The sequence below is a fragment of the Somniosus microcephalus genome, chromosome 14 (assembly GCF_052327205.1).
Source record: "Somniosus microcephalus isolate GS21.2 chromosome 14, FLI_Smic_1.0, whole genome shotgun sequence".
Taxonomy (NCBI): domain Eukaryota; kingdom Metazoa; phylum Chordata; class Chondrichthyes; order Squaliformes; family Somniosidae; genus Somniosus; species Somniosus microcephalus.
In genome coordinates this window covers 5541506-5685684 of record NC_141000.1, presented here as the reverse complement: position 1 = coordinate 5685684, position 144179 = coordinate 5541506, and the positions used below count along the sequence as shown (strand labels likewise).

Here is a 144179-nt window from a genome sequence, read left to right as displayed (position 1 = left end):
AATGACATGACCACAGTACGAGATCCGCTTCTGAAAGAATTCACATTTCTGGCGATTAACTCGAAGACCATATTCTTTCAATCTGGTGAGCACCAGTTCCAAGTTTGCAAGGTGTTCCTCGTCATCATCTCCTGTAATCAGAATATCGTCCAGGTAACATTGTGTACCTGAAATTCCCTGTAATACCTGCTCCATGGCCCTCTGCCAAATTGCCGGAGCCGATGCCACTCCAAAAACCAGTCTATTATACCGGTACAAGCCTCTATGCGTGTTGATCGTGAGATACTGGCGCGACTCTTCCTCAATTTCCATCTGTAAGTACGCCTGCGCCAGGTCTATCTTGGTGAAGGGTTTCCCGCCAGACAACGAAGCGAAGATATCCTCAATCCGCGGAAGCGGATACTGCACCGTGTGAAGCACCGGATTAACAGTGATCTTGAAATCTCCACAGATGCGAACCTTCCCCGGTTCCCCCGGCTTGTTGCTCGATGAACGCTTCATGACGGGGACAATGGGCGTGGCCCACTCACTCCAGTCTACCTTAGACAGTACTCCTGAACATTCTAGCCCTTCCAGCTCAGCTTCCACAGCAGGTCGTATTGCATAAGGTACCGGTCTGGCTTTGAAAAATTTCGGGTTTGCATGTTCTTCAACCTTGATGTTTGCCGTAATTCCTCTCAGTGTTCCCAGTCCCTGTTGGAACACCTCTTTAGCATCGTCCAATATTCTGGACAATCGTTTAGGTTTGACATCTTTTGTACCGGAATCTACCGTTAGTGCTTTTAAGGAATGCCAGTCCATATTCATTTTCCTAATCCACTCCCGTCCCAGTAGTGGTGGACCTCCCTCAGGTAGCACATATAAGTCCATTCCTCGGCTTTCTTTGCCCTTGTGGACCACCTTTACCTCTATCTTCCCGATGGGGTATACTCTTTGCCCCGTGTATGTTTTCAATACAATCTCCGTATCCCGTGGAGGAATATGTGGGAATAACCTTTTGTAATCTTTCTTATTCATGACCGTCAATGCCGATCCAGTGTCCAATTCCATCTTCACTTGGACTCCTGCTATCTGAAGTGTGGCCCAAATTGTTTGGAGGTCTGCTTCCTTACCAACATTGTGTACTCTTAGACTACCCAGTTCATTACTGCTGGAGTCTGAATCTGACTTCTGTTCGTTCGAACTGTTCTCTGTCACCTTGTGTACCTTTCTGTACTTTTCCTGCGGTGACTTTTTGTTGCTGGTCTTCTTTCCTGACCGGCATACTTTAGCTATGTGACCAAGCCTGCCACATTTTCTGCATTCCTGATTTTTGAACCAGCACTGGTTCTGATCGTGCGTTGTCTTTCCACAACGATAACATTTTACTGTACTCAAGACCATTTGATTGGTGCTGAGTTCCGGTGACCGTAGCTGCATTTCCGCAGTGCCTCTCGCTGCGGCTTCGTGCGATGCTGCAATAGTGACAGCTTTATCAAGTGTAAGCTCATTCTCCTCAAGCAGTCGCTTTTGTGTTCCTTCTTTTAACAATCCACACACAAATTTATCTCTCAGCGCATCTGCTAGTCCTGTTCCAAACTGACAGTACTTTGCTAGCTTACGCAGTTCAATTAAAAATTCAGCGTTGCTTTCGTCTTTCAGCTGCGTTCTTCTGTAAAATTTAAATCATTCCGCTATCATCAGCGGCGTGGGGTTTAAATGATCTTTCAGGACAGTAACAATATTCATGAAAGTCTGATCCGCCGGTTTATTTGGTGATAGAAGGTGCTTCAATAGCCCGTATGTTTTCGCACCCATTGAGCTTAATAAGGTTAGTGCTTTCTCATCATTTGGTACCTTATTTGCTTTACAATACACTTCCATGCGTTCTACATACGTGGTCCAATCTTCGATATCGCTATCAAAGGTATTAATGCTCCCATGTTTAGGCATCCTTGCAATTAAAAAAAAAAAAAAAATTCTTTTTCTCAAAATGGCGGCTTCCCGCTCGTCTTCTTCCCCCGCCTACTAAAATGGCGGCTTCCCGCGCTTGGCGGTCTGTCCCGCGCTCGTCTTCTTCCCCCGCCTACTACAATGGCGGATTCCCGCGTTTGCCTTCTTCCCCCGCTGGCTGCAATGGCGATTGCCTTGCTGCTGCCGTTCTCGCCTCCCCAGCGGTTCTCACTCCCCGACGCTGCTTTGCCTCGCAGCCCCGCTTGCAGCCCGGTCCTGTACACCGGCTGCGTTTGAGTTCTCCGCAGCTCTCGAGCCTTAAGCTGCCCCAGTCGCTGTGCCTCTCGGCCTCGATTGCAGCCCGGCCCTTTCTACCGGCCGTGGTCGAGCTCTCCGCCCTTATTCCTCCGTTTTCCCTCCCCTACTCCACAGCCAATGCGGCCGACTTTCTGCTCGTGTCGCTGATCGGCTTACCCACCACCGTGGTAGAAGGGATGATCACTGCCTGGCTTCGTGGTCAGAATTCTTTTTCTTTTTAACCCGGGTTCTCGATGCCTCCCGTGCGATGGTGCTCAGCAGGATGATGAGGGCGGATGCCTCTTCTCGACGCCCGTTCTGAGGACGAAGCTGCCTTGGATGTAAAACTGCCGCAGGGTAAGATCGGACTCGTCGCCACTGTTGAGTCTGTGTGTCCCAGTTATGTTTAGGATCAATCACTGGACACAGACAACAGGAATAACTTTTAACAGGTCTTTACTATTTGGAGGTCAGGGCTGAACTGCCCAGCAAATCCTTACACAACACTTATATACCGGTGTGGTCACCACCGGTATTACAGTATACAGCAGCCAAGAGAAAGTAGTACATCTCTTAAAGTAGTTCTCTTAAGGTGGAACAGGTTACATACACCACAGGGCACTTAGAAAATAATAATAGGATTGGGCAGATTCAACACAGATTTATGAAAGGGAAATCGTGTTTGATGAATCTGTTAGAGTTTTTTCAGGTTGTAACAAGTAGAATAGATAAGGAGGAACCAGTGGATGTGGTGTATTTGGATTTTCAGAAGGCATTCGATAAGGTGCCAATCAAAAGGTTATTAAAAAAATTAGGGCTCGTGGGATTGGGGGTAATATACTAGCATGAATTGAGGATTGGTTAACAGGCAGAAAACAGAGAGTAGGAATAAACAGATCATTTTCAGGTTGGCAGGCTGTAACTAGTGGGGTATCACAAGGATCAGTGCTTGGGCCTCAGCTATTCACAATCTACATCAATAATTTGGATGAGAGGACCAAATGTAATATATCCAAGTTTGCTGACGATACAAAGCTGGGTGGGAATGTAAGTTGTGAGGAGGATGCAAGGAGGCTTCAAGGGGATATAGACAGGCTAAGTGAGTGGGCAAGAACATGGCAAATGTTATATAATGTGGAGAAATGTGAAGTTATCCACTTTGGCTGGAACAATAGAAAAGCAGAGCATTTTTTAAATGGTGAGAGATTGGGAAATGATGGTGTTCAGAGGGACCTGGGTGTCCTTGTACACGAATCACTGAAAGTTAACATGCAGGTACAGCAAGCAATTAGGAAAGCAAATGGTATGTTGGCCTTTATTACAAGAGGATTTGAGTATAAGAGTAAAGACGTCTTACTGCAATTATATAGGGCTCTGGTGAGACCACACCTGAGCCTAGAAATTGGGTTGGGGCGCCAAAGTGGCGCAAAAGTCGGCGGAGCGCAGGATTTAGCGCAGCGATCGGAGTGATACCGATTGCCAGATATTCAGTTTCAGTGCCCCTCGAGGGAGATGGGGCGAGGCTCGAGGCGCTCCGCGTCCCTCTTAGGGCGCTGAAACTGATTATCGCAGCGCAACGTGCCGCAGCGCCACATGCTGCGGCACGGCACGCTGCGGTACTGCAGGCCTTCCTCCCACTGTTAAGGGGGAGGTGCCTGCAACAGCGCGATCCCCGCTCGCGAGTGCCGGCAAATGAGCCCGGCACCAAGGAGAAGTGCCGGGCTCTCGGGAAACAGCCGGCAATGCTGCGGGGGGGGGGGGGATTAGGAGGCCGGGGACGGAGGTGCTGGCAGGCGGCCGCCGAAAAAGCGGCCGCCCCGCACCTCCACCTTAACTTGCGCCGCTGCCTGCACAGTAAGGCCCCGTGAACTGGGCGCAGGTAGCGAGCGGCGCAACTGCGGCGTTCGCTACCAAATATCACGAACGGGGCACGAATGGGGCGCTGCGCACACCGATGACGTCATCGGTGGCGGGGCAGCGCAAATGCCTAACGCCACCATTAGCGCCCCTACTGAATATCGCCGCAGACGCAGCCAGTGGCGCTACAGCCACTGACTGCCTCTTTAGGCGCTAACAGCTGGCGCTACTCACCCAATTTCTCCCCCCTGGAGTATTGTGCACAGTTTTGGTCTCCTTACCTAAGGAAGGATATGCTTGCCATAGAGGGAGTGCAACGAAGGTTCACCAGACTGGTTCCTGGGATGGGGGGATTGTCCTATGAGGAGAGGTTGAGTAGACTAGCCTATATTCTCTAGAGTTTAGAAGAATGAGAGGTGATCTCGTTGAAACATACAAAATTCTTACAGGGCTTGACAGGGTAGATGCAGGGAGGATGTTTCCCCTGGCTGGGGAGTCTAGAACCAGGGGTCAGAGTCTCAGAATAAGGGGTCGGCCATTTAGGACTGGGATGAGGAGAAATTTCTTCACTCAGAGGGTGGTGAATCTTTGGAATTCTCTACCCCAGAGGGCTGTGGAGGATCAGTCGTTGAGTATATTCAAGACAGAAATTGATAGATTTTGAATATTAAGGGAATCAAGGGATATGGGGATAGTGCAGGAAAGTGGAGATGAGGTAGAAGATCAGCCATGATCTTATTGAATGCCGGAGCAAGCTCGAGGGGCAAAATGGCCGACTCCTGCTCCTAATTCTTATGTTCTCACATCAGGAGTGTGTGTTACCATCTTTTGTAGCTTTGATGGAAGCTCAAACCACTGCTATACTGACTCTGGGCTCCAACTTCTGCTCCACCTTGGAGAGGCTAGTGGTCCACATGGATAGGAACTTTAACAGTGTCACTGACCTCCTCAAATCTGCTCTCCCACAGATCAATGGGAGTGATGAGCCATAGCACCATGGCAGTGGCAGTAGCTCAGTGAGATGTCAGCATATCCTCCCTCACCACCAATGCCTGTCATGGTGCCAGAAAGAGCTATTCGCATTGTGTTCCGAATAACATCATCGGACCCCGGGATCCATGTATTCATGAGGCTCCCACTTCTTGATTACATGGCTACTAATGTTTCTTTAAAGTGTACTTTAGTGTAGATTTATGTCTACAATGACTTAATTAATTGAGTTATTTTTCTCTTATGCACCTTAATAGGACTTTTATATTGGACTGTGTCATAAAAAAATTGATTAATTTGTGTGATATAGGCAACCGGTTCCTGTATGCATTATTATATTTTCTAACTACAGATCGCCTCTGCCAAAAACTGACTGTGGCCACATTAAGGCAAATCATGAGTAGTGTGATTGATTGGCTTCCTTTCTGGCATTTTTCCAAACCTGCTACTGCATAGATTATTACATTAGAGAAGACACAAATGTGCATATTCTTAGCGGAAGTGATATCAGATTGACGATACAGGCACTATGTGAAGATGAGCAGGAGTTCTCCCAATGTCCTGGCCAACATTCCTCCAATCCTCTAAAAACAGGATATCGAGTCATTCATCTCGTTTGTTATTTGAATAATCTTCCTGCTCACAAAGGGTTGGATTTTGTCAATGGGGGTGCGTTGGGGGCGGGACTGCTGGTTTTCGGGTTTCAGTCCCGCCCCCAATGATGTCTGGCCAACCCACGCTATTTTCCCTTGATTGACCTTGTTAAGCCCGCTTACCGGCCAATTAAGGGAAAGCCGGTGACAGAGGACGTCAGCGTATGACGTTTCATCTGTCGAAAATTTTTCTTTGAGAAGCTGTCAAACACTGACAATCTCTGTTCTAAGGTGAGCCCTTGCACAGAAGGCTCACCAAAACCTCTCTTAGCAGAAAGCAGATGGCTGCTGCATCTGAGAATGCAGCAGCCATCTGCTCACTCACCCCCACCTGCTCGAAACATGCTCCCAGTTAAGATCCCCTGTAAGCGCAGTTAAAATAGCTGTGCAAAGATTGCGCGCCATCTCACTCGATTCCCGCCCTCTGCCATTTTAACTGGGCCCATTTTTTACATGGCTGTGGTGCCCGCCTGACTCGGATGGGAGCCTCGTTAATACTTCCGGATTTCTGCGTTTAACTGTGCATGAGTGGCTGTTGGGAGATGCTGTCCGATGTGCACATAAATAACGGTGAGCGCTGTTAGCTTCACTGTTATTTTTACAGAACGAGCCGGCCCATTGTTGTCATGACAGGAAGAAAAAATATTCTGCTGTACAGGATGGAAATAGTAAATACTAGTTTTATTTCTGTATAGCCAAATGACTAAATGTCAACAGTTTTTTTTAAACCATTGACTCATGGAGCTAAAAACGAACTCCATTTTATTTGAGGTAGCCCAGTATCTGTTATCGAATCCCAGTTCATTCTGATATCAGATCCGCTGTACAGAGATCACAGAACTCCACTCACCATCCTTGGAACTACTCTGCCAAAAGTGCGACACGCCAGACTGCCCTTTACACTCCCGTGACATTAATCCCACGGTCCACTTTGAGTACTTTGATATACTACTGTTAACCCCTCGCTTCTGTGAGGAGGATCTACCCCTAACTTGGGGTATCAGGGTTCGCTGCTTTAGGAGACTAAACACGCCGGTCAGTCTATTGTCACTTTCTCAGTAATGCACAAAGTCAGAAACTGTAAAATAAGTAAAGTTTTATTAAGGTACCTGGACTTCACTCTGAGAAACCCAATTGTTTTTGCACACAAGTATGCCTCCCAAAGAGTGAGCCCCTAGACTCATGGGGCTACAATATTTATACATTTTCATAAACTTGCAAGTCGTCATGAGAATACAGAAAACTAGGTGATCACACGCTACACAAGTCATTTGTTTCTTTTTACAGAGTTCTGTTTAAAATTCACTTTAGCTTTCAACAAAATTCAGCCCTGAGACTGTCTCTACTCTGTTCTATAAACATTCTGTTTCTGTTCTTTCTTATCTATTTGTACTGCATTCCCACAGCCCTGCATCAGTTTTTACATTTAAACTATTCACTGCATGTCAAGTAGTCCATCATGCCTTGCGAATCATTGGTACAGCAGTATTGGATTAACACCTAGCTTAACACTACGTGGCCCCCACGAGTGCTTGCATAATCTGAAAATACCTTCTCTGCTTTTTCCAGGCCATCCCAAATACTTGCACACCAAACCCCCCCCCCCTGGCTCACCCTAAGCAAACATTTGGTTTGTGGTCTGCTGTGCTGCCTGTTTTAATGTTAATATACAGATATACTCATAGATGATGAATCAAAACGTAACCATTTTTGGTCAGTGTGGTTCAGTTGCATACGAGGTGGTATCATTTGCACTGTACCATTAGGAGGAGACAGTATCAGATATTTAAAGCCATTTCACAGAGATGGATTGCTGTCTGAGACGGTTGATGTCCGGGATGAGAGCGTCATCTGATTCTACAACTTACTGAAATGAGGTTGTCTGATGCAGGGAGATGGACTCTATTTTGCTGCTGAGTTATTTTGCATGCTAACTCCGGATTTACATCACCACTGTTTTTATGGTGTTAAGTTTCTGGTGCAATCATTTAATCATGAAGCAGTGTAAATGTACCGTAACATTTAAATTATATTACCGTACATTTTTCTTCATTGTTATTGTATTTGTGGCTTGTGTTTTTTTTAATATTTAATATTTGACTTTGTTTTTCATTCAATATTATTTATCTATTCTTTATTCTTTTCATGCTTCATTAGTGTCTGCATGAGTTTCATTATCGTTTTCGATTTTTGGGTACTTCAATAGTTATTGGTACAAAATAGTCAATACGCTGATTTTTCCTGACTGAAACTGTGCAATTACTGTTTCATTATCTGGGCTTCTGCAATTTTTTTTACAGGTGTGGAGTGTAGAATTGCAGTGATTCTGTTCCATTTTTAGTTTGAAATTAATTTCCACTGACATAAGTCAAAATTTGCTTTTATTTAAATGCAATTTGTGTTTAGTGGTGCTTTGCACATTGCATTCTGTGATTCTCTCCATTCATCTGTGAAAATTGTAAATCAGTGGCTTTGAATATAATTGACTTTCACTGTATGTGTTACTGCATTTGGAACTGAGGAACTGCAGTAGGCCATTCAGCCCCTCTAGCCTGTTCTGCCATTCAATGAGATTATGGCTGAATGTTGATATATTGGAATGTGAAAAACGTAATAAAATTTTCTACCAGCAGTCCAACATGCTGAGCTTTTATGTTCGGATCCATTCTACATCCCCTGCATTGTACAGGAATGGTTTATGTGCTCCGTAATGCTGACTGACTCTGGTAAAAGTTCTGTACCTGTCCATATTCCTGATATAGCAAGTACCTGCAGCTAAATTTATAATCTTTACCCTATAAATTGCAGAGCATCACTGAGAATATTTCATGTGCTGCTGGGCTGAGTTCCATTAAAATAGATCAATGTTTGGTGTGATTTCATTAGTCTGTGCAGTCAGGGTGTGTATCTGGTGTGATTTCATTAGTCTGCACAGTCAACCCTTCCAATCTGTGGGAACCAGTCAGAATCTACGGAATTATGGAAAATGATGACCAATGCATCCACTATTTCTATAGCCACCTCTTACAAAACCCTAGGACGCAGGCCATCAGGTCCAGGAGATTTATCGACTTTCAGTCCCATTAATTTCTCCAGTACTATTTTTTACTGCCTATCATTAGCAGCCGATGAGAATCAGCCCCTTAATCTCCATGTCCCAAAAGCCATCTATAAGACATTGTTGAAAGAAACCAGAGAGGAGGTGTACAGGGCGGCGGGGACAGTAATGGAAGGTTCATAGAAAATGAGCCCTAATTAAAGGAATAGCCATTATAATTCAGGCTAGATGGGAGAACGAGGGAAAGAATTGGATTAAAAACTCGGACCGAAGAGCATTTATGAGAGGTGAAGAGACGGGGGTGGGGAGGGGGTCGATTTTGGGAGGGAACAGGCCCTGGTGAGACCTCACATTTACCCGTGGATCAATGCAGGGAGGTTGACCCCCAGCTTCAACAGATTGTTGGGCGAGAGAGTTCCAGATTTCCACTACCCTTTGTGTGAAGAAGTGTTTCCTGCCTCGTTGCTCACCCATCCCAAGTGCTTGCCAGCTTGCCCACAGGCCTGTGTGGAGTTGCTTTCTGTCCCACCTACTGGCCCATCCATTGACCCGGAGAATCTGTGCACTTACCAACCCCACTTGTCTCTCCACCCACACTGCTATTATGTCCGTGTGTAATTGAGACACGGACTGCAGGAGTTGGTTATAACAGGTCTTTACTGAGTGGAGACAAAACTGGAACTAACTATGCAAAGTTACTACACAGGCTTATATACAGGGGTGGTCACTACTGGTACTGCAGTATACAGGGGCTGCAGAATATAGTTCCTTGTGCAAAGTACATACACTACAATTCCTCCCCTTTTAGCTAAACAGTACATAACATTCGATTAATAATTAAATAACATATTTACAATTACAGTTGTCATATACATTAGCTGAAGTTAAGCAATTATAAGTTCAGTCTTTGAGGAGGCTTCCTGATTCTGTCTGGATAACGCCTCTTTGGGGTATCAGGTTCTTCTGGCAGAGTTGATTCGGAATCAACGTCGTTGTTGGGTTCGTCTGCTTCCAATATTCCCGATTCTGAGGTAGATGCAATTGGTACTTCGGTTTCATCACCAGGTGTATTGGATCGTGGTGTGGAATTGACGTTTTCCAGTGACTCTAGAATCTGGTCAGCATGGCGTCTTACAATGCTCTCTCCAACGTCCACGGTATACATTAGAGGTCCTTGCCGTGTACAGATCATTCCTGGCTGCCATTTCTCTGTGCGGTAGTCCCGGGCCAAAACTGGTTGACCTATCTTAAAACTCCTGGTCGGCCTTTCACTCATATTCTGAAACTGCCTGTTCTCCACATCTCTTCTGGTGTTTGGCTTAACCAAATCCAAGCGGCATCGTAGTCTTCGATTGAAGAACATCATGGCTGGAGTTTGGTTGGTAACTGCATGTGTCGCATTCCAGTAGGCAAACAAGAAGTTATCCACCTTGTGTTGTAGGGGTATGTCTTCATTACACATTGCCTTGATAGCCTTCTTGAATGTTTGAACGAACCTCTCAGCCAATCCATTGGTGGCTGGATGATATGGGGTGGATGTGTAATGCTTAACACCATTGTTCTTTAAGAACCTCCGGAACTCTTCAGACACAAACTGTGGTCCATTGTCAGAGCAAATCTGTTCAGGCAGCCCATTTCTGGCGAATATGGTTTGTAAGACTGTGATAGTTTTTCTGTGGTGGTTGAGGACATTTTTATTACCTCTGGCCATTTTGAATGTGCATCCACCGCAATTAAAAACATCAAGTCCATAAATGGACCAGCAAAATCAATGTGCACCCTTTGCCATGGAGATGAGGGCCACTCCCATGGATGTAGAGGGGCTTGTGGTGGGGCGTTTTGGACCTTCTGGCATCCTGTACAGCTCTTGGTCATCTCTTCGATTTCTCTATCGATTCCCGGCCACCACACAAACGCTCTGGCTAAGTTTTTCATTTTTACCCCTCCCAGATGACCCTCATGAAGCTCATTGAGCACTCTATCCTTCAATTTGGGTGGAATTACTACTCTGGATCCACACATCAAGGTTCCTCTGCACACTGACAGCTGTTCTCTTCTCAGCGAGAATGCTGGCAACAGTGGTTCGCCATGTGCTGGTCATCCCTTCACCGTTAAATCATAGACCCAGGAGAGTGTCGGGTCATTTTGTGTTTCCTTTTCTATGTTTGCATTCGTCACAGGTAGACATTCGGCTATGGTTGAGTGGAATATCTCCACTGGATCCACTGCAGGTGCTTCTTCCACCGTCGGCAACGGTTGGTGCGACAATCCATCAGCATTCCCATGCTGTTTAGTTCCTTTGTACTCTATGTCATATTGGTGTGCCCCAGGAAAAGGGACCACCTCTGTAGCCGTTGTGCTGTCATTATCGGGACGCCCTTCTGAGGGTTGAAAATGGAGACAAGAGGTTGATGATCAGTTAGTAGAGTAAATTTCTGACTGTGCAGGTAGTGATTGAACTTCTTCACCCTCCACACCAGGCTGAGGGCCTCTCTGTCAATCTGGGCGTAGTTACGCTCGGCTGAAGTTAACGAGCGTGACGCAAAAGCTATCGGCCTCTCTGAACCATCAAGGAATTTATGTGACAGTACCGCTCCAATGCCGTAGGGAGACGCATCACACGCCAGTCTTATCGGTAGTGATGGGTTGTAGTGAGCCAATACTTCTCTTGAAGTGATTAGGTCTTTACTCTTCTGAAAGGCCCGCTTACATTCATCGCTCCATTTCCATGCTACTCCAGTTTGTAGTAGGGCGTTCAGTGGGTGCAGAATTGTGGACAAATTCGGCAAAAACTTATGGTAGTAATTCACCAATCCGAGGAATGACCTCAGTTGCGACACATTTTCAGGTGCTGGAGCCTTAACTACCGCTTCAATTTTGTCAGGGGACTTATGTAACCCCTCTTCATCAATCACGTGGCCACAATACGATATCTGTTTCTTAAAAAACTCGCACTTGGGGCGATTGACTCGTAGCCCATGTTCTCTTAGTCTAGTGAGCACCTGCTCTAGGTTGGCAAGGTGTTCACTGTCATCTTCACCTGTCACTAGGGTGTCGTCCAAGTAACACTGAGTCCCCGAAATCCCTTGCAGGACTTGTTCCATCGCTCTTTGCCATACCGCCGGAGCTGATGCTACTCCGAATACCAGTCGATTATACTGGTAAAGACCTTTGTGAGTGTTTATCGTGAGATACTTCCTAGAGGATTCTTCAACCTCCATCTGCAAATATGCTTGTGCTAGGTCAATTTTTGTAAAACGCTTCCCTCCAGATAGTGAGGCGAAAATATCTTCTATCCTCGGGAGAGGATATTGTACTGTGTGAAGGACTGGGTTCACCATCACCTTGAAGTCCCCACGGATGCAAACCTTCCTTGGCTCCTCAGACTTATTGTTTAACGTTTTCTTCATGGCAGGAACGATGGGTGTCGCCCACTCGCTCCAGTCTACCTTAGATAACATGCCTGCATTCTCCAGATTCTCCAGCTCTGCCTCGACGGCTGGGCGAATTGCTTTGAAAAATTTGGGAAGTGCATTCTCTTCTATTTTTATCGAGGCGGTTACGCCTTTAAGAGTTCCCAGTTCTTGTTGAAATACCTCTTTGGCGTTAGCTAAGATTTTTGACAATCGTCCAGGTGTGACGTCGTCATCCTTTTTACCAGCCACCATCAGTGCCTGAATGGAGTGCCAGTCTAAACTTATCTTTCTGATCCATTCACGTCCCAATAACGGTGGTCCACCATCTTGCAGTATGCACAGATACAATTTCTGTATTTCCTTGCCATTGTATTCGACAGGCACCCTTATTTTCCCTCTGGGGTATACTTTTTGCCCCGTATACGTCTTCAAGACAATGGATGTCTCTTTCAAGGGTATGTGTGAGAATAGCCGCTCATAGTCTCGTTGATTCATGATGGTCAGGGCTGATCCTGTATCCAATTCCATTTTGACTTGGGACCCTGCTATCGTGAGGGTGACCCAAATGATTCGGTGATCCTCTTTTGCGATTACGTTGTGATGTTTGAGACAGCTTAGTCTCTTGTTCCCGGATTCACTATCGCTCATCTGGTCTTCGGAACTACTGTCCTGTACTGTTCCTTAGTAGCCTTTTTGTTGTCGTTAGTCTTCTTCCCAGACCTGCAAACTCGTGCAATGTGTCCCATCTTTCCGCAATGCCTGCATATTTTGTCCTTGGACCAGCAGTCCTTCTGGTCATGGGTTGTTCTGCCGCAGCGATAACATTTTTCAAATCCCCGTGTCATTTCGTGGGTGCCGTATTCCTGTGGTTTTTGCTGTATTTCCACAGCTCCCCTTGCTGCTGCTTCATACGATACTGCCATGCTGAAAGCCTTATCTAGCGTCAGCTCTTTCTCTGAGAGTAACCTCTTCTGGGTTCCTTCACTCAGGAGTCCACAGACAAATTTGTCCCGTAGGGTATCTGCCAGTCCTGCTCCAAACTGGCAGTGCTTTGATAGCTTGCGTAGTTCCGTAAGGTAATCAGCATTGCTCTCATCTTTATGCTGATTTCTCCTGTGGAATTTAAATCTTTCTGCTATCAGCAGCGGTGTAGGGTTTAGGTGTTCCTGTAGGATATCAACAATTTCGTTAAAACTCTTCGCCATCGGTTTGGCTGGAGTAATCAGGTTCCGCAATAGGCCGTACGTTCTTGCGCCCATTAAGTTTAGTAGTACCGATGCCTTTTTCTCATCGGCTACTTCGTTTGCCTCGCAATATACTTCGACTCTTTCCACATACGTGGTCCAGTCTTCTATTGCATTATCGAAGGCAGTGATATTGCCAGTCTTCGGCATCTTGGAAATCTAAGATGGCGCCTCCCGCGCTTTGCCTTCTTCCCCGATTTAACAAAATGGCGCCTCCCACGCTTTGCCTTCTTCCCCGCTGGATTAAGATGGCGCCTCCCACACTTTCTGTCTTTTCCGCTGCTGCTAGCGCTGTTGCTGGTGTTTTTATGCCTTGATGGCGACGCCCTATGGTCTTCGCGCACTTTCCCCCCGCGCTGCTGCAAACGCCACTCTCCACGGTCCCCGTGGCAAACTGCAGCTCCTCGCGGCTTTCTGCGCTTCTAATTTCTTTTATTTTAATTACTGTTCCCGTCGTCAGAGCAGACCCTATGGGACACTTTCCTCCCTCTTCTCGGGTCTGTACGCTGCCCGGCTTCGTAGCACCGGCCGCGCCCTGTGTGCTCCACCCTCTCTCTCTCTCTCCTCTTCCCGACAACGCTGCTCGGCCCCGTTGAAAAGCCACCCGATCGAGCTCTAGCCCGCCGCAGCCCAGGAAGGATCAGTGTGCTACCTGCCACCAGCCCGATTAGCTGGAACACCATAGACTGGATAACCAAGCCCAGCTCTCGACAGCCTCTCCTGCAAATCTTCGAATTCGATGAATCAGAGGGCGGTTGCCCACGGTCGACGCCCATTTCTTCTGTTTGTTTTTTTTTCTTTTTGGATTTCTTCCTTCTGGCCTCAACCTCTAACAACTTCGCTTCAGAGATGGATCCCCGTGAGGTGGTGCAGAACTGTAGGTAAGTTCGGATCTGTCCGTCGCCAGTGTGATGTCCGTGTGTAATTGAGACACGGACTGCAGGAGTTGGTTATAACAGGTGTTTACTGAATGGAGACAAAACTGGAACTACTATACAAAGTTACTACACAGGCTTATATACAGGGGTGGTCACTACTGGTACTGCAGTATACAGGGGCTGCAGAATATAGTTCCTTCTTCAAAGTACATACACTACACTGTTGTGATCAAAATTTGTTTGTTTACAGAATTCATTTCTTAAATTAATCACATTCTAACCGGGGAGATAATTCTTCCTCAGAATATCAGGCAAAGGTCATCGAGGAGACAAAGGGCTAGAAATTCAGTGGGCTGCGCCACCAGTTAGCGCCTAAAGAGGACACTCAATGGCTTTAGCGCCACTGGCCACGCCTCCCGCGATATTTAGCTGGGGCGCTAATGGCGGCGTTAACCTGTTGCGCTGCGCCGCCTCCGATGACGTCATCAGTGTGCAGAGTGCCCCGCTACCGCCCCAATCTTGATATTTGGCAGCGACCTCCTCTGTAGCGCCGTTCGCAAATGGCGCCCGGTTCACGGGGCCTACCTGTGGCGGCAGTGGCGCAAATTAAGGTGGAGGTGCGGGGCGGCTGTTTTTCTCGGCGGCCGCCTGTCAGCACCACCGTCCCCGGCCTCCTGATCGCCCCCCCCCCCCCCCGCAGCATTGGCGGCTGTTTTCCAAGAGCCCGGCACTTCTCCTCGGTGCCGGGCTCTTTTGCCGACACGCACGATCACTCATCGCGCTGGTGCAGGCCCCTCCCCCTTAAGAATGGGAGGAAGGCCTGCAGTACCGCAGCGCGCCATGCCGCAGCGTGTGGCGCTGCGGCACGTTGCGCTGCGATATTCCGTTTCAGCGCCCTAAGAGGGACGCGGAGCGCCTCGAGCCTCGCCCCATGTCCCTCTTGGGGCGCTCAAGCTGAATTTCCGGCGGTCGCAGCTGCTCCGATCGCTGTGCTAAATCCGGCGCCCAGACGAGCTTGGCGCCCCGTTTGCGGCTCCACCCAATTTCTCCCCCAAAGAGTGACTTCAGACTGTTTGTAAACAAAAGAAGGAATCCTTAGTTGAGAATTATCCCAAGAATTGAAATGCCTTAACAGTGAGATTTCCCTTCAGATTGAACAGGAATAGTCACAGCAATTAAAACAATGCTGTGATTCTCTGCACTAACATCTTTGCGGCCTTCAGTGCACGCACGCGGAATCACAGAGCCGTGCCTGAGCACCCAATCCTCTTCTGTGCATGAGCGCTGTTTACCCAATCTCCGCATGCTCAGTACCCAAGAGTTACAGCCGGCACCCTGGACCACGCTGTCCTCAGCTCCGTAAGGAGAAGCTCACTGGATCGGGTGGTGACTCGGCAGGGTGGGGGTGGGAAGAGAGAGGATCGAAGTGGGAGAGAGAGGGGGTAAAGAGAAGGGAGAGAGAGGGAATCGGATAGTGAGAGAGGGGATCGGAGGGGGGAGAGAGAGGAGGGGGAGAGAGATGGGATCGGAGGTGAGAGAGAGAGGAGGGGAGAGAGGAGAGGGGAGAGAGAGAGGGAATCGGAGAGGGGAGAGAGAGGGGGGGAGGAGGGGAGAGAGAGGGGGAGAGAGAGAGAGAGGAGGGGAGAGGGAATCGGAGGGGGGAGAGAGAGGAGGGGGAGAGAGAGGGAATCGGAGGGGGAGAGAGAGAGGAGGGGAGAGAGGAGGGGAGTGAGAGGGAATCGGAGGGGGGAGAGAGAGGGGGAGAGAGGAGGGGAGAGGGAATTGGAGGGGGGAGAGAGAGGGGGTTGGAGAGGGGAGAGAGATGAAATCAGAGGGGGAAGATAGAGGAGATTGTAGGGGAGAGAGAGAAGGGACAGAGAGGGAGAGAGAGGGAATCAGAGGGGGAAGAGAGAGGATAAGATGGGTCAGGAACTCAGGGGAGGGTGGGAGAGGAGGTCAGGAACTCGGGGGTGGGTGGGAGAGAAGGTCAGGAACTCGGGGGCGGGGGGTAAAGAGCATGGCGAGCACAGTGGGGGTGGGGGAAGAACGTGATCCAGGCCTAAAGGGGGCGGGGAGTGAGAGCGAGAACGTGATCCAGATGGTAAGACAGATCACGTTCTTCCAACCCCACCCCCTTTACAACCGCACCACGTTCTCCCTCTCCTCCCTCTAGACCTGGTTGATGTCTCGGAAAGTTCAGTGCGTGTGTGGAAAGTGTCAGCATTGGACTGGACGAAATCCGGAAGTCATGACTGTTACGTCCGTGTAATAATAAGAAAAGGACTGCAGAGAACGGTACAACAGGTGTTTACTCAATGTGGTTCAAACTGCAACTGAAACAACAGATTACTACTCAGTGCTATATACAGGTGTGGTCACTGCCGGTACTACAGTATACATGAGCTGTAGAAAGTAGTTCCCCCCTTAAAGGTACATACATTACAATTCCTCCCCTTTTAGATTAACAGTACCATAACACTCATTTAACAATTAAATATCAAACTAATTACAATTAACACTTTTAACATGCAACATTAGCTGAAAATAGTCTATTTATAAATTCAGTCTGTGGGGAGGCTTCCTGATCCTTTCTGGATAGCGCCTTTCCCGAGTGTCTTGCTCTTGGTGCGGAGGCGATTCTGGCCCCCTGTCGTCGGTTGGTTCATCAGCTTCCGATGCTACTGTTTCTGGGGTAGATGCTACCTGTACGTCGGGTTCATCACCAGGTACGTATGGGCGAGGCATGGGGTTGACTCGTTCCTGTGACTCTGGGATCTGGTCAGCATGGCGTCTCACGATGCTCTCCCCAACGTCAACTGTGTACATTAGTGGCCCCTGCAGTGTGCATATCGTTCCTGGTTGCCATTTCTCTGTTCGGTAGTCGCGGGCCAAGACTGGTTGCCCTACATTGAAGCTCCTTGTCAGCTTCTCATTGATGTGCTGGAATTGCTTACTCTCAACATCTCTTCGTACATTTGGTCTGAGCAAATCCAGACGAGATCTCAACCTTCGGTTAAAGAACATCATGGCCGGGGCCAGGCTGGTGACTGCATGTGGCGCATTTCTGTAGGCGAACAGGAAATTGTCCACCTTATGCTGCAGTGGAATGTCGTCATCGCACATGGCCTTTACTGCTTTTTTAAAGGTTTGTACGAACCTCTCAGCCAATCCATTTGTGGCTGGATGATACGGGGCAGATGTGTAATGCCTTACCCCATTCCTTTTCATAAATCTTCGAAACTCTTCGGACACAAACTGTGGTCCGTTATCAGAGTAAATCTGCTCTGGCAAGCCGTTCCTGGCAAAAATGGTCCGTAGGACTGCAATAGTTTTCTCCGTGGTGGTGGAGGACATTTTGATCACCTCAGGCCATTTCGAGTGCGCATCCACGACTATTAAAAACAATGAGTCCATGAATGGACCAGCAAAATCAATATGCACCCGTTGCCATGGAGATGAGGGCCATTCCCATGGGTGTAGAGGGGCATGTGGTGGTGCATTTTGGACCTTCTGGCATCCTGAGCAGCTCTTTGTCAGGTCCTCGATTTGCTGATCGATCCCCGGCCACCACACATAAGCCCTAGCAAGGCTTTTCATTTTCACCCCTCCCAGATGACCTTCGTGAAGCTCATTGAGCACTCTCTCCCTTAACTTGGGTGGAATTACCACTCGGGATCCACACATCAAGGCCCCCTGGCATACTGACAGCTGTTCTCTTCTGGATGAGAATGTTGGCAACAGTGAGTCGCCATGTGCTGGCCATCTCTTCACCGTCAAATCATACACCCGGGACAGTGTCGGGTCATTTCGTGTCTCCTTCTCTATACCAGCGTTAGTTACTGGCAAGCATTCAATTATAGTCGAATGAAATATTTCGCTAGGATCCACTGCTGGTGCTTCCTCCGCAGCAGGCAGTGGCAGGCATGATAGCCCATCAGCGTTTCCATGCTGTTTCGTGCCCTTATACTCGATTTCATATTGGTGCGGCCCTAGAAAAAGGGACCATCTTTGTAGCCGTTGCGCAGTCATCACCGGAACGCCCTTCTTTGGATTAAAGATGGAGACAAGTGGTTGGTGGTCAGTCAGCAAGGTGAACTTCTGCCCGTGCAGATAGTGATTGAACTTTTTCACTCCCCACACTAGGCTGAGGGCCTCCCTGTCAATCTGGGCATAGTTATGCTCGGCTGAGGTTAGTGACCAAGACGCAAAGGCTACTGGCCTCTCCGAGCCGTCCGGGAATTTGTGCGACAGCACCGCTCCAATGCCATAGGGTGATGCATCACACGCCAACCGAATTGGTAGGGCTGGGTTGAAATGAGCCAACTCTTCTTTTGATGTGATCAATGCTTTACTCTTCTGGAAAACTCGTTTACATTCATCACTCCACTTCCATGGTACCCCCATTTGCAGTAGGGTGTTCAGTGGGTGTAGTACGGTAGACAAATTCGGCAAGAACTTATGGTAGTAGTTCACCAGCCCGAGGGACGACCTCAGTTGTGACACATTTTCCGGTGCTGGAGCCTTGACTACTGCCTCAATCTTTTCAGGGGACTTAGGTAACCCCTCTTTATCAATAACGTGGCCACAATACGAGATCTGCTTCTGGAAAAACTCGCATTTGTGGCGATTAGCTCGGAGCCCATATTCCTTCAATCTAGTGAGCACCTGTTCCAGGTTGGCAAGGTGATCACTGTCATTTTCGCCCGTGACCAGGATGTCGTCCAAATAACATTGGGTCCCTGGAATCCCTTGCAGGACTTGTTCCATTGCCCTTTGCCAAATAACCGGAGCTGATGCTACCCCGAACACCAGCCGGTTGTATTGGTAGAGACCTTTATGAGTGTTGATCGTGAGGTACTGTTTCGAGGCTTCTTCTACCTCCATTTGCAGGTACGCCTGGGCCAGATCAATCTTAGTGAAGCGTTTCCCTCCAGATAGCGAGGCGAAAATATCTTCAATCCGCGGAAGCGGATATTGTACAGTGTGAAGGACTGGGTTCACTGTCACCTTAAAGTCCCCACAGATGCGAACCTTCTTTGGTTCCCCAGGCGTGTTACTCAACGACCTCTTCATTACAGGAACGATGGGTGTAGCCCACTCGCTCCAGTCCACTTTGGACAGTACTCCTGAACGTTACAAACCTTCCAGCTCTGCTTCGACGGCTGGGCGGATCACATAAGGTACTGGTCTGGCCTTAAAAAACTTTGGGCTTGCATTTTCCTCTATTTTGATCGTCGCTGTTATGCCTTTTAGTGTTCCGAGTCCCTGCTGGAACACTTCTTGTGCGTCAGTTAGCATTTTTGACAGTCGTCCAGGTGTGACGTCGTCATTCTTTTTGGCATCTACAGTCAGTGCTTTTATGGAATGCCAATCTAGCTGTATCTTCCGGATCCATTCACGTCCTAGTAGTGGTGGTCCTCCATCTGGTAATACATATAGGTCCATTTTTGGTGTTTCCTTGCCGTTATATATAACGTTCACCCTTATTCTTCCTTTGGGGTAGACTTTTTGCCCAGTGTACGTCTTCAAGACAATCTTTGTATCTCTCAAGAGTATATGTGAGAATAGCTGCTTGTAGTCCCTTCGGTTTATGACTGTTAGGGCTGATCCTGTGTCCAATTCCATTTTCACTTGGACTCCTGCTATCTTGAGCGTGACCCAGATAGTTTGGTGATCCTCCGTTTTGATCACATTATGTAGTTTCAGACAACCCAGCTCCTTGCTTCCGGAGTCTGTATCACTCTTCTGTTCGTCTGAACTACTCTCCGTCACCTTATGTACCTTCTTGTACTTCTCCTGTGGAGATTTCTTGCTGCTGGTTTTCTTTCCCGACCTGCAGACTCTTGCTATGTGTCCTACTTTTCCACACTGTCTGCACACTTTGTCCTTGAACCAGCAATCATTATGGTCGTGTGTTGTTCTGCCGCAGCGATAGCACTTCACTGTTCCGTATGACATTTCATTTGCGCCATATTCTTGCGGTCTCCGTTGTATCTCTGCAGCGCCCCATGCTGCTGCTTCATGTGATACTGCAATGCTGAAAGCCTTGTCCAGCGTAAGATCCTTTTCTGATAGAAGCCATTTCTGGGTTCCTTCACTTTGAAGCCCACACACAAACTTGTCCCTTAAAGTATCTGCTAGTCCCATTCCAAACTGCAGTGTTTCGATAGCTTGCGCAGTTCCGTTAAATACTCAGCATTACTTTCATCTTTATGCTGGTTCCTTTTGTGAAACTTAAATCTTTCTGCTATCAGCAGCGGTGTGGGGTTTAAGTGGTCCTGTAGGATTGACACTATGTTTTCAAAATCCTTTTCTATTGGCTTCTCTGGGATTACTAGGTTTCGTAGTAAGCCATACGTTTTTGCACCCATTGAATTCAACAATACCAGCGCTTTCTTGTCATCTGGCACTTCATTCGCCTTGCAGTATACTTTTATGCATTCGACATATGTCGTCCAATCTTCGACTTCATTGTCGAACGCTGTGATACTGCCACTCTTCGGCATTTTTGGGTGTGGTTAGACTGGCTTAAAATGGCGTCTCCCGCGCTTTCCTTTCTTCCCCGCTGTGGCTTAAAATGGCGTCTCCCGCGCTGCTGCCAACGCCGCTCTCGGCGGTCCTCGTGGGAAATGGTGACGCCCTGTGGGTTTCGTGCGCTGCTCCTGCGCTGCTGCCAATGCCGCTCTCTGCGGTCCTCGTGGCAATGGCAGCACCTCGCGTTTTCCTGCGCGCCTCTCTCCCCCATTGACGCTGCTCGGCCCTTGACCACCGGCTGCGCTCTGCTCTCTCTCGCCTCTCCCCCCCGTTGACGCCACTCGGTCCTGAACACCGGCTGCGCCCTGTGCGCTCTGCCCTCTCTCTCTCCCCCGTCGACGCTGCTCGGCCTTTTTCTGTGCCGCTCGGTTGGGCTCTAGCCCGTCGCTGTCTGGGAAGGGTCTGCGCAGTACCTGTTGCCAGCCCGTTTCGCTGGACCACCGTGATTGGAAAGCCAAGCCTGGCTCTCGACAGCCTCCCTGCGATGCTCAAAATCTCCGCTGGATGACTGGGCAGTTGCCCATGGTCGACGCCCGTGCTTCTGGACTCGACCTTCTTCCACTGTTCTCCAGGAGCGAATCCCTGGGAGGTGATGCAGAGTTGCAGGTAGGTTCGAACTTGCTCGTCGCCACTGTTATGTCCGTGTAATAATAAGAAAAGGACTGCAGAGAACGGTACAACAGGTGTTTACTCAACGTGGTTCAAACTGCAACTGATACAGCAGATTACTACTCAGCGTTATATACAGGTGTGGTCACTGCCGGTACTACAGTATACATGAGCTGTAGAAAGTAGTTCCCCCCCTTAAAGGTACATACATTACAATGACAGTGTCACGATTCACTTCATACCCAATAAACCTGTTAACAAACCGTGACCCACACACAATGTCACATCTATGGGGGTGGGGGATTGGTGGAACAGGATCAAGGGGCCTACTCCTGTTCCTATGCTCCTTCATTTATTCACATAATTTAAAAATAGTTGACTAAATGATCAGGATCAGCCATTCCCATTTCTTAACTGTACTATTACTGAATCCACTCGGGGTCCGTGATTGGCTTGGAGCCCCATCCAATTGCATGGTCCTAAAGCCACTGCTGCCTAAATTTCCTGCACTAAATCTGAAGGTCCATTTTCTGTTCTGGACGGCCAGTGGCAGTGGAGGGTACAAGGCAAATCGGAGCCAGGAGAGATGGCCAGTCCGACAGGATTTAGCATGGGATGAGATTCATTTCAATTTCCTGACAAACGACCTTTTCCCTCGCCTGTCTCTTCTGCGTCTCTGCTCTCAGTCTCTCTCTCCCTCACTCAAAGCTCCTCCCACTGGCCTTCATCAAGTTTTCACCACTTACTCACAACCACAACCACTTATCTACTCAGCACAACCCATTCCCCACTCACCAGCAACTTCATTCCCCACTCACCATCAATCTCTGCGGGCCAATGGGTGGCGAGTAGGTGGGGCAGAAAGGAACCCTGCTCAGACAGGCGGGCAAGCTGGTGGCGAGCATGAGGGATGGGTGAGCAACGGGGCAGGAAGCCCTGACACGGGTGGGGAGGCCAGGAAGCTCTGGAAGTAAGGGTGTAGAAGCACTCAGGATGCCCTGTTGGTTTGGCAACTCATCGAACGATAGAATCACACAACACAGAAGGAGGCCATTCGGCCCATCGTGCCTGTGCTGGCTCACTGAAAGAGCTCTCCAATTAATCCCACTCCCCGCTCTTTCCACAGAGCCCTGCAAAATTTCCCCTTCAAGTGTTTTTCCAATTCCCTTTTGAATCTGCTTCCATCGCCCTTTCAGGCAGTGCATTCCAGATCACAACTCGCTGCATAAAAAATATTTCTTCATGTGGCCTCTGGTTCTTTTACCAATGACCTTAAATCTGTGACCTCTGGTTCCCGACCCTTTAGTCACTGGAAACAGTTTCTCCTTATTTACCCTGTCAAAACCCTTCAAGATTTTGAACACCTCAATCAGATCTGCTCTTAACCTTCTCTGCACTAAGGAGAACAACCCCAGTTTCTCTAGTCTCTCCAAGTAACTGAAGTCTTTCATCCCCGGTACCATTCTGGTAAAACTCCTGTGTGGGATTCGGCAGGATATCTGTGGCATTGCACCAGGCGACTAGAAACCCGCCACACAGGAGTGCTGACGGTGGCCTCAGGGCAAAACTCAAGCCCCAGGCTTATGGCAAAACATAGGCCCCATGGCAGAACATTTCTGGGAAAATTGGAATATATTTAGCAGATTTTTAATGTTTTTACATGTTTGTCGTGTTATAAATTGTGCTGTTTGCCTGGGAGCAGCTGATTAGTTTCCGTATAGAATTGATTATTGTTATTCTGATTGATAAGCTATGAAGCACTTGAATTGTGATTTGTTTAAACTTTGTGGCGGAGCCACCAAAGGACTCAGATCGTTTGTACATAATTCCTTTAACAGCATGTTAGCCACAACCGGTGTCTGTATCTTTATCTGTACTGTTTAACTGAGCAGAGCGCGTTTCCTTTAACAGCGCGGTCAAAACGTGATGACGTCATGCCGTTCATCACGTGATCCCCCACTGGCGGGAAGAACGTGATGACGTCATGACATCAGCCAGGGAGCGGCCCCAGCAGTCCTCATGGAGCCTCTGAAGAGAGCAGACCGGTATTCGACGTTGTCCTGCAGTTTCTGGTTAAAACCTGTTTGTTCCATTAAAGTTCGTTTGATTAATTACCTGAGCAGAACTCAGTCTTTTCGTTAGGAACTCCCGTTCCTACATTGGTGACCCCGATTTTTGCGAACGGATTTCGCAGAAGATTTACAGAATGGATGCGAACGCCGTGTCTCTTAAATTGCCACAGTTCTGGGAGCAACAACCAGCCGCCTGGTTCATCCAAGCTGAAGCCCAGTTCGCCATCCGGAACATCGTCACGGATCCGACCCGTTACTACTACGTGGTCTCCGCCCTTGACAGTGCCACTGCCTCGCGGATCGTCAGCCTACTCGGTAATCCACCCGCGGATGGCAAGTATGATACCTTAAAGGCGCGGCTGCTTCAAATCTTCGGACTCTCCAAGTCAGAGCGCGCTCGCCGCCTCCTAGCTATGCCCGGCCTAGGGGATGCCAAACCTGTAGTGTATGTACCTTTAAGGGGAGAACTACTTTTTACAGCTCCTGTATACTGTAGTACCGGCAGTGACCACACCTGTATATAAACCCTGACTAGGGATCTGTACGTTTAGTTTTAGAGTAACCCTCATCCAGTAAATACCTGTTGATTGTTCCCTGCAGTCTCGTGTCTAGTTATTGAAGGACACACAACATCAAAATACACGGATCTAACAGTGGCGACGAGGCAGATTCGAACCTACATGCAACTCTGCATTACCTCCCAGGGATTCGCTCCTGGAGAACAGTGGAAGAAAGTTGAGGCCAGAAGCACGGGCGTCGACCACAAGCAACCGCCCAGTCATCCAGCAGAGATTTGAGCATTGCAGGGGAGGCTGTTGAGAGCTGGGCTTGGTTCTCTAGTCACGGTGGTCCAGCGAAACAGGCTGGCAACAGGTACGGCACAGACCCTTCCCGGACAGCGGCGGCTAGAGCCGACCGACGGCACAGAAAAGGCCGAGCAGCGTCGACGGGAGAAGAGAGAGGGTAGAGCGCACAGGGTGCAGCCGGTGTTCAGGACCGAGCAGCGTCGACGGGAGAAGAGAGAGGGTAGAGCGCACAGGGCACAGCCGGTGTTCAGGACCGAATGGCGTCGACGGGGGAAGAGAGAGAGGCGCAAAAGAAAACGCGCAGAGCGCAGCCGGTGTTCAAGGGACAAGCAGCGTCAGCGGGGAAGAAAGGGAAACGCGCAGAGCGCAGCCGATGTTCAAGGGCCGAGCAGCCGCAGCGGAGAAGAAGGGAGAGCACGGGAAAACGCCATTTTGAGCCGCAGCGGAGAAGAAGGGAGAGTGCGGGAAAACGCCATTTTGAGCCGCAGCGGAGAAGAAGGGAGAGCGCGGGAAAACGCCATTTTGAGCCGCAGCGGAGAAGAAGGGAGAGCGTGGGAAAACACCATTTTGAGCCGCAAGAAGAAGGGAAAGCACGGGAAAATGCCATTTTGAGCCAGTCTAACCACACCCAGGGATGCCGAAGAGTGGCAGTATCACAGAGTTCGACAATGAAGTCGAAGATTGGACGACATATGTCGAACGCATAGAAGTGTACTGCAAGGCGAATGAAGTGCCAGATGAGAGGAAAGCGCTGGTATTGTTGAATTCCATGGGTGCAAAAACGTATGGCTTACTGCGAAACCTAGTAACCCCAGAGAAGCCAGTAGACAAGGATTTTGGAAACATAGTGTCAATCCTACAGAACCACTTAAACCCCACACCGCTGCTGATAGCAGAAAGATTTAAGTTTCACAAAAGAAATCAGCATAAAGATGAAAGTAATGCTGAGTATTTAACGGAACTGCGCAAGCTATCGAAACACTGCCAGTTTGGAACGGGACTAGCAGATACTTTAAGGGACAAGTTTGTGTGTGGGCTTCAAAGTGAAGGAACCCAGAAACAGCTTCTATCAGAAAAGGATCTTACGCTGGACAAGGCTTTCAGCATGGCAGTATCACACGAAGCAGCCGCACGGGGCGCTGCAGAGATACAACGGAGACCACAAGAATATGACACAAATGAAATGTCATACAGAATAGTGAAGTGCTATCGCTGCGGCAGAACAACACACGACCATAATGATTGCTGGTTTAAGGACAAAGTGTGCAGACAGTGTGGAAAAGTAGGACACATAGCAAGAGTCTGCAGGTCGGGAAAGAAAACCAGCAGCAAGAAATCTCCACAGGAGAAGTACAAGAAGGTACATAAGGTGACGGACAGTAGTTCAGATGAACAGAAAGGTGACACAGGCTCCGGAAGCAAGGAGCTGGGTTGTCTGAAGCTACATAAGGTGATCCAAACGGAGGATCATCAAACTATCTGGGTCACGCTCAAGATAGCTGGAGTCCAAGGGAAAATGGAATTGGACACAGGATCAGCCCTAACAGCCATAAACCGAAGGGACTACAAGCGGCTATTCTCACATATACCCTTGAGAGATACAGAGATTGTCTTGAAGACGTACATGGGGCAAAAAGTCTACCCAAAAGGAAAAATAAGGGTGAACGTTGTATATAACGGTAAGGAAACACCAAAAATGAACCTATATGTATTGCCAGATGGAGGACCACCACTACTGGGCCGTGAATGGATCCGGAAGATACAGCTAGATTGGCATTCCCTACAAGCACTGACTGTAGATGCCAAAAAGGATGATGACGTCACACCTGGACGACTGTCAAAAATGCTAACTGACGCACAAGAAGTGTTCCAGGAGGGACTTGGAACACTAAAAGGCATAACAGAGACGATCAAAATAGGGGAAAATGCAAGCCCAAAGTTTTTTAAGGCCTTATGCGATCCGCCCAGCCGTCGAAGCAGAGCTGGAAGGTTTGGAACGTTCAGGAGCACTGTCCAAAGTGGACTGGAGCGAGTGGGCCACACCCATCGTTCGTGTAATGAAGAGGTCGTTGAGTAATACGCCTGGGGAACCAAAGAAAGTTCGCATCTGTGGGGGCTTTAAGGTGACAGTGAACCCAGTCCTTCACACGGTACAATATCCGCTTCCGCGGATTGAAGATATTTTCGCCTCGCTATCTGGAGGGAAACGCTTCACTAAGATTGATCTGGCCCAGGCGTACCTGCAAATGGAGGTAGAAGAAGCCTTGAAACAGTACCTCACGATCAACACTCATAAACGTCTCTACCAATACAACCAACCGGCTGGTGTTCGGGGTAGCATCAGCTCCGGCTATTTGGCAAAGGGCAATGGATCAAGTCCTGCAAGGGATTCCAGGGACCCAGTGTTATTTGGACGACATCCTGGTCACGGGCGAAAATGACAGTGCTCACCTTGCCAACCTGTAGCAGGTGCTCACTAGATTGAAGGAATATGGGCTCCGAGCAAATCGCCACAAATGCGAGTTTTTCCAGAAGCAGATCTCGTATTGTGGCCACGTTATTGATGAAGAGGGGTTACATAAGTCCCCTGAAAAGATTGAGGCAGTGGTCAAGGCTCCAGCACCGGAAAATGTGTCACAACTGAGGTCGTTCCTCGGGCTGGTGAACTACTACCATAAGTTCTTGCCGAATTTGTCTACAGTACTACACCCACTGAACACCCTACTGCAAACGGGGGTACCATGGAAGTGGAATGACGAATGTAAACAAGCTTTCCAGAAGTGCAAAGAATTGATCACATCAAAAGAGGTGTTGGCTCATTTCAACCCAGCACTACCAATTCGGTTGGCGTGTGATGCATCACCCTATGGCATTGGAGCGGTGCTGTCGCACAAGTTCCCGGACGGCTCGGAGAGGCCGGTAGCCTTTGCGTCTCGGTCACTAACCTCAGCCGAGCGTAACTACGCCCAGATTGACAGGGAGGCCCTCAGCCTAGTGTGGGGAGTGAAAAAGTTCAACCACTATCTGCACGGGCAGAAGTTCACCTTGCTGACGGACCACCAACCACTTGTCTCCATCTTTAATCCAAAGAAGGGCGTGCCGGTGATGACTGCGCAACGGCTACAAAGGTGGTCCCTTTTTCTAGGGGCGAACCAATATGAAATCGAGTATCAGGGCACGAAACAGCATGGAAACGCTGATGGGCTATCACACCTGCCACTGCCTACTGCGGAGGAAGCACCAGCAGTGGACCCTGTCGAAATATTTCATTCGACTATAATTGAACGCTTGCCAGTAACTAACGCTGATGTAGAGAAGGAGACCCGAAATGACCCAACACTGTCTCGGGTATATGACTTGACGGTGAAGGGATGGCCAACACATGGCGACTCACTGTTGCCAGCATTCTCATCCAGAAGAGAACAGCTGTCAGTATGCCAGGGAACCTTGATGTGTGGATCCCGAGTGGTAATTCCACCCAAGTTAAGGGAGAGAGTGCTCAATGAGCTTCATGAAGGTCATCTGGGAGGGGTGTAAATGAAAAGCCTTGCTAGGGCTTATGTGTGGTGGCCGGGGATCGATCAACAAATCGAGGACCTAACAAAGAGCTGCTCAGGATGCCAGAAGGTCCAAAATGCACCACCACATGCCCCTCTACACCCATGGGAGTGGCCCTCATCTCCATGGCAACGGGTGCATATTGATTTTGCTGGTCCATTCATGGATTCAATGTTCTTAATAGCAGTGGATGCGCACTCGAAATGGCCTGAGGTGATCAAAATGTCCTCCACCACTACAGAGAAAACGATTGCAGTCCTACGGACCATATTTGCCAGGAACGGCTTGCCAGAGCAGATTTGCTCTGATAACGGACCACAGTTTGTGTCCGAGGAGTTTCGGAAATTTATGAGAAGCAATGGGGTAAGGCATTACACATCCGCCCCGTATCATCCAGCCACAAATGGATTGGCTGAGAGGTTCGTACAAACCTTTAAAAAGGCAGTAAGGGCCATGTGCGATGACGACATTCCACTGCAGCATAAGGTGGACAATTTCCTGTTAGCCTACAGAAATGCGACACATGCAGTTACCAACCAGACCCCGGCCATGATGTTCTTTAACCGAAGGTTGAGATCTCGTCTGGATTTGCTCAGATCAAATGTGCGAAGAAATGTTGAGGATAAGCAATTCCAGCACATCAATGAGAAGCCGACAAGGAGCTTCAATGTAGGACAACCAGTCTTGGCCCGCGACTACCGAACAGAGAAATGGCAACCCGGAACGATATGCACACGGCAGGGGCCACTAATGTACACAGTGGATGTCGGGGAGAACATTGTGAGATGCCACGTCGACCAGATCCTAGCGTCACAGGAATGAGTCAACCCCATGCCTCGCGTATCTGGGGATGAACCCGACATACCGGTAGCATCTACCCCAGAAACAGTAGCAGTGGAAACTGATGAACTAACCGACGAAAGGGGGCCAGAATTGCCTCCGCACCAAGAACAAGACACTCAGGAAAGGCACTATCCAGAAAGGATCAGGAAGCCGCCCCAAAGACTGAATCTATAAATGGACTATTTCAGTTAAATGTGCATGTTAAAGTGTTAACTGTTATTTGAATGTTATGGGTACTGTTAATCTAAAAGGGGAGGAATTGTAGTGTATGTACCTTTAAGAGAGAACTGCTTTTACAGCTCCTGTATACTGTAGTACCGGCAGTGACCACACCTGTATATAAGCCTTGAGCAGGCATCCGTACTGTTCGTCTTTAGACTACCCTCCTCCAGTAAACACCTGTTGATTGTTAATCTACAGCCTCCGTCTAGTTATTGAAGAACACCATACCTTAAGATTTACGGATTCAACATCCAGCATCCACAATATTTTGCTACCATATCAATCCTGGTAATCTGTTGACACCCTGCAAGCCCCTTTCAACACTACTAACCACAGCCATAATGGCAGCAGTCTGAGCTTCCACTGCAGCACCAGACATTGGGTGGCCTCTGCTTGTGCTGCAATGGAAGTTGAGACATTGGCCATCAGATGCCATCTTGGTTGGGTTCACAAGTGAGCTAATGGAGTTGGCCACCACTTCCATGCTGGAAAGGATGGGCTCCAAGCTCTGCTCAAAGTCCTGTGCCAAGTTGGTGCTGGGCTCCTCCATGCTCCTTGACATTGAACACAGGATTTCTGGCAGGCCTGCCCCTGCACCAAGCAATTCATCGTACATACCCATCAGCCTTCTTCTGTAGCCTGCCCCATCAAAGTCCTCACCTGAATCCTCTGCAGCAGAACTCAAGTGCAACCTCGCCCTCTGGTGAGCTGGCATCTGCGCTATCTTTGCCCCCTGCCCTGGCTGCAGGCCACTCATGCCCGGTGTCTCACCACATGCAGATCCCGCCTCTAATCCATCCTCTAAGATATTTGTAGTGTGAGTATCTGAGCTGGTGGCTGCACGTGTGAAATCAAGTGACAGTGTGTCTTCACTGCCTGGCCAGGTTGCAGTTCTTGGGTGTCTGAAAGGTAAAAGGCACAAGGGTAAGGTTGTGGTGCAGGGGAGGGGGCAAAGTAAGAGGTGCATGCTTATTTTTTAAATTCTTTCACGAGATGTGGGCGTCGCTGGCAAATGCCAGCATTTATTGCCCATCCTTAATTGCCCTTGAGAAGGTGGTGGTGAGCCGCCTTTTTTAACCGCTGCAGTCCGTGTGGTGAAGGTACTCCCACAGTGCTGTTAAGGAGGGAGTTCCAGGATTTCGACCCAGCGACGATGAAGGAACGGTGATATATTTCTAAGTCAGGATGGTGTGTGACTTGGAGGGGAACTTGGAGGTGGTGGTGTTCCCATGCGCCTGCTGCCCTTGTCCTTCTAGGTGGAAGAGGTCGCGGGTTTGGGAGATACTGCTGAAGAAGCCTTGGCGAGTTGCTGCAGTGCATCTTGTAGATGGTACACACTGCAGCCACGGTACGCCAGTGGTGGAGGGAGTGAATGTTTAAATGTGGTGGATGGGGTGCCAATCAAGCGGGCTGCTTTGTCCTGGATGGTGTCGACCTTCTTGAGTGTTGTTGGAGCTGCACTCATCCAGGCAAGTGGAGAGTATTCCATCACGCTCCTTACTTGTGCCTTGTAGATGGTGGAAAGGCTTTGGGGAGTCAGGAGGTGAGATGCTCGCCGCAGAATACCCAGCCTCTGACCTGCTCTTGTAGCCACAGTATTTATGTGGCTGGTCCAGTTAAGTTTCTGGTCAATGGTGACCCCCCAGGATGTTGATGGTGGGGCTTACACCATCTGCAGCTTGTAAATCAGAAGAGATTTTGGGATTAGGGGGAAGTGGTATGTGAAAAGAAGGATTAGGTATGAGGATACCATCATCTTCAATTGTTCCAGCCTCGCCGGTGGCCACGGCCTCAGCACTGGCCGTTCCAATAATGGCCAGCACCCTCTCCTCCATGGGGGTAAGGACATGCAAGGGCACCTCTCCCCTGCTGGTTAGTTGCTGCTGCCTCCGGTTGTGAGCCACCTTGTCCTGCAAGAGAAAGGGAAGTGTGTCAGTGAGTGTGGTGTAATATGTTTGGGTGATGTGGCTGTCATGGTTGAATAGCTGGCAGTGTGTGCAAGCTATGAGATGTGAGTGTGAGTCTTGCAACAGTGATAAGTGTGTGAGGGTGAGGTGAAGTTATGATTGTGAGGCCAAGTTATGATTGTGAGGCCTGAGTGGTGATTGCTAGAGATTGTTGGTAGGTGAGTGATGGGGGTCTGGTGCATTGAGCAATGGCTGAGGCTAGTGGTGCAGATGGTGGGATATGGCACTTGAAGATGCATTCACTGACCTTGACCACTTGTGTGAGGTCATTGAATATCTTGCAGCACTGGATCCAAGTTGTTGGCGCTAGACTCCTGGCATTGACCTCCACGGCTATCTGCTCCCACTGACTTTGACCGTGTGTCTGGAAGGCCTCCTGCCCGCCACCCCACCCCCCCCCTGAAGATATAGGACATCTTTCTTCCTCTCCACCTCCTCCACCAAGACATTCTGTGCAGCGTCCACAAACCTTAGAGCCTGCTCTCTCCCATGTTGTGCCATTCTTCACTCTTTCCCAAGTCAGATTCACTTCCTGCACAACTCCCGGCACCTGCTCTAGCCACAATACAACTCCCCTTTAAGAGGTGCAGGCTAGCTTTAAGCAGTGCAGGCTAACTCTAAGAAGTGCTGGGAAGCTATGATTTTGGGACCCCTGCTGATGAGTGCAGCCAATGAACAGCGCGGTTAGCGTTGGCTGCTTGCAGCAATCGTTATAATGAGCAGGCAGCACAAAGATGGTGTGTTGCCAGCGCAACGTGATCCCCGGGCCCATTTTGGGGGGCTATCCAATGTAGCCCCCTGGATGTTTCCTCTGTTGGTCCACATGATTACAACAGGGCTATTTACTAAGCCGAGTTCTTGAGAAGTTGTGACTTGTGAGTTTCCTTTATGGTCCAAATCATCGATGGTTTGAAGTCTTGTTTGCAGCGACAAAGATCTCTCATTCACCATCTTCACGCACGTTACCCGGCAGACTGGAAAACTGCTAATGTAACACCCTTATTTAAAAAGGGCAGTAGACAGAAGGCTGGAAACTATAGACCGGTTAGCCTAACATCTGTGGTAGGTAAAATTTTGGAGTCCATTATTGAGGAGACAGTAACAGGACATTTGGATAATCATAATTTAATAAGACAAAGTCAGCATGGTTTTATGAAGGGGAAGTCATGTTTGACAAATTTGCTGGAGTTCTTTGAGGAAGTAACATATAGGGTGGATAAAGGTGAACCAGTGGACGTAGTGTATTTAGACTTCCAAAAGGCATTTGACAAGGTGCCACACAAAAGATTATTGCTTAAGATAAAAAATCACGGGATTGGGGGTAATATTCTGGCATGGATAGAGGATTGGCTATCTAACAGAAGGCAGAGAGTTGGGATAAATGGTTCATTCTCAGACTGGCAATCAGTAACCAGTGGTGTTCCGCAGGGGTCAGTGCTGGGTCCCCAACTCGTTACAATCTATATTAACGATTTGGAGGAGGGGACCGAGTGTAACACATCAAAGTTTGCAGATGATACTAAGATGGGAGGGAAAGTTAACAGGTTGTTACCAGGCAGTTGAGAGGCTTTTTGCAATTTTGACAGGTCTACTGCGGGCTTGTCGATGTCCAGACACCACGCCAGGTAAGTGTGGCGTGTTGTGGGTCTGCTGTACGGTTTCTGCCTTTGCCCTCTGATTTTCCCTTTCTCCCCCATGAAGACATATTACATAGCAATTAAAACAGGGAAATGGGCTGTTCGGTCCGACCAGTCCCTGCTGGTGCTTATCCTCCACATGAGCAGTGTCCTAATCCCATGTACCCGCCTTTTCCATTATTCCTCTACGTTCCCTTGTTCTCTGCTCACCACCTCTCCACAGGAATGTGAAACTGAGATTCGGCATTTCTAAGAGTGAGGATCAAGCCTGCAGCCCACTGCTCCTGGTATCATGCATTGTTACTCCAGCATGCTCCATCGTCCTTCTGGTCAACACAGAGGGCAGTTTAAAAGAAAGAATAATCAGTAGAAAGGTTCACTGATAGAAGACACTCTAGATAAGAGCATAATCATAGCATTTTAAACTTAATTAAAGGCAATTACGAGGGCATGAAAGCAAAGCTAGCTGAAGTGAATAGGCAAATTAGGTTAAATGCTAGGTCAATAGAGATGCAGTGGCAGACATTTAAGGGGATATTTCAGAATACACAGAATATATACATTCCAACGAGAAAGAAAAATTCCAAGGGGAGGACCCAGAATCTGTGGTTAACTAAAAAAGTTAAAGATAGTATCAAACTTATTGGGCTGGATTTTGCCAGGCCTGAGGAGGAGGGTTTGGAGGCGTGTGAGGTGGTAAAGTTGCAAAAAATGGCGGGCGGCTCCAATCCCGCCTCCAGCCCGCCGCTGAGCAATTTTCCCAAAAACAGGTTTTCAGACCCCATTTCGATCCCGCCTCCAAGAGGCGGGATAGGCCCTTAAGGCCCTTAACAAGCACTTAATTGCCTCTATAATGCCATTTTGAGAGGCCTTTCTAAGTTTAACACATTTCCCGCGTGCTGCACGTCTCCTCTGGAACACGCCAGGTAATCCTGGCGGCCTCACCAGTGGATGGCTTACTACCAGCTGCAGCTCCACCATTGAAAAGGGTTTTTCAACAATGCTCATTTGCAGGTGGCAGAACTTTGTTTTCTCAGGTCTGGGGGAACTTTTAGCAGGCCTACTCATTGTGGAAGTTTTGAAGCTGAGATCCATCTCCAGTGTGACCTTCTGGGGAAACCCCTCTCCCCACCTTGACTGAGTGCTTCCTCAACTGAGGCATATACCAGAAGAATGGGAACCATTTATTTCCTTTCCTCCTGGACATCAGATTCGGACGAAGACCAGCCGCGGCAGCAGCAAAAACTGGAACAACAGCAGCACCAACAGGAGGAGCAACAACAGGAGTGCCAACCTGCTGCTCACCCACCTGAAGCTGCACAGGCCAGAAGGTGCCAGCGCAGGGAAGGACGTCGCCACAGGAGATACCCCCAAAACAGGGTTTACAGACAGAGGATGAGCTACCTCAACTGAGCAGCAGTGCCAAAGGAGGCTGAGACTTTTGCGAGAGGCAGTGGGTGACATCTGCGCAATGCTGCACCAACACCTGGAGCCCAGAGGAGCGGGTGGACACCCCTTACCAGTGGCCATCAAAGTCACCACCGCACTCAACTTTTTTGCTTCAGGTTCATTCCAGGGATCAACAGCAAACATCAGCAGCATCTCCCAGGCGGCCGCACACACCCACATTGTAGTGTATGTACCCGTCTACCTTTAAGGGAACTATTGAATGTAACCGTTCACCTTTAAGAGGACTACTTTCGGGTGGCACTATTTGTTTGGCTTCTGTATACTGTAATACCGATAGTGACCACACCAGTATATAAGTGTTGTGGCATGATTGCTGGGGCAGATTCGCCCAGACCTTCGAATAGTAAAGACCTGTTTGTTTGTTACTTCTGAAGTCTGTGTATTTATTAACTGCACAACCCACAGACTTTACAGTGGCGACGAGTCCGATCGTACCCTGCGGCAAGATTACCAAAAGCAACGAAGAGCGTCGAAGAGAGACAACCGCCCTCGTCGTGCTACCAAAAGAAAACACGAGGCTACAACAACAGAAAGCAGGAAGACTAACAACAAAAGCTGTATCAGCAACAGGCACTGACTACCCTTCTGCCACGGTGCGGAGTGAGCCGACCAGCAAGAAACAAGGCGGCCGAAGAGACTGTGAGTAGGGGAAGGTGTAGAAGTATCCGGAGGATAAGGGCAGAGCACTCGACCTCGGTCGAGGGGGAGCTGTGCCGGCCAAAAGTCGGGTCCAACGGCGTCGGGTGACAGCCGGACCGCGATCGGCGGGAAAAATCCGGGCAGCGACCGCAGCCACGAAGCACTGAGCCTGCGAGTAGGCGCGGGAAGAGAAACCCAGCCGCAGCCGGGGAGGGAAACACCGGTCTGCGTGAGGGCTGGGGAGGCGAACGGGAACCGTGCGGGTGAGAGCCGGGTGCGGAGAGAGAGACTGCGAGGAGCCAGTCCAGCGGCTGAGCTGTCCTCCACCAACGGGGTACTCAGAGCCGGCAAAACCGAACGTGCGGGAGTGAGAGAGAGACACAGCCGAAAACGGGGTGAGAGACTGCGCGAGAGCCAGTCCAGCGGCTGAACTGTCCTCCGTTAACGGGGTGTACCCAGCGCCGGTAGAGCCGTGCGGGCGGGAGGAAAAGACAGAGCCGAGTAAGGGGAGCTGTGCGGAAGCCAGCCCAGTGGCTGAACCTGTCCGCTGTGGGGAAAGCGTACCCCTTCCACCAGGGAAGAAACGCGGGAAGCCGCCATTAGGCGGGGAAGACGATTGAAGTGGGCGGGGCGAGAAGGAAAGAGCGGGAAACCGCCATTTTCGCGGGAACCGCCATCTTAGAAATAAACAAATAAATAAGAATACTTGAAGAAATACTTGTGTTGTACCCAAGGAAAGAAAGATGCCTAAGCGGGCGGACATCAACGAGTTCAATTCGGAGATAGAAGACTGGGCCACGTACGTAGAATGTATTGAGATACATTGTAAGGCTAACACAATAGCTAAGGAGAAAAAAGCTTTAACCTTACTTAACATGATGGGTGCGAAAACATTTGGGGTGTTGAAGAATCTTCTCTCACCAGCTAAACCGGCAGATCAGACTTTCGATGATATTGTAGCAGTGCTGAAGGATCACTTGAACCCCACACCGTTGATGCTGGCTGAACGATTCAAATTCTATGCAAGAACGCAGAGGAAAGACGAAAGCAATGCGGAATACTTGGTCGAACTGCGTAGGCTAGCGAAATACTGCCAGTTTGGAGGGAATCTGACAGAGGCACTGCGTGACAAGTTCGTATGCGGATTGTCCAAAGAAGGAACGCAGAAGCGACTACTGGAAGAAAATGACCTCACACTGGACAGGGCTGTCCTCATAGCTGCATCGCATGAAGCCGCAGCGAAAGGAACGGCGGAAATGCAGCTAAAGGCGGCGGCACTAGGGGTGGACCAAATTACTTCGAGCACAACAAAATGCTACCGTTGTGGGAAGACAACACACGACCGGAATCAATGCTGGGTTAAAAACCAAGAATGCAGGAAATGTGGCAAGATCGGGCACATAGCTAAGGTATGCCGGTCAGGAGCAACGTATAACAATAAGAAGTCACCACAAAAATGGTACGGAAAGGTACAAGAGGTGACTAAGAAGAGTCTGAGGGAACAGAAGTCGGTCTCACACTCCAAATGCAAAGGACTGGACAGTCTGAGAATTCACAACGTGAGCAATGAAGCTGACCGACAAACTATCCGGATAACGCTACAGATTGCAAAGGTCCAAGTAAAAATGGAAGTGGACACCGGATCGGCGTTGACGGTCATGAATAAGCATGACTATAAGAAATTTTTCAAGCATATTCCACTACGGGATACGGAACTAGTACTACAGACATACACGGGGCACAAAGTATTCCCCATCGGAATGATAGAAGTCAAGGTGAGATACAAGGATAAAGATCATCACCGGTTGGACCTGTATGTATTGCCTGAGGGAGGACCACCACTTCTGGGACGGGAGTGGATCCGAAAAATAAAATTGGACTGGCAGTCACTAAACACCATGACGGTGGATTCCGAAATAGAGGATGTCAAACCTGAACGGTTGTCCAGAATATTGGACGAAGCTAAGGAGGTATTCCAGCAAGGACTGGGAACACTGCGAGGTATTAAAGCAAAGGTTAAGATTGCAGAAAATGCAAGCCCAAAGTTTTTTAAGGCCAGATCAGTACCTTACGCAATACGACCAGCTGTGGAGGCAGAACTGGAAGAACTTGAACGATCAGGGGTTCTGTCAAAAGTGGACTGGAGTGAGTGGGCCACGCCCATTGTTCCCGTCATGAAGTCCTCACCGAGTAATAAGCCAGGGGGACCGGGGAAGGTCTGTATCTGCGGAGATTTCAAGATTACTGTGAATCCGGTGCTTCACACGGTACAATACCCGCTTCCGCGGATTGAAGATATCTTTGCTTCGTTGGCTGGAGGGAAACATTTCACGAAAATAGATCTGGCTCAAGCATATCTACAGATGGAGGTCGAGGAAGAGTCACGCCAGTACCTCACCATCAACACTCACAGAGGCTTGTATCGCTAGAATAGACTGGTCTTTGGGGTAGCTTCGGCGCCAGCAATTTGGCAGAGGGCCATGGAACAGGTGTTACAAGGAATTCCAAGCACGCAGTGCTACTTAGATGACATTTTAATCACGGGAAAAGATGAGGAAGAACACCTCACGAATTTGAAACTGGTACTCACCAGGTTGAAGGAGTATGGCCTTCGGGTTAATCGCAAGAAGTGTGAGTTCTTCCAAAAACGGATCTCATACTGCGGTCATGTCATTGACCGAGAGGGACTGCATAAGTCACCCGAAAAGATAGAGGCGGTTGTGAAGGCCCCCGCTCCAGGAAACGTATCACAGTTAAGATCATTCTTGGGGTTGATTAATTACTATCACAAGTTTCTGCCAAATTTATCCACGGTACTGCATCCGCTGAATGACCTGTTGCGGAAAGAAACACCATGGAAGTGGAGTGAAGAATGCAAAAAGGCTTTTCGCAGAAGCAAGGAGTTGATTACCTCTGAAGAAGTGTTGGCTCATTTCAACCCAGCATTACCCCTTCGTCTAGCTTGCGATGCTTCCCCGTACGGAATTGGGGCAGTACTCTCGCACAGGCTACCAAATGGCTCGGAAAGGCCAGTGGCTTTCGCGTCCCGATCATTGACACCCGCGGAGCGAAATTACGCCCAAATAGATACGGAGGCCCTCAGTCTTGTGTGGGGCGTGAAGAAATTCAACCATTACCTACAATGTAAAAAGTTCACATTGCTGACGGACCACCAGCCGTTGGTGTCCATATTCAACCCAAATAAGGCCGTTTCCACCATGACAGCAGAAAGGTTACAAAGGTGGTCCGTGTTACTTGGGGCACACCAATACGAAATTGAGTACAAAAGGTCTAAACAGCACGGAAATGCTGATGGGTTGTCACGCTTGCCATTGCCGATGGTAGAAGAAGCGAGTATAGTGGACCCAGTAGAGTTGTTCCACTCATCCATAGTGGAGTGTCTACCGATAACAAACTCAATGATTGAGAATGAGACAAGGAATGACCCGACTCTTTCACGAGTCTATGATGTAACGGTGGAGGGATGGCCAGCACAGAGCGAACCAACACTGCAAGCATTTGCACAGAGGAAAGAACAACTGTCAGTGTGTCGAGGAACCCTGATGTGTGGATCTAGAGTGGTGATTCCACCCAAACTCCAAAAGAAGGTGCTAAAGGAGCTGCACGAAGGACATCTGGGGGGAGTAAAGATGAAAAATCTAGCAAGAGCGTTTGTGTGGTGGCCAGGCATTGATGGAGACATAGAGGAGATCACGAAGAACTGCCTAGGATGTCAGAGGGTTCAGAACGCGCCACCCCAGGCTCCTCTGCATCCATGGGAGTGGCCCTCATCGCCTTGGCAAAGAGTACACATCGACTTTGCTGGTCCATTTACGGACTCGATGTTTCTAATAGCGGTGGATGCCCACTCCAAGTGGCCGGAAGTAATTAAGATGACCACCACCACGCCGGAAAAAACCATCGCAGTGTTAAGGACTATGTATGCTCGGAATGGCCTGCCGGAACAGATCTGTTCTGATAATGGACCACAATTTGTGTCCGAAGAATTCAAGAAATTCTTAAAGAGCAATGGGGTTAAACATTACACGTCAGCCCCATACCATCCCGCCTCCAATGGATTGGCTGAAAGGTTTGTCCAGACCTTCAAGAAGGCCGTAAAGGCCATGAGTAATGAAAATATAAGTCTGCAACATAAGGTGGATAGCTTTTTGTTGGCATACCGAAATGCGACACATGCGGTCACAAATCAAACTTCCGCAATGATGTTCTGTAATAGACGCCTAAGATGCTGGCTGGATTTACTAAAACCAAACATCAGAAGAGACGTAGAGAACCGGCAATTCCAGGGCATGAACGACAGGGTCACTAGATCTTTCCAGATCGGTCAACGAGTTTTGGCCCGGGACTACCGTACTGAGAAATGGCAGCCTGGAACTATTGGGAAAAGGCTGGGGCCATTGATGTACACCGTGGACATTGGAGACAATATAATAAGGCGCCATGTTGACCAAATCATAGGGTCCGCCACAAATGGGCCACCGACTTCACCACCTTATCCGGGTAATGTTGAAACTGAGATACCCAGAACACCTACTTCCGATCTAGTGACACTGGAGTCAGCTGAACCTGACACAGCTTTTCAAGCCGAATCGACCTTGCCAGAAGCACCTCCTAGCCCGCCTGAAATGACGACACCACTGCGGCGTTATCCTGACAGAATCCGGAAACCCCCGGAAAGACTGAATCTATGAACTGTCTTACATAAACCTGTATATATGTTAGAATGTATGTTCACTATGGACTTAGTAAGTAATAAGCTAAAAAGGGAGGATTGTAGTGTATGTACCCGTCTACCTTTAAGGGAACTATTGAATGTAACCGTTCACCTTTAAGAGGACTACTTTCGGGTGGCACTATTTGTTTGGCTTCTGTATACTGTAATACCGATAGTGACCACACCAGTATATAAGTGTTGTGGCATGATTGCTGGGGCAGATTCGCCCGGACCTTCGAATAGTAAAGACCTGTTTGTTTGTTACTTCTGAAGTCTGTGTATTTATTAACTGCACAACCCACAGACTTTACACACATCATGCAGGCTACCGATGCCCTCTTTGCCAACACGCACAATTACATCAACTTCTCCAAGGATCAAGCAAGTGTCACGGCGCGTGCGGTTGGATTTGCTAATCTGGCAGGCTTTTCAAGGGTGCAGGGCATCATAGACTGCACACGTGACCCTTAAGGCACCCCATCACAATCCAGGTATTTTTGTCAACCGCAAGAAATAAAAAACTATTCTGTCACCAGCTTGCCCTGATGCGCCCGTCTGTCCGTCCCCCACTTGCACATCCTCCTTGACTCCCACGATCTCCAGGGCCGCCTCCTCTACAGTGGTAAGCTGGGCTATTGAGGGTGGCCCGCCTTCTGTCCTCGCCCTCTCCCTCTTATTGTGAGCTCTCTTTTCCTGCAATGAGGGACACAAGTGGAGTTTGAGTGAGAATGAAGGAGTGTAGAGAATCCATAGCATAGATGCTTAGAAGGTCACAAAGATGGAGTGAGGTCCCAAGACTAAGGGCCCTCCCTGTGTGTTGTAAGTTGTTGCCATTGCATAACAGTGATAGGGAGTGTGAGGGCTGCATAGTCGAATAGTTAAGTGAATGTGAACATACAGAGAGAGGGAATGGGTAAGGGTGCAGGGATGTAAGAGTCAAGTGGGATGTGGAGGAGGAGGGCGACAATGCAGTGTGCTGGTGAGGAGAGTCGATGGGAATCAGATTGAGGGTCATGGTGATGTAATACTCACTTTTCCTGTGCGGAGAAGATCATGAAATCTCTTTCTGCACTGCAGCCAGGTTCTGCTGCACATTGAGATGGCACTGACCTCCTGTGCCACTTGCAGCCACACAGCTTTGGTCTGTTGGGGGGGTTTCTTCCTCCCAGAGGAAGGGAAGAGCACTTCCTTATTAGCTCTTGCTCCCTCCACCAGAGCTTGGAGGGAGTCCTCATCAAAACGGGGTGCACACTTTGGTCTGGAGCTTGCCATGGTTTCAGCCCTAATCCCTTAGAAGTGTAATCAAAAAGTTGTAAGGCAGAAAATGAACCAAGGATGATAAGAAATAGGAGCAGGAGTAGGCCAATCGGCCCCTCGAGCCTGCTCCGCCATTCAATAAGATCATGGCTGATCTGATCCTAAACGCCAATCTACTATCACAGAACCATCTCCTGAATCTAACAGAATTAGACACACGAAATAGGAGCATGATCAGGCTACACGGCCCCTGGGCCCGCTCCGCTACCCACAGGGCCATGACCGACCCGAACCTAGACTCATGTCCAAATTCCTGCCCGCTCCCCGTAACCCTTAATTCCCTTTACTTCTAGGAAACTGTCTATTTCTGTTTTAAATTTATGTAATGATGTAGCTTCTACAGCTTTTTGGGGCAGCATATACCATGGACCTACCACCCTCTGAGTGAAGTAGTTCCTCCTCATCTCAGTTTTGAAAGAGCAGCCCCTTATTCTAAGACTATGCCCCCTAGTTCTAGTTTCACCCATCATCAGGAACATCCTCCCCGCATCCACCCGATCCAACCCCTTCACAATCTTATATGTTTCAATAAGATCGCCTCTCATTCTTCTGACCTCCAATGAGTAGAGTCCCAATCTACTCAACCTCTCCTCATATGTCCATCCCCTCATCCCCGGGATTAACCGAGTGAACCTTCTTTGTACTGACTCGAGAGCAAGTATGTCTTTTCTTAAGTATGGACACCAAAACTGTATGCAGTATTCCAGGTGCGGTCTCACCAATACTTTGTACAACTGAAGCAATACCTCCCTATTTTTATATTCTATCCCCCTAGCAATGAAAGCCAACATTCCATTGGCCTTCTTAATCACTTGCTGCACCTGCTAACCTTTTGAGTTTCGTGCATCAGGACCCCCAGATCCCTTTGTACTTCAGTACTTTCCAGTTTCTTGCCATTAAGATAATAACTTTCTCTATGATTTTTCCTGCCAAAGTGCATAACCTCACACTTTCCAGTATTGTATTCCATCTGCCAAATCTCTGCCCACTTACTTAGCCTGTCTATGTCCCCTTGCAGGTTTTTTATGTCCTCCTCACTCACTACTTTCCCTCCCATCTTAGTATCATCTGCAAACTTTGATATGTTACACTCGGTCCCCTCCTCCAAATCGTTAATATAGATTGTAAAGAGTTGGGGACCCAGCACTGACCCCTGCGGAACACCACTAGTTACTGATTGCCAGTCTGAGAATGAACCATTTATCCCAACTCTCTGCCTTCTGTTAGATAGCCGATCCTCTATCCATGCCAGAATATTACCCCCAATCCCGTGATTTTTTATCTTAAGCAATAATCTTTTGTGTGGCACCTTGTCAAATGCCTTTTGGAAGTCTAAATACACTACGTCCACTGGTTCCCCTTTATCCACCCTATATGTTACTTCCTCAAAGAACTCCAGCAAATTTGTCAAACATGACTTCCCCTTCATAAAACCATGCTGACTTTGTCCTATTAAATTATGTTTATCTAAATGTCCTGTTACTGTCTCCTTAATAATGGACTCCAAAATTTTACCTACCACAGATGTTTCCAGCCTTCTGTCTACTGCCCTTTTTAAATAAGGGTGTTACATTAGCAGTTTTCCAGTCTGCCGGGACCTTTGCTGAGTCCAGGGAGTTTTGGAAAATTAGTACCAATGCATCCACAATCCCTACCGCCACTTCCCTCAAGACCCTAGGATGTAAGCCATCAGGACCAGGTGATTTATCCGCCTTGAGTCCCATTATTTTACCGAGTACCACTTCCTTAGTGATTTTGATCGTGTTTAGCTCCTCCCCCCCTATAGCCCCCTGTTTGTCCAGTGTTGGGATATTCCTTGTGTCCTCTACTGTAAAGACTGATACAAAATATTCATTCAGTGTTTTTGCCATCTCCATATTTCCCACCATTAATTTCCCGGTCTCATCCTCTAAGGGACCAACATTTACTTTAGCCACCCTTATTCTTTTTATATAACTATAAAAACTCTTACTATCTGTTTTTATATTTTTTGCTAATTTACTTTCATAATCTATCTTCCCTTTCTTAATCAATCTTTTTGTTATTTTTTGCTGTCTTTTAAAGTTTTCCCAATCCTCTATCCTCCCACTAGATTTGGCTACCTTATATGCCCTTGTTTTTAGTCGAATACTATCCTTAATTTCTTTACTTAGCCACGGATGGCTGTCATTTCTTTTACACCCTTTTCTTCTCAGTGGAATATGTATTTTTTGGAAGTTGTAAAATAACTCCTTAAATGTACACCACTGATCATGTATCGTCTTACCCTTTAATCTATTTTCCCAATCCACTCTACTCAATTCCGCTCTCATACCTTCATAGTCTCCTTTATTCAAGCTCAGCACGCTTGTTTGAGATCCAACCTTCTCACCCTCTAATTGAATATGGAATTCAACCATGTTATGGTCACTCATTCCAAGGGGATCCTTTACTAGGACATTTTTAATTAATCCTGTCTCGTTACACAGGACCAGATCTAAGGTTGCTTGCCCCCTGGTCGGTTCAGTTACATACTGCTCAAGAAACCCATCCCTAATACACTCAATGAACTCATCCTCAAGGCAGCCCTGCCCAATTTGATTTGTCCAATTAATATGATAGTTAAAATCCCCCATAATTATAGATGTTCCCTTATTACAAGCCTCAACTATTTCCTGATTGATACTCCATCCAACAGAGTTGCAACTGTTCGGAGGCCTATAGACTACGCCCACTAGTGTTTTTTTCCCCTTATTATTCCTTATCTCCACCCAAACTGTTTCATTATCCTGATCTTTTGACCCAATATCATTTCTCTGTATTACAGTGATTCCTTCCTTTATTAACATAGCCACCCCACCTCCACTTCCTTCCTGCCTGTCCTTCCTGATCGTTAAATAACCTGGTATGTTTAATTCCCAGGCCTTGTCACCCTGCAGCCATGCTTCTGTAATGGCCACAAGATCATACCCATTGCAGGCCTTAAATGCAGCTGCATAGATGATGTCATCAGAGGCGAGTTTCAGGACCAGAAGACTCATTGGACCAGGGGTTCCCACACACTGGAAATCAAGTGCCCAATTCGGGCAAAATCGCTCAATTGTCCCGCCTCACATCGGAGGCGGGGGCGGGGGTGGGACCCGTCGGCCACCTGAGCTGACCCCAACCCGCCCCCAATGGCAAAATCCAGCCCAAAGAAAAAGCGTATAATTGCGCAAAGATGGGTGGCAGGTCAGATGATTGGACAGAATATAAAAAAAGCAAAGAATGACTAAAAGATTAATAAGGAGAGAAAAATTAGAGTACAAGAGAAAGCTAGCTAGAAGTATAAAAACAGATAGTAAGAGTTTCTATAGATATTTAAAAAAGAAAAGACTTAACAAAGTGAGCGTTGGTCCTATAGAAAGTGAGTCTGGGGAATTAATAATGGAAAGTAAGGAGATGGCAGTTGAATTGAACAGGTATTTGAAAACATTGGTTTTCACTATAGAGGATACAAGTAACATCCCAGAAATAGCTGTAAATCAGGAAATGGAAGGGAGGAACTCAAGAAAATTACAATCACCAGGGAAGTGGTACTGAGCAAATTGTTGGAGCTGCGGGCTGACAAGTCCCTCGGTCCTGATGGGCTTCATCCTAGGGTCTTAAAAGAAGTGGCTAGTGAGATAGTTGATGCGTTGGTTTTAATTTTCCAAAATTCCCTAGATTCGGGGAAGGTTCCATTAGATTGGAAAATAGCGAATGTAACCCCTTTATTCAAAAAGGGAGACAGAAAGCAGGAAACTACAGGTCAGTTAGCTTAACATCTGTCATAGGGAAGCTATTATTAAAGACGTTATAGCAGGGCACTTAGAAAAGTTCAAGGTAATCAGGCAGAGTCAATATGGTTTTGTGAAAGGGAAATCATGTTTAACCAATTTATTGGAGTTCTTTGAGGAAGTAACATGTGCTGTGGATAAAGGAGAACCAGTGGATGTACTGTACTTAGATTTCCAGAAGGCATTTGATAAGGTGCCACATCAAAGGTTATTGCGGAAAATAAAAGCTCATGGTGTAGGGGGTAACATATTGGCATGAATAGAAGATTGCCTAGTTAACAGGAAACAGAGAGTAGGCATAAATGGATCACTTTCTGGTTGGCAAGATGTAACGAGTGGTGTGCCACAGGGATCAGTGCTGGGGTCTCAACTTTTTACAATTTGTATAAATGACTTGGATGAAGGGACCGAAGGTATGTTTGCTAAATTTGCTGATGACACAAAGATAGGTAGGAAAGAAAGTAAGTTGTGAAGAGGACATAAGGAGGCTACAAAGGGATATAGATAGGTTAAGTGAGTGGGCAAAGATCTGGTAAATGGAGTATAATGTGGGAAAATGTGAAATTGCCCATTTTGGCAGGAAGAATAAAAAAGCATATTATCAGAATGGTGAGAAATTGCAGAGCTCTGAGATGCAGAGGGGTCTGGGTGTCCTAGTGCATGAATTGCAAAAGATTACTATGCAGGTACAGCAAGTAATTAGGAAAGCTAATAGAATGTTATCGTTTATTGCGAGGGGAATTGAATACAAAAGTAGGGAGGTTATGCTTCAGTTATACAGGGCATTGGTGAGACCACATCTGGAGCACTGTGTACAGTATTGGTCTCCTTATTTAAGGAAGGATGTAAATGTGTTGGAAGCAGTTCAGAGAAGGTTTACTAGACTAATACCTGGAATGGGCAGGTTGTCTTATGAGGAAAGGTTGGACAGGCTAGGCTTGTATCCGCTGGAGTTTAGAAGAGTAAGAGGTGACTTGATTGAAACATATAAGACCCTGAGGGGTCTGGACAGGGTGGATGTGGAGAGGATGTTTCCTCTTGTGGGAGAATCTAGAACTAGGGGTCACTGTTTAAAAATAAGGGGTCGCCCATTTAAGACAGAGATGAGGAGAAATTTTCTCTCACAGAGGGTCGTGAGTCTTTGGACCTCTCTTCCTCAGAGGGCGGTGGAAGCAGAGTCTTTGAATATTTTTAAGGCAGAGGTAGATAGATTCTTGGTAAGCAAGGGGGTGAAAGGTTATCGGGGTAGGCGGGAACGTGGAGTAATCAGATCAGCCATGATCTTATTGAATGGCGGAGCAGGCTCGAGGGGCCGAGTGGCCGACTCCTGCTCCTAATTCGTATGTTCATTTGTCCTAATTCGTATAATAGTTAGATGGCTGTAATCCACTTCAAAGTTGAAGACATTTTCTGAAGAAATAACAAAAAAATTTAGAAATATAAATTTGAAGTCAAGGCCAGCAAAGAAAACCTATCCAGCTACTCGATTCAATAAATATTGAAGAGACTGGGAATCTAGTACAAGAGCTGAAGGTTGTTAAAGAATGCGAAAGTGCAATGCAATTCTAACCACTATGATGACAGTTACAGTGACGTACAAGACCACCATCAGTGATGTAGCTCAGGTAACTAGGTAGAGGATCCAGGAACTTCTGCACTTCATAGAATGGTTACAGCACAGGAGGCCATTTGACCCGTCGAACCCGTGTTGCCTCTCTGCAAGAGCACCTCAGCTAGTCCCACTCCCTCTGCAAATTTTTTTCCTTCAGGTACTTATCCAATTCCCTTTTGAAAGCCACGATTGAATCTGCCTCCACCACCCTTTCAGGCAGTGCATTCCAGATCCTAACCACTCGCTGCGTAAAAGTTTTTCCTCATGTCGCTTTTGGTTCTTTTGCCAATCACCTTAAATCTGTGTCCTCTGGTTCTCAACCCTTCCACCAATGGGAACAGTTTCTCTCTATCTACTCTGTCTAGACCCCTCATGATTTTGAACACCTCTATCAAATCTCCTCTCAACCTTCTCTGCTGTAAGGAGAATAACGCCAGCTTCTCCAGTCTATCCATGCAACTGAAGTCCCTCATCCCTGGAATACATTCTCGTAAATCTTTTTTACCTTCTCTAAGGCCTTAACACCCTTCCTAAAGTGTGCTGCCCAGAATTGGACACAATACTCCAGTTGAGGCCAAACCAGTGTTTTATAAAGGTTCATCATAACTTCCTTGCTTTTGTACTCTATGGGCAAGATTTTCATTGGGCCGTGGAGGCAGGATTGGAGGTGTGTGGGGGGTTAAAATCTCAAAATCGGGGGGCACAAACCCTTCCCGGCCCCCAACCCGCCTCCATGCCAGTTTCAAAGGAGGCGGGTACCCGACCTGTGTTGGGACCCGCCTCCCGGAGGCGGGAAGGGGATTAGTGCCAATTAACTGCCTGTTAACAGGTAGTTAACAGGCAGTTTTTAGCCTAATCCCTATTTTTATTCCTGAAGTGTGGGATTCCCGATGGCTCCAAACCACGCCAAGTTAGCGAGGCGGGCCGTCGGGCTGAAGGGCTTGGAGGGTTCGAGATGTCCGGTGTTCAAGTGAGTGATGGGTGCATGAGTGCAGAGGTAAGTGTGTTTGGTGTGTGTAAAGTGTTTAAAAGAAGTTTTACTTACCTTTACAGCCTTCCTTCCTTCAGGTCTTGGGAGTCCCTCATCTTACCGGCACAGAAAGCAGAATGACCGCGAGCTGTCAAAAGTTGCAGCATTCAGCTTTCTGTTCTGGAGAGATCTCTAAATTAGCCTGAGAGGAAGGAATTAACTTAGTGTACAGATTGTCAGTGTTTGACAGCTTCAAAGAGCTGTCAAACGCTGATATTTCATCTGTCAAAAGCTCTTGACAGATGAAATATCAGTCTGTGATGTCACCTGTTGCCGGGTGGTCCTTAATTGGCCTGCTGAGCCCGCTGGGCGGGCTCAACAAGGTCAATCAAGTGAAAATCGCGTGGGTTGGCCACAACTCGATGGAGGCGGGACTACAACCCCGAAAGTTGTAGTCCCGCCTCCTACACGCCTCCAGTATCAAAATCCAGCCCTATTCATGAAGCTCAGGATCCCGTATGCTTTTTTAACTGCTTTCTCAACCTGCCCTGCCACCTTCAATGATTTGAGCACATATACCCCCACGTCGCTTTGTTCATTCACGCCCTTTAGAATTGTACCCTTTAGTTTATATTGCCTCTCCTCGTTCTTCCTACCAAAATGTATCACTTTGCACTTTTCTGCATTAAATTTCATCTGCCACATGTCCATCCATTCCAGCAGCCTGTCTATGTCCTCTTGAAGTCTATCACTCTCCTCCTCACTGTTCACTATACTTCCAAGTTTTGTGTCATCTGCAAATTTTGAAATTGTTCCCTGTGCACCTAGATCCAAGTCATTAATATACGTCAAAAAAGCAGTGGTCCTAGTACTGACCCCTGGGGAACACCATTGTATACCTTCCTCCAGTCCGAAAAACAACCGTTCACCACTACTGTCAGTTTCCTGTCAGTTAGCCAATTTCATATCCATGCTGCCACTGTCCCTTTTATTCCATGGGCTTCAACTTTGCTGGCAAGCCTATTATGTGGCATTTTATCAAACGCTTTTTTGAAGTCCATGTACACCACGTCAACCGCATTACCCTCATCAACCCTCTCCGATACCTCATCTAAAAACTCGATCAAGTTAGTTAAACACGATTTGCCTTTAACAAATCCATGCTAGCTTTCCTTAATTAATCCACACTTGTCCAAGTGACTGTTAACTTTGTCCCTGATTATCATTTCTAAAAGCTTCCCCACTACCGAGGTTAAACTGACTGGCCTGTAGTTGCTGGGTTTATCCTTACACCCTTTTTTGAACAAGGGTGGAACATTTGCAATTCTCCAGTCCTCTGGCACCACCGCCCGTATCCAAGGAAGATTGGAAGATTATGGCCAGTACCTCCGCGATTTCCACCTTAACTTCCCTCAGCATCCTAGGATACGTCCTATCCAATCCTGATGATTTATCAACTTTAATACAGACAGCCGTTCTAGTACCTCCACTTTATCAATTTTTCATCTCATCCAGTATCTCCACTATCTCCTCTTTCACCATGACTTTGACAGCATCTTCTTCCTTGGTAAAGACAGATGCTAAATACTCACTTAATACCTCAGCCATGCCCTCTACCTCCATGCGTAGGTCTCCTTTTTGGTCCAAAATCGGCCCCACTTCTCCTCTTACTACCCGTTTACTCTTTATATGCCTATAGAAGACTTTTGGATTCCTTTTTATGTTAGCTGCCAATCTATTCTCATATTCTCTCTTTGCCCCTCTTATTTTCTTTTTCACTTCCCCTCTGAACTTTCAACATTCAGCCTGATTCTCACTTGTATTCTCAATGTGACATCTGTCATACGGGCTCTTTATCTGCTTCATCTTACTCTCTATCTCTTTCGTCATCCAGGGAGCTCGGGCTTTGGTTGCCCTACCTTTCCCACTCGTGTACCTCGACTGTACCCGAACCATCTCCTCTTTAAAGGCAGCCCATTGTTCGATTACAGTTTTGCCTGCCAATCTTTGATTCCAATTTACCCGGGCCAGATCTGTTCTCAGCCCACTGAAATTTGCCTTCTTCCAATTAAGTATTTTTACTCTAGATTGCTCCTTGTCCTTTTCCATAGCTAGTCTAAACCTTATGATACTGTGATCACTGTTCCCTAAATGTTCCCCTACTGACACTTGCTCCACTTGACCCACCTCATTCCCCAGAACCAGATCCAGCAATGCCTCCTCCCTCGTCGAGCCGGAAACATACTGATTAAGAAAGTTCTCCTGAACACACTTCAGAAATTCTTCCCCCTCTCTGCCCTTTACACTATTACTATCCCAGTCTATATTAGGATAGTTGAAGCCCCTCATTATCACTACTCTATAGTTCTTGCACCTCTCTGTAATTTCCCTGCAAATTTGCTCCTCTATATTTTTCCCACTAGTTGGCGGCCTATAGAATACACCTAGTCGTGTAATGGCACATCTATTGTTTCTCAACTCTAACCAAATAGATTCTGTCCTTAACCCCTCCAGGACATCTTCTCTCTCCAGCATTGTAACATTCTCCTTAATCAACACTGCCACCCCACCTCCTTTCTTTCCTTCCCTATCTTTCCTGAACACCTTATATCCAGGAATATTTAAAACCCAATCCTGCCCTTTTTTGAGCCCGGTCTCCGTTATCGCCACAACATCATATTCCCATGTGGCTATTTGCGCCTGCAGCTCACCAACCTTATTTACCACATCTTGTCAAGATAAAAGCAAAGGGTTAACTGCTTTTGAATTGATTGTAAATTTAAAAAAAGTGAATGTCATCCCAAAAAGAATCCCTCACGTACTCCTGACACTGGCTCAAGAGCAGCATTATGATTAGGCCCGAGTCTCCTTCATGACCAGGAGACTGTGGGCAGGATTTTCATTGAGCCGTGGAGTCGGGATTGGAGGCGTGTGGGGGGTTAAAATCCCGAAATCAGGGGTCCCGACCCCATCCCGCACCCAAACCCGCCTCCATGGCAGTTTCAAAGGAGGCGGGTACCTGCCCCGCACTGGGACCCGCCTCCCTGAGGCGGGAAGGGATTAGTACCAATTAACTGCCCGTTAACAGGTAGTTAACAGGCAGTTTTTAGCCTAATCCCTATTTTTAAGGTTGAAGTGTGGGATTCCCGACGGCTCCAAACCACGCCAAGTTAGGGGAGGTGGGCCGTCGAGTTGAAGGACTTGGAGGGGTCGAGATGTCAGTGTTCAGGTGAGTGATGTGTGCATGAGTGCAAAGGTAAGTGTGTTTGGTGTGTCTAAAGTGATTAAAGAAGTTTAAATGACCTTTTTTTTAACCTTTTCAGCCTTCCTTCCTTTAGGTCTCGGGAGACCCTCATCTCATCGGCACAGAAAGCAGAATGGCTGCGAACTGTCAAAAGTGACAGCCTTCAGCTTTCTGTGCCAGAGAGATTTCTAACTGAGTCTGTGGAGAAGGACTCAGGTTAGAAGTAAGACTGTCAGTGTTTGACAGCTTCAAACAGCTGTGAAACACTGATATTTCATCTGTCAAAACCTCTTGACAGATGAAATTTCAGTCTGTGACGTCACCTGTTGCCGGGTGGCCCTTAATTGGCCTGCTGAGCCCACTGGGCGGGCTCAACAAGGTCAATCAAGTCAAAATCGCGTGGATTGGCCGCATCTCGATGGAGGCGGAACTACAACCCCGAAAGTTGTAGTCCCGCCTCCTACCCGACTCCTCAATGAAAATCCAGCCCAGTGTATCACGTAGAGAAATGACAGAGACAATGACAGAATAAATTAATAATTAAATGCTAACATTTTAGAATAAGCCACTCACTGAAGTTTTGTTTTACTTGTGGATCCAAGAAACACAAAGGCAAATTTCAAGCGTCAAAACAACAGTTACCATAGTAGAAGCTCGACAGAGTCCATCGCTGCTGTTAGATTGGTACAATAGAGTAAAACATGCCGGGCCTAGAAATGGGCCTCAGGCGGTGGGGCAAACCGGGCGTTAGGGGATCGGCCGCTGGTTATACACAGTGGCTGGTATTCAGCTACATTGACTGCAATGATGGAACTGACCATCAGATGTTGTGTATAACCGGCAGCCCATCCGATACTGCCCAGTTTGCCCCACTGCCCGAGGCGCATTTCCATCCCTACAGACTTGAAACTAAAGACTATCGTTGTGTGAGCAATGGAAAGTGCGCAGAGAGAGCAATTAGAAATAATAATAAATGCTTAAATTGATTGCACCAAGCATCCAATCAAAGCATTGCTATTGTTTCAGCATGATCGGCAGTTATTTTTAAACGAGTATTATTTTAAGAGTGAAGTTATTCCAAGGTGTCCTGTATTAGTAACAGGAATAGCAGGTTCGGGAGAACCGACAGAATCACATTTCACATTAGTGGTAACCGGGTCCTGTTATTATATAGTTGGTCAATCGAAGGCTCCGTTTATTTTTGTCAGCTGTCAAAATCATAGACTCAATCACTCAACAAAGCATTGCTTTAATTGCAGCAACACATCCTGGCTGGATCTCCTTCTTCAGCGTGTTTCAGTCTCCGACAGCTTTACAATTACAGGTGTAAAATCCTAAAGTAACCAAAGGAAGAGGTTATACGTACAGTCTTTTTAAGTCAGTAAAAATGTAAAATTTACAATATTTAATATCTTATTGACCTTCAAATAAATGCTTTGAAGACAAAATGTGATATTGAAATCTCAAGTCAAGCGCTCGAGTGCCTTTCACTGAAAGCTGTCAGTCAACTAAAATAGTGAATGAGCTTTATCTCTGACTGGTTATTACATAAGCTTTTGATGTACAATGCAAGAAATAAATCTTCAATGATATGACATAAATAATTCTGGTAATAAATATAAATGCACCTTATTCTCTTTGCGTCTGCATTCAACAAAGGCTAGGATAATAGAAGTCAGGAAAAGCAAGATTCCAATCGCCAGGATAACATGAGGAATGTAGATCACGACAGCCATTTTACGAAGTGCCCATTTCAGTTTGGCTGCTGATTTGTCATCAATTAAGACGCTCTGATAGACAAATGAGGGAAAAGTACAACATAATATCACTAAGACTCTTCTGTGCAAGGGGCAAGTGTACATTATCCCTTTTACCAAATGCCACCCTTGTCTTGCCTTGACTCCAATAGTTCTCCATCAGTGCCTGGCTGGATAGCAAGGCTTGGCCATGCGCTGACAGCAAACACTGGGATTATGATCTGTCCAATATGAAGCCGCCCTTATGTGAATCCATCCACTTATTCAGGCTCTTTACATGAACTCTACATGAATGGGGCTGGCCATTTAGGACTGAGATGTGGCCACACACTGCTTGGAAAATAAGCGTCTAAATGGGGTAGAGGCAAAGAAATCTACTGCTACACAAATCATTAAAAGCAGCATCACAGGTCAACAAAGCAATTAAAAATGCTAACAAAGCACTGGGATTTATTTCTAGGGGTACAGAATTCAAAAATAGTGAAGTTATGTTAATCTTGTGTAGGACCCTGGTCAGGCCACACTGTGTACTGGGCACAGTTCTGATCTCCATGCTATAAAAAGGACATAGAAGCACTGGAGAAAGTGCAAAAAAGATTTACAAAGATGGTAGCAGAACTGAGAGATTATAGTTATTGGAAAAGATTGAACAGGTTGGAGCTTTTTTCTTTAGAAAAGAGAAGACTTAGAGGGGACCTGATAGAAGTCTTTAAAACTATGAATGGGTTGGACAGAGTAGATGTGGAGAGACTGTTTCCACTTGTGGGAGAATCTAAAACTAGGGGCCATAAATACAAGACAGTTACTAACAAATCTGATAGGAAAACAAGGAGAAATTTCTTTACTCAGAGCGTGGTTAGAATGTGGAACTCGCTACCACAGGTAATGGTTGAGGCAAATAGCTTAGATGCTTTCAAAAGGAAACTAGACGAGTACATGAGAGAAAAGGGAATAGAAAGATATGCTGAAAGGCTGAGATGAGGCAGATGGAATGGGAGGAGACTCGTGCAGGGTAGTTGGGCCGAATGGCCTGTTTGTGCGCTGTATATTCCATGTCACTCTATGTAAGCTCTGACCTAGCTCTGCTATTTCTGCCCCTCAGCTCTCAACACATTCATCCAATGATGAGGCTTATTGCTGCCCTGCAGATCAGAAAATAAACTTCCATTTATATAGATTTTTTCACTTCTTCAGGACTCCCCAAAAGTGCTTTACAGCTAATTAATAATTTTTGAATTGTAGTCCGCAGTTAGTTTTGTTGACAAAAAGCGGCAGCCAAATTGCGCACAGTAAGGTCCCAGACAGCAATGAGATGACTGGCCAGTTAATACGTTTTTAGTGGATTTGGTTGAAGGATAAAATATTGGGCAGGACACAGAGAAATCTCCTGCTCTGCTTTGAATATTCACAGAATCACAGAATCACAGAAATCCCACAGTGCAGATAGAGGCCATTTCGGCCCATCGAGCCTGCACCGACACATATCCCACCCGATCCCCGTAACCCCTACACCAACACATATCCCACCCTATCCCTGTAACCCCACGTATTTAATCCCCCTAACACTAAGGGTCAATTTATCATAGCCAATCAACCTAACCCGCACATCTTTGGATGGGATCTTTTACGTTCACCTGAGAGGGCAGATGGCATGTCAATTAAATGTCTCATCTGAAAGACGGCACCTCCAACAAGGCAGTACTCCCTCAGCACTGCGCTGAAGCAGCAGCCTGGATTTTATGCTCAACCTCTCTCTTTCTTCTGGCAGTGTCCATGGCTCCTTCAATAACATCATTATCACACTTTCACTCAAGAAACTCACCCTTTGCACCCTTCCATTCACTTCAACCACTTCTCTACTTCCAACATTCTTTCCAAGGTCGTGGAATAGGCCGTTGCCTCACAACTATGCTCACACCTCTTGCACCATTCCTTACTCAAGACCAACCAATCTGGTTTCCAAAGCACTAATACAGCAAAAGGACAAATGACTTTGTGAGAAACTCTGACCGTGGTTGTCTCTTTTCATCCTCCTCAAACTTTATGCCACTTTTAACACCATTGAGAGCGCCAGCCTCTCTCAGCAGGGAACCAGTAGCATAGTGGTTATGTTACTGGACTGGTAATCCAGAGGCCTGGCCTAATGATTCAGAGATATATTAATTCAAGTCCCATCACAGACAGCTAGGGAAATTCAAATTCAGTTAAATGAATAAAAAGTTAGTATCAATAATGGTGACCATGTAACTACTGGATTGTCATAAAAATCCATCTTTAGGGACATGTTATCCTGTTGGTTTGATCATTCAGAAGCATTTCAGTCAGACTCCGCACAGGGTTAGAGGAAGGAGGCACTTGTGGAACAGAAACACTGGCATAGAGCGGTTGGGCTGTACGGTCTGTGTCTGTGCTGTACATTCTAAGTATAGTGACAACACCCAGCTCTATCTCTCTGCTTCCTTATTGATAAAATAGCTGTTACTACCCTTTCCAACTGCATACCCAACAATTAAGACTTGGGCAGGAATTTAGGGGGCGTGTTTGGAGGCGGGACTGCTGGCAAAATCGCAAAGATTGACAGGTCAGAAACCCGCTGTCAACCCACCTCCAATCAATCTTCCCAAGTATCGGGTCCCCAATTTGCACATGGACCCGACACCTAGTGGCAGGAAGAGGATTATAGCCACTTAATTGCTAGTTAACAGGCTTTATTCAATTTTGACACTTTTACTTCGGACTTCCCAATGTCCAGACACCACGCCAGGTAAGTGTGGCGTGTTGTGAGTCTGCTGTAATGTTTCTGCATTGATGACTGCTGCAGAAGTGGTGTGAAGGATCCAATGGTGCACTGGTGAGTTTCAGAAGTAAGAAAATGTTGGGAAATTCATTTTTAATGCATTTAGACTTTTCTGTAGGTAACAAGTTTTGAATTGTATGTGTAGTTCCACCTTTCTCACCAGTGACAGATCGCTTCTGTAACCTCACCTGCAGCTGCTATCTGTTCTAGTCTAAGGAGGAAGTCACTGGAGAGCCTGGGTGCAAGAGTTCACCTTTGTGCACCTCAATGCTGTCAAACACTGAGAAATGAGCTGTCAAAAATAATTGTGTGTGGTCCCTTTAAGAAAACTGGCAGATGACACATCATCAAATTACATCATCTGACTGGCTTCTTCTTAATTGGCCGGCAAGCCCGCAGGGTGGGCTTAACAAGGCCAATTGACATAAAATTACGTCTGTGGGCCGGATGCAGCTGGGGGCGGGACTGGAACCCGGAAACCAGCTGACCCGCTCCCAAGCCGCCTCGACGCAGAAAATTGCGGCCTTGGATTCAACAAAACTCCTCCAACCCAAACACCAAGAAAACTGAAACCCTTGTTTTTGTTTCCCACCAGCACATCTACTTAGCTCCGGCCTTGCCTCCTTTAGTCCCCATGGTTTGCCAGCTCAGGGTAAGCTGAGGACGGTGGAGCCTTGCTGCTCTGCTTCACCCTAACTGTAATGATATCAGCAAATAGAGATGGTATTTGCCTGTTCGATTATGATGCCTTAATAGCATGTTTGCATGTATTGATTGCTTGTGCCTGACCAGCAGAGGGCATGTGACCGAGAGAAGCAAGGCAGTGGGTTTAGTTTCAGTTTCGTTCTAGATGCATCACTAGCATCGTGTCTCCTGTAAATGCTGTATAAAGAGTTGAACAGACTTAGATTAAAAGACATCTTCTTTCATAAATGTCTCGTCATTGAACCCACAAAGAAATCAATACACTAACCTCAGCTTCATTTCCCACATTAACCCTGCTACAAAGACTGCTTCCTTCCACCCCTGCATCTCTGCTCCATATTACCCACCTCTGCTGTCAGAACCCTAGTCCAGGCATTTGTCACTTTGAGCTTTGGCGTCTCCAACACTCGCCCGCCCCAACTAGCCACAAGCTTCAACTCATCCACAATGCTTCATTCCTCAACTTCCCCTGCACTAACTCCCTAGCTCTTCAAGCTCCACTGCTTTCCCAAGTTCCAGCAAGTATGTTTCAAATCCCTCCATGGCCTTCCCCCCCCACCATCCTATTTTCTTGCATGTGCTTCTTCCTCCTCCACCGCCAAACTTCTCCTTGCTTTCCACTTCCCACTGCCTTTGCTCATTCAGACATAGCATTCTTGCCCCCAAACTATATACCCAGTTCCCTCTGCCTTGCACTTCCTCGCCTGTTTTCCAAGTCCTTTCAATACAGTTATTAGTTCCCTCACCCGAACACTCTCCATTGCTCCCTTTCACCTTCCTGGTTAGCAGTGCCTCATGTCAACTGTGGCTCAGTTGGTACCACCCTCGCCTCAGAGTCAGAAGGTTGTGGGTTCAAGTCCCACTCCAGGGACTTGAGCACAAAAATCCAGGCTGACACTCCAGTGCAGTACTGAGGGAGTGCTACAGTGTCAGAGGTGCCATCTTTCGGGTGAGACATTAAACTGAGGCCTTGTCTGCTCTCTCAGGTGGACGTAAAAGATTCCATAGCACTATTTTGAAGAAGAGCAGGGGAGCTTGTCCTGGGGTCAATATTTATCCCTCAATCAACATCACTAAAAACAGATTATCTGGTCATTATCTCATGGCTGTTTGTGGGAGCTTGCTGTGTGCAAATTAACTGCCGTGTTTCCTACATTACAACAGTGACTACACTTCAAAAATACTTAATTGGATGTAAAGCGCTTTGAGACGTCCGGTGGTCATGAAAGGCGCTGGAGAAATGCAAGTCTTTCTTTCTTCTTCCTCCTAACTCTGAAGTACTTTGAGATACCTTTCGGACATAAGGAGTGCTCTAGAAATGCAAACTGCTGCTAAATTATTTTGTGGTATTTAACAAAACTGCTCACAAATTGCCACCAAATTGTCAACCTCACTCAGAAAGAACATAGGATAGCTGGCATGGGAAATGGGAATGGGAGATGTGACATTAGTGCAGTAATTAACATGCAACCTAAAAAAAATCACGTAACCTACCTGATTTAAAAAGGTAACTGGTAAAATCATTGTCCTTGTTTGACCGGTTTGGCTGTAAACGAAGATATTGAAAATGATGCATTAGAATACCTGGTGTTCACTATAGGTGACAATCTACTGCATATAAGAAATTGTTCACAATTTATATTAATGATTTAGACTTTGGAATCAAAAACACAATTCCTAAATTTGCGGATGACACCAAATTGGGGGGAATAGTCAATACTGAGGAGGACTGCAACAAATTACAGGAAGACATTAATAAATTTGCAGAATGGGCAAATAATTGGCAAATGAATTTCAACACAGATAAATGTGAGGTATTACATTTTGATAAGAAAAATAAGGAGGTCACATATTACTTGGAAAATAAAAATCTAAATGGGGTAGAGGAATAAAAGGATCTCGGAGTGCAAGTACACAAATCACTAAAACTTGCGACACATGTTAACAAGCAAACCAAGCACTAGGGTTTATTTCTCGAGGGATAGAATTGAAAAGTAGGGAAGTTATGCTAAACCTGTATCGAACCTTGGTTAGACCACACTTGGAGTACTGTGTACAGTTCTGGTCGCCATATTATAAAAAGGATATTGAGGCACTGGAGAGGGTGCAGAGAAGATTTACAAGGATGATACCAGAAATGCGAGGGTGTACGTATCAGGAAAGGATGAACAGGCTGGGTCTCTTTTCTCTTGAAAAAAGAAGGCTGAGGGGTGACCTAATAGAGGTCTTTAAAATTATGAAAGGTTTTGATAGATTGGATAGAGAGAGAATGTTTCCACTTGTGGGGAAGAGCATTACTAGAGGCCATCAATATAAGATAGTCACCAAGAAATCCAATAGGGAATTCAGAAGAAACTTCTTTACCCAGAGAGTGGTGAGAATGTGGAACTCTCTGCTACAGGGAGTGGTTGAAGCGAATAGTATCGATGCATTTAAGGAGAGGCTGGACAAGCACATGAGGGAGAAGGGAATCGAGGGTTACGCTGATAGAGTTAGATGAGGAAAGACGGGAGGAGGCTCGAGTGGAGCATAAACGCCGGCATGGACTGGTGGGGCCAAATGGCCTGTTTCTGTGCCGTATATCTGATGTAATTCTCTGTAATTCTCTCACTCGCAATTGCTCCTGCTCATCACACCAGTCTGGTGCACACCCGTCTAAGACCCATGATTTAGGAACTGGACAAGCCAGGTCCTGGCCCTATCACTGAGTGTCCGGGGGGGGATTCAGTTTGGGGTGGAATTTCCATCCACCTCAAACATGGTCTCTTACAACAGAGGGGCGGAGGGGCGTGCCCATGGGAAGGCGCTCCCAGGTTGGGAGTTTTCTGGGCTCCAGCCTGGGATCCACGGTGCAGCCAGAACGACATGTGAAAGGGGGCGTGCTGGCCTCCCGGCTGGCAGAACTGGGGCCCACTTGAAGCTCCAGGTCTGGATACTGGCTGAGATCCCCCAGGAAATGGACAAGCTGCAGGTAGGAGATCAGCCCCATTGCCTTAAATCTTTTGCTCCAGCCCTGTAACTGCAATGCCCCATCCCCTGCACTGGTTGGTGCCTCAGCTGTGCCTGTAGTGGTGTGGGCACCCGCTGGATTTATGCTAAACAGGTAGCATCCCGCTGACTCTGGATACTCCGGCAGGGTTAGAGGCAAAGCTTCCTGCCTGGTGGATCCCAGCGCTGACGTCAGGATTAATGGCCAAAACTCTTTGTTTCACAACTGGGGCAGTGAAATGACAATCAAAGTACAATAGTCAAAAGTGAACTAGATGTCAACACAGCACCAACCTACCCATTAGACATCTGCAATCAAGCGGTCAGAAACTCAGCCCCCAGTGAGTGGTCCGCCTGTCCAATTGTCTAGTCAATCATCAGCAATACTGTGCAATTGGTTACAATTTACTCTGTGCATCATATACTACCTGACATGAATCAGTCATTCATGAAAGAAAGACTTATGAAATAATACTGAGCGGCCTGTGGGTGGCGCTGTCCAGTGAGAGTATAAATACTCGGGCACGGGCCCAGCTTGCGCAGAACATTCTTAACAGGAACTAGTGAAGGACAGAACTAGACCTCCATGTTGTGAAACAGTTGATTAAAGCTTTGTTTAACGCTTAGACCAAGTGCCTAGTAGTTTTCTAACGTCGCTGCCTATGGAATGATACAGGCTCATTTGTGGTTTGTATATTATATCACTTTGATGTGTTTATGGGCAAAATCTTGCTGGAAAAATAACGGTGTGTTAACGACACATGCTGCTGTTAATGGCCAGCAAGTTCAGGGGATGAAGAGATACACCGTGAGTTGCGAACCTCCAGAACTTGCTGGTTGATTTACACAAACGACCTCTCGCCCTCAGCCTCCCCGTTATTTTTAAGAACTTGCTGGATTTGCACATTAATTGCCCATTAAATTCACCGCAGAAAGTCAGGGCTGGTAATTAAGAACGTAAGTACCTTTTCAATGAAGTGATAATTGTTCATGCAATGCAACCTCTCTGACCCAGAAGGGGAACAATTTAAACTGTTCCGTCTCACTGCTGCATATAGTAAATTCTTCTTACAAGTTTTTAAAATGTCAAATTTTAAATTTTAATTTTTTTCTTACTTTTCCTTTCTGTCTCTTTTTTTCTCTCTGAATCCAATCTTTCTTTCCCTCTCTTTGCTTCTCTTTCTATACCTGATTTGACTCTAATTCACCCGATGTCCTTCTCAGTCGTTCCTCTGTTTCCTTCTCAATCCTTACATCTCATTGGTGAAGGAGAGACACGGTTGGTCCCGTCGTTCACCGCGGTCTCAGATGCCTCACCGTTATCAGCTCGCACTTCCAGCAAGTTACAGGGCAAAGACATTTCGAGCTGAAGGGTGCAGGAAAAAGTCTAACTAACGGGGCAGGTCGCGAGATGCCCCACTCCAGCAAGATCTGGGCCAATAAGTGGGACTTCAAAAATAATTAATTGTGTTAAGCGTTTTGAGACATTGTGATGAGTATAAATGAAAGTATTATTTAATATAAGTTTTTGAAATTGAATCTCAGAATCCAAGCAGATTCTCAGGTAGTGTGGATATCCTCAGTAACTCTCTCAGTTAGCGGGTGGACTGCATCATTGGCAAATACTTACATTCATTCTAAAATAAACAATCACATCTCCCAGTGAGCAAAGTCAGCAACTTACATAATGTACTTCATAGACTCAACATGAATGTTAATTTGCATTCTGTTGGCTACTTGGATAGGTATACCAGTCATCTGTGAATAATGGAAGCACAGGTTAATTCAGGTACATTTGTTTCTTTACCATGTCTCTCTTTGAGCTGCAATGTTTCACAGAATCACAGAATCGCAGAATCTACAGTGCAGATAGAGGCCATTTCGGCCCATCGAGCCTGCACCGACACATATCCCACCCTATCCCCGTAACCCCACGTATTTAATCCCCTAACACTAAGGGTCAATTTATCATAGCCAAATCAACCTAACCTGCACATCTTTGGACTGTGGGAGGAAACCGGAGCACCCGGAGGAAACCCATGCAGACACAGGGAGAATGTGCAAACTCCACACAGTCGCCCGAGGCCGGATTCGAACCCGGGTCCCTGGCGCTGTGAGGCAACAGTGCTAACCACTATGCCACCGTGTTTACGGGACACAAGGGAAGTGGCTGCTGAAAGTGGACACAATCAGAAGGGGCGGCAGTGGGAAGCTACAAGGGCTGACCTAACAAATGGGAAGATAGCTGGGAAAATGCGGGGCCAGGCAGGAAGAAGAAAGGATTGTCAATGAAAAGTGGGCAAGAGAAGGGAGAGCAGCGGGAGGCTGCAAGAGATGGCCAAGAGAATTAGACAGCTGTCAATGAAATTGTGGAAGGGGGCAAGTAAGAAAGAAAGACGTGCATTTATATAGCACCTTTCATGATCTCAGGACGTCCCAAAACACTTTACAGCCAATACTTTTTGAAGTGCAGTCACTGTTGTAATGCAGCAGCCAATTTGTGCACAGCAAGGTCCCACAAACAGCAATGAGATAATCTGTTTTTTAGTGATGTTGGTTGAGGGATAAATATTGGCCAGGACACCGGGATAATTCCCTGCTCTTCTTCGAAATAGTGCCATAGGATCTTTTATGTCCACTGGAGTGGGAAGACGGGGCCTCTGTTTAATGTCTCATCTGAAACACGGCCCCTCCGACAGTGCAGCGCTCCTTCAGTGCTGCCGCTCCGACAGTGCAGCGCTCCCTCAGTGCTGCCCCTCCGACAGTGCAGCACTCCCTCAGTACTGTTCCCTCCGACAGTGCAGCACTCCCTCAGTACTGCCCCTCCGACAGTGCAACGCTCCCTCAGTACTGCCCCTCCGACAGTGCAGCGCTCCCTCAGCACTGACCCTCCGACAGTGCAGCGCTCCCTCAGTACTGCTCCCTCCGACAGTGCAGCGCTCCCTCAGTACTGCCCCTCCGACAGTGCAGCGCTCCCTCAGTACTGACCCTCCGACAGTGCAGCGCTCCCTCAGTACTGCTCCCTCCGACAGTGCAGCGCTCCCTCAGTACTGCTCCCTCCGACAGTGCAGCGCTCCCTCAGTACTGCCCCTCCGACAGTGCAGCGCTCCCTCAGTACTGCCCCTCCGACAGTGCAGCGCTCCCTCAGTACTGCTCCCTCCGACAGTGCAGCGCTCCCTCAGCACTGCCCTTCTGACAGTGCGGTACTCCCTCAGTACTGCCCCTCTGACAGTGCAGCGCTCCCTCAGCACTGCCCCTCCGACAGTGCAACGCTCCCTCAGCACTGCCCCTCCGACAGTGCAGCGCTCCCTCAGCACTGCACTGGAATATCAGTTTTGATTATGTGCCCAAGTCTCCGGAGTGGGACTTGAACTCACGACCCTCTGACTCAGAGGCGAGAGTGCTGCCCACTGAGCCAGGGCTGACACCATGGAAGAGAAGCTGAGGCTGTGAGAGGTGATGAAGGAAGAACAAGAACAGAAGATACAGGAGCAGGAGTCGGCCATTCGGCCCCTCGAGCCTGCTCCGCCATTTAATGAGATCATGGCTGATCTGATCTTGGCCTCAAAGCCATATCCCAGCCCGTTCCCCATAACCCTTGACTCCCTTATCGTTCAAAAATCTGTCTATCTCCGACTTGAATATATTCAATGACTCCGCCTCCACAGCTCTCTGGGGTAGAGAATTCCACAGATTTTCGACCCTCTGACAGAAGAAATTCCTCCTCATCTCCATTTTAAAAGGGTGCCCCCTTTATTCTGAAACTATGCCCCGAGTTCTAGATTTCCCTACGAGGGGAAACATCCTCTCTGCATCTACCATGTCGAGCCCCCTCAGTATCTTATATGTTTCAATAAGATCACCTCTCATTCTTCTAAATTCCAATGAGTATAGGCCCAACCTGCTCAACCTTTCCTCATAAGTCAACCCTTTCATCTCCGGAATCAACCTCGTGACCCTTCTCTGAACTGCCTCCAATGCAAGTATATCCTCCCATAAATAAGGAGACCAAAACTGCACGGTTATCCAGGTGTGGTCTCACCAATACCCTGTACAGTTGTAGCAAGACTTCCCTACTTTTATACTCCATCCCCCCTTGCAATAAAGGCCAACATTACATTTGCCTTCCTGATTACTTGCTGTACCTGCATGCTAACTTTTGATATCTGCAGCATTTTGTAATCTCTTTCCATTTAAATGATAATTTGCTTTTTTATTTTTCTTACCAAAGTGGATAACCTCACACTTTCTCATATTATACTCCATCTGCCAAATTTTTGCCCACTCACGTAGCCTGTCTATTTCCCTTTGCAGATTCTTTGTGTCCTCTTCACAACTTGCTTTCCCACCTATCTTTGTATCATCAGCAAATTTGGCTAAATTACACTCGGTCCCTTCATCCAAGTCATTAATATAGATTGTAATGTGGAAAATGGAAGAAGTAGTGTCTAAGTAAGAAAACTGAAATAAAATGAAGGAGTCACCATGTGTAAGAGATAGTGGGTAAATAATGCAGAGGTTCAGCATCAGCTGTGGAATGTTCTGAACAGAGGGCTCATAGGTAACCTTGTCAGACACAGGTGAGGTCACTACAGACGCCAGTTAACAAACAATGGGTCAATTGGAGAAAAATGGATGAAGTAAGACGTAATCTAATCAAGGAGATGGGACAGGTTGTAGAATAGGATAAACTAATCATCAGGGCGCAGGAATAAAGGAACAAATGTGTAACCAAAGAGATGGGACAGATTATAGGATAGTATAAACCAGGAGGGAAAACTCCAGATAGAGAGCAAGGACCGAGGAGCAACACTCGACAGCAGGGACCTGGGGACAGAAACCCTACGTAGAGGTTTGGACAGAGATTGATCACCTCGGACCAATATCAATATAAATTGTGAGTCTTATATTTTGGAATTGTACTTTACATAATGAACGGTGTTTGTTAAGCATTTATTAAAGATAAATCTTTGTACGTGAAATCTGTTGCCTGTGTGTTTGTTCAGACAAAACTTACATTTGAACCCAAAAAGGAAAAATTGCGAACCTATTTGTTCGATCTTTCGCACACCTAGCGAAATCTGAGCAACAGTAAATAGTTGAGGCCCCAGCACTGATCCCTATGCCACCCCACTAGTTACCATTTGCCAACCAGAAAATGACCCATTTATCCCGACTCTCTGTTTTCTGTTAGTTAGCCAATTCTCTATCCATGCTAATATATTACCCCCAACCCTGTGAGCTCTTATCTTGTGCAGTAACCTTTTATGTGGCACCTTATCGAATGCCTTCTGGAAATCCAAATACACTACATCTACTGGTTCCCCTTTATCCACCCTGCTTGTTACATCCTCAAAGAACTCCAGCAAATTTATCAAACACGATTTCCCTTTCATAAAACCATGCTGACTCTGCTTGATTGTATTATGATTTTCTAACTGTCCTGCTACTACTTCCTTAATAATGGCCTCCAGCATTTTTCCAATGACATGTTAGGCTAACTGGCCTATAGTTTCCTGCTTTCTGTCTCCCCCCCTTCTTAAATAGGGGCATTACATTTGCAGTTTTCCAATCCGCTGGGACCTTTCCAGAATCTAGGGAATTTTGGAAGATTACAACCAATGCATCCATTATCTATGCAGCCACTTGTTTTAAGACCTGAGGATGCAGGGCATCAGGTAACATAGATATAGAAACATAGAAGATAGCAGCAGGAGTAGGCCATTCGGCCCCTCGAGCCCGCTCCGCCATTTAATGAGATCATGGCTGATCATTCAAATTCAGTACCCTGTCCCTGCTTTCTCCCCATATCCCTTGATCCCTTTAGCCTCAAGAAATATATCCAACTCCTTCTTGAATATATTTAATGAATTGGCCTCAACTACTCTGTGTGGCAGAGAATTCCACAGGTTCACCACTCTCTGGGTGAAGAAATTCCTCCTCATCTCAGTCCTAAATGGCTTACCCCTTATCCTTAGACGGTGACCTCTGGTTCTGGACTCCCCGCCATCGGGAACATCCTTCCTGCATCTAGTCTGTCTAGTCATGTTAGAATTTTATAAGTTTCAATGAGATCCCCTCTCATTCTTCTAAACTCTATCGAATATAAGCCTAATCGACCCAATCTCTCATCATACGTCATTCCTTCCATCCCAGGTATCAGTCTGGTGAATCTTCGCTGCACTCTCTCCATGGCAAGAACATCCTTCCTCAGATAAGGCGACCACAACTGCACACAATACTCAAGGTGTGGTCTCACCAAGACCCTGTACAACTGCAGCAAGACATCCTTGCTCCTGTACTCGAATCCTCTCGCTATGAAGGCCAACATACCATTTGCCTTCTTAACCGCCTGCTGCACCTGCATGCTTACCTTCAGCAACTGGTGCACAAGGACACCCAGGTCTCGTTGCACTTCCCCTTTTCCCAATCTATTGCTGTTCAGATAATAATCTGTCTTCCTGTTTTTGCCACCGAAGTGGATAACCTCGCATTTATCCACATTATACTGCATTTGCCAATCACCCAACCTGTCCAAATCGTACTGGAGTTTCTCTGCATCCTCCTCACAGCACACACGCCCACCCAGCTTTGTGTTGACTGCAAACTTGGAGATATTACATATAGTTCCCTCGTCTAGATCATTTATATATATTGTGACTTGTCAGCCTTTAGTCCCATTAGTTTGCCTAGTACTTTTTCTCTAGTGATAGTGATTGCTTTAAGTTCCTCCCTCCCTTTTGCCCCTTGATTATCCATTATTGGGATGCTTTTACTGTCTTCTACCGTGAAGACAGATACAAAATATTTGTTCAAAGTCTCTGCCATTTCCCTGTTCCCCATTATTAATTCCCCAGTCTCATCCTCTAAGGGACCAACGTTTACTTTAGCTACTCTCTTCCTTTTTATATACCTGTACAAGCTCTTACTATCTGTTTTTATATTTCTTGCTAGTTTACTCTCATTATCCATCTTCTCTCTCTTTATTATTTTTTTAGTCATCCTTTGCTGGTTTTTAAAAATTTCCCAATCTTCTGGCCTTCCACTAATCTTGGCAACATTGTATGCCTTTGTTTTCAATTTGACACCATCCTTTACTTCCTTAGTTAGCCACAGATGGTTCTCCCTTCTCTTAAAGCACCAGGAGGACACGAGAGGCAGGCAAGAGGCCGACTGGTCTGGCTCAATAGACACAGCTGGAGGATGGGAGCAGGAGGCTCTCTATCGCGCCTTCTACCAGCAGGAGTAATGTTGGCACATTATAGGCTTTCATGGCACATCCAATTATAACTCTTCATGTTGCCAATTTCTATGTTAAATGGTGACATAAAAATATGACCAAAAATCATAACAGCAGGGAATAAAACTTGCGGACAGGAAGGGCATGCATATGCAATATTTTTATATAATACTAGTCGATCCACTATGGAAAATCAACACATTGTAATCTTTAGGTGATAATCAGTTAGAGGACAGAGGATAAATGGACCAGGTGCAGAACTAAGTTAGTCCCCATTTTAAAGTCATACATTTGGTCTTTATTTGTATATAATTTATTTGTATAGCGCCTTTATGTAGTAAAACAGCTCAAGGTGCTTCACAGGAGCGATTATCAAACAAAACTTGATATCGAGCCACATAAGGAGAAATTAGGGCAGGTGACCAAAAGCTTGGTCAAAGAGGTCAGTTTTAAGGAGCGTCTTAAAGGAGGAAAGAGAGGTAGTGAGGCGGACAGGTTTAGGCAGGGAATTCCAGAGCTTAGGACTTAGGTAACAGAAGGCACGGCCACCGATGGTTGAGCGATTATAATCGGGGATGCTCAAGAGGTCAGAATTTGAGGAGCGCAGATATCTCGGGGGGTCGTGAGGCTGAAGGAGATTACAGAGATAGGGAGGGGCGAGGCCATGGAGGGATTTGAAAACAATAATGAGAATTTTAAAATTGAGGCATTGCTTAACCGGGAGCCAATGTAGGTCAGCGAGCACGGGGGTGATGGGTGAACGGGACTTGGTGCGAGTTAGGACACGGCCAGCAGAGTTTTAGATGACCTCAGGTTTACATAGGGTGGAATGTGGGAGGCCAGCCAGGAGTGCGTTGGTATAGTGAAGTCTAGAGGTAACAAAGGCATGGATGAGGGTTTCAGCAACAGATGAGCTGAGGCAAGAGCGGAGATGGGCAATGTTACGGAGGTGGAAATAGACGGTCTTAGTTATGGCGCAGATATGTGGTCGGAATTTCATCTCGGGGTCAGATATGACACCATGATTGCAAACAGTCTGGTTCAGCCTCAGAGAGCTGCCACAGAGAGGGATGGTGTCGGTGGCTTGGGAATGTAGTTTGTGACGGGGACCAAAGACAATGGGCTGGATTTTCATTGAGGAGCCGGGTAGGAGGCGGGACTACAACTTTCCGGGTTGTAGTCCCGCCTCCATCGGGTTCTAGCCAACCCACGCGATTTTGACTTGATTGACCTTGTTGAGCCCGCCCAGTGGGCTCAGCAGGCCAATTAAGGGCCACCAGGGAACAGGTGACATCACAGATTAATATTTCATCTGTCAAAAGGTCTTGACAGATGAAATATCAGTGTTTCACAGCTGTTTGAAGTTGTCAAACACTGACAATCTGTATTCTAAATTATTTCCTTCCTCTCAGGATGATTTAGAGATCACCCCAGAACAGAAAGCTGAATGCTGCAGATTTTGACAGCTCACAGCCATTCTGCTTTCTGTGCCGATGAGATGAGGGACTCCCGAGATCTGAAGGAAGGAAGGCTGTAAAGGTAAGTAAAGGTATGTAAAACTTCTGTAAACACTTTACACACATCAAACACACTTACCTTTGCACTCATGCACCCATCACTCACCTGAACACCGGACATCTCGACCCCTCCAAGCCCTTCATCCCGACGGTCTGCCTCCTCTAACTTGGCGTGGTTTGGAACCGTCGGGAATCTTACACTTCAACATTAAAAATAGGGATTAGGCTAAAAACTGCCTGTTAACTACCTGTTAACAGGCAATTAATTGGCACTAATCCCCTTCCCGCCTCGGGGAGGTGGGTCCCAGTGCGGGGCGGGTACCCGCCTCCTTTGAAACTGGCATGGAGGCGGGTTGGGGGTGGGATGGGTTCGGGACCCCCGATTTGGGGATTTTAACCCCCCCGCACGCCTCCAATCCCGACTCCATGGCCCAATGAAAATCCTGCACAATGGCTTCGGTCTTCCCAATATTTAGTTGGAGGAAATTTCTGCTCATCCAGTACTGGATGTCGGACAAGCAGTCTGACAATTTGGAGGCAGTGGAGGGGTCGAGAGAAGAGGTAGTGAGGTAGAGCTGGGTGTCGTCAGCATACATGTGGAAACCAACGCTGTGTTTTCGGATGATGTCGCCAAGGAGCAGCGTGTAGATGAGAAATAGGAGGAGGCCAAGGATAGATCCTTGGGGGACACCAGAGGGAACAATGTGGGAGTAGGAAGAGAAGTCATTGCAGGTGATTCTCTGGCTACAATTAGATAAGAATGGAACCAGGCGAGTGCAGTCCCACCCAGCTGGACAATGGTGGAGAGGTGTTGGAGGAGGATGGGGTGGTCAACTGTGTCAAAGGCTGCAGATAGGTTGAGAAGCATGAAGAGGGATAGTTTACCATGGTCACAGTCACAAAGGATGTCATTTGTGACTTTGATAAGAACGGTTTCGGTACTGTGAGAGTGCCTGTAAAATACTTCAAGAAGATATGGACAAGTTATTGGAATGGGCAGACAGGTAGCAGATGTATTTAAATCTGATATCAGTGTGAGGTAATGCATTTTTGTAGGGAAAACAAGGAATGGGAGCATACACTGAATGGAAAGATGTTGATGAACAGGGAGGCTCAGGTGTTCAAATACATCATTCCCAGAAGTTTTGAGTTCTGGTAAATAAAGCCACAGAAAAGGCCAACAGCAGTTTAGGTTTTAGTTTCAGGGGCATTGAGTACAAGTGTTATGATACATTTGTACAAAACACTGTTTAGGCCACAGTTCGCATGCTGTGATGAAATAACTCTGTGTTCTGGATTGTCTGTTGTTGTACTTGTTAATGTCTGGAATGTTTTACAGGTGTAACCACTAATGTTCCTCCCTAGCTCCGCCTTTATGGACCCTCCTGATTGGTGTGAGTCTTATTTATAAGAGCTGGGTTTTACTCATAAGGGCTGGGTTGTTGATGAATGATGGTTGCCCTGTGTTAACTTGATGCCATGATTCTTACTTAATAAAAGCCTTTAGTTTTAAGTTTTAACCTCATGGATTCAGGCAGTTATTTGGCACATCACATGCTGTGTGCAGTTTTGGGTATCCCATTATAGAAAGGATATTAAAGGCATAGAGAGTGTACAGTGTAGATTGTCATAGTGTCAGCTGTGGCTCAGTGGGTAGCACACTTGCATCTAAGTCATGAAGGTTGTGGGTTCATAGTCCCACTCCAGGGTACATAAATCTAGGCTGATACTCCAGTGCAGTGCTGAGGGAGTGCTGCACTGTCGGAGGTGTCGTCTTTCAGATGGGATGTTAAACCAAGGCCCTGTCTACTCTCTCAGGTGGGCGTAAAAGATCCCATGGCACTATTTCGAAGAAGTGCAAGGGAATTATCCCCGGTGTCCTGGCCTATATTTCTCCCTCAAAAATAGATTATCTGGTCATTATCACATTGCTGTTTGTGGGAGCTTGCTGTGCGCAAATTGGCTGCTGAGTTTCCCACATTACAACAGTGACTCCACTTCAAAATAGTACTTCATTGGCTGTAAAGCGCTTTGCGACGTCCGGTGGTTGTGAAAGGTGCTATATAAATGCAAGTCTTTTTTTTCTTTAGATTCACCAGGGTGATGCCAGGATGGGAAACTATAGTTACGAGGAGAGACTTGAACATAAGAACATAAGAAGTAGGAGCAGGAGTAGGCCATACGGCCCCTCGGGCCTGCTCCGCCATTCAATAGGATCATGGCTGATCCGAATCTAGACTCACGTCCACTTCCCTGCCCTTTCCCCGTAACCCCTAATTCCCTTATCTGCTAGGAAACTGCCTATTTCCATTTTAAATTTATTTAATGTTGCAGCTTCCGCAGCTCTCTGGGGTAGCAAATTCCATAGATTTACTACCCTCTGAGTGAAGAAGTGTCTCCTCATCTCAGTTTTGAAAGGGCAGCCCTTTATTCTTAGATTATGCCCCCTAGTTCTAGTCTCACCCATCAGTGGAAACATCCTCACCGCATCCACCCGATCAAGCCCCCTCACAATCTTATATGTTTCGATAAGATCACCTCTCATTCTTCTGAACTCCAATGAGTAGAGTCCCAACCTACTCAACCTTTCCTCATACGTCAACCCCCTCATCTCCGGAATCAACCGAGTGAACCTTCTCTGAACCGCCTCGAGAGCAAGTATATCTTTTCTTAAATATGGAAACCAAAACTGCACGCAGTATTTCAGGTGTGGCCTCACCAATACCCTGTATAACTGCAGCAAGACTTCCCTGTTTTTATACTCCATCCCCCTCACAATAAAAGCCAAGATTCCATTGGCCTTCCTGATCACCTGCTGCACCTGCATACTAACCTTCTGTGTTTCATGCACCAGGACCGCCAGATCCCTTTGTACTGTAGCACTTTGCAGTTTCTCTCCATTTAGATAATAACTTGCTCTTTGATTTTTTTCTGCCAATGTGCATAACCTCACACTTTCCAACATTATATTGCATCTGCCAAATCTCTGCCCACTCACTTAGCCTGTCTATGTCCTTTTGCAGGTTTTTTATGTCCTCCTCACTCACTGCTTTCCCTCCCATCTTTGTATCGTCGGCCTCCAAATCGTTAATATAGATTGTAAAGAGTTGGGGTCCCAGCACTGACCCAGATACTGGGACTATTTCCACTGGAGCAGAGGAGGCGAAGAGGTTTTTAAATTATGAAGGGTTTTGAAATAGTGAATTTGCAAAGTCTATTTCTTGTGGTTGGGCAGTCAGTGGCAAGGGGGCATCAATTTAAAATGATCACTAAGAGAGTGAGGAGGGGGGTTAGCAGAAATTTCTTCACACAGCAGGTTATTGGAACATGGAATGCTTTACCACAGGGACTGGTTGAGGCAGAGACCATGGAGGGATTGGAAAACAAGGATGAGAATTTTCAAATTGAGGTGTTGCTTAACCAGGAAAATTGGATAAATATTTCAAGCAGAGGAAGATAAGAGGCAAGCAGGTTAGTTGAGGACTGCTGCAGTAAGGAGCTGGCACAGACACAATGGGTCGAGCGGTCTCCTTCTACACCGTAAACTTCCAGGGCTTGATGATTCTAAACCTCGAGTTGCAGCACAATGATACGGCTTTTAATTCTTTCATCTGAGAGAGGAGGATTCAAGTACAATAGGTGAAATGACATGTCTTTAGAAAGGTATCTGTATACAATATATAGCACAATCAGTTCTTTCCACTTACTGGTTCTATATCAAGAAATGTTCGGTGAATTTCCATATTAGGTTTCATTCCGACAATGTCACTCACTAACTTCTGATCCCCATCGTAAAAGTGAGGTGAGGATATGAAAACAGGAGCTCCTGGGGTATCAAAATCAGAACAAGAGATTATTTTTCACAGAGAGATCAGGGCAAGAATTTGTTCCATTTTCTGTGAACTCTGAAAGGTGCATAATGTTACCGACAACAAGCAGGGGCTTCGACTGGTTACAGGCCCTTGTTAAAACAAACACAGCCCACGTGTGGCCTCTAATGAGAGAACTACACACACACGTTTCTTGGGTCTGCTCCTCTCTCTGCCCGTCGGTGCAGGCGTTGGTGTAAAACCGGTGTAACACCGGTGTAAGCAGCTGACTGAGCTGGAAATTTCAGTGCAGTCGGCAGACTAGGTGAGAGACAGCAATGGTGCCTGGCTCTCTAATAACCGTACTGCAAGTCCCAGCAAGGTTTTTAGTGTATTGACACAGAATTCTAAACACTCTAGGAAATCTGGAGCCAGAGGGCAGTGGGTCATGGCAACAACCCTGTTAAGAAGAACGCACAGATTCACTCATTCACACCTCCAAGCCCTGCTGAAGCACATTAAGGGCAGGATGACCAGATTCCTGGGTGTACGGGCCACCAGAATTATCACTCATGCCACCTGCAGGGAGGTGGCACTGGGACTGACAGCCAATCCCGCCCCCCGCAGGACTGGCACTGACCCCCAACCCTTTCCCCCCCCCAGGGTCGGCACTGACTCCCCCAACCCCCTCCCCCAGGACTGAAGAACAGAGCTGCAAGAAGCTCCTCATCCTCAGCTGGGCAGGCAAGGTAGCACACTGCACTCCGCTCCATTTACTTCCTTTCCCACATTGGCCATCAGCACAGTCCTCGCCCTCTTAAAGCAAAACTTTCTCAAATAACCCTTCACTATGCACTCTGGTCAAAGGAGGCTTCAATTGGGTACCTTGCACTATGGCTGCCCAGCTCCCCTCACAGTAATTACCTACATGCACACCTCTAAAACCCCTCCTCCATTTTATCAGCCTCACACCCTACATCTCTTACGTCTTCTCTCCGTGGCCACTTGCCACACACTCAACTGCTAGTCCCACCCGCAGTCACACTATGCTTTTGCAGGTCAAATTGGCACAGTGCCTGCCACAGGCAGACCTCCGGACGAGGCTTCCCCAACCTTGTGCCTCACCCTCTTCAAGGAGAAGATCACAGAAATCACAGAAATCACAGAAACCCCACAGTGCAGATAGAGGCCATTTCGGCCCATCGAGCCTGCACCGACACATACACCACCCGATTCCCGTAACCCCTACACCAACACATATCCCACCCTATCCCTGTAACCCCACGTATTTAATCCCCCTAACATTAAGGGTCAATTTATCATAGCCAATCAACCTAACCCGCACATCTTTGGACTGTGGGAGGAAACCGGAGCACCCGGAGGAAACCCACGCAAACACGGGGAGAATGTGCAAACTCCACACAGACAGTCACCCGAGGCCGGATTCGAACCTGGGTCCCTGGCGCTGTGAGGCAACAGTGCTAACCACTATGTCACAGAGCTTGTGGGGGGGGGGCAATCAGCTCTTGCCAGGGGAGATAGCATGGTTGGCTGCATCTCGACGGGTACCATCAGTAACCAGCCGAAACAGACAGTCACCCTCAGTTTAAAAAAAATTGTTTTTATGGGATGTAGGCGTCGCTGGCCAGGCCAGCATTTATTGCCCATCCCTAGTCGCCCTCGAGAAGGTGGTGGTGAGCCGCCTTCTTGAACCACTGCAGTCCATGTGGTGAAGGTGCTCCCACAGTGCCGTTAGGGAGGGAGTTCCAGGATTTTGACCCAGCGACGATGAAGGATCGGCGATATACTTCCAAGTCGGGATGGTGTGCGATTTGGAGGGGAACTTGGAGGTGGTGGTGTTCCCATGTGCCCGCTGCCCTTGTCCTTCTAGGTGGAAGAGGTCGCGGGTTTGGGAGGTGCTGCTGAAGAAGCCTTGGCGAGTTGCTGCAGTGCATCTGGTAGATGGTACACACTGCAGCAACGGTATGCCGGTGAAGGAGGGAGTGAATGTTTAAGGTTGTCGATGGGGTGCCAATCAAACAGGCTGCTTTGTCCTGGATGGTGTTGAGCTTTTTGAGTGTTGTTGGAGCTGCACTCATCCAGGCAAGTGGAGAGTATTCCATCACACTCCTTACTTGTGCCTTGTAGATGGTGGAAAGGCTTTGGGGAGTCAGAAGGTGAGATTCTCGCTGCAGAATACCCAGCCTCTGACCTGCTCTTGTTGCCACTGTATTTATGTGGCTGGTCCAGTTAAGTTTCTGGTCAATGGTGACCCCCAGGATGTTGATGGTGGGGGATTCGGCGATGGTAATGCCATTGAATGTCAAGGGGCAATGGTTAGACTCTCGCTTGTTGGAGATAGAAGTGCCAGGCAATGACTGTGGTGCAAATGTTACCTGCCACTTATCAGCCCAAGCCTGAACGTCGTCCAGGTCTTGTTGCATGCGGGCATGGACTGCTTCATTATCTGAGGAGTTGTGAATGGCACTGAACACTGTGCAGTCATCAGTCCCCACTTATGACCTTATGTTGGAGGGAAGGTCATTGATGAAGCAGCTGAAAATGGTTGGGCCTAGGACACTGCCCTGAGGAACTCCTGCAGCGATGTCCTGGGGCTGTGATGATTGACCTTCAACCACTACAACCATCTTCCTTTGTGCTAGGTATGACTCCAGCCAGTGGAGCGTTTTCCCCCCCGATTCCCATTGGCTTCAGTTTTCAAATGCTGCCTTGATGTCAAGGGCAGTCACTCTCACCTCACCTCTGGAATTCAGCTTCTTTGTCCATATTTGGGCCAAGGCTGTAATAAGGTCGGGAGCCGAGTGGTCTTGGCAGAACCCAAACTGGGCATTAGTGAGCAGGTTATTGGTGAGTAAGTGCCACTTGATAGCACTGTCGATGACACCTTCCATCACTTTGCTGATGATTGAGCGTAGACGGATGGGGCGGTAATTGTCCGGGTTGGATTCATCCTGCTTTTTGTGGACAGGTCATACCTGGGCAGTTTTCCACATTGTCGGATAGATGCCAGTGTTGTAGCTGTCCTGGAACAGCTTGGCTAGAGGCGCGGCTAGTTGTGCTGAAGACTTGTGTCACGTAGAGTGAATCAAATTGGCTGAAGACTGGCTTCTGTGATGGTGGGGACCTCAGGAGTAGGCTGATATGGATCATCCACTCGGCACTTCTGGCTGAAGATGGTTGCAAACGCTTCAGCCTTGTCTTTTGCACTCACATGCTGGGCTCCACCATCATTGGGGATGGGGATATTCATAGAGCCTCTTCCTCCTGTTAGTTGTTTAATGGTCTACCACCATTCACGACTGGATATGGCAGGACTGCAGAGCTTTGATCTGATCCGTTGATTGTGGGATCACTTAGCCCTGTCTATAGCATGCTGCTTCCGCTTTTTAGCATGCATGTAGTCCTGTGTTGCAGCTTCCTCAGGTTGGCAACTCATTTTTAGGTACGCTTGGTGCTGCTCCTGGCATGCTCTTCTACACTCCTTGTTGAACCAGTGTTGGTCCCCTGGCTTGGTGGTAATGGTAGAGTGAGGGATATGCCAGGCCATGAGGTTACAGATTGTGGTGGAATACAATTCTGCTGCTGCTGATGGCCACAGCACCTCATGGATGCCCAGTTTTGAGCTGCTAGATCTGTTCTGAATCTATCCCATTTAGCATGGTGGTAGTGCTACACAACACGATGGAGGGTGTCCTCAGTGTGAAGACGGGACTTCGTCTCCACAATGATTGTGCGGTGGTCACTGCTACCAATACTGTCATGGACAGATGCATCTGCGACAGGTAGATTGGTGAGGACGAGGTCAAGTAGGTTTTTCCCTCGTGTTGGTTCTCTCACCACCTGTCGCAGGCCCAGACGGGCAGTTATGCCCTTCAGGACTCGGCCAGCTCGGTCAGTAGTGGTGCTACCGAGCCACTCTTGGTGATGGACATTGAAGTCCCCAACCCAGAGTACATTCTGTGCCCTTGCTACTCTCAGTGCTTCTTCCAAGTGGTGTTTAACATGGAGGAGTACTGATTCATCAGCTGAGGGAGGGCGGTAGGTGGTAATCAGCAGGAGGTTTCCTTGCCCATGCTTGACCTGAAGCCACGAGACTTCATGGGGTCCGGAGTCAATGTAACCAACCGAAACAGACAGTCACTGTCAGTAACCAACCGAAACAGACAGTCACTGTCAGTAACCAGCCGATACAGACAGTCACCGTCAGTAACCAACCAAAACAGAGAGTCACCATCAGTAACCAACCGAAACAGACAGTCACCGTCAGTAACCAACCGAAACAGACAGTCACCGTCAGTAACCAGCCGATACAGACAGTCACTGTCAGTAACCAGTCACTTTAACATATCTCAGACTCAGTTCATTAACCGAGCATACATCCACACACTTCAGCACCAGGCTAGATGATAGAGACAAAAACATTTTGACACGGTTGACCACTCCATCCTTCTCCAACGTCTCTCCACCGTCGTCCAGCTGGGTGGGACTGCACTCGCCTGGTTCCATTCTTATCTATCTAGTCGTAACCAGAGAATCATCTGCAATGGTTTCCCTTCCCGCTCCCACATCGTTACCTCTGGTGTCCCCCAAGGATCTATCCTTGGCCCCCTCCTATTTCTCATCTACATGTTGCCCCTTGGCGACATTATTTGAAAACACAGCATCAATTTCCACATGTACGCTGATGACATCCAGCTCTACCTCACTACCACTTCTCTCGACCTTTCCATGGTTTCTAAATTGTCAGACTGCTTGTCCAACATCCAGTACTGGAAAAGCAGAAATTTTCTCCAATTAAATATTGGGAAGAACGAAGCCATTGTTTTCGGTCCCCGCCACAAACTCCGTTCCCTAGCCACTGACTCCATCCCTCTCCCTAACATCTGTCTGAGGCTGAACCAAACTGTTCGCAACCTTGGTGTCATATTTGACCCTAAAATGAGCTTCCGACCACATATCCGCACCATAACTAAGACCACCTGTTTCCACCTCCGTAACATCGCCGTCTCCGCCCCTGCCTCAGCTCATCCGCTGCTGAAACCCTCATCCATGCCTTGGTTACCTCTACACTTGACTATTCCAACGCATTCCTGGCTAGCCTCCCACATTCTACCCTAAGTAAACTTGAGGTGATCCAAGACTCGGCTGCCCGTGTCCTAACTCGCTCTAAGTCCTGTTTACCCATCACCCCCTGTGCTCGCTGACCTACATTGGCTCCCAGTTAAGCAGCGCCTCGATTTTAAAATTCTAATCCATGTTTTGAAATCCCTCCATGGCCTCGCCCCTCCCTATCTCTGTAATCTCCTTCAGCCCCACAACCTCCCTGAGATATCTGCGCTCCTCTAATTCTGCCCTCTTGAGCATCCCTGATTATAATCGCTCAACCCTTGGTGGCCGTGCCTTCATCTGCCTGGGCCCTAAGCTCTGGAACTCCCTGCCTAAACCTCTCCGCCTCGCTACCTCTCTCTCCTCCTTTAAGACACTCCTTAAAACCTACCTCTTTGACCAAACCTTTGGTCACCTGCCCTAATTTCTCCTTATGTGGCTCGGTGTCAAATTTTTTGTCTTATAATATTCCTGTGAAGCATCTTGGGACGTTTTACTATGTTAAAGGTGCTATATAAATACAAGTTGTTGTTACATAAGAACATAAGAAATAGGAGCAGGAGTAGGCCATTCGGCCCTTCGAGCCTGCTCCGCCATTCAATGAGATCATGGCTGATCTTCTGCCTCAACTCCATTCACCGGCCCTATCGCCATATCCCTTGATGCCCTTACTAGTCAGAAATCGATCGATTTCTGTTTAGAATATACCCAATGACTGAGCCTCCACAGCCCTCTGGGATAGAGAATTCCAAAGATTCACCACCCTCCGTGTGAAGAAATTTCTTCTCATCTCAGTCCTGAATGGCCTACCCTTTATCCTGAGGCTGTGGCCCCTGGTTCTAGACTCCCCAGCCAAGGGAAACATTCTCCCAGCATCCACCCTATCAAGCCCTGTAATAATTGTGTATGCTTCAATGAGATCCCCTCTCATTCTTCTGAATTCAAGAGAATACAGGCCTAGTTTACTCAATCTCTTCTCATACGACAGTCCCGCCATCCCAGGAATCAATCTCGTGAGCCTTCATTGCACTCCCTCTATGGCACGTATATCCTTCCTTAGGTAGGGAGACCAAAATTGTACATCGTACTCCAGGTGTGGTCTCACCAAGGCCCTATATAATTGGAGTAAACTTATTTACTCCTGTACTCAAATCCTCTCGTAATGAAGGCCAGCATACCATTTGACTTCCTAATGGCTTGCTGCACCTGCACATTCACTTTCAGTGACTCATGTACAAGGACACCCAGGTCCCTTTGAGCATCTGCATTCCCCAATCTTTCACCATTTAGGAAATACTCTGCTTTTCTGTTTTTTCTACCCAAGTGGATAACTTCACATTTATCCACATTATATTCCATCTGCCATGTTCTTGCCCACTCACTGAGCCTGTCGAGATCCCCTTGAAGCCTCTTCACATCCTCTTCACAACTGACACTGCCACCTAGCTTTGTATCATCAGCAAATTTGGAAATGTTACATTTAGTCCCCTCATCCAAATCATTGATATAGATTGTGAATAGCTGGGGCCCAAGCACTGATCCTTGCGGTACCTCACTAGTCACAGCCTGCCATCCTGAAAAAGACCCGTTTATCCCTACTCTTTGTTTTCTGTCTGTTAACCAATTCTCAATCCATGTTGTTCAAATATAGTTTGTAAGCTAGAAATGTGAGCGTTTATGGGCTAAATGCCTTTTTCTTATGTTCTTATGTATGGTTACACCATTACTGCTTATATTCCTCTCTCCTTATATGAAATGTAGCATGAAGAATCATATATGGAGCAGTACCTGCAGAGTATTGGCAAGCGGTCCTACTTCACAGCTCAATTCCGAACAGTGCAGATTAACCAGGATGAAGAAAATCAAACTGTACAGTTAGCAACAGACTCAGCATGTTTTTTACACAGTAATTACAGCACAGAAACAGGCCATTCGGCCCAACTGGTCCGTGCCGATGTTTCTGCCCCACACGAGCCTCCTCCCACCCTTCTTCATCTCACCCCATCAACACATCCTTCTATTCCTTTCCCACTCATGTTTTTATCTAGCTTCCCATCGCCTCAACCACTCCCTGTGGTAGCAAGTTCCACATTCCCACCACTCTCTGGGTAAAGAAGTTTCTCCTGAATTCACTATTGTATTTATTACTGACTATCTTATATAGTTTGTTTCATCTTTTTAAGATAATTCATTATGAAAAATAATATTTGAGGTGCTTTTTGTGGCTCTGTTTCCTTTTTACTAAGGTTCTTCAACTTTTGGTGTGTGGGAGATCCAAGCAGAGACAAAACTGCTCAACCATCAGAAGGTGCCCGTGACCTAAAATTCAGCATTGCACTTTGGCAGATTACTGTAGGGTGTCCAATAGCACAACATGTGATTATGCTACAAATGTGGATAAACACAATACTAGGATCCCAGGGCCTCAACATAACAGGCCCAAGAATGTTGGCACAGAGGTTTTGGGCTCGAATTTCCCTGGGCTGTGGAGGCAGGAATGGAGGCGTGTGGGGTGTTAAAATTGCAGAATCGGGGGGCACAAACCCTTCCCGCCCCCAACCCGCCTCCATGCCCGTTTCCCAGGAGGCGGGTACCCGACCTGTGCTGGGAGCCGCCTCCCCGAGGCGGGAAGGGGATTAGTGCCAATTAGCTGCCTGTTAACAGGTAGTTAACAGGCAGTTTTTTTGCCTAATTCCTATTTTTATTGCTGAAGTGTGGGCTGCCTGACGGCTCCAAACCATGCCAAGTTAGCGAGGCGGACCGTCGGGCTGAAGGGCTTGGAGGGTTCGAGATGTCCGGTGTTCAGGTGAGTGATGGGTGCATGAGTGCAGTGGTAAGTGTGTTTGGTGTGTGTAAAGTGTTTAAATAAGTTTTACTTACCTTTACTTACTAATGCAGGCTTCCTTCCTTCAGGTCTTGGGAGTCCCTCATCTCACCGGCACAGAAACCAGAATGGCCGTGAGCTGTCAAAAGTTGCAGCCTCTGCTTTCTGTTCTGGAGAGATTTCTAACTGAGTCTGTGGAGAAGGACTCAAGTTAGAAGACAGATTGTCAGTGTTTGACAGCTTCACCGAGCTGTCAAACGCTGATATTTCATCTGTCAAAAGCTCTTGACAGATGAAATGTCAATCCCTGACGTCACCTGTAACCGGGTGTCCCTTAATTGGCCTGCCGAGCCCGCTGGGCGGGCTCAACAAGGTCAATCAAGGGAAAATCGCGTGGGTTGACCACAAATTGATGGAGGCGGGACTACAACCCAAAAAGTGGGAGTCCCACCTCCATCACGTCCCCATTGACAAAAGTCTGTGATACTCCACACAATGAGTACACACTATCAGCTGGGCCATTGGCCAAGGTTAGTGCATGTGTTGCCCACTCAAACACCAACCAAATTACTAGAAATGGTCAGGATCACTGTGTGTGAAAAGAAGTCAATACACTGTAAAGGGCAACGTGCAGATGGGCAATGTAATCTACCTGGTCTCCAGATTACAAAAAGGATACAGAGGCACTGGAGAATGTGCAAAAAAGATTTACTAGAATGATACCAGAACTGAGAGGATATACCTATCAAGAACGGTTGAACAGGCTGGGGCTCTTTTCTCTAGAAAAGAGAAGACTGAGGGGTGACCTAATAGGGGTCTTTAAAATTATGAAGGGGTTTGATAGGGTAGATGTAGAGGAGATTCTTCCACGAGTGGGGGAGACCAGAACTGTGGAGTTGAGGTAGAAGATCAGCCATGATCTCACTGAATGGCGGAGCAGGCTCGAAGGGCTGAATGGCCTCCTCCAGCTCCTATTTCTTATGTTTTTATATTAACTAGGGGCCAAAAATATAAGATAGTCACTAAAAAATCCAATCAGGAATTCAGGAGAAACCTCTTTACCCAGAGAGTGGTGAGAATGTGGAGCATAAACACCGGCATAGACCAGTTGGACCGAACGGCCTGTTTCTGTGGTCTCTGTAATTCTACGTAAATGCTAAGAGAACAATAATGTGCTTGTGATACTCCTAAATGATTCAGTCTTTAGCACTTGTAAAAATTAGATTACATCGCCAGTTGTGTGTTGCCCTCTGAACCTACAGAATAAGAGTATTTAAATGCTCCACCTTGTCTGCAGATGCTGATGTTTTGAATCCCTGACAGATGACAGTTCCCTGATAGACAAAATCCTTTATTATTGGGATGGTTAATTGCAAAAACTTCTTTCGGAACAACAAATCGATATGCATTGATTCCTTGTACTTCCAGCTCCTTTTCATGCTTCAAATACAAAGACCTGTATGAAGCAGGGAAATTAAAAAGTCATTTTTTGTTTAAGGTTTTTTTAAGTTGCCTTCTCCCTCCCGCTCCGCTCCTCCCCTCTGCTCACCCCTCCCGCTCCGCTCCTCCCCTCCGCTCACCTTTCCCCAGCCTCATATATATGGAGCAATGCCTGAAGAATGCAAGATATCGTTTTACTTCCCCGCACAATTCTGAGCAGTACAGCTTAATCAGTTGAACCGTGCCGGTAGAATCACACTCAGCAAGTTTGTTCTGCATTTCTAACATAATTCAATCTTTCCTTTCTCAAGGCAGGGAGGTTGGGTAGGTAGGCAATCTTCTCTCAACCTCTGTCAATGTCACTCTGTAACCAAAAGTATCTCTCTCTCCTGTTATCTCTCAACTGCCTCTCTCCGTTCACTCCCTTCCCTCCGGGTCACAATGTATTGAAACATTAACACAGGGTTAGATGAAGAGGAGTCGGAGGAGGCTTGTGTGGAGCATAAACACTGGCATGGACCAGTTGGCCAAAGAGGTAAGTTTTAAGGAGTGTCTTAAATGAGGAGAGATAGAGAGACAGCGGTTTAGGGAGGGAATTACAGAGCTTAGGGCCTCGGTAGCTGAAGGCACGACCACCAATGGTAGAGTGATTAAAATCAGGGATGCGCAAGAATCCAGAATTGGAGGAGCGCAGATATCTTGGAGGGTCGTAGGGCTGGAGGGGGTTACAGAGATAAGGAGGGGTGAGGTCATGGAGGGATTTGAAAACAAGGATAAGAATTTTAAAATCCAGACATTGCCAGACCAGGAGCCAATGTAGGTCAGCAAACACAGGGGTGATAGGTGAACGGAACTTCCTCCGAGTTAGGACCAGGGCAGAAGAGTTTTGGATGAGTTCAAGCTTTATGGAGGATTGAAGTTGAAATATACTGCTGCAGGAGTAACCTCAGGGCAGTGTCCTCGGCCCAAACATTTATAGCTGCTTCATCAATGACCTTCCCTCCATCATAAGGTCAGAAGTGGGGAAGTTCGCTGATGATTGCACAGTGTTCAGTCTGATTCACAATTCTTCAGATAATGAAGCAGTCCTTGCCCACATGCAGCAAGACCTCAACAACATTCAGGCTTAGGCTGATAAATGGCAAGTAACATTCGTGCCACATAATTGCCAGGCACTGAGCCTCTCCAACAAGAGAAAGTCTAACCACCTCCCCTTGACATTCATTGATATTCAATTACCATTGTCAAATCCCCCACCATCAACATCCTGGGGGTCACCATTGACCAGAAACCTAACTGGACCAGCCACATAAATACTGTGGCAACAAGAGGTGGTCAGAAGCTGGGTATTCTGCAGCGAGTAACTCCTGACTCCCCAAAGCCTTTCCACCATCTACAAGGCACAAGTAAGGAGTGTGATGGAATACTCTCCACTTGCCTAGATGAGTGCAGCTCCAACAATACTCAAAATGCTCAACATCATCCAACCTGCTTGATTGGCACCCCATCCACCACCTTAAACATTCACTCCCTCCACCACCGGCGTACCGTGGCTACAGTGTGTACCATCTACAAGATGCACTGCAGCAACTCGCCAAGGCTTCTTCGGCAGCACCTCCCAAACCCGCGACCTCTTCCACCTAGAAGAACGAGGGCAGCAGGCGCATGGGAACACCACCACCTCCAAGTTCCCCTCCAAGTCACCATCCTGACTTGGAAATATATCGGCCGATCCTTCATCGTCGCTGGGTCAAAATCCTGGAACTCCCTCCCTAACAGCACTGTGGGAGCACCTTCACCACACGGACTGCAGCGGTTCAAGAAGACGGCTCACCACCACCTTCTCAAGGGCAACTAGGGATGGGCAATAAATGCTGGCCTTGCCAGCGACACCCACATCCCAGGAATGAATAAATTTTGAAAAAAATTTTAAGTAAAAAAAAATTTCGGACCTGGCCTTTGCCAAACCTGGTGGCATCAGGCGGGAGGCTGCAGGAATTATCAGTAGGAAAGGTTGCTGGCAAGGTCGGTAAAGAAAGCGGGGCATCCCAGGCAATCGCAGGAAACCAGAGGCAGGGGGGTGCCCAAGACTCCTGCTCCTTCTGGCCCCCGAGGACATCTTTAAAAAGTCAAATAAATTGCCCTCTTCTGGGCCTCCTGATCCTGCGCGCGGGGTCTCCCTGGTGAGGCTGGGACCAGGCACCACTCGCTGCTGATCCTGCCCACGGGGTCTCCCTGGTGAGGCAGGGACCAGGCACCACTCGCTGCTGATCCTGCCCACGGGGTCTCCCTGGTGAGGCTGGGACCAGGCACCACTCGCTGCTGATCCTGCCCACGGGGTCTCCCTGGTGAGGCTGGGACCAGGCACCACTCGCTGCTGATCCTGCCCACGGGGTCTCCCTGGTGAGGCAGGGACCAGGCACCACTCGCTGCTGATCCTGCCCGAGCCTGGTCTCCCTGTTACCATAGTGACAACGGTTGTGTGCTGCAGGAGGCAGGAGCGGGGGGAAGTGGGGAGCGGGGAGGGGGAAGGGGGGCAGGACCAGCGACAGGCTGTATTATCGCCAGGAACAGCAATCGGAGGCGGGGTTGTACAGGGCCATCTGCCCGGGTAAAAACCGAGCAACTGCTGCCAGAGACAAGGCAGCCAGTGCCAGGATCTGGCCAAAGAGAACGGGCTGAGTCAGCAAGTAATGGACGAGAAAATTTAATGCACTGCGCATGTGCAACTTGCCCGCTGCCATGGTAACACACTGGCTTACATCATATTAGCAGCTCAGAAACAGGCCATTCGGTCCAACTGGTCCATGCTGGTATTTATGGTCCACAGGAGCCTCCTCCCACCCTACTTCATCTCACCCCATCAACATATCCTTCTATTCCTTTCTCCTCATGTTTATCTAGCTTCCCCTTAAATGCATCTATACTATTCACCTCAACCACTCCCTGTGGTAGTGAGTTCCACTCTCTGGGTAAAGAAGTTTCTCCTGAATTCCCTATTGGATTTATTAGTACTATCTTATATTGATGGCCCCTAGTTTTGGTCTCCCCACAAGCGGAAACATCTTCTCTACGTCAACCCTATCGAACCCCTTCATAATCTTAAAGACCTCTATTTGGTCGCCCCTCAGCCTTCTCTTTTCTAGAGAAAAGAGCCCCAGCCTGTTCCATCTTTCCTGATAGTTAGAACCTCTCAATTCTGGTATCATCCTTGTAAATCATTTTTGCACTTTCTCCAGTGCCTCTATATACTTTAGGCAATATGGAGACCAGGACTGTTCACAGCACTCACCTTACATTTGTGCAATTACCTGCAAATATCAGATGCAAAAATGTATAGGATCTCGTTCTTTTGTATCAATGGGTGGAAGCTAGCTCCATCTGTTCCATTTATCATGTTGCAAGAATTTGATGTCCACCAGCTTAGAGATCTGTCCAACAGAAAATATTGAACATGGTGTCAATCATTCAATTCTTTGTCTTGACCAATTCTGAGCACATCAAGGTGAGGGACACTTTCCTATGGATTGAAAGAATGTTCCATTGCAGCAAATGTTAATATGACGCACACTCAGGTTAGGTATAACTTAGGATAGCAAAATACTGCAGATGCTGGAAATCTGAAATAACAACAAAAAACACTGGAAAAACTCAGCAGGCCCGGCAACATCCGTGGAGAGAGAAACAGAGTCAACGTTTCAGGTCGAAGACCCTTCTTCAGAACTCTGAGTTTGTTTTGTAGTTTCATCAAATAGTTGTCCGTATCCTAACTCGCACCAAGTCCCGTTCACCCATCACCCCTGTGCTCGCTGACCTACATTGGCTCTCGGTTCAGCAACGCCTCGATTTCAAAATTCTCATCCTTGTTTTCAAATCCCTCCGTGGCCTCGCCCCTCCCTATCTCTGTAATCTCCTTCAGCCCCCTGAGATATCTGCACTCCTCTAATTCTGCCCTCTTGAGCATCCCTGATTATAATCGCTCAACCATTGGTGGCCGTGCCTTCTGTTGCCTGGGCCCAAAGCTCTGGAATTCCCTGCCTAAACCTCTCCGCCTCGCTACCTCTCTTTCCTCCTTTAAGACGCTCCTTAAAACCTACCTCTTTGACCAAGCTTTTGGTCACCTGCCCTAATTTCTCCTTATGTGGCTCGGTGTCAAATTTTGGTCTTAAAATGCTCCTGTGAAGTGCCTTGGGATGTTTTACTATGTTAAAAGGTGCTATATAAATACAAGTTGTTGTTGTATGTTGACCATTGTTTATATAATGGTTTCCTTGGCTTTCACTGATAAAGCTATTCACGCCTTCTTAAAGCTTCTCTCCATGTGCTATCTGTGGGTATTAGCTGAGCAAGCTGTGATTGGGCTCTGCTGAAATATAACTTCGGATATCTCACTGGCTAGCCCTCTCTATTCACTGGCTTTGAAGGAAGAAGGGCCAGGCAGAGGAAGCATGCAGGTCAGGTTAGCCTAGGTATCCAAGATGATTGCAACCTAATGCCCTTTACACAACCTTGCCCTGCAAAAGGCCATCACCATAGAATAGATGAAGAAGAGACCTTGCCACTACCTGGCAGAAGAGGACTTCAGTCGACAGCCAGCTTGTGATGGTCTGTGAACATGTAGCATGCAGATAGCTTGCGTTGGTTGCATGCTTTGTCTTTATTCTTTCCACATTTCATGGGCCACAGGGTAACCTCATCGACATTTAACCAATACACAATGCTGCATCAAGACATTGACATGCAAGTACATTTGGAAAGTTGGTGAACAGTTGACAGAGTGTTGTGCACTTTCTCCCAGTGATACTCCACCAAGCTTACAGTAAAGTGCAGTTATTGCACTGTACGGCAGTAGTCTAAGATTAAGCAAATGTCTTCCTCATCTGCTCCCGTGATCTGGTCACAGGTAAGACATCATTCACTCTTCTTCTACCTCCATCCAGACTCCTCTCATGCTACTGTGCAGAGAGATGTCCAAATAGAACCTCCTTTTCCTTCAGCACTTGCAGCGTCAGACCTTGCAAAGCTGCATCTCCAGCGTGCTGGTTATTGCCCTGGCCTTGCTGCAGCCATTTGCTACCCTTCAGTAGCAGTACAGCTTCATGGCAACCAGTATTCCTCTAATAGTTGCTGGCACCAGATAATGCGTACCTCTGCTTCATGTGCTCTGCTCCTGGAGTGATGCAATGCATTATAGCGAGAGATCAACTCATTGCACACCACGCGCACACAGTACCCAAAGAGCAGCAATCCGCTGCCTGCATTCTCGGCCCCGGCATTGTTTAACGCTATACACATTACATCACCACATAATAAACATCATTCACCTCGCCAACCTTCCCAGAACGAGCAGAGTGCTTTTAACGTAAATCATTAAAAAGTAGAAAGGAAAGGTCAGAACTTTAATTCTGCGCATATGGCAGTATATCATTTTTCTTCCATAAAAGGTGTGATTAAATTCTGTCTATAAGGTAAACAGTGCCATTAATATTTGAGGCATTTTGGAAGGATGAATGAGGAGAGACAATATAAACTAAATGATACAATTTTAAAGGGAGTGCAGGAACAGAGAGACCTCGGGGTGTACGTACACAAGTCTTTGAAGGTGGAAGGACAAGTTGAGGAGGCTGCCAAACAATCAAACGGGATCCTTGGCTTTATTAATAGAGGCATAGAGTACAAAAGCAAGGAAGTTAGGCCTCAGCTGGAGTATTGTGTTCAATTCTAGGCACCACACTTTAGGAAGGATGTCAAGGCCTTGGAGAGGGTGGAGAGATTTATTAGAATGATTCCAGGGATGAGGGACTTCAGTTACATGGATAGACTGGGTTTGTTCTCCTTAGAGCAGTGAAGGTTAAGGGGAGATTTGATAGAGGTGTTCAAAATCATGAAGGGTTTTGATGGAGTAAATAAGGAGAAACCGTTTCCACTGGCAGGAAGGTTGGTAACCAGAGGACACAGAATCTTGTATTGCTTTTAGCTATGTCAGCAGGAGAGCTATCATAGAAAATAGGAGATAGGAGCAGGAGTAGGCCATTCGGCCCCTCGAGCCTGCTCCGCCATTCAATGCGATCATGGCTGATCATCCAAATTCAGTACCCGGTCCCTGCTTTCTCCCCATATCCCTTGATCCCTTTAGCTTTAAGAAATATATCCAACTCCTTCTTGAATATATTTAATGAACTGGCCTCCACCGCCTTCTGTGGTAGAGAGTTCCACAGAATCACCACTCTCTGGGTGAACAAATTCTTCCTCATTTCTGTCCTAAATGGCTTACCCTTTACCCTTAGACTGTGTCCCCTGGTTCTGGACTCCCCGACCATCGGGAACATCCTTCCTGCATCTAGTCTGTCTAGTCTTGTCAGAATTTTATAAGTTTCAATGAGATCACCTCTCATTCTTCTAAACTCTAGCGACTACAAGCCCAATCAACCCAATCTCTCCTCATACGTCATTCCTGCCATCCCAGGTATCAGCCTGGTGAATCTTCGCTGAACTCCTTCCATGGCAAGAACATCCTTCCTCAGATAAGGTGACCAAAACTGCACACAATACTCAAGATGTGGTCTCACCAAGGCCCTGTACAACTGCAGCAAGACATCCTTGTTCCTGTACTCAAACCCTCTCGCTACGAAGGCCAACATACCATTTGCCTTCTTAACCGCCTGCTGCACCTGCATGCTTACCTTCAACGACTGGTGCACAAGGACACCCAGGTCTCGTTGCACTTCCCCTTCTCCCAATCTATTGCCATTTAGGCAATAATCTGCCTTCCTGTTTTTGCCACCAAAGTGGACAACCTCACATTTATCCACGTTATATTGCATCTGCCATGTTTCTGCCCAATCACCCAACATGTCCAAATCATCCTGGAGTTTCTCGACATCCTCCTCACAGCACACTCGCCCACCCAGCTTTGTGTCATCTGCAAATTTGGAGATATTACATCTCGTTCCCTTGTCTAGATCATTAATATATATTGTGAATAGCTGGGGTTCAAGGACCGATCCCTGTGGTACCCCACTAGTCACTGCCTGCCACTCGGAAAAGGACCCGTTTATTCCAACTCTTTGCTTTCTGTCTGCCAACCAGTTCTCTATCCAAGTCAATACCTTGCCCCCAATCCCATGTGCCTTAACTTTACACGCTAATCTCTTATGCGGGACCTTATCGAAGGCCTTCTGAAAGTCCAGATACACCACATCCACTGGTTCTCCCTTATCTATTTTACCAGTTACATCCTCAAAAAATTCCAGTAGATTAGTCAAGCACGATTTACCTTTTGTGAATCCATGTTGACTTTGTCCGATCCTGTCACTGTTTTCCAAGTGCTCTGCTATTACATCTTTTATAATGGACTCTAGCATTTTCCCCACTACCGATGTCAGGCTTACCGGTCTGTAATTCCCCGTTTTCTCTCTACCACCTTTTTTGAATAGTGGAGTAACATTAGCTACCCTCCAATCCATGGGTACTGTTCCAGATTCCATCGAATATTGGAAGATGATCAGCAATGCATCTACTATTTCTAGGGCCACTTCCTTAAGTACTCTAGGATGTAGATTATCAGGCCCTGGGGATTTATCGGCCTTCAATCCCATCAATTTCCCGAACACCATTTCCCTACAAATACTGATTTCTTTCAGTTCCTCCCTTTCATCAGACCCTATGTTCCCCGGCATCTCCGGGAGGTTATTTGTGTCCTCCTTTGTGAAGACAGAACCAAAATATGTATTTAGTTGGTCTGCCATTTCTTTGTTCCCCATTATAAATTCCCCTGATTCTGACTGCAAGGGACCTACGCTTGACTTCACCAATCTTTTTCTCTTTACATATCTATAAAAGCTTTTACAGTCAGTTTTTATGTTCCCTGCAAGCTTACTCTCATATTCTATTTTCCCCTTCTTAATTAAACCCTTTGTCCTCCTTTGTTGAATCCTAAATTGCTCCCAATCCTCAGGATTATTGCTTTTTCTGGCCAATTTATATGTCCTCCCCTTGGATCTTATGCTATCCCTAATTTCCCTTGTTAGCCACGGTTGAGTCACCTTTTTTGTTTTATTTTTGTGCCAAACTGGGATGAACATTTTCTGTAGTTCATCCATGCGGTCTTTGAGTGTTTGCCATTGCCTATCCACCGTCAACCCTTTGAGTGACATTCCCCAATCAATCCTACCCAAATCGCGCCTCAGACCATCGTAATTTCTTTTATTTAAATTTAGGACCCTAGTCTCTGAGTCAACTACTTCATTCTCCATCTTAATGAAAAATTCGATCATATTATGGTCGCTCCAACCCAAGAGGCCTCGTACAACAAGATTGCTAATTAATCCATTCTCGTTACATAATACCCAGTCTAAGATGGCCTGATCTCTGGTTGGTTCCTCAACATATTGGTCCAGGAAACCATCCCGTAAACACTCCAGGAATTCCTCCGCCACAGTATTGTTACTAATTTGGTTAGCCCAGTCTATATGTAGATTAAAGTCACCCATGATGACTGCTGTGCCCTTATTGCACGCTTCTTTAATATCCCTTTTAATGCCATCCCCAACCTCCGCCTTACTGTTTGGAGGTCTATATACCACTCCCACTAATGTTTTCTGCCCCTTGGTATTTCTCAATTCTACCCATACAGGTTCCACATCATCAGAGCTAATATCCTTCCTTACAATTGTGTTAATCCCTTCTTTAACCAGTAATGCTACCCCACCTCCCTTTCCTTTTTGCCTATCTTTCCTGAATATCGAATACCCCTGGATGTTGAGTTCCCAGCCTTGGCCATCCTTGAGCCACGTTTCCGTAATCCCAACCAAATCATATTCGTTTACCTCTATTCGCGCAGCCAATTCATCCACCTTATTACGAATGCTCCTCGCATTAAGACACAATGCCTTAAGGCTTATTTTTTTAAACACTCTTAGACCTATTAGAATTATTATTTACTGAGGCCATGTTTGATTTAAACCGTTGATTTCTCTGACTGCCACTTTTGTTTTTCTCCTTCCTTTCTTTTGCTTTTATCCTCGTTTCCCTTTCCTCTGTCCCCCTGCTCAGGTTCCCAACCCCCTGCCATCTTAGTTTAAACCCTCCCCCAGAGCACTAGCAAACACACCCCCTAGGACATCGGTTCCAGCCCTGCCCAGGTGCAAACCATCCGGTTTGAACTGGTCCCACCTCCCCCAGAACCGGTTCCAATGTCCCAGGAACTTGAATCCCTCCCCCTGGCACCATTCCTCTAGCCACGTATTCATCTGAAATAGCCTTCTATTTCTACTCTGACTAGCACGTGGCACTGGTATCTATCCAAGGTGTGTCAGCAGGAGAGCTAGCTACCCAAGGTGTGTCAGCAGGAGAGCTAACTACCCAAGGTGTGTCAGCAGGAGAGCTAAAAAAAATCACGGGATTGGGGGTAATATTCTGGCATGGATAGAGGATTGGCTATCTAACAGAAGGCAGAGAGTTGGGATAAATGGTTCATATTCAGACTGGCAATCAGTAACCAGTGGTGTTCCGCAGGGGTCAGTGCTGGGTCCCCAACTCTTTACAATCTATATTAACGATTTGGAGGAGGGGACCGAGTGTAACACGTCAAAGTTTGCAGATGATACTAAGATGGGAGGGAAAGTAGTGAGTGAGGAGGACATAAAAAACCTGCAAAGGGACATAGACAGGCTAAGTAAGTGGGCAGAGATTTGGCAGATGGAATACAATACTGGAAAGTGTGAGGTTATGCACTTGGGCAGGAAAAATCGTAGAGCATGTTATTATCTTAATGGCAAGAAACTTGAAAGTACTGAAGTACAAAGGGATCTGGGGGTCCTGGTGCACGAAACTCAAAAGGTTAGTATGCAGGTGCAGCAAGTGATTAAGAAGGCCAATGGAATATTGGCTTTCATTGCTAGGGGGATAGAATATAAAAATAGGGAGGTATTGCTTCAGTTGTACAAGGTATTGGTGAGACCGCACCTGGAATACTGCATACAGTTTTGGTGTCCATACTTAAGAAAGGACATACTTGCTCTCGAGTCAGTACAAAGAAGGTTCACTCGATTAATCCCGGGGATGAGGGGATGGACATATGAGGAGAGGTTGAGTAGATTGGGACTCTACTCATTGGAGTTCAGAAGAATGAGAGGCGATCTTATTGAAACATATAAGATTATGAAGGGGTTGGATCGGGTGGATGCAGGGAGGATGTTCCAGATGATGGGTGAAACTAGAACTAGGGGGCATAGTCTTAGAATAAGGGGCTGCTCTTTCAAAACTGAGATGAGGAGGAATTACTTCACTCAGAGGGTGGTAGGTCCATGGAATATGCTGCCCCAAAAAGCTGTCAAAGCTACATCATTACATAAATTTAAAACAGAAATAGACAGTTTCCTAGTAGAAAAGGGAATTAAGGGTTACGGGGAGCGGGCAGGAATTTGGACATGAGTCCAGGTTCGGATAGGTCATGGCCCTGTGGGTAGCGGAGCGGGCCCAGGGGCCGTGTAGCCTGACCCTGCTCCTGTTTTCGTGTGTCTAATGCTGTTAGATTCAGGAGATAGTCCTGTCATAGTGGATTGGCGGTTAGGATCAGATCAGCCATGATCTTATTGAATGGCGGAGCAGGCTCGAGGGGCCAATTGGCCTACTCCTGCTCCTATTTCTTATGTTCTTATGTTCTAACTACCCAAGGTGTGGCAGCAGGAGAGCTATCTACCCAAGGTATGTCAGCAGGAGAGCCATCTACCCAAGGTGTGGCAGCAGGAGAGCCATCTACCCAAGGTGTGTCAGCAGGAGAGCCATCTACCCAAGGTATGTCAGCAGGAGAGCCATCTACCCAAGGTGTGTCAGCAGGAGAGCCATCTACCCAAGGTGTGTCAGCAGGAGAGCCATCTACCCAAGGTGTGTCAGCAGGAGAGCCATCTACCCAAGGTGTGTCAGCAGGAGAGCCATCTACCCAAGGTGTGTCAGCAGGAGAGCCATCTACCCAAGGTGTGTCAGCAGGAGAGCCATCTACCCAAGGTGTGTCAGCAGGAGAGCTATCTACCCAAGGTATGTCAGCAGGAGAGCTATCTACCCAAGGTGTGTCAGCAGGAGAGCTATCTACCCAAGGTATGTCGGCTGTGCTTCAGTGGGCAGCACTCTCACCTCCCAACTTCAGTCGGTTTTGGGCTCAAGTCTCACTCCAGGGACTTAATTTTAGGAAATTCACGAAGATGCCAGAGGGGAGATGAGGAGAATGTTTTAACGCAGCGAGTTGTTGTGATCTGGAATGTGCTGCCTGAAAAGGTCGGTGGAGGCAGATTCAATAGTAACTTTCAAAAGGGAATTCCAGGGTGCTGGGGAAAGAGCGGGGGAGTGGGATTAATTGGATAGCTCTTTCAAAAAGCTGGCACAGGCACGATGGGCCGAACGGCCTCCTCCTGTGTTGTATAATTCTATCGAAACCCTCCTTTAGAGCAGGTTTTCTGGGGTGTGTCTGGCTGCTAGCTGCTGGAGGCTGCAGCAATGACGGGCGGGCGGGCCTCTGCTGATGGTCCTGTTCGACCACTCACACAGGCCTGCAAAGTGATTTTGCCTGCACAGATCATGCCCTAACATTGGAGCTCGTCCCCTGTAGGCTCGACATGTTGAAAAGATGATCTGAAACTCGATGCAGCCACACGTAAGGAAGTCCTGCTATTGTTGCTGAATCCGTCCACGTACTATAAACGGAGAGAGATATATGCGGATTGGAATGTAGCAAACATAACCCCGTTATTCAAGAAAGGAGGGAGAGAGAAAACAAGGAACTATAGACCAGTAAGCCTAATATCCGTAGTAGGGAAAATGCTAGAATCTATTATTATGGACGTGGTAATAGAACACCTAGAAAATCATAATATGATTGGGCTGAGTCAACATGGATTTATGAAAGGGAAATTTTGTTTGACAAATCTAAGAGAGTTTTTTTGAGGTTGTAACTAGCAGAATAGATAGATAAGGGGGAACCAGTGGATGTGGTGTATTTGGATTTTTAGAAGTCACACAAGAAGTTGTTGCACAAGATAAGGGCTCATGGGATTGGGGGTAATATACTAGCGTGGATTGAGGATTGGTTAACGGACAGAAAACAGGGAGTAGGAAGAAACGGGTTATTTTCGGGTTGGCAGGCTGTAACCAGTGGGGTACCGCAAGGATCAGTGCTTGGGCCTCAGCTATTCACAATCAACATCAATGGCTCAGATAAGGGGACCGATTGCAATGTATCCAAGTTTGCTGATGATACAACGATAGATGGGAAAGTAAGCTTTGAGGAGGATGCAAGAAGCCTACAAAAGGATTATAGACAGGTTAAGTGAGTGGGCAAGAACGTGACAGATGGAATATAATGTGGAGAAATGTGAAGTTATCCACTTTGGTAGGAAAAATAGAAAAGCAGAATATTTTTTAAATGGTGAGAGACTGGGAAATGTTGGTATTGAGAAGGACCTGGGTGTCCTTGTACACGAAACACAGAAAATTAACATGCAGGTTTAGCAAGCAATTAGGAAGGCAAATGGAATGTTAGCCTTTATTCCAAAGGGATTGGAAGAGTTTTACTGAAATTATATAGGGCTTTGGTGAGACCACACCTGGAGGACTGTGTACAGTTTTGGTCTCCTTACCTAAGGAAGGATATGTAGTGTATGTACCTTTAAGGGGAGAACTACTTTTTACAGCTCCTGTATACTGTAGTACCGGCAGTGACCACACCTGTATATAAACCCTGAGTAGGGATCTGTACGTTTAGTTTTAGAGTAACCCTCATCCAGTAAATACCTGTTGATTGTTCCTGCAGTCTCGTGTCCAGTTATTGAAGGACACACTACATCAAAAATACACGGATCTAACATTGGCGACGAGGCAGATTCGAACCTACCTGCAACTCTGCATTACCTCCCAGGGATTCGCTCCTGGAGAACAGTGGAAGAAAGTTGAGGCCAGAAGCACGGGCGTCGACCACGAGCAACCGCCCAGTCATCCAGCAGAGATTGAGCATCGCAGGGGAGGCTGTTGAGAGCTGGGCTTGGTTCTCCAGTCACGGTGGTCCAGTGAAACGGGCTGGCAACAGGTACGGCGCAGACCCTTCCCGGACAGCGGCAGCTAGAGCCGACCGGTGGCACAGAAAAGGCCGAGCAGCGTCGACGGGAGAAGAGAGAGGGTAGAGCGCACAGGGCGCAGCCGGTGTTCAGGACTGAGCGGTGTCGACGGGAGAAGAGAGAGGGTAGAGTGCACAGGGCGCAGCCAGTGTTCAGGACTGAACGGCGTCGATGGGAGAAGAGAGGCGCGAAAGAAAACGCGCAGAGCGCAGCCGGTGTTCAAGGGACGAGCAGCGTCAGCGGGTAAGAAAGGGAAATGCGCAGAGCGCAGCCGGTGTTCAAGGGCCGAGCAGCCGCAGCGGAGAAGAAGGGAGAGCGCGGGAAACGCCATTTTGAGCCGCAGCGGAGAAGAAAGGAGAGCGCGGGAAAACACCATTTTAAGCCGCAGCGGAGAAGAAGGGAAGCGCGGGAAAACGCCATTTTGAGCCAGTCTAACCACATCCAGGGATGCCGAAGAGTGGCAGTATCACAGCGTTCGACAATGAAGTCAAAGATTAGACGACATATGTCGAACGCATAGAAGTGTACTGCAAGGCGAATGAAGTGCCAGGTGAGAGGAAAGCGCTGGTATTGTTGAATTCCATGGGTGCAAAAATGTATGGCTTACTGCGAAACCTAGTAACCCCAGAGAAGCCAGTGGACAAGGATTTTGGAAACATAGTGTCAACCCTACAGAACCACTTAAACCCCACACCGCTGCTGATAGCAGAAAGATTTAAGTTTCACAAAAGGAACCAGCATAAAGTTGAAAGTAATGCTAAGTATTTAACGGAACTGCGTAAGCTATCGAAACACTGCCAGTTTGGAGCGGGACTGGCAGATATCTTAAGGGACAAGTTTGTGTGTGGGCTTCAAAGTGAAGGAACCCAGAAACAGCTTTTATCTGAAAAGGACCTTACGCTGGAAAAGGCTTTCAGCATGGCAGTATCACATGAAGCAGCCGCACGGGGCGCTGCAGAGATACAATGGAGACCGCAAGAATATGGCACAAATGAAATGTCATACGGAACAGTGAAGTGTTATCGCTGCGGCAGAACAACACACGACCATAATGATTGCTGGTTTAAGGACAAAGTGTGCAGACAGTGTGGAAAAGTAGGACACATAGCAAGAGTCTGCAGGTCGGGAAAGAAAACCAGCAGCAAGAAATCTCCACAGGAGAAGTACAAGAAGGTACATAAGGTGACGGACAGTAGTTCAGACGAACAGAAAAGTGATACAGACTCCGGAAGCAAGGAGCTGGGTTGTCTGAAACTACATAAGGTGATCCAAACGGAGGATCAACAAACTATCTGGGTCACGCTCAAGATAGCTGGAGTCCAAGTGAAAATGAAATTGGACACAGGATCAGCCCTAACAGTCATAAACTGAAGGAACTATAAGCGGCTATTCTCACATATACCCTTGAGAGATACAGAGATTGTCTTGAAGACGTACACGGGGCAAAAAGTCTACCCCAAAGGAAAAATAAGGGTGAACGTTGTATATAACGGTAAGGATGGAGGACCACCACTACTAGGACGTGAATGGATCTGGAAGATACAGCTAGATTGGCATTCCATACAAGCACTGACTGTAGATGCCAAAAAGGATGACGACGCCACACCTGGCCGACTGTCAAAAATGCTAACTGACGCACAAGAAGTGTTCCAGGAGGGACTTGGAACACTAAAAGGCATAACAGTGACGATCAAAATAGAGGAAAATGCAAGCCCAAAGTTTTTTTTAAGGCCAGACCGGTGCCTTATGCGATCCGCCCAGCCGTCGAAGCAGAGCTGGAAGGTTTGGAACGTTCAGGAGTACTGTCCAAAGTGGACTGGAGCGAGTGGGCCACACCCATCGTTCCTGTAATGAAGAGGTCGTTGAGTAATACACCTGGGGAACCAAAGAAGGTCCGCATCTGTGGGGACTTTAAGGTGACAGTGAACCCAGTCCTTCACACGGTACAATATCCGCTTCCGCGGATTGAAGATATATTCGCCTCGCTATCTGGAGGGAAATGCTTCACTAAGATTGATCTGGCCCAGGCGTACCTGTAAATGGAGGTAGAAGAAGCCTCGAAACAGTACCTCACGATCAACACTCATAAAGGTCTCTACCAATACAACTGGCTGGTGTTCGGGGTAGCATCAGCTCCGGTTATTTGGCAAAGGGCAATGGATCAAGTCCTGCAAGGGATTCCAGGGACCCAGCGTTATTTGGACGACATCCTGGTCACGGGCGAAAATGACAGTGCTCACCTTGCCAACCTGGAGCAGGTGCTCACTAGATTGAAGGAATATGGGCTCCGAGCAAATCGCCACAAATGCGAGTTTTTCCAGAAGCAGATCTCGTATTGTGGCCACGTTATTGATGAAGAGGGGTTACATAAGTCCCCTGAAAAGATTGAGGCAGTAGTCAAGGCTCCAGCACCGGAAAATGTGTCACAACTGAGGTCGTTCCTCGGGCTGGTGAACTACTACCATAAGTTCTTGCCGAATTTGTCTACAGTACTACACCCACTGAACACCCTACTGCAAACGGGGGTACCATGGAAGTGGAATGACGAATGTAAACGAGCTTTCCAGAAGTGCAAAGAATTGATCACATCAAAAGAGGTGTTGGCTCATTTCAACCCAGCACTACCAATTCGGTTGGCGTGTGATGCATCACCCTATGGCATTGGAGCGGTGCTGTCGCACAAGTTCCCGGACGGCTCGGAGAGGCCGGTAGCCTTTGCGTCTCGGTCACTAACCTCAGCCGAGCGTAACTATGCCCAGATTGACAGGGAGGCCCTCAGCCTAGTGTGGGGAGTGAAAAAGTTCAACCACTATCTGCACGGGCAGAAGTTCACCTTGCTGACAGACCACCAACCACTTGTCTCCATCTTTAATCCAAAGAAGGGCGTGCCGGTGATGACTGTGCAACGGCTACAAAGATGGTCGCTTTTTCTAGGGGCGAACCAATATGAAATCGAGTATAAGGGCACGAAACAGCATGGAAACGCTGATGGGCCATCACGCCTGCCACTGCCTACTGCGGAGGAAGCACCAGCAGTGGACCCTGTCGAAATATTTCATTCGACTGTAATTGAACGCTTGCCAGTAACTAACGCTGATATAGAGAAGGAGACACGAAATGACCCGACACTGTCTCGGGTATATGACTTGACGGTGAAGGGATGGCCAACACATGGCGACTCACTGTTGCCAGCATTCTCATCCAGAAGAGAACAGCTGTCAGTGTGCCAGGGGACCTTGATGTGTGGATCCCGAGTGGTAATTCCACCCAAGTTAAGGGAGAGAGTGCTCAATGAGCTTTACGAAGGCCATCTGGGAGGGGTAAAAATGAAAAGCCTTGCTAGGGCTTATGTGTGGTGGCCGGGGATCGATCAGCAAATCGAGGACCTGACAAAGAGCTGCTCAGGATGCCAGAAGGTCCAAAATGCACCACCACATGCCCCTCTACACCTATGGGAGTGGCCCTCGTCTCCATGGCAACGGGTGCATATTGATTTTGCTGGTCCGTTCATGGACTCAATGGGCTGGATTTTGCTACGGGGGCGGGTTGGAGGTGGGAAACCCACATTCGGGCTTGTTGTCCCGCCTCCATGGAGATGTGGCCAACCCACTGGATTTTCCTCTGATTGACCTTGTTGAGCCCGCCCTGTGGGCTCAGCAGGCCAATTAAGGGCCACCTGGCAACAGGTGACGTCAGAGATTGACATTTCATCTGTCAAAAGCTTTTGGCAGATGAAATATCGGTGTTTAACAGCTGTTTGAAGCTGTCAAGCACTGAAAAACTGCTAATTCAGCCTCAGTCCTTTCTCAGGATAACTTTAAAATCATTTTGCTGTAGAAACAAAGAAGCTGATTTTTTTTTAAAAATCGGAGCTTCTGTGGTTCTTGCAGCCGACTCCCGACACTGGAATGCAGGACTCCTGTAAAGGTAAGTAAAAGTAAGTTAAACTTATTTAAACACTTGCAAAACACTTACCTTTGCACTCCTGCACCCCTCACTCACCTGAACACTGGGCATCTCGACCCCTCCAAGACCTCAGACCCACGTCCCGCCTCGAAAAATTTTTGTGGTTTGGAGCTGTCGGGAAGCCCACAAACCTGCAATAAAAATCGCGAATAGGCAAAAAACTACCTGTTAACAGGCAGTTTAATTGCCTTTAATCCCTTCCCGCCTCTGGGAGTCGGGTTCCAGCACTTGTCGGGAACCCGACTCCTATGAAATTGACATGGAGGCGGGTTGGAGGCGGGATGGGGTCGGGACCCCCAGATCTCCGATTTTTATCGCCCGCACGCCTCCAACCCGACTCCAGGGGCTTAGGAAAATCCAGCCCAATGTTTCTAATAGCCGTGGATGCACACTCGAAATGGCCTGAGGTGATCAAAATGTCATCCACCACCATGGAGAAAACTATTGCAGTCCTACGGACCATATTTGCCAGGAACGGCTTGCCAGAGCAGATTTGCTCTGATAACGGACCACAGTTTGTGTCCGAAGAGTTTCGAAGATTCATGAAAAGGAATGGGGTAAGGCATTACACATCCGCCCCGTATCATCCAGCCACAAATGGATTGGCTGAGAGGTTCGTACAAACCTTTAAGAAAGCAGTAAGGGCCATGTGCAATGACGACCTTCCACTGCAGCATAAGGTGGACAATTTCCTGTTAGCCTACAGAAATGTGACACATGCAGTCACCAACCAGACCCCGGCCATGATGTTCTTTAACCGAAGGTTAAGATCTCGTCTGGATTTCCTCAGACCAAATGTACGAAGAAATGTTGAGAATAAGCAATTCCAGCACATCAATGAGAAGCCGACAAGGAGCTTCAATGTAGGGCAACCAGTCTTGGCCCGCGGCTACCGAACAGAGAAATGGCAACCAGGAACGATATGCACACGGCAGGGGCCATTAATGTACACAGTGGATGTTGGGGAGAACATTGTGAGACGCCATGCCGACCAGATCCTAGAGTCACAGGAACGAGTCAACCCCATGTCTCGCGCACCTGGTGATGAACCCGACATCCAGGTAGCATCTACCCCAGAAACAGTAGCATCGGAAGCTGATGAACCAACTGACGACAGAGGGCCTCCGCACCAAGAACAAGACACTCAGGAAAGGCGCTATCCAGAAAGGATCAGGAAACCGCCCCAAAGACTGAATTTATAAATGGATGGACTATTTTCAGTTAATGTGCATGTTAAAAGTGTTAATTGTTAAATGAATGTTATGGTACTGTCAATCTAAAAGGGGAGGAATTGTAGTGTATGTACCTTTAAGGGGAGAACTACTTTTTACAGCTCCTATATACTGTAAGTACCGGCAGTGACCACACCTGTATATAAACCCTGAGTAGGGATCTGTACGTTTAGTTTTAGAGTAACCCTCATCCAGTAAATACCTGTTGATTGTTCCTGCAATCTCATGTCTAGTTATTGAAGGACACACAACATCAAAAATACACGGATCTAACAGGATATACTTGTCTCAGAGGAGTGCAACGAAGGTTCACTAGACTGATTCCTGGGATGAGGGGATTGTCCTATGAGGTGAGACTAAGTAGACTAGGCCTAGATTCCCTAGAGTTTAGAAGAATGAGAGATGATCTCATTGAAAAATCTAAAATTTTTAAGAGGCTTGACAGGGTAGATGCTGGGAGGAGTGGCTCAGGAGTCTAGAACCAGGGGTCAGAGTCTCAGAATAAGGGGTCCACCATTTAGGACTGAAATGTGGAGCAATGTCTTCACTCAGAGGGTGGTGAATCTTTGGAATTCTCCACCCCAGAGGGCTGTGGAGGCTCAGTCGTTGAGTCTATTCAAGACAGAGATCGATAGATTTTTGGATACTAAGGAAATCAAGGGGTATAGGGCTGGATGAGTGCAGCTCCAACAACAGTCAAGAAGCTCGACACCATCCAGGAGAAAGCAGCCCGCTTGACTGGCACCCCATCCACCACCTTAAACATTCACTCCCTCCACCACCAGCGTACCGTGGCTGCAGTGTGTACCATCTACAAGATGCACTGCAACAACTCGCCAAGGCTTCTTCAGCAACGCCTCCCAAACCCGCGACCTCTTCCACCTAGAAGGACAAGGGCAGCAGGTGCATGGGAACACCACCACCTCCAAGTTCCCCTCCAAGTCACACACCATCCTGACTTGGAAGTATATCGCCGATCCTTCATCATCGCTGGGTCAAAATCCTGGAACTCTCTCCCCAACAGCACTGTGGGAGTGCCTTCACCACACAGACTGCAGAGGTTCAAGGCGGCGTATCACCGCCACCTTCTCAAGGGCAACTAGGGATGGGCAATAAATGCCAGCAACGCCCACATCCCAGGAACAAATGGAAAAAAAAGTGGAGTTAATTTAGAGGATCAACCATGATCTCTTTGAATGGCGGAGCAGGCCCAAAGGGCTAAATGGCCGACTCCTGCTCCTATTTCTTATGTTCTTATGTTCTATGTACCCAAGTTGTGTCAGCCATGGCTCCCTGGGTAGCAACCTTACCTGAGTCAGAAGGTTGTGGCTTCAAGCCCCACTCCAGAGACTTGAGCACAAAAATCTAGGCTGACACTCCAGTGCAGTGCTGAGGGAGTGCTGCACTGTCGGCGGTGCCGTCTTTCAGATGAAACGGTAAACCAAGGCTCTCTCAGGTGGACGTAAACGATCCGATGCCAATTTTCAATGAAGAGCAGGGGAGTTGTCCTTGGTGTCCTGGCCAATAGTTGTCCCTCAACCAAACAAATTATCTGGTCATTTGTCTCATTACTGTTTGTGGGAGCTTGCTGTGCGCAAATTGGCTGACGCGTTTCCTACATTACAACAGTGACTACACTTCAAAAAGAACTTAATTGGCTATAAAGCACTTTGGAACGTCCTGAGACCGTGAAAGACGTTATAGAAATGCAAGTCTACAAGGTGGTGTTCTCATTTGGATTGTGTCAATGGCAGTATAACACCCAGCGAAAACATACGCCACAAATTTATGGTGTGTGGTAAACCACTGTTTGTATTCCTGTTTGTCCTGTTTGTATTCCACTGTGTACATGCCTGGACATGCCTCGGCTGACTCCTCCCACAGGTCCTAGTATAAAGGTGACTGCTCCCCAGCCCTTAGTATCATGGACCGGTCGACCACGCGAGGCAGACCTCCATTCTGTTGTTAATAAAAGCCTTTAGTTACTCTTCTAACTCTCAGTCTTTTATGAGTAATTGATAGCGCATCAATTTTATTAACAACATTTTTATAATGGAGAAGATCCTCACACCAGCATGCCTGGACTTAGATCATCGGGAGGCGGACTCATCCACCAAGTTTACTCACTGGCTTAAGTGTTTCGAAAAATTCCTGACCGCCTCCGAAGCAATCAAATCGGACGAGGACAAACTGGATGTCCTGACCTCCAAAGTGAACCACCGAGTGTACTCGGTCATCCAAGACGCGACCTCGTACGCGGACGCTATCAAGCTCCTCAAGGACCAGTACACGCGCCCAGTGAACGAAGTGTATGCCAGGCACCTCCTGGGGAGTCGTAAATAACAACCTGGGGAATCGACCGTGGAATACCTTCAGGCACTGTCTGTGCTTGGTCGGGCCTGTGGTTGTAAGGATGTAAAGGCCGCCGTGTACACAGAGGAACTTATCCGGGACGCTTTTGTAGCGGGCCACAGATCCAATTACACCCGACAGCGACTGTTGGAGCAGAGTAACCTCGACCTCAACAAGGCCTCTGAACTCGCACTATCGTTGGATGCAGCCTATCAGGGCATGGATGCCTACTCCTCTGCACCGTGGACGCCGCGGGGAATGACAGCCTGGGACACGGTAGGACCGCCTCATAGCGCCGTGCCACCCCAGCCACACCCCAACAACGGCCCAACTACCGCAGCAGTGTCCCAAGGCCAGACAGCAGTGCCCCAAGGCCAGAAATGCTACTTCTGTGGCCAGGCAAAACACCCCAGAGCGCGCTGCCCGGCGAAAAACGCGATCTGCTCGGGCTGCGGGAAGAAGGGACACTACGCTAGCGTCTGCAGGGCCAAAGCCACCCCGAACCCCAGCAGCGCCGCGTGTGGGCCATGCGGGCCGCCATCTTGGACCTCCCCGGCCATGTGCGAATCACCGGTACAGCAGCCATTTTGGACGCCTCCAGCCACATGGGGATCATGGACGCCGCCATCTTGGACGACAGCCGGGACGCAGCAGGCCCCCGACACCGCCTCATCTGATACCCGCAGCGACACACCGACCCCTACGCTGGCATCCGTTACACTGGACCAAGCGAGACCGCACCAACTGGCCAGTTCCACAATGGACATTAAGGTAAATGGTCACGATACAATCTGCCTTTTTGACTCTGGGAGCACGGAGAGCTTCATCCACCCCGACACGGTGCGGCGTTGCTCTCTCCCAGTCCTGCCTGCGCAACAGCGGATTTCTATGGCCTCCGAGTCCCAGTCGGCGGACATCGGCGGCTACTGCGTGGTGACACTCGTAGTAGACGGGACCGTGTACGATCATTTTAAACTTCTGGTCCTGCCTGACCTCTGCACTGCCGTCCTGCTGGGGTTAGATTTTCAGTGCCACCTTAAAAGTGTTACGATGGCGTACGGTGGACCCCTACCCCCACTCACAGTCCGCAGCCAGCAGCTTCCAAACTGCCCGCCGCGCACCAGGTGCAACCTCTCCACACTCAGAGTCACCCCCCCCCAACTGTTTGCTAACCTCACCCCCAACTGTAAGCCCATCGCCACAAAGAGCAGGCGATACAGTGCCGGGGACAGGGTTTTCATTAAAACCGAAGTGGAGCGGCTCCTGAAAGAAGGGATTATTGAGGGCAGCACCAGCCCCTGGCGAGCCCAGATTGTGGTCGTTAAGACCGGCGAGAAGCAGCGCCTGGTCATCGACTACAGCCAGACAATAAATCGCTACACCCTGCTGGACGCCTACCCACTCCCCCGTATAGCTGATATGGTCAACCAGATCGCGCAGTACCGCGTCTTCTCGACCATTGACCTGAAATCAGCGTACCACCAGCTCCCCATCCGCCCTGAGGACCGCCAGTACACTGCCTTTGAGGCAAACGGCCGCCTCTATCACTTCCTTAGGGTTCCCTTTGGCGTCACCAACGGGGTCTCCGTCTTCCAAAGGGAGATGGACCGGATGGTAGATCAAAATGCGTTGCAGGCCACTTTCCCATATCTGGACAATGTGACCATCTGCGGCCGTGACTTGCAGGACCATGACGCAAACCTCGAAAAATTCCTCCGCACCGCCCAACTCCTAAACCTGACATATAACAAGGAGAAGTGCATATTCCGCACAAACCGCCTCGCCATCCTTGGCTGTGTTGTGGAACACGGAGTCATCGGCCCCGACCCCGACCGGATGCGTCCCCTTATGGAACTTCCACTGCCCCACTGCCTCAAGGCCCTGAAGAGGTGCCTAGGGTTTTTCTCCTATTACGCCCAGTGGGTCCCCTACTATGCGGACAAGGCCCGTCCGCTGATCAAGTCCACCTCTTTTCCCTTGACGGCAGAGGCCCGCTTAGCCTTCCACCGTATCAAGGAGGACATTGCCAAAGCCACCATGCACGCAGTGGACGAATCCATCCCCTTCCAGGTGGAAAGCGACGCGTCTGACTTTGCCCTGGCCGCTACCCTCAATCAGGCGGGGAGACCCGTGGCCTTCTTTTCACGAACCCTCCAAGGCCCGGAGACCAGACACTCCGCTGTTGAGAAGGAGGCCCAGGCGATTGTGGAGGCTGTGCGTCATTGGAGGCACTACCTGGCCGGAAAACGATTTACCCTGCTCACTGACCAGCGTTCAGTTGCTTTTATGTTTAACAACAAGCAGAGGGGCAAAATCAAAAATGACAAGATCTTGAGGTGGAGAATCGAACTTTCCACCTACAACTACGAGATCTTGTACCGGCCCGGGAAGCTAAATGAACCCCCGGATGCGCTATCGCGTGGCACCTGCGCCAGCGCGCAGATCGATAGACTGCGGGCCCTCCACAATGACCTCTGCCACCCGGGGGTCACCAGGTTCTTCCACTTCATCAAGGCCCGCAACCTGCCTTACTCTATTGAGGAGGTCAGGACCATGACCAGGAACTGCCAAGTCTGCGCTGAGTGCAAACCGCACTTTTATAGACCAGACAGGGCCCACCTGATAAAAGCCACTCGCCCCTTCGAGCGCCTGAGCGTCGATTTTAAAGGGCCTCTCCCCTCCTCCGACCGCAATGTGTACTTCCTCAATATTATTGATGAGTACTCCCGTTTCCCATTCACCTTCCCCTGCCCGGACATGACCAGTGCCACGGTCATTAAATGTCTGAACAACCTCTTCACCCTGTTCGGCTTCCCCAGCTATATCCATAGCGACCGGGGCTCATCGTTTATGAGCGACGAACTCCGTCAGTACCTGCTAACTAGGGGTATTGCCACAAGCAGGACCACCAGTTACAACCCCCGGGGGAACGGACAGGTGGAAAGAGAAAATGCGACAGTTTGGAAGGCCGTCCTGCTAGCCTTAAAGTCTAGGGGCCTTCCAACCTCCCGCTGGCAGGATGTGCTCCCCGATGCGCTCCACTCTATTCGGTCACTGCTCTGCACTGCCACTAACGCCACCCCTCATGAGAAAATGTTTGTCTTCCCAAGGAAGTCCACATCGGGGACATCGCTACCGCCATGGCTGACGTCCCCAGGGCCGGTCCTACTGAGAAGACACGTGAGGACCCATAAAACGGACCCCCTGGTCGAGAGGGTCGACCTCCTCCACGCCAACCCCCAGTATCCTTACATCGCATACCCGGATGGGCGGGAGGACACAGTCTCCATAAGAGACCTTGCACCCTCGGGGGCCGCAGTAACCCACTACCCACTACCACCCCCCCCCACGATCCGATATCCAGCCCCAGCAGACGGCAGGCCTGGGCCCCGCGACCCGCTCGACATCTACGAGGACGACACGCCTGTGCCACAGCCTACGCTGGACTCGACGCCGGAAACTTCACTACCCCTGCCGTCGCCACGCAGATCACAGCGGCAGACAAGACCTCCGGAGAGACTCCAATACACTAACTTTTAATACACTTCACCCCGCCGGACTCAATTTTAAACAAGGGGTGAATGTGGTAAACCACTGTTTGTATTCCTGTTTGTCCTGTTTGTATTCCACTGTGTACATGCCTGGACATGCCTCGGCTGACTCCTCCCACAGGTCCTAGTATAAAGGTGACTGCTCCCCAGCCCTTAGTATCATGGACCGGTCGACCACGCGAGGCAGACCTCCATTCTGTTGTTAATAAAAGCCTTTAGTTACTCTTCTAACTCTCAGTCTTTTATGAGTAATTGATAGCGCATCATGGTGCATCAAATATAAATTGAATTCACACAGATAATTCATCCTCAGCCCATTCCTACTGGGTCAGTATAGGATTTTAGTTCAGATAATTGTAGTTACTAACAGTTACTTACTTCTGTCCTTTCCACGTTATTATTTTGGTGAATTGCATGTAATCTTTTTTACCAGTGTTGAATAAATATTCTCCATCATTTGTTCCATTCATCTGAAAATGTATTAAATACTGTTATAGAAAGTACCTTGTTTAGCTGAAGCTCATTATTTACATAGTTCCCCTGTGACCAAGGCAGCACACTTGTGCTGAATATACAAAATTGGAAAAGCAGTAACCCTGTACAAAGTAATAAATGCACCTATTTTTAAATGTTCTTGGAAGACAGTTGTTAGTGCCCATCCTTGGTTGCCCTGTGGACATTTAGCGTGCAAAATTAAGGCACATGGGATTGGGGACAAGGTATTGACTTGGATAGTGAACTGGTTGGCGGACAGAAAGCAAAGAATTGGAATAAACGGGTCATTTTCCAAGTGACAGGCAGTGACATCGGTCCTAGGACCCCAGCTGTTCACAATATATATTAATGATCTGGACGAGAGAATTGGATGCAATATCTCCAAATTTGCAGACGACACAAAGCTGGGTGGGAGGGTATGCTGTGAGGAGGATGTCGTGAAACTCCAGTACGATTTGGACAGGTTGGGTGATTGGGCAGAAATATGGCAAATGCACTATAATGTGGATAAATGTGAGGTTATCCACTTTGGTGGCAAAAACAGGAAGGCAGATTATTATTTGAATGGCAATAGATTGGGAGAAGGGGAAGTGCAGAGAGACCTGGGTGTTCTTGTGCACCAGTCGCTGAAGGTAAGCATGCAGGTGCAGTAGACGGTTAAGAAGGCAAATGGTACGTTGGCCTTCGTAACGAGAGGGTTTGAGTACAGGAACAAGGATGTCTTGCTACAGTTGTACAGGGCCTTGGTGAGACTGCACCTTGAGTATTGTGTGCAGTTTTGGTCGCCTTACCTGAGGAAGGACGTTCTTGCCATGGAAGGAGTGCAGCGAAGATTCACCAGGCTTGTAGTGTATGTAACCGCCTACCTTTAAGAGACTATTGTATGTAACCGTTCACCTTTAAGAGAACTATTTTAGGTGTGGCACTACTTGTTTGGCTTCTGTATACGGTAATACCGACGGTGACCACACCGGTATATAAGTGCTGTGGCATGATTTATAGGGCAGATTCGCCCTGACCTTCGAATAGTAAAGTCCTGTTGTAGGTTACTCCTGAAGTCTGTGTCGTAATTAACTGCACAACCCACAGACTTTACAGTGGCGACGAGTCCGATCGTACCCTGCGGCAACAATATTTTCAAAGCAACGAAAGAGCGTCGAAAAGAGGCAACCGCCCTCGTCATTCGGCTGGGAGAAAACTCAAGGCTGCAGCAATAGAAAGGAGGAAGACTTTAGCGACAAAAACTTCCATCAGCAACAGGCACTGACTGTCCCTTCTGCCACGGTGACTGTGAGTAAGGGAAAGTGAAAAGAATAGCCGGAGGATAAGGGCTGGACACTCGACCACGGTCGAGGGAGAAAAGGAGCCGGACAAAAAGTCGGGTCCAACGGCGTCGTGAGAGACCGCGACCGGCGGGGAAAGCCGGGCGGTGACCGAAGCCACGAAGCGCTGCGACCGGGAGCGTAGGCGCGGGAAGAGAGAAACTCAGCCGCAGCCGGGGAGAGAAGCACCGGACTGCGAGAGGGCTGGGAGGCGCGATTGGGGTCCGAGCGAGCGGGAGAGGCAGAGCCGACCAAGAGAACTGTGCGAGAGCCAGTCCAGCGGCTGAACTGTCCTCCGTCAACGGGGCGTACCCAGCGCCGGTAGAGCCGAGCGAGCGGGAGAGAGACAGAGCCGAGCAAGGGGAACTGTGCGAGAGCCAGCCCAGCGGCTGAACCTGTTCGCCGTCAACGGGGTACCCAGAGCCGGTCGCCCTGCCATAAAATAAAAAAAAGGGAAAGCCTTGAAGCCGACGCGCAGGCTGTGAACCTGAAAGCCAGCAGCCGTCGCCCGTGGGGAAAGTGTACCCCTCCCGCCAGGGAAGAAACGCGGGAAGCCGCCATTAGGGGGGGAAGAAGACAGAAGCGGGAAACCGCCATTGAAGTGGGCGGGGAGAGAAGATAAGAGCGGGAAACCGCCATTTTCGCGGGAAAACCGCCATCTTAGAAAAAAAAAGAAATAATAATTTAAAGAAATACTTGTGTTGTTCCCAAAGAGAGGAAGATGCCTAAGCGTGGTAACATCAACGATTTTAATTCGGAGATAGAAGACTGGGCCACGTACGTGGAACGCATTGAGATCTATTGTGAGGCCAACAAAATAAAAGAAGACGACAAAGCTATAACCTTGCTAAACTCGATGGGCGCAAAGACATACGGGCTCTTGAAGCATCTACTATCACCAGCTAAACCGGCGGATCAGACTTTCGATGAGATAGTGGCTGTTCTGAAGGATCACTTGAACCCCACACCGTTGATGTTGGCTGAACGATTCAAATTCTATGCGAGAACGCAACGGAAAGACGAAAGCAACGCGGAATACTTGGTCGAACTGCGTAGACTAGCGAAATACTGCCAGTTTGAAGGGAATCTGACAGAGGCATTGCGAGACAAGTTCGTATGCGGACTGTCCAAGGAAGGGACGCAAAAGCGATTACTCGAAGAGAACGACCTTACACTTGACAGGGCTGTCCTTATAGCAGCATCGCACGAAGCCGCAGCGAAAGGAACTGCGGAAATGCAGCGGCACTCGGTGTGGACCAAATTACCTCGAGTATAACAAAATGCTATCGCTGTGGGAAGACAACACACGATCAGAACCAATGCTGGTTTAAGAACCAGGAATGTAGGAAATGTGGCAAACTGGGTCACATCGCTAAGGTATGCCGGTCAGGGAAGAAGACCAACAACCAAAGGAAGCCATCACAGGAAAAGTACAACAAGGTACACAAGGTGGCTGAGAAGAGTTCAGACGAACAGAATTCAGACTCAGACCCAAACGGCCAGGAGCTGGGTAGTCTGAGAATTCATAATGTGAGTAAGGAAGCTGACCTACAAACTATCTGGGTCATGCTAAAAATAGCTGGAATCCAAGTGAAAATGGAGTTGGACACTGGATCAGCTGTATCAGTCATAAATCGAAGGGATTACCACCGGCTCTTCTCACATATACCCTTAAGAGATACCAAGTTCGTATTTCAGACATACACGGGGCATAAAGTATACCCCATGGGAAAGATAAGAGTCAAGGTGAGAGATAGGGGTAAAGAACACCCAAGAATGAACTTATACGTACTACCTGAGGGAGGACCACCACTTCTAGGACGGGAGTGGATCAAGAAAATAGACATGGAATGGCACTACCTACAAGCAATGACGAGTGAGGACTCGGTGCAGACAAGCAGCTCAGACTCTGAGCCGGAAGACGATAAGTCCAGCCCAAGTATGAAAAACAAGGTTAACATGAACTCACTGACTAAGGTTGGAAAAACGATGGCGTGTATAAAGACAGAGAATTTTGAGTCTGTTCAAGTTACAGACATATGCATTACGGAGGAACACCGGGCTCGAACTCAACGTTATCTCAAAGTACGACAACAATTAGAACAATTGAGTTACCGTCTCGTACAAGAGATGAAAACAATGAAAAAGTTCTATGACACCGAATGGGAGAGTCTGGAAAGACAACAGAACCTGCTGGCTCAAGCAGAGAGCGACCATAGAGCCATCGTGACCAATTACCGATCACATCTCCCTTATGATGTTCAGGAGTTAGAATATTTGCATGATCTAGAGATACAGCATAAAGGCAACCCACGCTACACTGAGGATTTTGTTCTGCAATTGGAGACGGAGCTAGTGCAGGCAAGGTTTAGAGAAGCTGAATCGCAGTGTGCACTTAGAGATGCAGAAAAAAATCTTGGGCATAGAAAAGAGAAACGCTTCTTTACCTGATGTGAATAATGTGGCCATGTTGCAAGAGGAGCTTATAGGGGCGAAACTGAAAGAAGCTAAGCAAAGGATGTTGGAACTTGAAACACAGAACCAAATCAGCAGTAACCAGCCAGGTCGAACAGAGAAGGAGTGCAATGGTCTACAGGAGAAGGTGCAATATCTCTCAGCCCAGAATAAGGGACTACTCACTCAGTTAAATGAAAGTAAAGGGAAAATGGCTGAGATAGACTGCAAGAATAAAGAAGATTTGATGGCAGTGAGACTTCGAGAGGCAGATAGCATAGCAGCCTTGGCTGAGCTCCAACAGAAAATTGCGAAAGAAGCAAATGAAGAGGAATCTTCAGGAAGCCAGGATTTTATTCCAGTTCTTCTCTACGACTCCTTACAAGCAGAGTGTGAGAAGTTGAAAGAACAGTATGAACAGGCCCAGGCTACAATTCTGGAGGGGGTTAACTCGGCAACCTCCGAAAAGCTAGTTTCAGTAGAAGCATATGAGCAACTAAAGGTTGAACATGAGCAAGAAGTCCAAAGGCTGCAGGAAATTCTTGATGAGCTCAAGGCCAAGACAGACTCATCGGTAGAAGTTCCATCCATAGATGAGAAATTAGAGGTGAAAGACATGGCAGAACATGAAAGGCAAGATGTCCAAGAACTCAGAAAATTATTGAAGGAAACCCAAGACAAATATGAGGCGGCAATGACTGAGGTTCAACAACTTGAAGAACAGAGTCAACTGGGAATCCTTTCAGAGGAAGAAAAGGAAACTGTAAGAAACACAGAGACTGTAAGGCATGAGCTAGAGAGCATCATGGCACAAGAGCTAGATAGCATCATGGCACAACTTCTCTGAGCACTGAAAGCCAAAGTCCAAGAGGAAAAGAAGGTGAAAGCATTGGAGGAAAAGGTGGATGAAATGGAGAAGACTCTGATTCACAGTGTTCCCGTGGAAGAGTTAACGGTCAGCCAACTCCTTCATATGTTGAGGGACAAGACTCTGCAATGGGAACAATCTGAACACGAGCTTCAATCTTCAGAGGGAAGGAGTTCGGAGCTCTCAAAAGTTACGGATATAGCTGAGGGTGCAACACGGATTTTACTGGGATGCCAAAAGTACGCTGAATCACGTCAATGGGAACAACAGAATGTTGAAACAGATGCTCCAGTAGAAGGATTGAATAGCCCGATCAATCAATCTCCGATGGAAGGGGAAGTATTGAAGTCATTAGTGAAGGATTTGCAGGAAACCCAGGAAGAGTGGGATGAATATGAACGCATAAAGAAGTCTCTTCAGGAAAGATGTCTAGGGAGGGAACAACAGTCGGCTAACGTCCAGTTGGGTAAGGAAGAAGTAGCAGGCCCTCTCGCTAGACTAGCTCAGGATGACACCGAATATTACCATGACCTGCTGAGTGACACGGAATATTACGAGGACTTGGTCTGCCCAGCTTGTGATGAAAACTCCCAAAGTGCAGAAATCAGGATGAAGCACTTAAAGTCTAAGGAACATAGGGAGATGGTGGCGCTACAGCTGGCAGCTGAGAAGGGAGCCCCGAGAGTCTCCAAGAAGCAAAAAAGGAAAAGACGAAGCCGAAGATGATAACCATCTAAATCATTATCACTTCTAATGGGAAAGTAGGGAAAAATTACTAAGGCAGTCCAGCTGTTTGTAAAAGTCAGGACGGAAGTTCAAGCTGTTACGTCAAGGGAAAGACTATTGGATGAGTCACGCTAGCAATGTGAACCGGCTACACCACAGAGATGTTGTTCGGACCGAGTCAAGACCAGAGACTGAATCTGTGAACTGTTCCCACAGAGACTGAACCTGTGAACTGTTTTCCGCAGAGACTATATCTGTAAATTGTTTTACATGAAGTTGAATATATGTTATGTTTAATGGGGAATACGTATGTTGTAAGCTAAAAAGGGAGGATTGTAGTGTATGTAACCGTCTACCTTTAAGAGACTATTGTATGTAACCGTTCACCTTTAAGAGAACTATTTTAGGTGTGGCACTACTTGTTTGGCTTCTGTATACGGTAATAGCGACGGTGACCACACCGGTATACAAGTGCTGTGGCATGATTTATAGGGCAGATTCGCCCTGACCTTCGAATAGTAAAGTCCTGTTGTATGTTACTCCTGAAGTCTGTGTCGTTATTAACTGCACAACCCACAGACTTTACAAGGCTGATACCTGGGATGGCAGGAATGACGTATGAGGAGAGATTGTGTCGATTGGGCTTATACTCACTGGAGTTTAGAAGATTGAGAGGGGATCTCATCGAAACCTATAAAATTCTGTCAGGCCTGGACAGACTAGATGCAGGAAGGATGTTTCTGATGGCTGGGGAGTCCAGAACCAGGGGTCATAGTTTAAGGATAAGGAGTAAGCCATTTAGGACTGAAATGAGGAGGAATTTCTTCACCCAGAGAGTGGTGAACCTGTGGAATTCTCTGCCCCAGAGGGTGGTGGAGGCCAGTTCATTAAATATATTCAAGAAAGAGTTGGATATATTTCTTAAGGCTAAAGGGATCAAGGGATATGGGGAGAAGGCAGGGACAGGGTACTGAATTTGGATGATCAGCCATGATCTCATTGAATGGCGGAGCAGGCTCGAAGGGCCGAATGGCCTACTCCTGCTCCTATCTTCTATGTTTCTATAAGAGTCAACCACATAGTGTGGGACTGGAGTCACGTATAGGCCAGACTGGGTAGGGTGGCAGGTTACCACCCCAGAAGGACATGAGTGAACCAGTTGGGTTCTTGCAATGATCCAGTAACTTTTACAGTCATTTTTTGGACGCCAGCCCACACATTACCAGTGTTTAAATTTCACAACTTGTCACAGTGGAATTTGACCTGGTTATCAGTTGGCTGGCAGTTTACCACTGGGCTACCATCCCTGGCAACATTCTAAGGCTTCAGGTAGCACCCTAAGCCGATAGTCTATTAGTGTTATCTGGCCTGAGAATGTGCACACGTTTTAAAGAGGCACTATTTTCATCAAAAGATGTTTAGCAAACATATTCCTGTTTGGGGTGGGGGAGGAAAGAGCCGTGTCGTACTTTCATCATCATGATGTCACAGAAAGTGGTGCAATGGCCTGACACTGCATTATAGTTTGGTAAATAAATGAAATAAAATCCATCCAATATTTTTATCAACTCACTGTCCCTTTAAAAGTATTCGTAGATACTGTATTTTTATATAATATCAGCATTTCTAGATCTAGTAGTGCGCCTGTATTTAGCACAGATGTTAATTCAGAAAGTTGTCAGGAAAATCGCAGAGCCGACAATTTGTGGAGATTTGCATCGCAGTCCGTACTGCCCGCTTTTTAAAATTCCTGTGGCACTGATCTGACCTATGCAGCTCAGGTGGGTTTTAAACCTGCTTGTATGCAAGAAATTGTCCCATAAATTTCATTTGGCTTGACCAATCTATGTAACGAAGAGTCTTATTGCTGGTGCACACCCTCGGCACCACACGTTTCACAGGCATCAGGCCTGAAAATGTGACTTCACACATGTCGGGCAAAAAATCGGGATTGGCTCAAATAACCACTGACCTGTTGTACCAATCGATTATTTGATTGGCTGAATGTGAACAAATCAAAAGTCCCAAAAATGATATCCAAGTCATCAGGAAACAGGAAAGTCAAATCCCAAATAACAGAAAATGCTGGAAAAATTCAGCAGGCCAGGCAACATCCGTGGAGAGAGAAATAGTGTCAACGTTTCAGGTCAAAACCCTTCGTCAGGACTGTCAAATCCCAAAGTCAAATCCCAAAGTCTTTTCAAAGCTATTGTTCACATTTATTCACTGTTTTTGGCTGCCATTTCACTTCTTCGCTCAGGTCAGCATATACAGCGAAAAACAACAGCCACTAAATTCCCTGGGAGTTCCCCCAGTCTCCCGACTCCTTCCATTTGCCCTTTACAAAGCAGAGACGGTCCAGAACAGAGCTGGAACCAGGGACTTCCGAAACCATGAGCTTAGTCTTACAGAGTGAGGGAACAGATGTCCAACTAGGCTAGATGCAAGAAAGGGTGGACTGGTGGAGAGAGAGGAGACCTTGGTTGATTGGTTTTGTGTCTCGGAATTTTGTGGGAGAAGTAACAGGTTGGTACAGATGGTGATAAAACCAGAGTGTTATGTAAATAAAGAGAGGGATAAATAGTAAGGTCACCTGTGTATGACATGGAGATACATAGAGCAAGATAGAAGAGATTGGCCAGTTGATCAGGTATGTGGAGAAACATTTACTGGCTAGGGTAATGGGGCAAATTAGGACAGTGTTCAGTGTAGGCAGTGTTTGAGACAAAAGACAGAGAGACAATGGTAAAGTGGATACCTGTACAATGGGGGTGGGGTGTCTATGAGGTCAGGATGTAGACAGAAGAATCATTTTTGGACAGTGAAAAGATGACCCAGGTGGGAGTAATGTTGGGAAGCACATCTGATGGTGGAATTTCAAATGGGATGTTTCATTAGCGGGATATTGTTGGTGGGAAAAACACTTAAAGGTGCATTGGCAGTGCGATGAGGCATTACTGAGTAATGATGATCTTCTTGTTGACAGTCTCGGTATATAATTAGGTAAATAATGTGGGGATAGTGGATGTAGCTGATTATAAATAAAGGTTTTATAGAAAGTGGCAGCATATTTGTCTTTGAGGGCAGGGCCTAGTGTCTGACCAGGAGTGAGTAGCAACACTCCATATGCGTTCCTCAATGGACTCACAGCAAGGAATGCAGGAAGAAGCACTTGGCTCTGATTTTCCCATATGAGCTATGAATGCAAATTGTGACGTGACTGCGGGGCAGAACCCTAGGTTATTTCTGCCAATATACAACAATGGATTAGACAACAAATTCTGTATTATTAGTACAAAGTCATTAGATGTTATTACAGGGGTAATTTCACATGTCTGCATCCCAAAGTAGAGATTCACATGCCAGCGACGGACATCAGAATTGTGGTGCAAAAATTAGCCAGCCTGTTAGGCAGACGGCCCACTTTTGGAGCCATGAATTTTACTTGAGGGAATTTCAGATGGGCTGCACAAAGGGTGAGATGATTCAAAATGTCGCAAAGTGTGAGGTGGTTCATTTAGGCAGGAGGGATAAGGAGACACCTGGAGTACTGTGTGCAGTTTTGGTCTCCTTATCTAAGAAAGGATATACTTGCCATAGAGGGAGTGCAGCGAAGGTTCACCAGACTGATTCCTGGGGTGGCAGGACTGTCGTATGAGGAGAGATTGGGCCAACTAGGCCTGTATTCACTAGAGTTTAGAAGAATGAGGGGGGAACTCATTGAAACATATAAAATTCTGACAGGACTAGACAGACTGGATGCAGGGAGGATGTTTCCCCTGGCTGGGGGGTCTAGAATGAGGGGTTACAGTCTCAGGATACGTGGTAGGACATTTAAGACTGAGATGAGGAGAAATTTCTTCACTCGGAAGGTGGTGAACCTGTGGAATTCTCTACCACAGAAGGCTGTGGAGGCCAAGCCACTGAATATATTTAAGAAGGAGATAGATAGATTTCTAGACACAAAAGGCGTCAAGGGGTATGGGGAGAGAGCGGGAATATGATATTGAGAGAGGATCAGCCATGATCATATTGAATGGCGGAGCAGGCTCGAAGGGCCGAATGGCCGACTCCTGCTCCTATTTTTCTGTTTCTATATCCTTGGAAGGTAAGAATCAAAATGAAGTAGAAGAGCAAAGAGATCTGGGAATACAGATACATAAATTGTTAAAAGTAGCAACACAAATTAACAAGGCCATAAGGAGTGCAAACGAAGTACTGGTGCTCATTTCTAGTGGAATAGAATACAAAGCAGGTAGGTGATGTTAAACTTATATAGAATCTTGATTCGACCACACTTGGAATACTGTGGGCAGTTCATTACTATAAAAAGGTTATTGAAGCAATGGAGAAAGTGCAGGAAAGATTTACAAGGATGTTACTAGAATGTAGAGGATGTAACTATCAGGAAAGATTGAGAAGGCTGCAGCTCTTTTCTCTGGTAAAGGAAGATTGAGAAGTAATTATAGAATCGCACAGTGTAGAAGTAGTCCATTCGGCTCCTGCTGCCAGTGCTGGCTCTTTGAAACAGCTATCCAATTAGTTCCCCATAGCCCTGCAAATTTTTCCTTTAAGTATATATCCAATTCCCTTTTGAAAGTTACTATTGCATCTAAGAACATAAGAACATAAGAAATAGGAGTGGGAGTAGGCCACTCAGCCCTTTGAGCCTGCTCCGCCATTCAATGAGATCATGGCTGATCTACTTTGGATTACCTGAATATGTCATTGTTACTTACCTCCACACATTGTTCAACTGCAAATTGGTTTCCTTTCCACCAGAGAACTGTTCTTCATATAAACAGCCAACAAATTGGAATGATTAAAATTATGAAGGGGTCTACCCCTCTTTTTCCTCCCGTCCCGTGCAGCAGCCAACTTCCTGGCACCAGGGGTGGCTCTGCTGCACAGTACGGGAGGGAAAAGAGGGGTAGAGCTATAGTAACAGGGGATTCTATTGTAAGGGGAATAGATAGGCGTTTCTGCGGCCGCAAACGAGACTCCAGGATGGTGTGTTGCCTCCCTGGTGCAAGGGTCAAGGATGTCTCAGAGCGGCTGTAGAACATTTTGGAAGGAGAGGGTGAACAGCCAGTTGTCGTGGTACATATAGGTACCAACGATATAGGTAAAAAACGGGATGAGGTCCTAAAAGCTGAATATAGGGAGTTAGGAGGTATATTAAAAAATAGGACCTCAAAAGGTAGCAATCTCAGGATTGCTACCAGTGCCATGTGCTAGTCAGAGTAGAAATAGAAGGATATTTCAGATGAATACGTGGCTAGAGGAATGGTGCGAGGGGGAGGGATTCAAATTCCTGGGACATTGGAACCGGTTCTGGGGGAGGTGGGACCAGTTCAAACTGGACAGTTTGCACCTGGGCAGGGCCGGGACTGATGTCCTAGGGGGAGTGTTTGGTAGTGCTCTGGGGGAGGGTTTAAACTAAGATGGCAGGGGGTTGGGAACCTGAGCAGGGAGACAGAGGAAAGGGAAACAAGGATAAAAGCAAAAGATAGGAAGGAGAAAAACAAAAGTGGCAGTCAGAGAAATCAATGGTTTAAATCAAACATGGCCACAGTAAACAATAATTCTAATAGGTCTAAGAGCGTTAAAAAAACAAGCCTGAAGGCCTTGTGTCTTAATGCGCGGAGCATTCATAAGGTGGATGAATTAGCTGCACAAATAGAGGTAAACGAATATGATTTGATTGGGATTATGGAAATATGGCTCCAGGGTGGCCAAGGCTGGGAACTCAACATCCAAGGGTATTCAATATTCAGGAAAGATAAGCAAAAAGGAAAGGGAGGAGGGGTAGCATTGCTGGTTAAAGAAGGGATTAACACAATTGTAAGGAAGGATATTAGCTCTGATGATGTGGAATCTGTATGGGTAGAACTGAGAAATACCAAGGGGCAGAAAACATTAGTGGGAGTGGTATATAAACCTCCAAACAGTAATGCAGAGGTTGGGGATGGCATTAAAAGGGAAATTAGAGAAGCGTGCAATAAGGGCACAGCAGTCATCATGGGTGACTTTAATCTACATATAGATTGGGCTAACCAAATTAGTAACAATACTGTGGAGGAGGAATTCCTGGAGTGTTTACAGGATGGTTTCCTGGACCAATATGTCGAGGAACCAACCAGAGATCAGGCCATCTTAGACTGGGTATTGTGTAATGAGAAAGGATTAATTAGCAATCTTGTTGTACGAGGCCCCTTGGGTCGGAGCGATCATAATATGATAGAATTCTTCATTAAGATGGAGAATGAAGTAGTTGACTCAGAGACTAGGGTCCTGAATTTAAATAAAGGAAACTACGATGGTCTGAGGCGCGATTTGGGTAGGATTGATTGGGGAATGTCACTCAAAGGGTTGACGGTGGATAGGCAATGGCAAACATTCAAAGACTGCATGGATGAACTACAGAATTTGTTCATCCCAGTTTGGCAAAAAAAGGAACAAAAAAGGTGACTCAACCGTGGCTAACAAGGAAAATTAGGAATAGCATAATATCCAAGGAGAGGACATATAAATTGGCCAGAAAAAGCAGCAAACCGGAGGATTGGGAGCAGTTTAGGATTCAACAAAGGAGGACAAAGGGATTAATTAAGAAAGGGAAAATTGAATATGAGAATAAGCTTGCAGGGAACATAAAAACTGACTGTAAAAGCTTTGAAAGATATGTGAAGAGAAAAAGATTGGTGAAGTCAAGCGTAGGTCCCTTGCAGTCAGAATCAGGGGAATTTATAATGGGGAACAAAGAAATGGCACACCAATTAAATACATATTTTGGTTCTGTCTTCAAAAAAGGGGACACAAATAACCTCCCAGAGATGTCAGGGAACATAGAGTCTGATGAAAGGGAGGAACTGAAAGAAATCAGTATTTGTAGGGAAATGGTGTTTGGGAAATTGATGGGATTGAAGGCCAATAAATCCCCAGGGCCTGATAATCTACATCCTAGGGTACTTAAGGAAGTGACCCTAGAAATAGTAGATGCATTGCTGATCATCTTCCAACATTCGATGGAATCTGGAACAGTACCCATGGATTGGAGGGTAGCTAATGTTACCCCACTATTCAAAAAAGAGAGAAAATGGGGAATTACAGACCGGTAAGCCTGACATCGGTAGTGGGGGAAATGCTAGAGTCCATTATAAAAGATGTAATAGCAGAGCACTTGGAAAACAGTGACAGGATCGGACAAAGTCAACATGGATTTACAAAAGGTAAATGGTGCTCGACTAACCTACTGGAATTTTTTGAGGATGTAACTGGTAAAATAGATAAAGGGAGAACCAGTGGATGTGGTGTATTTGGACTTTCAGAAGGCTTTTGATAAGATCCCGCATAAGAGATCAGCGTGTAAAGTTAAGGCACATGGGATTGGGGGCAAGGTATTGACTTGGATAGAGAACTGGTTGGCAGACAGAAAGCAAAGAGTTGGAATAAACAGGTCTTTTTCCGAGTGGCAGGCAGTGACTAGTGGGGTACCGCAGGGATCGGTCCTTGGACCCCAGCTATTCACAATATATATTAATGATCTAGACAAGAGAACTAGATGTAATATCTCCAAATTTGCAGACGACACAAAGCTGGGTGGGTGTGTGTGCTATGAGGAGGATGCCGAGAAACTCCAGGATGATTTGGACAGGTTGGGTGATTGGGCAAAAGCATGGCAGATGCAATATAACGTGGATAAATGTGAGGTTATCCACTTTGGTGGCAAAAACAGGAAGGCAAATTATTATCTGAATGGCAATAGATTGGGAGAAGGAGAAGTGCAACGAGACTTGGGTGTCCTTGTGCATCAGTCGCTGAAGGTAAGCATGCAGGTGCAGCAGGTGGTTAAGAAGGCAAATGGTATGTTGGCCTTTGTAGCGAGAGGGTTTGAGTACAGGAACAAGGATGTCTTGTTGCAGTTGTATAGGGCCTTGGTGAGACCACATCTTGAGTATTGTGTGCAGTTTTGGTCGCCTTATCTGAGGAAGGATGTTCTTGCCATGGAAGGAGTTCAGCGAAGATTCACCAGGCTGATACCTGGGATGGCAGGAATGACATATGAGGAGAGATTGGGACGATTGGGCTTGTACTCACTGGAGTTTAGAAGAATGAGAGGGGATCTCATTGAAACTTATAAAATTCTGACAGGACTGGACAGACTAGATGCAGGAAGGATGTTCCCGATGGTCGGGGAGTCCAGAACCAGGGGTCACAGTCTAAGGATAAGGGGTAGGCAATTTAGGACTGAAATGAGGAGGAATTTTTTCACCCAGAGAGTGGTGAACCTGTGGAATTCTCCACCACAGAAAGCAGTAGAGGCCAATTCATTAAATATATTCAAGAAGGAGTTGAATATATTTCTTAAGGCTAAAGGGATCAAGGGGTATGGGGAGAAAGCAGGGACCGGGTACTGAAATTGGATGATCAGCCATGATCTTATTGAATGGCGGAGCAGGCTCAAGGGGCTGAATGGCCTACTCCTGCTCCTATCTTCTATGTTTCTATGTTTATGTTTATGTTTGTCGGGTATTCGTAGAGAAACTGTTTCCATTTGTGGGTGAGTCCAGAACAAGAGAGCATAAATGTAAGATAGCTACTAAAAGATCAAATAAAGAAATAGAATGTGGGGCTCATCACCACATGGAGTGGTTCAAGTAGAGAGCATTCAAGGTCGGGTTGATGCATGAGGAAGAAAGGGACTAGAGGGTTATGGGGGCAGGGTGGAAAGAGGTAATTAGAGTGTGAGGAGGCTTGTGTGGACTATAAACATCAGTATAGACCAATTGACCCCAATGGCCTATTTCTGGACTGTAGATTCTATGTAATTTTCAGACAGTGACCATGATAAACTATCCCTCCTCGTCCTTCTTAACCTGTCTGCAGCTTTTGATACGGTTGACCACGCCATCTTCCTACAACACCTCTCTTCACTTCTCCAGCTCAGTAAGACTGCCCTTGCCTGGTTCCACTCTGGCTTATCTGATCATAGCCAGAGCATCTCCTGCAATGTCTTCACTTCCCACTCCTGCACTGTTACATTTGGAGTTCCCAAGGATCTATCCTTGGCCCCCTCCTCTTCCTCATCTATTTTCTGCCTCGTGGCAGCATCATCTTTAGACATGGGGTCAGGTTCCACACGTACGCTGACGACACCCAGTCTCTACCTTACCACCACCTCTCTCTTAACACAGAGGCAGTGGAAGGGTCGTCAGGCTGCTTGTCCAATATCCAATCTTAGATGAGCCACTGTTTCCTCCAGTGAAACATTAGGAAGATCAAAGCTATTGGCTCTGTAGTGCACCTTGGGACATTTTTCTACCTTAAAAGGTGCTATATAAATCTAAGTTGTTGGTTAAATTTGTGATCAAAAGTAAGTGTTAAAAATGACAGTTAAATAGGATCCAGTTAGAGCTTGGTCATTTGCTGTCAAGGATGGGCTTTTTCAAAGCTTCAGAAGTTTCATTCTGCTCCAGAACTCCAGGATTTTGCATACACAGAACTAGGTGTGTCCACCCCAGGTACTGTTTCATGTGGCACGGTGATGGATCAACCACGGCCACATCTAGGCAGCAGCAGGACTAGGGAAAACATTATAAAACTTATAAAATTCTAACAGGACTAGACAGACTAGATGCAGGAAGGATGTTCCCGATGGCAGGGGAGTCCAGAACCAGGGGTCACAGTCTAAGGATAAGGGGTAAGCCATTTAGGACTGAGATGAGGAGGAATTTCTTCACCCAGAGAGTGGTGAACTTGTGGAATTCTCTACCACAGAAGGCAGTTGAGGCCAATTCATTAAATATATTCAAGAAGGAGTTGGATATATTTCTTAATGCTAAAAGGACCAAGGGATATAGGGAGAAGGCAGGGACAGGGTACTGAGTTTGGATGATCAGCCATGATCTCATTAAATGGCGGAGCAGGCTCAAGGGGCTGAATGGCTTACTCCTGCTCCTATCTTCTATGTTTCGATGTTTATACACAACCTTCCAGATCCCACACTGCACAGGAGCAATGCCATGGGAGATCTACTAATGATTATTAATTCCCTGGTAAGAGCCAGTGTGACAATAACTTTTTTTATTCCACTGATTTGAAACCTGTAACAATGCTCAGATTACTCACTCCATAGAAAAGCCCAAATCGGCTATCTAGGAAAATGCTTGGCAGCAGTTTATGACCAAGTTTCAGCAAAGGATCCTCGTAGCCCCACAGCAATTCGTCCACACTGTAAGTCTGAAACATGGTATTGCTCTTCAAGGCAAATAAAGCTGACGCAATCATTTTCTTGGCTATACTGCTGTACTTCATCCTTTGCAGCAGAGTCTGGGAAAGGAAATGAGGAAGGTAATTGTCAGTCTCATTCACACAAACAAAGCCTCACTACAGCTAATGTGTACCCAGCCCCGATATCACAACCTGTCAGAAACTAACAATCAAAAGGCAGCCACAGTTGCCTGGAAAAGAAAATATTTAAACATTGTCATACAACACAAATGATTTTATTGATACCTTATCAAACTAAAAAGCACATATGGAAATAGACCAGCCAGGGTTTGCCATATGAAGAAACTCCAGCCCTACTGATCAGCTGGTAGAAAGGTTAAACAGTGCTGTACACCCCAGTACTGGGAGATCTCGGTGGTCTCCAATCAACTTTACTAATCAGGATCCCTTGAAGATGATACTATCTGTGTTTTCAAATTGCAGCCCTCCAAGCAATGTGGCCCAAATAAGTCTGAGAAAACAGTCTGAGAAAATTAATGTGTGGGCTTCAACGCGAGTAATGGTAGACTCCTGCTGATGGTCAATAGAGAGGATTTTTGTGCCAAGAATGGCCTTTAGGGCCTGAAAGAAGTACAAAATAAAGCATTCCTGGAAAATATTTGGCAACTATAGGAGACAGCATGGGCCAGTATCATTCAATGATTGGGCCAGTGTCATTCAATGATTGGGCCAGTGTCATTCAATGATTGGGACAGTGTCATTCAATGATTGGGACAGTGTCATTCAATGATTGGGACAGTGTCATTCAATGATTGGGACAGTGTCATTCAATGATTGGGACAGTGTCATTCAATGATTGGAGCAGCTCTCAGGACGATAATACATTCCGAAGAAATTTATTCTCCCATTCTCACCTTTCTACTTGGATTTCTTAGGAGGATCACGTGCTGCATCATACATGCTTTATCAATAAATTAGATCACTTACAACAAGTGGAATGTTGATTGTGGTAACTAAGTCGTTTCTTGGGTCACCGACTGACATTGCTGGTTCGAATGTGAAGCTTCGGGAAGTAGTAGCTGATATCGTGGCATTGTCGAATAATGAGATGTTGGATCTGTGTCTGAACTCCCTGTTTGAAATGAGATTGATTGGGGGCTGTCAGGTCACAACGGATAATATTGATCATGCTGGAAAAGTTAAACACTTTGGATGTGAGATTATGAGGAACACATACGCAGTAATGCACCTTCTACTGATTGTAAACTAAAGGCAACAGCAGCATTTAAGGCCACTTAGTGTAATCCCAGATATCGAAAGGGTTCAGATCACAATGATAGGAAAGGAATTCTGATTTGTAGGCACAGTTCCCCATGTGGAGCAATTATGCTTCGTCTAATCCAAAATCATCAACTCATTTATAAAGAATAATATTTAAGGGGAAGCTGAATAAGTACATGAGGGAGAAAGGAATAGAATGATATGGTGATAGGGTGAGATGAAGTTAAAAAGAAAAGAAAGACTTGCATTTATATAGCGCCTTTCACGACCACCGGACGTCTCAAAGCGCTTTACAGCCAATGAAGTACTTTTTGAAGTGTAGTCGCTGTTGTAATGTGGGAAACACAGCAGCCAATCTGTACACAGCAAGCTCCCACAAACAGCAATTTGTTAATGACCAGATAATCTGTTGTTTTTTTGTAATGTTGATTGAGGGATAAATATTGCCCAGGACACTGGGGAGAGCTCCCCTGCTCTTCTTCGAAATAGTGGCCATGGGATCTTTTATGTCCACCTGAAAAGGCAGAATGGGCCTCGGTTTAACATCTCATCTGAAAGACGGCACCTCTGACAGTGCAGCACTCCCTCAGCACTGCCCTGGAGTGTCAGCCTAGATTTGTGCTCAAATCCCTGGAGTGGGACTTGAACCCACAACCTTCTGACTGCAGAGGCAAGAGTGCTGCCCACTGAGCCATGGCTGACACTGACAAGGAGGAGGCTGGTATGGAGCATAAATCTGGCATAGACCTGTTGGGCTGAATGGCCTGATTCTGTGCTGTAATTTCGATGTAATTTGATGTAGAATGCAATTGTGATTTTAGTACACTAACACACAGATGCCAATCTCAGCCTTGCTGTTTGTAGCTATGTCAAGTAGAGACTAGATGCTTCTGCACAGGGAGGGAGAGTGGTCCCAGACCACCAGAACGTCCCAAGTGCACTCACGCGTTGGGCGCCGAATTTCTGGGCCATTATTGAAAGCTAATGGCAGTGCCCTAAAATACTATAATACTCATCAGGACATAAGAACATAGTAAATAGGAGCAGGAGTCGGCCATTCAGCCCCTCGAGCCTGCTCCGTTATTTAATGAGATCATGGCTGATCATCGACCTCAACTCCACTTTCCTGCCCGATCTCCATATCCCTTGATTCCCCCCAGAGTCCAAAAATCTATCGATTTCTGTTTTGAATATACTCAATGACTGAGCCTCCACAGCCCTCTGGGGGTAGAGAATTCCAAAGATTCCAAAGACATCTTTTATAAACCTCAGTGGGGACTTTAGGATTCCTTCTTTAGATCCTTGCAGATTCTCAGCACTATTATGGGATATATCAACGGAGGTCAATACAAATCTTTAGTGCACTGGATCTGAACTTAATTATATTTTACGTAATAGTTCTTTGCATTTTAATAATGCTTTAATACCAATTTCATGCAAAACATTGTTGTGCTTATCATAGAAACATAGAAACATAGAAGATAGGAGCAGGAGTAGGCCATTCGGCCCCTCGAGCCTGCTCCGCCATTCAATGAGATCCTGGTTGATCATCCAAACTCAGTGCCCTGTCCCTGCTTTCTCCCCATATCCCTTGATCCCTTTAGCCTTAAGAAATATATCCAACTCCTTCTTGAATATATTTAATGAACTGGCCTTGACAGCCTTCTGTGGTAGAGAATTCCACAGGTTCACCACTCTCTGGGTGAAGAAATTCCTCCTCATCTCAGTCCTAAATGGCTTACCCTTTACCCTTAGACTGTGACCCCTGGTTCTGGACTCCCCCGTCATCGGGAACATCCTTCCTGCATCTAGTCTGTCCAGTCCTGTCAGAATTTTATAAGTTTCAATGAGATCCCCTCTCATTCTTCTAAACTCCAGCGAATATAAGCCCAATCGACCCAATCTCTCCTCATACATCATTCCTGCCATCCCAGGTATCAGCCTGGTGAATCTTCGCTGCACTCCCTCCATGGCAAGAACATCCTTCCTCAGATAAGGCGACCAAAACTGCACACAATACTCAAGGTGTGGTCTCACCAAGGCCCTGTACAACTGCAGCAAGACATCCTTGTTCCTGTACTCAGGTGGGTTCCTGTATCGAGATGGGGTCAGTGCAGAGAAATTTGCCCCAGAGCCAAAATGTCTGAGTAACAGGTACGGCTGGTAAGCGGGCTAATGAGCGGCGGCTGGAGGCTGGCCGTGTGGATGTCCCAGGAGCTCGGATCAGAGCGAGCTCGTCAACCTCGGATGGTGTGGGCGAGTGTCGGGCTGTGAGGAGCTGGTGATTGGGGCCTCGGATGCTGTGGGTGAGTGTCGGACTGTGAGGAGGGGGGAGGGGGGAGGGAGCTGGTGATTGGGGCCTCGGATGGTGTGGGTGAGTGTCGGGCTGTGAGGAGGGGGAGGAGCTGGTGATTGGGGCCTCGGATGGTGTGGGTGAGTGTCAGGCTGTGAGGAGGGGGAGGAGCTGGTGATTGGGGCCTCGGATGGTGTGGGCGAGTGTCAGGCTGTGAGGAGGGGGAGGAGCTGGTGATTGGGGCCTCGGATGGTGTGGGCGAGTGTCGGGCTGTGAGGAGGGGGAGGAGCCGGTGATTGGGGCCTCGGATGGTGTGGGTGAGTGTCGGACTGTGAGGAGGGGGGAGGGAGCTGGTGATTGGGGCCTCGGATGGTGTGGGTGAGTGTCGGGCTGTGAGGAGGGGGAGGAGCCGGTGATTGGGGCCTCGGATTGTGTGGGTGAGTGTCGGACTGTGAGGAGGGGGAGGAGCTGGTGATTGGGGCCTCGGATTGTGTGGGTGAGTGTCGGGCTGTGAGGAGGGGGAGGAGCCGGTGATTGGGGCCTCGGATGGTGTGGGTGAGTGTCGGGCTGTGAGGAGGGGGGAGGGAGCTGGTGATTGGGGCCTCGGATGGTGTGGGAGAGTGTCGGGCTGTGAGGAGAGGGAGGAGCTGGTGATTGGGCCCTCGGATGGTGGGGTTGAGTGTCAGGCTGTGAGGAGGGGGAGGAGCTGGTGATTGGGGCCTCGGATGGTGTGGGTGAGTGTCGGGCTGTGAGGAGGGGGGAGGGAGCTGGTGATTGGGGCCTCGGATGGTGTGGGTGAGTGTCGGGCTGTGAGGAGGGGGGAGGGAACTGGTGATTGGGGCCTCGGATGGTGTGGATGAGTGTCGGGCTGTGAGGAGGGGGAGGAGCTGGTGATTGGGGCCTTGGATGGTGTGGGTGAGTGTCGGGCTGTGAGGAGGGGGGAGGGAGCTGGTGATTGGGGCCTCGGATGGTGTGGATGAGTGTCGGGCTGTGAGGAGGGGGGAGGGAGCTGGTGATTGGGGCCTCGGATGGTGTGGGTGAGTGTCGGGCTGTGAGGAGGGGGGAGGGAGCTGGTGATTGGGGCCTTGGATGGTGTGGGTGAGTGTCAGGCTGTGAGGAGGGGGAGGAGCTGGTGATTGGGACCTCGGATGGTGTGGGTGAGTGTCGGGCTGTGAGGAGGGGGAGGGAGCTGGTGATTGGGGCCTCGGATGGTGTGGGTGAGTGTCGGGCTGTGAGGAGGGGGGAGGGAGCTGGTGATTGGGGCCTCGGATGGTGTGGGTGAGTGTCGGGCTGTGAGGAGGGGGGGAGGGAGCTGGTGATTGGGGCCTCGGATGGTGTGGGTGAGTGTCGGCTGTGAGGAGGGGGGAGGGAACTGGTGATTGGGGCCTCGGATGGTGTGGATGAGTGTCGGGCTGTGAGGAGGGGGAGGAGCCGGTGATTGGGGCCTCGGATGGTGTGGGTGAGTGTCAGGCTGTGAGGAGGGAGGGAGCTGGTGATTGGGGCCTCGGATGGTGTGGGTGAGTGTCGACTGTGAGGAGGGGGAGGAGCTGGTGATTGGGGCCTCGGATGGTGTGGGTGAGTGTCGGGCTGTGAGGAGGGGGAGGAGCCGGTGATTGGGGCCTCGGATGGTGTGGGTGAGTGTCGGGCTGTGAGGAGGGGGGAGGGAGCTGGTGATTGGGGCCTCGGATGGTGTGGGTGAGTGTCGGGCTGTGAGGAGGGGGGAGGGAGCTGGTGATTGGGGCCTCGGATGGTGTGGTGAGTGTCAGGCTGTGAGGAGGGGGAGGAGCTGGTGATTGGGGCCTCGGATGGTGTGGGTGAGTGTCGGGCTGTGAGGAGGAGCTGGTGATTGGGGCCTCGGATGGTGTGGGTGAGTGTCGGGCTGTGAGGAGGGGGAGGAGCTGGTGATTGGGGCCTTGGATGGTGTGGGTGAGTGTCGGACTGTGAGGAGGGAGGGAGCTGGTGATTGGGGCCTCGGATGGTGTGGGTGAGTGTCGGGCTGTGAGGAGGGGGGAGGGAGCTGGTGATTGGGGCCTCGGATGGTGTGGGTGAGTGTCAGGCTGTGAGGAGGGGGAGGAGCCGGTGATTGGGGCCTCGGATGGTGTGGGTGAGTGTCAGGCTGTGAGGAGGGGGAGGAGCCGGTGATTGGGGCCTCGGATGCTGTGAACAGTGGCCACATTATTCAGGTGGGAAGTTCCGCCGTTGCTTTCTGCAGATTCAATCTGCATCAAAATGACAACAAACGTTGCCTCACTATGCTGCACAAACTACATTTTCCGTCCTGGCTACTTTGCTGTGCTCCCACCCTGTGTGTCCCCGCATTCGGTTTAGAAAATATGGTCAAGCTAGATTAAACTCGACAAAAGGGGAGGGAGTTTTAACCCCAAAAAACAGGGGTTGGGGGTCGGGTTAGAGATTAAAGTGTTAAAAAACTGAATCCCGAGAATCCATCTGGCGAGGCAACAGAGCTTGGTAATGCTAATCAGGCCCTGCTATTAAATTCGGCAGGGCCCCTGCGCCTGGCTGCTTCCGAGCACCCGCCCCCAACTCCCCACCCGCCTCCTGATTAAAATTCTGGCCAAGGGCCTTGTTGGCCAACTGTGTTCAAAGGTGAAGCAATGGGTGAGCCAGTTTACTCAGTAAGTCCGTGGGCTCATTATCCTTTACATCATTATGTCAGGTCTGCCAGTCATGGATTGTGTACAGCTCAATCTTCTTTTTAAATCAACAGAGTACAAACAGATTTCCTCTTCGCTCCTTTACCCTTCCCGCTGAAAAGTTGGAAAGCAGGCAACTTTAACTTACACAACATATTTACATTTCACAACAGCACATTGAAATGAACTGAGTTCCAGGTCTCTGGATATTAGGGTTCCAGGTCTGGCGCGAAGCTGTGAGCCAAGGTACTCAGGCAGAAGGGACCAATCCCTTCATTCACAAACTGGGGGCAAGTGTCACCTGATTGAGTGTCACCTGACTGAGTGTCGTGTACTCAAAGGTCACGTTATCAAACATCCAGGAATATTTCCAGTCAGAGCTGGTAGCTCTAAACACAACGGATTCCATGGCTTCGATATTAGCCCCGTCGCGATGGGTGCGAGAGGATCGAGGCGGGGAGATCGGGCCTCAGTCTGGCGGGGGGGGGGGGGGAGGGAGATCAGGCCTCAGTCTGGTGGGGGGAGATCAGGCCTCAGTCTGGGTGGGGGGGGAGATCGGGCCTCAGTCTGCGGGGGGGGGGGGGGGGGGAGAGATCAGGCCCAGTCTGGGGGGGGGGGGGGGAAAGGGAGATCAGGTCTCAGTCTGGGGGAGGGGGGAGATCAGGCCTCAGTCTGGCGGGGGGAGATCGGGCCTGAGTCTGGGGGGGGGGGGGGGAGATCAGGCCTCAGTCTGGGGGGGGGGGGGGGAGGGGGATCAGGCCTCAGTCTGCGGGGGGGGGGGGGGAGGGATCGGGCCTCAGTCTGGGTGGGGGGGGAGGGATCGGGCCCCAGTCGGGAGGTGCGGGGGGGGGGGGGGGGGGGGAGATCAGGCCTCAGTCTGGCGGGGGGGGGGGGATCGGGCCTCAGTCTGGGGGGGGGAGATCAGGCCTCAGTCTAGGGGGGCGGGGGGAAGATCGGGCCTCAGTCTAGGGGGGGTGGGGGGAGATCGGGCCTCAGTCTGGGGGGGGGGGGGGGGGGATTGGGCCTCAGTCTGGGGGAGGGGGGGAGATTGGGCTTCAGTCTGGCGGGGCGGAGATCGGGCCCAGTCTTTTGGGGAGGGGGGGAGGGGAATGGGTACATTCTTTTAATGCGGGGTGGGGGGGGGAGCACTCCTGCTCCTCCCAGCTACCCGTTCACATTAGTCTGGGGTGACCTTCCTGCTGGTGGGCACCACATTGCACTGGGTGAGTTCAACACGTGGCAAGTGAAGCTCTGGGTTATTCGAAAATCCAGTCCCGCTCCTTCAGGAAGCGCCGGACCCTAATTTAAATAAATGATTTCCCCCTTTGAATGTTCCCGACGGGTGCTCCTGACCCCAGCGCAGCCTCCTGATCCAACGTGGCGAGTGTTTCCTGCCCTCCATATTGAAGTGCCCGAAAATCGCTGAATTTCGAGACCAAGCCTTTTGAAAATATTTAGAAGAGTTTTGTTTGTTTTGGGAGGAGATTCTCCACGAATCACTCCCACTGCAATACACTATAACATGCAAATGGCACAGTTATGTATCTTGAGAAGATTAATGTCATCATATCGTTGACAAACCTTTCTCTATTTGTTTACATATAGTTAGAGCCCAGTGGAGATGAAATGCTGCAATTAACTTCCGTGGGATCACAGAATAATGGATAAGTGGGATGGTGTTATAATGTAGAAGTGAAGTTAAATGGCCACACTGAAACACATTCCCACTTATCCACAAGAGAGTTCCAGTTCTGACGAAGGGTCATCAACCTGAACCATTAACTCTGTTTCTCTCTCCACAGATGCTGCCTGACATGCTGAGTGTTTCCAGCATTCTCTGTTTTTAGCCCCGGTATCATTCTGGTGAATCTGCGCTGCTCCCCCTCCAGGGCCAATTTAGCCTTCCTGAGGTGCGGGGCCCAGAACTGAACACAGTGTCCAGATGGGCTTTATACAACTCTAGTATAACAGAAAGAGGAAACATAAGAACTAAGAGCAGGAGTGGGCCATTCAGCCCCTCGAGCCTGCTCCGCCATTCAATAAGATCATGGCTGATCATCGACCTCAACTCCGCCCGATCTCCATATCCCTTGATTCCCCTAGAGTCCCAAAATCTATCGATCTCAGCCTTGAATATACTCAAAGACTCAGCATTCACAGCCCTCTGGGGCAGAGAATTCCAAAGATTCACAACCCTCTGAGTGAAGAAATTCCTCCTCATCTCAGTCTTAAATGGCCGACCCCTTATCCTGAGACTGTGACCCCTGGTTCTAGACTCTCCAGCCAGGGGAAACAACCTCTCAGCATCTACCCTGTCAATCCCTTTCAATGAGATCACCTCGCATTCTTCTAAACTCCAGAGAGTATCGGCCCATTCTACACAATGTCTCCTCATAGGACAGCCCTCTCATCCCAGGAATCAATCTAGTGAACCTTCGTTGCACCGCCTCCAAGGCAAGTATATCCTTCCTTAGATAAGGAGACCAAAACTGTGCACAGTACTCCAGGTGTGGTCTCACCAAGGCCCTGTACAATTGTAGCAAGACTTCCTTGCTCTTATACTCCAACCCCCTTGCAATAAAGGCCAACATAGAACATAGAAAAATAGGAGCAGGAGTAGGCCATTCGGCCCTTAGAGCCTGCTCCGCCATTCAATATGATCATGGCTTTATCTCAATACCATATTCCTGCTCCCTCCCCATACCCCTTGATGCCTTTTGTGTCTAGAAATCTATCTCTCTCCTTCTTATGTTTATGTATTACAAGCCAAATGAATGTTGAATGTTAAATGTCTTAATCTAAATGTACACTCTCGGGAGCCGCAAGCCTACATTTCGTTGTACTGCACCTGTGCACTAACAATGACAATAAAGTTAATTATGATTATGATTATGATTATTATGATTAAGTATATTCAGTGACTTGGCCTCCACAGCTGTCTGTGGTAGAGACACAGGTCACCACCCTCTGAGTGAAGAAATTTCTCCTCATCTCAGTCCTAAATGTCCTACCCCGTATCCTGAGACTGTGACGCCTCATTCTAGACACCCCCCAGCCAGGGGAAACATCCTCCCTGCATCCAGTCTGTCCAGCCCTGTCAGAATTTTATACGTTTCAATGAGAGCCCCTCTCATTCTTCTAAACTCTAGTGAATACAGGCCTAGTCAACCCAATCTCTCCTCATACGATAGTCCTGCCATCCCAGGAATCAGTCTGGTGAACCTTTGCTGCACTGATTCTATGGCAAGAATATACTTTCTTAGGTAAAGAGACCAAAACTGCACACAGTACTCCAGATGTGGTCTCACCAAGGCCCTGTATAACTGTAGTAAGACATCCTTGCTCCTGTACTCAAATCCTCTTGCAATGAAGGCCAACATACCATTTGCCTTTCTAACTGCTTGCTGTACCTGCATGTTTGCTTTCAGTGACTGGTGTACAAGGACACCCAGGTCCCTCTGTACATCAACATTTCCCAATCTATCACCATTTAAATAATACTCTGCCTTTCTGTTTTTGCTACTGAAGTGGATAGCTTCACATTTATCCACGTTATACTGCATCTGCCATGTCCCACTCACTCAACTTGTCTAAATCGCCTTGAAGCCTCTTTGCATCCTCCTCACAACTCACAATCGCACCTAGTTTCATGTCGTCAGCAAACTTAGAAATATTACATTTGGTTCCCTCATCCAAATCATTGATATATAATTGTGAATAGCTGGGGCCCAAGCACTGATCCCTGCAGTACCCCACTAGTCACCGCCTGCCACCCCGAAAAAGACCCGTTTATTCCTACATAATAACAACAGAGAATGCTGGAAAAACTCAGCAGGTCAGGCAACATCCGTGGAGAGAAATTTGAGTTGACGTTTCGGGTTGAAACCCTTCTTCAAAACTGGAAAGAAAATAAAAAGATCGAAGGCAAAGCTGCAATCGAACAAAAGAAGAAAAGGAGACAATAAAAGGTATTGGAAGCCAGATGAGATGGTAATGGGCCCGTGGAGACAAAAGGCAGCTGAGATTAGGTGTGATGTGTACTGGCAGGATAAGGACAGCTGCCAGGTGAGAGAGAGAAACAAAGGAAAGGGGGGGGGGTGGAAGGAGGACCCAAAACAAAGGGGTGGAAAAAATTTAAAGGAAAAAAGTAATAGAGGCCGAGGTTATGATCTGAAATTATTGAACTCGATATTGAGTCCGGAAGGCTGCAAAGTGCTCTGTGATGCAGATTATCAGGCCCTGGGGATTTATCAGCTTTCAGTCCCATTAATTTCTCCAGCACTATTTTTTTACTAATACTAATTTCCTTTCATTCCTCCTTCGCACTAGACCCTTGGTTCCCTAACATTTCTGGGAAGTTATGCCATTTGCCTTCCATATTGCTTGCTGTACCTGTATGCTAGCTTTCTGTGTTTCTTGCACAAGGACACTCAAATCTCTCTGAACACCAACATTTGAAAGTTTCTCACCATTTAAAAAATATTCTGTTTTTCTATTCTTCCTACAAAAGTCAATGCCCTCACATTGCCCTACATTATCCTCCATCTGCCACCTTTGCAAACTCTTTGGCCCCGATTTTCGGCTTGTGTGGGAAATGGTCGGGTTTCCCCGAATGTGGGGTTTCTGACACACATAAAAAAGTGTCAGCCAGCTCCACGCAATTTTCCCTCAAGTGGCCAATTAATTCCCAGCATGTGGGAAGCCTTGCTAATTGTCCAATTCAAGTCAGAAATCCCCACAGTATGATATCATCATTCGTGGTGCTTTCAAGGTCCATAGCAAGCACTGCATCCTTTGAAGGCTTCCAAACGAACCATACAGGTTGGCAGAGGAGCCTGCAGCTGCTGCAGGCCAGTGCCAGACCCCGAGCTGCCTTCAAATTCAACGAGGCTTCACTGCAGGCATTATTGGATGAGGTTAGGGCCCACAGGGAGGTCCTCTTCCCTAGGTCAGGGAGGAAGAGGCCTCCCACTGAGACCAATGCTGCATGGATGCAGGTGTCAGCAGATGCCAACTCGCTGGGAGTCACCAGAAGAACCTTGGCATTACATCTCTTAACTTCTTCCTTTACTCCCCCACAGTATCTTCCTTTACTCCCCCACAGTACCATCCAGAGCCCCCATCCTCACTGTGGAGGAGGAAGAGGCTGTGCAGCCAGACTCCTCAGAGGAAGCTCCAACCTCTGAGGGTGCAGCGTCAGCAGAAGTAAGCGCACCCAGCACCAGCGCAGACACTCACACCTCGGGGGGACCTTTGGGACATAGAGTAGTGTTCACAGAATCACAGAATCACAGAATCCCCACAGTGCAGATAGAGGCCATTTCAGCCCATCGAGCCTGCACCGACACATATCCCACCCGATCACCGTAACCCCTACACCAACACATATCCCACCCTATCCCTGTAACCCCCCTAACACTAAGGGTCAATTTATCATAGCCAATCAACCTAACCCGCACATCTTTGGACTGTGGGAGGAAACCGGAGCACCCGGAGAAAACCCACGCAAACACGAGGAGAATGTGCAAACTCCACACAGACAGTCGCCTGGTGTTTCACAGCTCACAAGTGAGCCTCAGCAGATTCTGGAGACAGGGACAGCAGTGGAGAGTCCTCGTCGGAGGGCGCAGGACTCTGCCAGCTCAGCTCAGCTGCGCTGCATGTCCACCCTCTGCCTCTGGGTCCATCCGCAAGAGAAGAGGTGATGGATCTCCATGCACAGATGCAGGAGTCTCTGGCAGGTTTTGTCTCCAGGGTCGCTGCGAGTGTGGAGCGAATGGAGGAGTCCATAGCGACCATGAGCAGAGCCTTTGTGGAGTCATTGGCGCATGAACGCATCACCATGGAAAGGTTGGCAACCTCCATGGAGGAGATAACTCACCAGGGTACGGAAAACATGGTGAGTGCTCATAAGAGAATGACATCCCTTGAGGAGCGTTGGCCATCTGTTGAACAAAGAATCCAGATCTTCATGGAAGTCCTTCTGAGTAGGACTGCCAGTGCAAAAATGGGTCCCACTGGCCCCCTAAAGCGCAGCAAGGTGCTCTCAAGCCACTTCCAAGCGCTGGCCCCTTCTGGCCTGTGCAGCTTCAGGTGAGTGAGCAGCAGCCTGGTGCTCCTGGTGCTCATCCTGCTGTTCCTGGTTCTGCTGCTGCCGCCTCTGCTGCTGGAGATCCTCTAATGGCAAGAAGGGAAGGAAAAAAAGGCGTCCCATGCTTCTCGTAGATGCCTCCGCTGAGGAAGCGCTAAGTGAGGGTGGCGAGAGGGGCTTCCCAGGAGATCGCATTGGAGAAGTGTGTGAGGCTCCAACCTTCCACAGCTGTGCCTAAGCCTTGAAGAAGTAGCCCCAAACCTGCAACAACAAGGTCCTTCAACATACAGGTGCTGTCCCTTTAAATCGCAGCTTCTCCGATTGACCTGCAGCTGACAGCAAGCAAGCAAGCAAGCTTCACGCCAGGTCTCATTAGCGGGGTCCCCGCAGGCGTGTTTGATGTGGGGAAAGCCCCAAAGTCCCAACGGCCCCGGAAAATCTACTTAAACAAGGTAATTATTGGTAATTAGTGTGCCGACGGCTAGTCCCGCCAGCGGCGGCCGGGACTGAAGCGGGTCACGCAGAAACGGCGGTCCGAAAGTCGGACAGGGCGGGGAATCAGGCGGGGGGGGTCCCGACCCGCTTTTTCGGTGATTTTCGGCCCCCGGCCGCATGAAAAGCCACCCAACGGCTGCCAGAAAATTGACCCCCTTGTGTTCTCCTTGCAGCTTACTGTCCCACCTAGCTTTGTATCATCAGCAGATTTGGATACATTACACTCGGTCCCTTCATCTAGGTCATTAATATAGATTGTAAATAACTGAGGCCCCAACACTGATCCTTGCGGCACCCCACTAGTTACAGCCTGCCAACCTGAAAAAGATCCATTTATCCCTACTCTCTGTTTTCTGTCCGCTAACCAATCCTTCACAGAGCTGTCAAATCATGACAATTCACCTGTCAAAAATTTTTGACTAATGAAACGTCATACGCTGACATTCTCTGTAATCGGCTTTCCCTTAATTGGCCTGCTAAACCCGCTGGGCGGGCTTAACAAGGTCAATCAAGGGAAAATAGCGTGGGTTGGTCAGAAGTTGTTGGAGGCGGGACTAAAACCCGACAAGTGGGAGTCCCGCCTCCAAAAGCTCCCCATTGGCAAAATCCAGCCCGTTGTCTCCACGTCTACCCTATCGAACCCTTTCATAATCTTAAAGACCTCTGTCAGGTCTAGAGAAAAGAGACCCAGCCTGTTCAACCTTTCCTGATAGTTATAACCTCTCACCTCTGGTATCATCCGTCTCCAGTGCAAAAAAAAATCAACGTCATTCACCACAAATTAGCCATTAAGAACTTTTCAAGGTGCAACACAGCATAACAGAATAAAGCACATGTGATCATTTATTAAAAACAGAAATCTCCAAAAAGCCAAGAGTGGCTCTATATTTTACCAGATATCACATTGTGAGCATAAATATGAGAGTGTATTGAAACATGTGACTGGACCTGTGCTTATCTATATGTCTAAATGATTGGTAATCTACCAGCAGTGGCTGTGGCCCTTACCTGTATGTGTAGGGTCCAATTTGTCTCACGATGGCTCGTTCACCCTTTAGTATTTCTAATTTGTTTTCAACGTTGAAGAAGAAGAACTGCATGTACAACGGGACAGGGGGGTCCTTCCAGTTCTTGTACGCCTCGCTGTGCAGCTTCAGTTTTGTGTACTGCAGAGATAAGTTCAGAAACGTTACAACACAATTTATATTATGATCATCAATTCAATTCTATTGGAACTTCAATCGTTATAATGTTCTCCAATATAATATTGACCCAATAATCCGACTGAAACATGGAATTTCTCAGCTGCAAATGTAGTTTCTATGAGGGGTTAGACCCTTATAAATACATTTTCTTGCTTTTTCTATCTTTGTGTCAGTCCTTTAACTAAATTGGCACCCCATCCACCACCTTAAACATTCACTCCCTCCACCACCGGCGCACTGTGGCTGCAGTGTGGACCATCTACAAGGTGCACTGCAGCAACTCGCCAAGGCTTCTTCGGCAGCACCTCCCAAACCCGCGACCTCTTCCACCTAGAAGGACAAGGGCAGCAGGCGCATGGGAACACCACCACCTCCAGGTTCCCCTCCAAGTCACACACCATCCTGACTTAGAAGTATATCGCCGATCCTTCATCGTCGCTGGGTCAAAATCCTGGAACTCCCTCCCTAACAGCACTGTGGGAGTACCTTCACCACACGGACTGCAGCGGTTCAAGAAGGCGGCTCACCACCACCTTCTCAAGGGCAATTAGGGATGGGCAATAAATGCTGGCCTTGCCAGCGACGCCCACATCCCATAAACAAATTAAAAAAATAAAAAGGGCAGGATGGTTAATGCTGCAGACATCTCGTGCAGAAGGGTCTGGACAGGGTAGAGAGAGAGAAACTGTTCCCATTGGCAGAAGGGTCGAGAACCAGAGGACACAGATTTAAGGCGATTGGCAAAAGATCAAAGGCGACGTGAGGAAAAGCTTTTTTATGCAGCAAGTGGTTAGGATCTGGAATGCTCTGCCTGAAAGGGTGGAGGAGGCAGATTCAATCTTATCTTTCAAAAGGGAGATGATAAGCATCTGAAGGAAAAAAAGTTGCAGGGCTGCAGAGAAAGGGCAGGGGAATGGGACTAGCTGAGAGTCGGCACGGGCTCGACAGGCCGAATGGCCTTCTTCCGTGCTGTAACCATTCTACGATTCTAGCTTAAATCTGTGCCCTCTGGTTATCGACCCTTCAGCCATTGGAAACAGTTTCTCTTTATTTACTCTATCCCGACCCTTCATGATTTTAAACACCTCCATCAAATCTCCTCTTAGCCTTCTCTGCTCTAAGGAGAACAACCCCAGCTTCTCCAGTCTATCCATGTAACTGTCATCCCTCATCCCTGGAATCATTCCAGTAAATCTTTTCTGTACCCTCTCCAAAGTCTTCATGTCCTTCCTAAAGTGCGGTGCCCAGAATTAGACGCAATCCTCCAGCTGGGGTTGAACTAGTGTTTATAAAGGTTTAGCATAACTTCCTGTCTTTTGTACTCTGTGGGCTGGATTTTGCCAGCTCTGGGGAGGCAGGTTTGGAGGCGGGTCTGCTGGGAAAATGGCAGAATTTGGGGGCGGGTACCCAACCTGCCCCTAACCCGCCTCCATGCCATCTTGCCAGGGGGCGGGTAGCTGACCCGCACCGGGTCCCATCTCCTCGAGGCAGGAAGGGGATTAGTGCCAATTAACTGCCTGTTAACAGGTAGTTAATAGGCAGTTTTTTGGCTAGTCCCTATTTTGAGCCCTGAAGTGTGGGCTTCCCGATGGCTCCGAACCTCGCCAGGGTCAGCGAGGCGGGCCGTCGGTCTGCGGGGGTCGGAGGGGCCGAGATGTCCGGTGTGCAGGTGAGTAATGGGTGCATGTGTGCAGAGGTAAGTGTGTGAGGTAAGTGTAAAGTGTTTTAATAAGTTTTACTTACCTTTACTTTCTCCTTCAGGCTTCCTCCCTTCAGGTCTCGGGAGTCCCTCAGCTCACCGGCACAGAAAGCAGAATGGCCGCTGAACTGTCAAAAGCTGCAGCATTCTGCTTTCTGGTCAGGAAGGCTTTCTAATTGAGTCTTGAGTAAAGACACAACTTAGAAGACAGATTGTCAGTGATTGACAGCTTCACAGAGCTGTCAGACGATGACATTTCATCTGTCAAAAGCTCTTGACAGATGAAACGGCACTCGCTGACGTCACCTGTAACTGGTTTTCCCTTAATTGGCCTGCTGAGCCCGCTGGGCGGACTTAACAAGGTCAATCAAGGGAAAATAGCGTGGGTTGGCCACAAGTCGATGGAGGCGGGACTGAAACCCGACAAGTGGGAGTCCCGCCTCCAAAAGCTCCCATTGACAAAATCCAGCCCTGTGCCTCTATTTACAAAGCCCAGGATCCCACCTGCTTTATTAACTGCTTTGTTAACCTCTCCTGCCACCTTCAAAGATTTGTGTATGTACACCCCCAGGTCTCTCTGTTCTTGCACCCCCTTTAACTCAGCACTGTTGCGAGCCTCACACCCACATCTCACAGTGCTTCCCCGGCCCCTCAAGCTAACCTGCTTCCCATTCCATACGATCGCACCCCCACCTCATGACCGGACCACCTCCGCCCGCCCTCCCGCAATTGGACCCCCTCCCATGATCACCGATACCCCCCTGTGATCAACGATATCCCCCCTGCTATCACCGAACCCCCATCTCTGCCCTCGATCTCTCACTGATCCCCCCCCACGATCACCCCCCGACCCTCCAAACGACACCCTACCCCACCCCCCCCCCATGATCTCTACCCCCAACACACACTAAACTTACCTGCTCTTGGGCTGCGGCCTCTTCTGCAGCCTTCCCCGCCTGATGGGGAGCCATGCCTGTCAATCAGGGAGCCAGGCAACGTTCCCCCTAAGGTGTGTGACCGCGGGGCCGCGCGTCAATCGGGAGGCCCCGCGCAGGCCGCTCACAAGCCCTTGTCGCTGGAAGTCACCGCGCCAAGTTAAAGGGAGCGCACGAAAACAAATTAGAGGCAACATTGGAGCCAAGCCTGTCAACTCCAGGCGGGGAACCTGTGTATAAAAAAACCATGCACACTGTGGAATTAAGACTTCACAGTGCTCCCGACCAGACCTCCGCTCCCCCCCCGCACCCCCCGCCACCCCCCGCACCCCGCTTGGAAATCCCGGCCAGTCAATATCGGGGCCAATGTGATTGTTTGAAATTCCTATATCCGTAACGTTAAGATACTATCGTACAGTGCGACTGAACCCCAACGGCCGCCCTTGAGACGGAGGCTGTCAGTAAATATGGGCTGTGATAGTGTGAGTGTTGGACTCAGTTTGCAGTACTTTAGTTTACTGTGTACATTGAAACCAAGAACACCTGAATTTGATCTCTGCAATCCAATTCTTTGTAAAACTAATTACTACAGAATTAGATCTTGGTTGAAAGTCGTATCCGTAATTTACATTCTGCACTCCGCAATATAAAAAGATTGCAATGATGTACAAATTGTAAGGGCGCTAACTTCGCTGGGGCACCCTGAAAAAATTAGCGCCCCCCCGCAGGCTGAAATTGAATGGTAATGCCCCAAAAGGGATGCGGGCGCTACTGGAAGCGCCCTGCCTCCCTCTTGGGGTGCTGCGAGGGAATATCGCGGCACAATGTGCTACGGTACTGCAGACCTTCCTCCCCTTCTTAAAGGGGAGGGGCCTTGCATAGCGCGACCCGGGGCCCCGCTGGGCCACCAGGAAGCGGAGTGCCGGCAACAGAGCCCAGCACTCAAGAGAAGTGCCAGGCTCACGGAGCGCAGCCGGCACTCCGCGGGGGGGGGGGGGGGGGGGGGGGGGAGCGGGCCAGGAGGCCGGGGACAGGAGCGGAGGCAGGTGCTGGCAGGCAGCCAGCAACAAAAATGGCCGCCCAGCACCTCGCCTTTAATTAGCGCCGCCCCGGCCACAGGTAGACCCCCCTGACCCTGTCGGATATAGCGTCCGGTGGTAAATCAGGGGGCTCTACCGAAGATCGTGGCCAGTGCGCGAGCGGGGCGTTGCGCACGGCGATGGCGTCATCGCCGTGCATAGTGCCGCAGGGCACTAATGGTTACCGCCGCTAACCTCTCGCTGAATTTCACGGGAGGCGTTGGCGGCGCCGCACCCGGGCGCTAGTTGCTTTGCGCCCCCCATTAGCGCCCTCTGGGCACTAACAGGAGACGCAAAGCAATCGAATTTTTTCCCCTAAGATTTATAGATTAGATATGGAGAAAAAAGGTCCTGAATTGATAACTTTCAGCGCAACAACCTGACGGCACCAGAACTGGAGTGTGAAATACAACAGAACCTGGTTTTAAAATAAAAAAACAAAATACTGCGGATGCTGGAAATGTAACTGACCCTTCGTCAGAACTGGAAAAAGTTGGAGATGTAACAGGTTTTTAAGCACAGACCGATCACAGACTCTCTGCAATCTCCTATCACAGACCTTCCCTTTTGTTCTTTCCTCCCCTCCCCCCTCTCCCTGCCCCTACACTTGCTTAAAACCTGTTACATCTCCAACTTTTTCCAGTTCTGACGAAGGGTCATCGACCTGAAACGTTAACTCTGTTTCTCTCTCCACAGATACTGCCCGACCTGCTGAGTATTTCCAGCATTTTCTGTTTTTACTTCTGGTATTAAAATAATTTGACCTCTTTATTCAAGATCTTTCATTTTTGAAACGATTTGGCATGAGTAACTGTTCCAGTGCAGTATTACTACACTGGAGCACTAAAGCCATTTGGACTTTATACTCACTGTTTATTGTTTTACATGATATGTTAATTATTAACAGTTACCGCCAGAGTTTACTCAGTGTCAAGAATCTTTGAACAGCAACTTGTCCAATGAGCAAAGTATAAACAAGGAGTATCCTTTCAGGGTGTGGTGCTCCATCTCTCCCTATTGGCTGGATCTTAGCTGCACCCACTGGCCTCTACAGCCTATACCAATATGGCGGATGGCGCTCTTCTAGCTTGCAATGAGCGTGCGCTGCCTGCCCGCCATGTTGGAGGCTGAGGAGGCCGTTTAGTGCTTGAAAAACGGGCGCTGCGCTGTCAAATTGCTAGGCCGTTGTCTCTGAAGTGAAAAGTGGTTGCCATGTCTGTTCTGAAGAAGGGTTTCGACCCGAAACGCTGACTCTGTTTCTCTCTACGGATGTTGCCTGGCCTGCTGAGCTTTTCCAGTGTTTTCTGTTGTTATTTGCTATATCTGTAGATCGAGTCTCCATCTGCGGAGGCACTGGACCAGGCGGTGGACAGGTGGAGGGAAATCCTGTTCCCCCGGGGGGGCAGAAAGCCCTCCAGGCAACCCCTCCACCGCCCGTGCTAATGCCAGGAGTTTTAGCTCCCAGGACAAACCTGCAATGCAGGAAAAGTTCAATGACCTCACCAGAGTTGTCAAGGTAAGAATCCAACCTCTCACCTCAATTACTCTCTACTCACACCTCCGCTCACCATACTCCCCTCCCCCGCCTCTCATCACTCTCCTACAATCACTGCACCGCACATTGCTGCACCTCCCTCTCCTCACACATTCTGTGCTGCGTAATCTCAGCACTACTGCAACTCTCACTTTCCCACACCTCTTATACACTGCATACTAGCTATTCGGCAACTTCTGCATTATTTTACTACGACAGCCTCATTCACAAAACACCTCATTCTAGCAGGAGGAGATTCCTCACAACATGAGTCAGCAGACATTGACCAGAGAAGCCACAGGCCCCCCTTCAGACCTTCTACCCCCAGAGATAATGGGCTGAATCTTAACTCCCAAAAACAGGTGGGTCAGGGTCGTGTCAGAGGTTAGTTACAATGCAAAACATCTGGAAAAGGAATCGAACCCGCCTCGAACCTGCCCACTTCCGGTTTTAATGGAGGCAGGACGAAGGATGGATGACCAATCTGCTCACGGGAAGTGGGGTGGTCATTTATTTAAATATTATAATGAGGCTGCCTGCCTTCATTTTAACAGTCGTTCTATGTTTAACCACAGGCTGTCAGGTTTCCCAGGCCTTGGGAAACTTGGCAGCTGAAAGCAGGCAAGAAAGGCTGAATCCATGAGGTAGTTGCCTTTGCAGCACTGCTTGTGGGCCAGGAGGAGCAGGAGTGCTTCCCCCCAGCCCCCCAAGTTACAGTGTAACCCTCCCCCATCTCCCTGCAATCTGTCTGTGTCTCCCCGAACACCATCGGACCTCCCGCCCCGCAATAGGAACCCCCTAGACCACCATCGGACCACCCCTCCTCAATCAGGACCCCCCTAGACCACCATTGGACCACCCCATCTCAATCAGGACCCCCTAGACCACCATTGGACCACCCCATCTCAATCAGGACCCCCTAGACCACCATCGGACCACCCCTCCTCAATCAGGACCCCCTAGACCACCATCGGACCACCCCTCCTCAATCAGGACCCCCTAGACCACTATTGGACCACCCCTCCTCAATCAGGACCCCCTAGACCACCATCGGACCACCCCTCCTCATTCAGGACCCCCTAGACCATCATTGGACCACCCCATCTCAATCAGGACCCCCTAGACCACCATCGGACCACCCCTCCTCAATCAGGACCCCCTAGACCACCATTGGACCACCCCATCTCAATCAGGACCCCCTAGACCACCATCGGACCACCCCTCCTCAATCAGGACCCCCTAGACCACCATTGGACCACCCCATCTCAATCAGGACCCCCTAGACCACCATCGGACCACCCCTCCTCAATCAGGACCCCCTAGACCACCATCAGACCACCCCTCCTCAATCAGGACCCCCTAGACCACTATTGGACCACCCCTCCTCAATCAGGACCCCCTAGACCACCATCAGACCACCCCTCCTCAATCAGGACCCCCTAGACCACTATTGGACCACCCCTCCTCAATCAGGACCCCCTAGACCACCATCGGACCACCCCTCCTCATTCAGGACCCCCTAGACCATCATTGGACCACCCCATCTCAATCAGGACCCCCTAGACCACCATCGGACCACCCCTCCTCAATCAGGACCCCCTAGACCACCATTGGACCACCCCATCTCAATCAGGACCCCCTAGACCACCATCGGACCACCCCTCCTCAATCAGGACCCCCTAGACCACCATCAGACCACCCCTCCTCAATCAGGACCCCCTAGACCACTATTGGACCACCCCTCCTCAATCAGGACCCCCTAGACCACCATCGGACCACCCCTCCTCATTCAGGACCCCCTAGACCATCATTGGACCACCCCATCTCAATCAGGACCCCCTAGACCACCATCGGACCACCCCTCCTCAATCAGGACCCCCTAGACCACCATTGGACCACCCCATCTCAATCAGGACCCCCTAGACCACCATCGGACCACCCCTCCTCAATCAGGACCCCCTAGACCACCATCAGACCACCATCAGACCACCCCTCCTCAATCAGGACCCCCTAGACCACTATTGGACCACCCCTCCTCAATCAGGACCCCCTAGACCACCATCGGACCACCCCTCCTCAATCAGGACCCCCTAGACCACCATCGGACCACCCCTCCTCAATCAGGACCCCCTAGACCACTATTGGACCACCCCTCCTCAATCAGGACCCCCTAGACCACCATCGGACCACCCCTCCTCAATCAGGACCCCCTAGACCACCATCGGACCACCCCTCCTCAATCAGGACCCCCCTAGACCACCATTGGACCACCCCATCTCAATCAGGACCCCCTAGACCACCATTGGACCACCCCATCTCAATCAGGACCCCCTAGACCACCATCGGACCACCCCTCCTCAATCAGGACCCCCTAGACCACCATCGGACCACCCCTCCTCAATCAGGACCCCCTAGACCACTATTGGACCACCCCTCCTCAATCAGGACCCCCTAGACCACCATCGGACCACCCCTCCTCATTCAGGACCCCCTAGACCATCATTGGACCACCCCATCTCAATCAGGACCCCCTAGACCACCATCGGACCACCCCTCCTCAATCAGGACCCCCTAGACCACCATTGGACCACCCCATCTCAATCAGGACCCCCTAGACCACCATCGGACCACCCCTCCTCAATCAGGACCCCCTAGACCACCATCGGACCACCTCTCCTCAATCAGGACCCCCTAGACCACCATCGGTCCCCCTTCCCCCGCAATCAGGACCCCCTCACGTTCGCTCTCACTCCCCCAATTCCTGCTCTCATAGGCTGGTGAAGCAGGCTTCCCACCCGAAAGGCCTCCAGCCTGTCGATCAGGAGCCTGTTAAAGGAGCCCTGCAGTGAAATTCTGCCGCACCTTTGGGAATCCCGTTCTTCCGGCTTTCCCGACCTCACGACAGCCCCCTCGCACAGATTTTCCCTCCAGGCCCATGTGTTGGCCATCAGGGGCAGGGGGAGTCACGGCCGTGGCTACGGGCAGAGCTGGAGGAGGCGCCTCGCTGGGTGTCTTCACACCGGATCCTCCTTTGCCCATCTCATTCCATCTCTCTCCACACAGTCTGCACGACAAACAGCAGGTGCTTTCACCGGCCACTCATCTCTCCCCATTTGTTTTACCATTTGCTCATTGAATTCCAGGAGATTGATCAAGCCAAGCAGAAGCCAACCCTTCGAAACCCAGACAACCCACTTGACCAACGGATGAACACTGGAACTGCACATGTTAAAAGTTTTCTCAATTTTACACCACATTATGTAAATTATCTTTGCATAAATACGTAAAACATCTTAAACATGAGCAATACATGAGGAGGCCTCTGCACAGTCGACAGTTCTGCTGTTTCTTACCTCTTTGATTTGGTCTTCAACTATATTCTTAAAAACATCTTTAACTATCAGGACCAAAAACGTAATGAGGCAGCCCAAAGCAAACACGCCAATGACAACAGCTTTCTTTCTCAGGTGAGTCATAATTGCCCCAGAGACAATAAAAAGGAACCGAAAGAGCTGTCTCTGTTGACTAACTGTTCCGATACATTCAACTCCTCCAGTGTCCAGGAAAACTTCGATCCTCTAGACGGAGTTACAATTTTCGGAACTTGTGGCTGTACGCCACACAAATTCCTGCTCCAGAAAGCTGTCTTCTGCCGGCTGCCTAGATGTTACTGGACTGACCAAAGTTCTATCACATGCGGCCAGATTCAGTCCAATAAGGTCACCATGCACCCAATCAGAAAACAGGACAAACTCCCTGATTACTTAACCTTTTGGAAACCACAATGTTTTTTCAGCTTTCAGAGTACATCTCACCTTTCTTTCATATAACATACTTCTTCAGTGAATACCTGTACATCGAAGTTGTCAAGTTTGTACCAAAACTGTTTCGTTCATTTATTTGGTGAATTGCAATATGTAAATATCTGTGACCATAGTTTCATACTGCTGAAAAATCAGAGGTCAGAGGGAAAGCTCTATTAGCAATGCCTAGTGTGGTGAATGAGTCAATTAATATTCTTCCCCTAAAAATAAACTCTATATACATAAA

General features: G+C 48.0%; 1 protein-coding gene across 2 annotated transcripts; it reads right to left on the bottom strand.

Moving 5' to 3' along the window:
• Positions 1–50925: 50925 nt before the first annotated feature.
• Positions 50926–143836, bottom strand: LOC147107295 (lysosome membrane protein 2-like). 2 transcript variants are annotated; one of them, XM_086006178.1, is made up of 12 exons: positions 143483–143836; positions 134686–134843; positions 121851–121995; positions 120762–120962; positions 105147–105238; positions 83873–83992; positions 80408–80577; positions 71069–71187; positions 60289–60362; positions 57111–57162; positions 51986–52147; positions 50926–51691 (listed from the first exon to the last, which is right to left on the bottom strand). In XM_086006178.1, exons 1-12 carry the CDS (start codon positions 143603–143605, stop codon positions 51644–51646), a joined length of 1464 nt encoding a protein of 487 aa, XP_085862304.1. In that variant the 5' UTR covers positions 143606–143836; the 3' UTR covers positions 50926–51643. The 2 variants fall into 2 exon arrangements, with proteins under 2 accessions (XP_085862304.1, XP_085862303.1); XM_086006177.1 differs by lacking the exon at positions 143483–143836 and adding an exon at positions 142992–143197.
• Between the last annotated feature and the right edge of the window lie 343 nt (positions 143837–144179).

Coding starts and splice junctions, on each gene's coding strand:
- LOC147107295 (XM_086006177.1), bottom strand. CDS start 143,168: ATGGGCAAAGGAGGATCCGGTGTGAAGACACCCAGCGAGGCGCCTCCT. Junction 121,996..134,685: donor ATTGGACCCTACACATACAG/GTAAGGGCCACA, acceptor CATTTCAAACAG/GGAGTTCAGACACAGATCCA. Junction 120,963..121,850: donor CAATCAACATTCCACTTGTT/GTAAGTGATCTA, acceptor TTCCTTTCCCAG/ACTCTGCTGCAAAGGATGAA.